The sequence below is a fragment of the Musca domestica genome, unplaced genomic scaffold (assembly GCF_030504385.1).
Source record: "Musca domestica strain aabys unplaced genomic scaffold, Musca_domestica.polishedcontigs.V.1.1 19, whole genome shotgun sequence".
Taxonomy (NCBI): Eukaryota; Metazoa; Arthropoda; class Insecta; order Diptera; family Muscidae; genus Musca; species Musca domestica.
Genome location: NW_026712245.1, coordinates 7,920,166 through 8,064,344, shown reverse-complemented (window position 1 = coordinate 8,064,344; position 144,179 = coordinate 7,920,166).

Here is a 144,179-nt window from a genome sequence, read left to right as displayed (position 1 = left end):
TACGAAAGTTATCATTATTTTTATTTCTTTATTTTTTTTTTAATTTGAACCTTGTGTGAGAGATGCTATGAAGACAATGGCGTAAATTTTGTAATATTTAGCCGTAATTTTAAGATAAAAACTACCCATGATAGTTTTTATCTTAAAATATTAACATTAAATTTTAAACTGACTGTAATTTGACATTCGTTTATTAAAAATTCGACCTAAAAAAATAATTTTTCAGAACCGGTTAAAATTTTTCAAATAATTATAGGGTTCGCTTTTCGGTGTTTCAAATAACATTTTTGTAGATAGTTTTTTTTAAATAAAAATATACCTGCATGCTTAATTTTTTCGCAGTTTCAAATAGTGCTTGTAGACCTATCATATATACATACTTTAAATAAATCGGCACATATACATCACCTTGTTATTCAATATTTTTTGTAAGATTTCCTGATGAAGTTTCCAAGAAAGTTTTTTTATTACATCCATGTATGCCAATTTATGGCGAACCAAGTTATTCCTCATTATCTGACTATATCTTAAACTTTTTGGTAATACCTTATTACAATAGAAAATCTCCAGTATCTCTTTGAAACGTTTTAATCACTTAAACACAAACATGTTGCAATGGCTCTACATTCTTTATCGCTTTTTTCTCTTTTCTAGTAAATCTCTTCTTTACATTGATAATTGAGTCGTTGGTGTGAAACAAATCGTTTTGTCAATTTTCATCACTGGAAAAACCGCAACTCAAGAAAAAAAATCTGCAGCATTTTTAAACCACAGCTGTTGTGTAGTTTTTTCCCCCGTTCGACAACCAGTCAAACAATTTGCGGTAGTTGAAATCCTACAAAAAATTCTTATGATATTTTCTTTATACTTCATGCGCACTTAGCGAGAATGGCTAAGATGTTTAAATTGTCAAAAGATTTGTGGCAAAATCTCAAATATTCGAAAAGGAATTCGTCGAATTCATCGGAGAAAAGAGGATAATTCATATTAATTCACCATTGAATTCAATGAGTTGTCGGTAATTTCCTGAAATATGTCATATTTTCAAAGAATGCTGGAATAATTTATTTAGCGATGCACAGTGTTTAGGAAACGAACAAAAATATAAGGGACAAGCTTAAAGTATATGTTTGCAGATATATTTGAAGATATCTATACGTATTTTGTCATAAAAACTTCGGTAGGCATTATAACACATAGTTTGATATTGTCAAAACTGTTTATAATTCTTTGCGATTTTGAATTTTTTTTATTTGCTGTTGAAATTATTTTTGGTTATTTCAAATTGTGTACCCCAATTCAATATTATGACTGTTCCAAAATTAGGATCAGAGCATTGAATGCCTCCCACTCCAACGGTAAAAAAATGTGAAAACAATATCTTCAAAAAAATCTATAACTGCACAGCTAGACTTTATTCGTTTACTCGTGTTGGTAAGTTTACCACAAGAGAATAATTTCGCAAAAATCCTATTTACTACCCCACAAAAGGTCAAACTTATGACTAGACTTATACCCCCAGCCGTATGACTACAGAGGATATATATCATCTGATTTGGTAGAAATGTTTCTACAATGTCACAGGATTTAGTAATTGTTATTTAATTGTTATTTTAACTTCAACATTAACCATCGTAAAAAATTTCCGTTCTGTTCCAGATTTCTAGAACCACACATTTTGATATCATTTTTTTGTTTGATTTTCTAAGACCCTATGAAGAAAGAATCATCGAATTCTGTACAAACTTTGAAAATCTTAATATTATTATCGGTGCTAGGTTAGGTGCATAAAAATACAATACCACTCTCACTCCATCAAGTACCTCCCTCACAAAGGACAAAATTTTAAGTGATTATAACTTTTAACAAGTTAAAAAATATCAGTCGGTGTTGCCGACAGATGTATACCTTCAGCCAATGTTCGATTATTTAAATATATTTTGACTTCCGTTATGATTTGTTTTAATTCTAGACCGTCTATGGAATAGTTTCCGACGGAATGGCCAAATATTATCCATTTCGTATCGGACCTAAATAAATATGATATAAATATTGCGACGTGCCAGGTTTGGATTATTTTGGTTACTTCCTTCTCATTACGTGGGATATGTGATAATTTTTAGAAAATGGTAAAGTGTGCGTGAAGTGCCAGACGTAGGCGACCGAAATACTCCATTTTCATGCTTCATCTAATACAGATAAAAATATTGGTATGGGCAAAATTAAAATAAAATCGAGTATTTATATCCAGTTTTATTAAAAATCATAGATTACATATTCATCTCAGGTTTCTGGTTGAGATAAATATTTGGATATAGCAAGTTGTAAAGAATCGCTGACTTGTTTCGAAAGTTATGACAGATATGGAAAATTGTGACCCTTTGGGTGTGAGGTACCAAAAAGAGTTCGCAGATATATATGTATGTGTGAAATTTGAAGGAGTTGGAGGCTATTTCGCTTTCTTTCAGCGTTTTGTTTTTGAAAATCTTGAACCCTATGTGGGGGAGGTGCCATAAGAAATGTTCCTATCTCTACTATCTTTATAACAGATCTTGTTTTGATGGAAATATCGAGATGTACTAAGTCCGAATGGTATTGGATTTTAATTTCGAGTATTATGAGCTTCATGGATATTCAAAATATTGAGCCATTGTTTGGGAGATACCAGAAAGACCTATCCATATATTCCATCTTCACATCAGAACTTGGGTTAAAAAAATGTAGTGATGTGTGTAATGTGAAGACAATCAGGCTCTTACATCTCCTTTTTTAAGAGTTATAATTATTCAAAATGTTGACCCTTTGTGGGTGAGGTGCTTGATGGAGTGAACCGATATTGGCCATTTTCGCACCTTACCTAGCACTGATGCAAATATTAGGATTTGGAAAATTGGAGCAAAATCGGATTATCCTTTTCATTTCGGTGCAGTAAAATATTTTTTGGAAAATGCCGACCATTATTGGGAGGTACCAGTTTCGAGAGTTATCATGCGCACCAGCCAGACAGACAGACGGACAGACTGACATTGCTAGATCGACTCCAAATATTCAAATATATAATGTATTTGGTAATATTCCACTTGTTAACCTTCAAGGGACCAAAGGGGTCTTTTTTTTCTATTTTTTCAAAATATGTTTAAAAAGTCCCTCTAAATGGGATCGTAGGATAAAATTTGTAATTTATGTGAGATTTTGTAAGAATCTCCGGCGAAGCATAATTTTAGTAGGATCACATCTATGCCAAAAATATTCATGATGATATATCAAATTCAGTCACAGGGTGTAGTACTCATAACGTACAATAAATACGAAATTTGTAATAATTCCGGTGACTAATGACGCGAAATTCATCAAAATACTGAAAGTTAACGATATATGGGGGCTAAACCAGCTAAACCAGCACGTGGACCTATATAGCACAATTTCAACACCAAAAGTCCTGCTGACCTATCAAACATCTGAGTAAAATGTTATCAACCTGCTTCGATTCGTTCGGAAGCCAGAGTGATTTCCACATAGTGATCGACACAGATTTGTATGCTGATCAGAAAAATATACATACTTTGTAGGGTCTAAAATGCATGTTTCGTGATGTTACAAACGGAAGGACAAACACAATATACCCACCATACTATGGTGCTTGGCATAAAAAATATAAAAATCTTGGCATTCTGTAAGCCAAGAGGGACCTCCTATCAAATTTTTCCTAATATCAGTACTGTGTACTTTTCTTGATATTATTAATATGATTTTCGATGTAGTGTGAATTTTTAAGTCTCGCATCCACACCTGCAGCCCCACGGTCCTCTTCACAACAACTTTTCTCCTCCATTGTCCAATCGCATAAAAAAAAACAACTCTGAAGATTCCTGTTTGTCTTTTTGCCGGATGTCTTCACTTCGTCTCTTATGTTTGTCTTTCTCTTTAACTTTAATATTTATACAACAATAAAAGAGGAATCAAGTTAAGAAGCAAAAAATCTAGGGAACAAAGAGAATCTGCAATTCTTTAGCTGTTAAGATGGGAAAATACCCACTTAGCACACACACACAACAAAACAAAAAAAATACTCACACACACATTAAGGCGAACACGTAAAGGATCACCAATTGACACCCACAGGCGTAAAAACACGCACACACACAACCTCACCCGCAAATTGTACACGAAGTAAGTGAAACAAATGATACATGTTTCATTTACTTGGGAGTCGTTGTTATTTTGTTCTCTCCGATGGTAGGGACTTGCAGCGGTTGATGGTAGAAGTAACGGAAATGTTTGTTTTAATTAACCAGTCAAAATCATACAATCTTTACAAACAAGCGGGGCGGAGGCGGTGGTGAAAGCGCTTAAGAACGCCGTGGATGATGCCTTTGAAACAGCAGCACCTACAGCACCCTACCCTTGCCAACTTTGTTGAATTACAAGGAAATAGGAACCCAGGCAAAACAAAAGAAAACGTAATTTCTTATTGTGGTGTAATTAAATATTTCCCAACCACGAGACTTTCTCTCTCTCTCTCTTTCTACCGCTGACTCAATGCTATTTAAGACTTTTTAATTTGCCGCTTTTCACTTCGTGTTTTTTTCTTTCCTTTGGCTGTGGCAAGCAATTTACTTCAATTCCACTTTGAGCTGCTTATTCTTGGAAGTTGTTTGTTTGCTCATTTCGTTTTCTTGCCAAAGCGGGAAATATTTCAATTGCTTTCCGGTTTAATTGTCTGTAATGTCGTGCAGTAGCTTTTTCCGTAAGAAAGTTGAATTATTTTATTGAAAAATAATTATTTAAAACTAAAAATGAAGGAATCGTCATAATTAGGAGGGATATTAGGGTAGAAGTATTATCCAGAATTATAATATGAAACAAAATACTATAACTCAGCTAGGAAATGAACAATTTGAAGGTCCATTATCGGCTTATATGGGTACGTATTCATCTCTAATTGTTTCGCATTATTACCCCAGTTGGTAGGAGCAGACATTTATGAATAACAAACAAACAACTTCTACAGAACATTTTATAAAAGTATAGACCTTAACTAAAAAGCGTCATTGGGTTTTGTATTGTCAGGTCCAGCTTCGATTTAATGGCCTCATCTTAATATGACAAAATATTGAATTTTGGAACAAATCGGGACTATATCTTTAAAATACAGGGTGAGATAAAAAAACTGAATAAAAATAAAACGCCATAATTTTTACATTTTTTATACCCTACAACACTTTGTGTTGAGGGTATTATAATTTTAATTGGGCCAAAAATTATGTAACACCTCGAAATTTTGGTTTCCCATATAGGAAACTATATATGGATCTTCCTATCGTGCCAAGCTGAGTCTATCTACCTATTTATGTTCGTCCCTCCGTCTGTTCATATTAATTTGTAATCACTCTACAGGCCCGATCTTCAGGAAATTTAGAATGGAAGTGGGGCTAGAGCTGGAATAGATGCCTATTGCTCTTGGAGATGATCGCATAATATTTAAGGGTTGGAATGGACCAAAAACTGAAAAATGTCCTGATTTTGCAGTTGCTCTACAGGTCGCAATTATGGCCCGATCGAAGCGGAAGTTAGCATTTGGCTAGAGCTTAAGGCTAGGCAGAAGCTTTCCAACTTGGAACATATTATAACATAACGTTTGTGTTAAATAAAGTCATATTTTCCATCAAACTGCGAAATCCATCCTGGCGAAATCACAAATAGACGAACATGTCAATTTTGACCGTAACGTAGATGCCGATAGTAAATATATGGGATATGTAGCGAAATATATACAAAGTATATATACAAAGGAAGGCGATGTTAGAATGCTCTCTCAAGAATGGTTGGACCGATTTTAACAATTTTTGTCAATTCAGAATAGCCACTTGACATAAAAGTATAAAATCTAAAAATATGACATTAAATGCCAATAATAATGTTAATATAGATTTTGTAGTATTTTGTGACATTTTTTTATTTTTTCATATTTTTTGTGGCATACGATTTATTTCAATTTGACTAATGATATTAAAGTGTATATTTTGTAATATTTTTTATCTTACAATACAGGTTGGGGACAGATTGCAATTATCGTCCGATCCTCACGAAAAATTTCACAAGGGAAGGATTAGGCTCAGAAGGGATAAGCCTATTATTTTTAAAGATGCGCGCAATATATTTTGGGGTTGAAATAGACCAATAACTAAAAATGTTCCTAATTTTGCAGCCATTGTTAAGGTCACAAATAGAAATTTCGCAAGAAGTTAGAGTTTATGACAGCGAGTAGAACAGGCCACTACACAAAACTTCAGGTTTCTTATGCTGATTTCGTTGACGAATATAGCCAAATATCGTAGACAAGCAAATCATATAGATGAGTGTAAATTTGGAGACACACAGGGACCTCTTGCTTTTGGAGATAATCGCAAAATAACAAAAAAAACAAAAAAAAATAGCAAACAAATGAATCAAAAACAGAAAAAATTTCCTGATCACACAATTGAAGCCAATCAACACGCCTGAGAAGAGAGTTAAGGACAGGGTAGAATTCTATAATTTTGGATCACCATTGGATTATATTTAGCTGTACAATGGGCCCCAGCACGATGGAGTGCGTAAATAGCCTTTCTTTACTTTTTTTAATTTTATTGAATGAAAAAGTCGGAAATAGCTTCAAATTTTAGAATACGTTTAAATTTGTTCGTATTGGTCACCTTTGACCGAAATATGGCCTTCAAACGGCCAATGAAACCGTCACACGCTGCCCGAATGTAGCTCTGCGGTATTTTGGTCCATTTACGACGAAGCGCTTGTTTGAGGTCATCGACACTTTGGTATTTTTTAGTGCCAACCTTGCTTTCCAAAATACTCCAGACACAATAGTCCAACGGATTTTGGTGGCCATTGTGCGCTGAAATGAAGCGAGGAACCTCATTTTGCATACGATGATGCTGAGTCCTGTTGGAATGTTCTAGGTCTGCGGCCAAAATGTTAGCTTGCCAAAGGCTTTAATACACCCTCCAGAATATTTTCGCGCTATTTCAATGGCTTTACCCCGAGCTCATTAGTTCAATATTTGCTGAATGGAATATTGCGATATGTTCAGCTCACCAGTCATTTTTCGGCCACTGCGACGCGGGTTTCGATCAAGTCGTTTCTTTACTTTTCGAACCATTTCTACTGATGTTGCTGTTTTCTCTCATCCGCTTCCTTGACGTCGAGCTACGCTACCGGTATCACGGTAACGAGCGATGGTACGAGATACAAAAGATTTATTCACATTTAAATGCTGGAGTGCTCTAACGATAGGCACTTGTGGGTTTCCAGCCAAATATAAAGAAATCACGCTTGAATTCAATCGCGAATAATTTTTCTCTGGAAAATTCTCACCAAAATGCTTTTGTATGCTTTTAAACAATATAATGAGCTGCCACTGGAATAATTTTAACAGCTGTCGGAAGAGTGGCTTAGAAATGACAGCAGTCTTAAGTTGGTTGCAGCTTTTTCATCTCACCCTGTATATGGTAGCAATATCCGAATCTTTGCAGTTCTCGATAATATTTGGCAAAGGTATTGTCGAACTTTATAAGATATCTGGTACCAAAATTCATTGTTGTCCAATGCATATTACGAATGTAAAGGACTTAAACACCAAATCGCATGAAACATATATAAATATAGGTACATCTGAACCGACTTTCTTCAAATTTAATATACTTGCGTCTAGGCTGAATTCCGCCAGACGTACCAAAACTCAGGACTCTTTGACAGATATTGGCCATTTTTTACACAATTAACCCGAAATCGGTCGAAGATATATATTGGACCAATATCCAAATCTTAACCGATCTTGACAAAATATGATACACTTATTTCAGATCTGTATCTGATATGTGGTAACAAAGATCATTGTTGTGGAATGCATATTACGCTTGTGAGGAAATTTAAACCCCAAATCGAAAAAAAACATATATAAAGCTATAACAGCTAAAGCTATATCTGAACCGATTTACACAAAATTTGAAGTACTGGTTTATAGGATGAATTCAGTCGTTATTGCCAAAATTCAGGACATTTGGTGCACAATAAACCTGATATGCACAGATCGAATTAGAAAGTGATTCTATGAAGATCCTCAAAAGTAACTATGGGTCTACCTAGCTTCCTTCACCGTGTTACAAACAAATGCACAAAGACATAATAACTTTAACACTATGTGGTGTAGGGTATAAAAAGAGCTTGTTACCAAATTTCTCGAAATCCACAGCTTCAGTACAATTTCTCCTGGATAATTTTGAAAAATTAAACCTATCTTTTTATACCCTCTGCCATATGTCTACAGAGGGTATATATCATTTGATACAGCCAAAACGTGCCTCCTCGAAATAACGGTTTTAGACCCTAGATCTCTTTGGACCAAATCAGTTTCAGGACATTGGGAGTCGATCTAGCGATGTCCGTCCGTCCGTCCGTCTGTCTGGCTGGCTGGTGCGCACGATAACTCTCGAAGCAAGTATCCGATCAGATCCAAAGTTTGTACATCGTAATATTATTGTCAAACATAGATTGAGGTCGGATATGGACAATATGGTCCACTCCTTCTGGTACCTCCCCCACAAAATGTGGAAATTTTCACAGAAAACATTTTATTCCACAGAAAGAGAAAGGATGGTCCGATTTTGCTCCAACTTTGCAAATCCGAATATTTGCATCAGTGCTAGGTCAGGTGCGAAAATTGACAATATCGGTCCACTCTATCAAGTACGTTCCTTACAAAGGGTCGAAATTTTGAATAATTACAACTCTTATAAAGAGTCTTATAAGAGTCCGATTGTCTTCAAACTTCACACACCCCAATATTTTTTAAAACCCATGGTCTGGTGTTAAGATGGAATATATCGGTCCACTCTTTCTAGTACCTTCCCCACAATAGATCGAAATTTTGAATATCCATTAAGTTCATAAAACACAAAATTAACATCCGATTCCACTTAGACTTGGCTCGTCAAAACAAGATCTGTTCTAAATATGATAGACATCGTACCATTTCTTCTGGTACATCCTCCACATAGCGTTCAAGCTCACGCACGTTAACATTTTCTAAAAAATATCATATATGTCATGTAAAGTGAAGGAAGTTACCAATATAGACCAAACCTGGCACGTCACATTATTTATATCATATTTATATATGTCCGATACGAAATGGCTAATATTGGCCTATTCCTTCGGAACCTACTCCAAGAGGTGTTAAACGTTTGAATAATCATAACAGAAGTCAAAATATTTTTATGTAATAGTACATTGGCTGAGGGTATACATCTGTCGGCAAAGCCGAACGATACTTTTTTACTTGTTTAATCCTGCACAGATTACAGAGTGGTTGTTCATTGGACGTTCATCCGAAAAAATATTAAAACGTCTGACGATATCCTACTTTGATAAGTCCCTAAGAATCCTTATTAATTTGTACTGGCCAATTGTAATTATATTACTATAATTACAGGGAGTTGTTTCCGTAATTATATTGCAGCAAATATCAAAGCATGTCCTACTTATCATATACTGTCCTTAAATTTTCCATCATACTATGTTAATATATGCTCATTATTTTAAATTCTTATTACCTCCCCCATATCTACCACACATACTACTTTCAGTTTCATCAAACTTCCAAGGTCTTCCCTCGCCCCTAAGCAGAAAATGTCATTTTTGTCATTTTCTTTAACTTTCGTAAATTCATATTCATATCTCATTACGTAATAACTATGTTAAAAAGTGAATGAGGTTATTCCATTATCCTTTCCATTATCTTTCGTTGTTTTTGTTTTTTCTCCTCTCATGTTTACATATTAACAATTCATCGTTTCTTTTTTTTTAATACATGACAACACATTGGATATTTCCATATTTTCTTGCTCTGTTGTTTCGCTACACTTCAGGATATGGCAAATATTGATGTATGAAATTTAATTATTTATAAGATCGTTTTTTTTCTCTTTCTCCCTCCTACCATCCATCTCCCTGTACATATTTATAACAGTTATTGATTAATCCACACTAGCATATGCTCACATACACACACATAACAACATTCTAAGCATATTTAGGGTGTGCGTAATATGTGTGTGTGTGGGGGGGAGAGGGAGTCCTACTGTGTGCGGCCAGGCAGCCAAGTTGTCCGTCGATTCTTCGGGGTAGCTTAAAACACCCGGATATACATCAACGTTTAACGTCAAAAGGAAATGGGGACAGAACAATTACTTGCATAATAAATCAAGTTGTCATGTTTGAGTATTATCTGCCATGGACAAAACTCATCGGCACTGTGGTATTTGTGGAAATTTCTATCTTATTCATCAAATAACTTTTAATGACAAATAATTCCGAATAAAAAATAAATCGAACTCTGATGGCGCTATATATCCTACAAAATGGGCCATAACTTTTGTGTGAAAAATACCATTCCTATTGAAATGAAATGGGTTTACATTGGATTTATTAAAATACATATAAATCATTTGTGGGCTAGCGTCAGCATAGATCTCTATCATCCCATCTTTGCTTCTTATAAAGCATTCAGAAACAATACTGGAATCCTTATTGTGAGATTTTAATACAATATTATACCATATTGTATACTTTCCGAAGATTCAATGGTAACCATCCTACTATATTTCAATTTTTCACATTTATCTATTCATCGAATTTTCAAAAATTTCCTTTATACAAATCTTCAAAGTTCAAGCTGTTTTCAACCGCTCTACCTAAAGACGTACCCATCGATACTTTCTAGTAAATTAAGTACCCTCAAAACACACAAATTTCAAAGAAGTCTACCTTATCTCATACCTACACTTTTAGTAAAGTTTGGTACTTCCAGACCCGATTTTTATACCCTCAACCGTACTATGGTCATTCCGCTTGTAATACCTCGAAATATTTATGTTATACTCAACAATATATATGTACGCTTGATCAGCGAAAAATTATAAGTCGGTTTAACGATGTCCGTCTGTGTCTCTGTATGACCGTCTGTCTGCTGTAATTACTATCGTTCCAACAAATTGGGAAATTTTGCACACATGTGTATTTAGACAGTAGGCAGATGAAGATCGTAAATGTGTCATGTCGGTCTTCGTTTTCGTATAGCTCCATATGCCTCTCAATATTCGGTATTCTGATGATTTTAACGAGATTATAGACGAAGATTGTTTCGAAATTTGTATTGGAAGATCTTAATGTAAAGGGCAAGATAAAAAAAACTGCTACTGAGTCAAATGCCTTAATTTTTTTTTTTTAATTTTATTGAATGAAAGCAAAAAATGTCGAATAAGTTTAGATTTGTTCGAATTGGTCAACTTTGGCACGAATTATGGCCTTCAAACGGCTAATGAAACCGTCACACGCTGCCCGAATGTTGCTCTGCGGTATATTGGCCCATTTCCGGCGAAGCGCTTGCTTGAAGTGGTCGACACTTTGGTATTTTTTAGCGCTAACCTTGCTTTCCAAAATACTCCAGACACAATAGTCCAACGGATTGGTATCCGGAGATTTTGTTGGCCGTTTTGAAATGAAGCGAGGAACCTCATTTTGCAACCATTCTTGGGTGGCTCGTGCTGAGTGCGATGGTGCTGAGTCCTGTTGTAATGTCCAAGGTCTGCGGCCAAAATGTTTGCGTGCCCAAGGCTTCAATACACCCTCCAGAATATTTTTGCGAATATATTCGGCATTTATTCTGATGCCACGGTCGATTAATACGAGCGGAGAGCGACCATCTGCTGTTATGATAGCCCACACAATCGTCATGGCCGGCGCTTGAGTTCTGGTGGCCAACCGAAGGTGCACATTTTCAGCTGACCTCTTTGGCAAGTAAACACGATCATTTTGTTTGTTTAGAAGCTGCTGGACAACGAATGTTTTCTCATCGGAGAAAACCAAATTCGGCAGTTCACCACTTTCGGCCAAGCGAAGCAACTCTTTAGCTCTTTTGAGTCTATTTTCTTTCCGTTGCGGTGTTAGCTCTTCACTTTTTTAAATTTCAATGGCTTTACCCCGAGCTAATTTTTTTTTAATATTTGCCGAATAAAATATTGCGATATGTTCAGCTCACGAGCCATTTTTCGGCCATTGCGACGCGGGTTTCAATGAAGTCGCTTCTTTGCTTTTCGAACCATTTCTGCTGATGTTGCTGTTGTCTTCCGTCCACTTCCACTTGAGGTCGGTCTACGCTACCGGTATCACGGTAACGAGCGATGTTACGAGACACAAAAGATTTATTCACATTTAAATGCTGGAGTGTTCAAACGATAGCCACTGTGTTTTTCCAGCCAAATATAAAGAAATTACACTATCACGCTGGAATTCCATAACGAATAACTTTTTTTCTGGAAAATTCTTACCAAAATGCTTTTGTACGCTTGAAAACAATATAATGAGCTGTCACTGGAATAACAGCTGTCGGACGAGTGTCTTTGAAATGACAGAAGTCTGAAGTTGGTTGCATTTCATCTCAAAATGTGCATCCCATATATTAATTCCCCAGGATTCCAATTTATAACTGCTATAAAGCTATTATACGCATTCAAAAAATGGCTCATAGTTGGTACAGCCCACTTCACAATAATTCTAATATTAACGTTTATTTGGATATCATATAATCGGATACGCCCGACTTATGACCTTGCTTTACTGGTTTTTTCAATTAGTTTAGTCGTATGTCACCACTACTTGCTAATAATGAGCGATATTCCAAAATTCAGAACATTAGTTTTGCCTTTCGAAAAAACATGGAAATTTTCGTTTAATACGTTTAGCACCTTTTAAGCCCGTATATCCAAAGAGACAATCATATCTAACAGAAACACACTATTAATGGTGCATGTTCTGAATTTTATAATTCTATCGTTCCCCATGACAAAGTATTTATTACTTTTAGTACCATTTTAGATCGATTTCCGACAAACCCAAGCTTATCTTCATCATGCGCATTAATCCAACCCATGGACTAGGGTTCCAACTTTAACTTTCGCAAATTACCATGTTAATGTAAAATGTTCTCAGTCAACACCATACTCTTCTCATATCCTCAGCTATATGCTCCAAAATCCTTCTCGACCACTGTCCCATTCCTTCCACTGCCACTGTATGTATACTTGTGTGTGTGCCAGATACGAAATAATTTTCTATGAAATCATAACACACAATTTTCTACGAAATTCAGAACACATACAACCGACTCGAGTTATATGCCAGCGATAAAACTATGACAGTTTTAAGCGGCTATGCATAGTTACGTGGTTACGTGCACTTGTGTCTATTTCCTTTTGGCTGCAGATCTGGTTTATCTTCTTTCTCAAACGATAGCCTTACACCGTGACTCACTCAGACCACCCTATCGCCTTTTATTCCCCCCTTTTGTGGGGGCGACAACACAAAACTTGGAAAATAAAACGGCATTCATTCGTTATTGTTGTATTCTGTGTGTCCTAATCGTGCCATTAACAAAATGCAAATTACATTCACGTTCTCTGCAACGGCAGAGCCACCCCCTCGCCTGTGTCCATTTCTCGACCACACAAAGTTAACTGTATAACTTTGCTGAAAAACATAAAATGGCCACGTGTGGCCACAGACCCCCCTCTTGTTCTTTTGCCGGGTGCACCAGTGGCGAGTCCGTCTTTACCATTACGCGTTTCATTTGCTCGTTCGTTGGCTTACTCTTACTCTTCGTGGTCCCACAATCTGCCGCTCACTTTGGTGAATTATTTATAACTGAATTAGAATTAGAAAAAGGGTTTGCCTCAACGACGACAAGCAGAACTGGAGCTAGATAATGGCTGTAATCATTGCAATTATTTCCTTCGCTGATTGCTGCTGAACGTTTTGTGGATAACAATCACATGCTTTTGATTCTGATTCTGCTTCTGCTAGAGCCTCTGCGGCAGTGATTCTGCTCTACTATATACGTTACAAACACACATACACACACACACTCTCGTACACTTTAAATCTTCGGAACAAGTACACTATTAAATTATCTGGAACATGGTATTTGGCGGTGGTGATTAACGATAATTGAAACTCACTTAAATGGAATTATTTCACTTTTGGGACAAATAAACAATTTTAAGTTTGAATAGGACTTTTGTTTTTTTCTTCAAAAGGATGATGACTGCGCTGATCCAATTTGATAATCTACTTAAAGTTTGTTATGGAATTATTCATTCATTAAATTAAAGTAAATATTTATATATTTTTTCCAGGTTGATTATTGGATGAACAAAATTAGATACGGGTAAGTCAATTTTACTACTAATACTATTATAATTTTTTTTCAAATGATTTAAAAAAAAATCTTTATACAGTGATTCATAATCGGATTTTCATTTGCAATCATCTCTACCACAATCATATTTTGTCCGCTATGTTTACTAAACTCACAAGCCATATGGCTACTGAGGGTATATCATTTTATACGGTCAAAACGTGCCTAGTCGTAATAGTGGCTTTAGACACTAGGTCTCTTTGGACCAAATCAGTTTCAGGGCATTTGGAGTCGATCTAGCAATGTCCATCCGTCCGTTTGTCTGGCTGGATGGTGCGCACGATATCTATCGAAAGGAACATCCGATTTGATCCAAACTTGGTACATCGTAATATTATTGTCAAAATTAGATCGAGTTCGGAGATGGGCGATATCGGTGTACTCCTTCTGGTACCTCCCCCATAGAATGTCGAAATTTTCAAAGAAAATATGTTATTGCACAGAAAGAGAAAGGATGATCCAAATTTTGCAACCGTACTATTTCCATCAGTGCTATCGGTCCACTCCGTCAAGTACCTTCCTCACAAAGGGTCAACATTTTTGAATATTTGTAACTCTTATAAAATGTGATGTAAGAGTCCGATTGTCTTTAAACTATACATATTAAAATATTTTTATTAATTCAAGGTCTGCTGTGAAGATGAAGATAAATCGGCCTACTCCTTCAGCTACCTCCCCCACAAAAGGGCCAAAATTTTGAATGTCCATGAAGCTCATAAATCGCGAAATTATCATCCGATTCCGTTCAGATCTTTCACATCTCAATATTTCCATCAACACAAGATCTGTTATAAAGATAGTAGAGATCGAATCATTTCTCCTGGTACCTCCCCCAAATAGGGTTCAAGATTTTAAGAAACGAAACTAATGCAAATATTTTTGTTAACACAAGATCTGTTGTGAAGATGATATATATTTTCGAACCTATCATCCACCACAATTTTCACAATTTTCAATACTTTTATCTGTCAAAACTTGCTATTTCAACCAGAAACATGAGATGAATTTGGAATTTATTTCTCATAAAATTTAATATAAATGTTCGAGTTTCTTGTGATATTGCCAATTATAGTATTTTTATCGGTTTTAGATGAAGTACGATTTTGACATTTTCAAAAAATTAACACATCTCACAAAAAAGTTAACGAAGTAGTTGATATAGTCTTACCTGGCACGTCGCAATTTTTATATCACATTTATTTAGGTCCGATACGAAATGCATAATATTGTTCCATTCCTTCGGAACCTACTCCATCGGCTGAGGTTATACATCTGTCGGCAAAACCGACTGATACTTTTTAACTTGTTGGTTTGTCGTTTGCTTTCTATTTTTTTAAGAATATCCAATAATTTTCGAACATATTGGTAATGCATGTTAATAGGATATTCGACTTTATCAGCACTCAAGTTTATAAAGGGAATTTGTAAAAATCTTTCAAACTCCTCCAATTACCAATATTTTCTGAATTTCACATCGGAATCCATATAAAATTTCAGGATATCAGCTCTATTCCTTAACCCAGTACAAAATTTGGTTCTATTTAGTATTTTTTGTATAATTATGATAAACATTTCCAAAACCACCACCAGATCACAACGGAAGATACCAAGAGAGACCTCATATAAATGGTGGGGATTTCGGCTCTATTCATTCCCTCAATACCAACTGTAGTACCCTTTACAACTTTTCGTACAATTATAGTACATTAAAGTACACATTTCCAAATCTACCCCAGATGAGAGATACCAAAAGAGATACCAAAAGAGACCTCAATATCAAATTTGAGGATTCAAATCGTATTCCTTTACCCAATACCAAATATAGTACCATTCAGTTCTTTTCGTACAACTCTAGTATATATTTCTAAGACCACCTCGAAATGTCCAGGTTACAATACCACTTTTAAGATCTCAAACACTATTTGTTCACCTAATATCACATTGTACCAAATATAGTACCATTTATTACTTTCCGTGCACTTGTATTGCATATTTCCGAAACCCCTCTCTTTCTCACAAGCCTACCTCCAACAGGAACTCCAATAAATTTCAAAAATCCAGGTTCATCCGTTTCAACTGTTCCAAATTTCGTTTCATTTAGTACAGTTCGCACACTTAGTACACATTTCTAAAAGTACCTTCATATATGAGACATATTTTGCAACCTTGATTTTCATACAACATTTTAAGCTTACATAATACCAAATGGTACCATTTTAGAAGTTTAGTAAATTTTAGTATTTTTCGTACCCTCTTAGTACGAGCATATAAAACAGTGAATTGGTTCTTGATTCAAAACGGTAGAAAATTTAGTCGTTAAAAGAGGGTAGATATCATTATTTTATTTCTGATTTCCTGATTATTTGCACAAAATTGTATTCCATTTCACCAGCTAAATATTATCTAATGACCATCCGAAATTCTAGACTTCAGCGCTGTTCTGCACTCTTACCTCAAAAAATATTAATACATTACAAAAAAAATATTCTAATTTTTATTAGCATTTTTTTATGCGATTTTTCTAGATTTTATTCTTTTCTGCCAAGAGGACATTCTGAATTGGTAAGAATTGTCAAAATACGTTCAGCCGTTCTTTGGTTACAAGTGGTCTAACTAAAATCGCTTTCATTATTTTATGAGATAATATATATTTGGCTATATATGCGATGTATTAGATGTGTTAGTGTATTTGTAATTTAGCTGGAAATAAAAAGTCTTCCGCCCAGCCCTAAACTCTAGCCCACCGCAAAATTCCGAGTCCAATGGTCTATAATTGTGACCTCTAGAGCAAGTACAAAATCAAGGAATTTTTCTGTTTATGGTACATTTCATCCCCTAAATATTTTGCGATCAAGTGATCCCTCACCAATAGGCTTCTCTTCTGAACTTAACCTCACCCCCATGCAAAGGATCGGATCATAATTGCGACCTGTAGCGTGATTACAATTTCAAATGGATAGACGGACAGACATACATTACTACAAACAATCTTTGATTCGTCTATCCTATACAAAATCATAGACCCTCATTCTAAATTTCAGATTTCAAATGTTATCCATTCACACAATACCAAATGTAGTACAATTTAGTACTTTTTAATACATAGTGCCCAAACCACCTCCGAATCTCAACCACACATCAAAAAGTATGCCTAATTCCAGATTTTAGATTTGCAACTCTATACCTTCAAAAAAAAAAAAAACAACATCCTACACGAATAAAAACCGTGGTTTAATCCTTCAAACTAATTAATTAATTTGACATTTCCAGTCTTAGAAAAAATTTTTTTTTCGATTTTTATACCCTACGCCATGTGGCTACCGAGGGTATATATCATTTGATACGGCTTAAATGTGTCACGTTGAAATAAAAGTTTAAGACCCTAAGTTTTTCTGACGAAATCCATTTCTGGACATTTGAAGGCAATCAAATGGTCAACATTTTCAAAGAAAATATATCACTTCAGAGAATGAGAAAGGATCAATCAATTTCTAATATTTTTAAGTGCTAGGACAAATTTGAAAATGGATAATATCGGTCTACTCCATCAAGGGGTCAACATTTTGAATAATTATAACTCTTATAAGATGTGAAGTTTCGAAAATCTTAATATTTCTACGGACCACTCCTGCTCGTACCTCCCCCACAAAAGTACCTCCCTCATAAAGGATCAACAATTTGACTGATCCTACCGCTTATAAAATGTGAAATAAGAATTTTGAACTAACTAACAGAATAAGCATCCGATTCTCTTCAAATCTCACGTTTCTCAATATTTTTACTAAAACAAGATCTGGTATGAAGATAGAATATCTTCACAGAGGCGTCAACATTTTGAATAACAAAAATCTCATCATCTGATTCTTTCCAAATTCCACAAATTCCTATATATCTACTAACACAAGATTTGTTGTTAGGGTTATTTATATCGAACCATCCTTTCTCGTACCTCCCCCCAAAGGGTCCCAATTTTAAGTATTTAAATAAATATCCCGCTCAACAAAAGATCTGATGTGAATAGGGAATCTGAAAAATTTCAAAATTTAATGGCTACACTATTATTATCAGTATTAGATAAAGTGGAATACTTTGTTCCGCTATTATTATAATAATAATATAATTATCACATTTCGCATAAAATTTGAAGGAAGTAGTCCTCAGAGGCCAAATCTGACACCCTGTAATATTTATATTAGACTTAGGTCAGATATAAAATGGAAAATATTAACGAATCCTTTCGAAACTCCCCCAGATAGGGTTAAAAGCTTCAATAATCATAACGCAAGTCAATATATATACACAGACATTGGCTGTGGGTATACATCTTTCAGCAAAACCGCCTGATATTTTTTAATTTGTTTCAGTGAAACGTATACAACTGAAAGTGGTGCGTTTTCTTCCAGGGTATAAGTGTGATTTTCATTTCAATTAAATTCAGCATCAGAACTTTTTTAATGATGAATTATTTTTTAATTTTATTATAATTATTATTTTTTTTTTTTTCAAAAAATTCTTTAAAATTACCACCAATGAATTTCCCTCAAAATAGACCAAAACGTTAATGAAAATCGCCAAAAAAAAAGTCCTCATAGACTTTCCATTGAATTTGCGTTCGAAATAATACAACTCGTGCCAAAATAACCACATCTAGGAATTTTCATTAGACAGCTTTCGTCAAAAATACATTTTTCGGAATAATCCACATTTTCTCGGAATAACAACAAATTCAATTACAAAACAGTTTAATTTTAATGGAAATCCTTTCAGCAACAGCCTTTATAATTATTTTTTTTTTTTTTACTTTTGCTGTGGTAAATTTGCTAAACAAGCCGTAAACTAAACGGAATGCTGGTATGAATGAATGAATGTCAGTGGAAAACAGACAGTATAGACGGACAGATGTCGAGACAGACACACAGACCGAGAGATAAAGCGAACAACAAACAGCAGCAACAAGAAATAATGGAAAACAATTTCGTTCGTTTTACGGCTTCAATGGAAAAAACCGCATTGTTTCATTATCGTCAAATTAACCACAAAATAATTGCCCTAATAGAAGCTACAGGCTCTGTGGTCAAGCATTGAAATGCTTTTGAAGTTTTGCAGACGACCAGCTGAACAAATCCTCTTTTCTTCGGTTTTATTTGTTATGTTACACATACATGGGCGCTGTAAAATTTAATTCTTTCTCTCCTTAAAAATAAGTGAAAAAAATTAACTTTTCCTTTTGCCAAAAAAAAAAAAAAATACTTCAAAAGTATCAATCGGTTTTGCCGAAAGATGTGTTCCCTCAGCCAAAATTCGTTAATTGAAATATATTTTGACTTCTGTTATAATTATTCAATCTGTTGGCCCTCTATGGATTAAGTTCCGAAGGAATTGGTTTTGTTCATTTCGTATCGGACCTCAATATATAAATATTTCGACGTGTCAGTTTTGGACTATATCGACTATTTTCTTCACTTTAAATGAAATATCTGATAATTTTTAAAAATGTTGCAATGTGCGCAATGTATCTGATATATTCAACCGAAGTGTTCCATTTTCATAATTAATTTAATACAGATAAAAATATTGGTATGGGCAAAATTACAAGAAAATCGGACATTAATATCCAATTTTATGCGAAATCATAAGTTCCACATTCATCTCAGGTTTTTGTTCGAAATAAAGCAATTGTAAAGAATCGCTGACTTGTTTGGCAAGTTATGATAAATAAATGTATTGAAGTGACCCTTTGTGTTTAAGGTTCCAGAAGGGGTTCGCAGATATATATCATCTTCACAACAGATCATGTGTTAGCAAAAACGTTTGCATGTGTGAAATTTAAAGAGAGAGATGCTTATTTCGCTTTCTTTAGTCTAATTGTTTTTAAAAATCTTGAAGCCTCTGTAGGGTAGGTACCAGAAAAAATGGTCCGACCTCTACCATCCTTATAACTGATCTTGTGTTAATGGATATATTGAGATATATCAAGTCTCAATGGAATCGGATCTTTATTTTCGTTTTATGAGCTTAATGGATATTCAAAATGATGGCCCTTGTGGGGGAGTTACTAGAAGAAGTGGACTGTTATATCCCATCTTCACATCTGATCTAGTGTTAGTAGAAATAATGGAATGTGTGAAATATGGAAAAAACCGCATACTTATTTCGAACTTTATAATCGTTCAGGTTATTCAAAGCTTTGACCCTTTTGGGGGAGGTACCAGAAGAAATGGTCCGATCACTACCATCTTTATAACAGATCTTGTGTTGATGGAAAAGATTGAGATGTGCCAAGTCTGAATGGAACTGGATGTTAATTTAACGTTTTATGAGGTTAATGGATATTCAAAATGTTGACCCTTTTGTGAGGGAGGTACTAGAAGGAGTAGACCAATATATTCCACCTTCACACCAAACCGTAGGATTTGAGAAGTTGGAGCAAAATCGGATTATTCTTTCTCTATCTGTACAGTAAAATATTTTTTTGAAAATGTCGACCTTTTGTTTGTGGAGCTACCAGAAGGAGTGGATCGACATTTAATTTTCCCATCTCAGACCGCGATCTAAGTTTTATAATAATATAACGATGTACCAAGGTTGGTCCAAAGAGACCTATGGTATTAAACCGTTATTTTTAGTGCCAACCTTGCTTTCCAAAATGCTCCAGGCACAATAGTCCAACGGATTGGTATCCGGAGATTTTGGTGGTCATGTGCGCTGGAAATGAAGCGAGAAACCTCATTTTGTAACCATTCTTGGGTGGCGCGTGCTGAGTCCTGTTGGAATGTCCAAGGTCTGCGGCCAAAATGTTGGCTTGACCAAGGCTTTAATTCACCCTCCAGAATATTTTCGCGATAATATTCGGCATTTATTCTGATGCCACGGTCGATTAATACGAGCGGAGAGCAACCGTCGGCTGTTATGGCGGCCCACACCATCACCATGGCCAGCGCTTGAGTTCTAGTGGCCAACTGAAGGTGCACATTTTCAGCTGATCTCTTTGGCAAGTACACATGATCAATTTGTTTATTTACAAACTGCTGGACAACGAATGTTTTCTCATCGGAGGAAACCAAAGTCGGCAGTTCACCACTTTCGGCCAAGCGAAGCAACTCTGTAGCTCATTTGAGTCTATTTTCTTTCTGTTGCGATGTAAGTTCTTGCACTTTTTGGAGATTCAATGGCTTTACCCCGAGCTCATTTTTCAATATTTGCAAAATGGTCACTGCGACGCGGGTTTCGATCAAGTCGCTTCCTTACTTATCGAACCCTTTCTGCTGATGCTGATGTTTTCTTCCATTCACTTCCTTGACGTCGAGCTACGCTACCGGTATCACGGTAATGAGCGATGTTACGTGACACAAACGATTTATTCACATTTAAATGCTGGAGTGCTCTGACGATAGCCACTTATGGTTTTCCAGCCAAATATAAAGAAATCATACTATCCCGCTTGAATTCCATCACGAATAACTTTTTTCCGGGAAAATTCTCACCAAAATGCTTTTGTGCGCTTGTAATCAATATAATATAAATAATTTTAACAGCTGTCGCACGAGTGGCTTAGAAATGAGAGCAGTCTGAAGTTGGTTGTAGTTTTCCCATCTCAGCCCGTATATGACAAAAATCCAAAGAATTTCTAAATTACGAAGGCACATTTTTCCCATTACTATTTATTGTCTCAATCTTAAAACATATATTTTCATTTGTTGCACAAGTATTGCCAAAATCGGAAAATACTTGAAATGGAAGTAAATAATGGATTTAATAATATATATTTAATGTCTGTGTTGTCACACAGACACACACTCAATGTCACCGCGTTGTAGAACCCACTCAACATCTATGCTTCCCTTTTAAAAGGGCCACAGTTGGACGGCAACAAGTTTATTGAACTGTTAATGACTTTTTCAAATATATATTTTATTGTATGGCCAAAAACCAGTTTCCTCTTCCACTCCCATGAGCGGCTAGAAGCAGCCACTGCCACCACTACTCTCGATGTGTCAATAAAACAAAAATAATTGTTTTTATTTCCTCGTGAAGATGATGCTGGTGATGGTGGCGGTTGGGGATGGGGAAGGGGAAGAGGATTGGATGGCGCTGATGGCAAAGCGAGTCGAAGACAAGACGAAAATTATGGCTTGTCCACATGTTTTGAGTTCAATAAAATGTCGTCGGTCACAATAAATGTTCAAATTAATGTTGTCTCCAAGGCATGCTGCTGTCAAGGACAAATGGCATGGCCATAACAATTTAAAGGTGATTTAAGGATGTCATAATTTAGTAGCCCAGGAAATGAGGTTGTAAATCTTCATGCAAGAGCCGAAAATGTTTAAAGGCTGTTAAATTGTAATGGTGTAAATGGAGGGAGAGAGAGGAGTGGTGGAGAAACTGTCTTTAGAATTGAATGTCTTTAAAAAAGAGAAACACACTTTTGCGATAATATGTGGTTAAGTCTTTAAACTTCAAGTCCACCTTCAAGAATAATAATAACTCCAAGGAGTGCCGGATATAAATTTAATATTTCTTACTCTAAAAAAAATGTTATTCATTATTAGAAGATGAAGCTGTCTGATGCTCGGAGAGACCATTCCTCGAAATGAATAATTTAAATTCATGGTACTTGTTTTAAAGATAACGATGCTCTTCAGTATCTCCCAGTACGGAATATTGCCGGACAAAGTACAACAACACGTACGAATGGTGGTTGTTGCCATAGTAGTAGTTAAAATTCTGGGGGAAAGTTTGGACATTTTATGTTCGAAACTATTCATGCATATTTTACACAATTTTTAACGTTGGAGAGAAAAACAAACAAAAAATACAAAAAAAATGAAATGGTTCAGTTGTTGTTAACGGGAAACGGAAACATGCATATGTGCGGGTTCCAGTTATAAATTAACGTTTTATTCATAAACTTTTAACGCTTTTCCACACGACGGGCAATATCCACACACACACACATACAGAGAGAGAGAGAAAGAATGTGTTGATTTAATTTTTATATTTGAAAAAGGAAAGGTAAAGTTTTTAACAATTGTTTTTAAGGAGAAAAATTATTAAATTTTTACGGACATTTCTCCACGCGACGGCCACTATACACTCAGCCATACGGCCAGAGTGGTTATATATTATTTAATACGGCCCAAAACGTGCCTCTTAGAAATAACGGCCTCTTTGAACAAAATCCGTTTCGGGACATTTAGAAAGCTCATGAAACGCGGAATTAATATCGGATTTCATTCAGACTTGGTACATCTCAATATTGGAAAGATCAATGGAAAAGATCGGACTATTTCTTCTGGTACCTCCTTCACATAGGATTGAAGACTTTGAAAAAAAGCTCTCTCTTCAAATTTCACACATACGAACATTTTTGCTAATACAAGCTCTGTTGTGAAGATAATATATATCTGCAAACCCCTTGTGGTACCTCACAACATAAAGGATCACAATTTTCAATTTTGTAACTTCCGAAACAATTCAGCGATTCTTTTCACACATGGTGTATCTAAACATCAGTTATATGTGGTACTCCACGCACATTTTAAAATCTTCTAAAATACATGTAAAGTGAAGGAAATAACCTATATAGTCCAACCTCACACGTCGCAATATTTATATCATACAGGGTAAAATAAAAAACTGTAACAAAGTAAAACGCCACAATTTTTACTTGTTTTTTAAAAATGTCGGAAATAGCATCAAATTTTAGAATAAGTTTAGATGTGTTCTAATTGGTCACCTTTGTCACGAATTACGGCCTTCAAACGGCTAATGAAACCGTCACACGCTGTCCGAATGTTGCTCTGAGGTATTTTGACCCCTTTCCGGTGAAGCGCTTGTTTGAGGTGATCTACACTTTGGCATTTTTTAGTGCCAACCATGCTTTCTAAAATACTCCAGACACAATAGTCCAACGGATTGGTATCCGGATATTTTGGTGGCCATTGGGCGCTGGAAATGAAGCGAGGAACCTCTTTTTGTGACCATTCTTGGGTGGCGCGTGGTCTGCGGCAAAAATGTTTGCGTGGTTTTATATATCCTCCAGAATATTTTCGCGATAATATTCTGGATTAATTCTGATGCCACTGTCGATTTATACGAGTGGAGAGCGGCCATCGGCTTCTATGGCGAACCACACCTTCACAATGGCTGGCGCTTTAGTTCTGGTGGCCAACCGAAGGTGCACATTTTCTGCTGACCTCTTTGGCAAGTAAACACGATCATTTTGTTTGTATACAAACTGCTGGACAACGAATGTTTTCTCATCGTAACAAACCAAATTCGGCACCACTTACCACTTCCGGCCAAGCGAAGCAACTCTTTTGAGTCTATTTTCTTTCTGTTGCGGTGTATCTTCTGGCACATTTTGGAATTTCAATGGCTTTACTCCGAGCTTATTTTTATATATTTCCGAATGGAATATTGTCATATGTTCACCTCACGAGCCATTTTTCGGTCACTGCGACGCGGGTTTCGGTCAAGTCTCTTCTTTACTTTTCAAAGCATTTCTGCTGATGTTGCTCTTTTCTTGCGTCCACTTCCTTGTGGTTTTCCAATTGGTTGCAGTTTTTTCATCTCACCCTGTAGAGCATACTTCTTTCTAGTCGTATGAGCTTACTTTCACTGATAGGCCGAACTTTCAATACCCTCCACAATTTGATAAAAAAAATATTTTTCAATAAAAGTATCGAATTTCAAACAATTCCGAGGATTAATGTTGCTAGGATCATCAAAAAAATATCGTTATGTGGCGACCATGTACCAATTTATGGACAAAGGTTTGACAATGGTCGTAAAACCCTACAACTATCAATTTTAAACAATTTCCAAAAAATGTGGCATAAATGGTAAAAATACCGAATTGCTGACGGTAAACCACCACTTTCTTACACCAAATTACCGAATGTCTAGAGATACCGTTATAAAGGCTTTACAGGAAGACGTAGAGCTATATTTCCACCTTCTGCTCCCGTTACCAATTACTAATGCCCATTTCTCAAGAATTCCGTGAAAAATAATGTGGCTAAAATCATCAAAATACCGAATATCCGGAGGGTCATTGTAAAACTTAGACCTTTAGAGACGATGTTTTGCACACCAAAATGTGTAAAACTTTAAATACTAAATTTGGGCCAATTCCCTGAAAAATGTGTTTAAAATCATTAAAATTCAGAAAATCGGGAGGTACCGTTATATGGGGGCCATACCACAACGCGGACCGATATATCACTTTCAATACCAACTATCATAGACACAATACAGACTATTGTGCCAAATTCCAATTCTCTACCTCAAATATTGTCGGTTTTCACGATATATTTCAACAGACAGACGGACGGACATCATTAGACCGACTTAAAATTGTATGCTGAATATAAATATACATTCTTTTTTGGATCTATGACGAATATTTAGAGGTGTTACAAAAGGAATTGCCGAATTTATTGTTCCCTTTTTTCCCATGGTGAAGAGTGTGAAAATATATGGCGGTGTTCTGAAGTGAGCATTAATTTTTCGAACAATTTCCATACAAAGTGTTGGAGGTTTGAACGAATCCTCACTTGTTTCAGCGGCTTCTATGCTGCTAAATATGTGCTCTTCTATATGTAACCTCGGAACAATTTATTGAACGGTCAAAAAATGGTATTTCAGTAAAAAACCAAGAAACCTGTGATCAAATACAAATTTTGGTAATATTCTAATACAATTAACGTGATCTACAGTTTAGAATTTTTAAGAAATTATTTATGAGAAAAGTTTATTCTATTTTCTTTTATTAAATAATGTATGTATAAATATCTAAAACTTATTCCGCTTGAAAAAAGAAGTGCATAGCAATAACATTTTCCATCGTTTCAAATTGTTCTTTTTTAATAAAATTCGTTTAAAATTGCTATGGCCTTCAGAATACAATATCCCCTTTACAAATTGGCTGCATTACAAATTTGTTGACGTGTTAACAGGAATTTTTCAATACAAAACTAAATGTTTAACTGAAAAACTTGTGTTTGTGAATTACTTTGTAAGTGTTTTATTAGGGTGTAATTCAATGTTTCTATAACGTTATAAGGACGACATGCTTTTAATCGTTCCGAAATTTAAATTTTATTTATTTTTTTATACGAACTTTTCTCAAATTTTACAAGATTTATTGAGCTTGAAGTCCGGGGTAAATCTTCATTTTTTCCAATATTTTGCAAAATATAAATTGCCACTTCACAGAATTTTTAAAGTACCAATAAAGAAGCATTGTAAAAAATGGTTAGATTTGAATTCGGAATATATTTCATTCCTGCCCAATGTAATTTGAATTTCTCAACTTCAAAGTAATCTGTCACTGCGTTGTCGTTTTGCATTCGATTCAATTGAAATAGTTGTGATTTCGTTACATAATAGAAATGTTTCGCAACATTAGCTGTGAGATGCAATAGAAGAGAGTGAAAAGGGTGATTTGAATAACTAGAAAGCAGAGGAAATCGACTGAAATATTCCCTACAGTATGTTGGTGTTTAATGGAAAAATATCAAATTATCACCTCTATTCTCGAACTAAAATTCGATTCTTAAATCCGACGTCAAAATTAAGATTGGTTATCTACATTGTGAACCAATGGAGGGCTTCCTCTATATTTGCAAAAATTAATTCAGACAGTAATAAGGGGTCTTTATCAAAATTGTTTATTTTCAAACTCGATTTAAGTTAAACAGTACCAGTCGGTTTTGCCGACAGATGTATACCATCAGCCAATGTTCGATTATTTAAATATATTTTGTCTTCTGTTATGATTTGTTTAAATTCTAAGCCGTCTATGGAATATTTTCCGACGAAATGGGCTAATATTATCCATTTCGTATCGGACCTAAATAAATATGATATAAATATTGCGACGTGCCAGGTTTGGACTATATTGGTTACTTCCTTCAGAGCTGGATGCTTATTTCGCTTTCTTTGAGAGTTTCATTTTTCAAAATCTTGAGCCGGATGTGGGTGGAGGTGCCAGAAAAAATAGTCCGTTCTCTACCATCTTTATAGCAGATCTTGTGTTGATGGAAACATTGAGATATACCAAGTGTGAATGGAAGGATGTTAATTTCCCGTTTTATGAGCTTCACGGATATTCAAAATTTTGACACTTTGTTGGTGAAGTACCAAAAGGAGTGTACCGATATATCCCATCTTCACAGCAGATCTTAAGTTAGTAGAAATAATTGGATGTTTGAAATACGAAGAGAACTGGATGCTTATTTCAGATTTCATGATCCTTTTGTTCATTCCAATCTTTGACCGTTTGTGGGGGAGGTACCAGAAGGAATGGTCCGATATCTCCCATCCTTATAATAGATATTGTGTTAATGGAAATATTCAGATGTGCCGAGTCTGAATGGAATCGGATATTAATATCGCGTTTTATGAGGAATTTTGGGTATTCAAAAATTTGAACCATTGTATAGGGGTATCATAGGAGGTAGGAGGTAAGTGGGCGGATATTTCATCTTTTCAGCAGAATTTGTATTAGAAAAAATTGGGATGTGTGAAATATGAAGAGAACCGGATGCCTATTTCGGATTTTATGATCTTTTGATTTTTAAAAATTTTGATCCTTTGTCGGGGTGGTACCAGAAGGTATGGTCCGATCTCTATCATCTTTATGATGTGCTAAGTCTGAATGGAATCGAATAATAATATGTTGTTTTATAATTTTCATAGACATTAAAAATGTTGACCTTTTGCGGGAGAGGCACAAGGAGTGAACCGATATTGTCCATTTTCGCACCTGACCTAAAACTGATGCAAATATTAAGATTTGCAAAGTTTGAGAAAAATCGGATTATCCTTTTTTTTCTCTGCCGTAATTTACGTTTTTTTATTTATTTATATTTTTTTGAAAATTTTTATGGAGGAGTTACCAGAAAGAGACCGATATTGTTCATCTCCGATGTCGATCTGTGTTTAACAATAATATTACGATGTACCAAGTCTGGACCAAATCGGATTATCTATCGAGAGTTATCCTGGTGTGCACGAGAGACACACGGAAGGACAGTCGAACGGACATGGCTAGATCGACTTCAAATGTCCTGAAAAGGATGCGGTACAAAAGGCTAGAGTGTAAAACCGTTATTTCGATGAGGCACGTTTTGGCCGTATCAAATGATATATACCTTCTCTAGCCACATGGCTGAGGGTATAATCGAACTAATTTCTAATTTCCACAAAAATACCTCGAACAGAAACAGTGACGAGTAAACCATCATTTTACCTCAATGTAAGGACATATTTTAGAAATTTTCTATTTTAGGCAACGAAAGGGGTTCATGGGCTAAACCCCTGAAGTAACTTTCTCCGACGAAATCGGTGATGTTGTAAGATATGAATATATTCGGATTGTCAAAACACATATTTCGAGCTACTACCCTAAACAAATATATTAAATCCAAGTAATGGTTCGAGGTATGACAAATAAAAGAAAAACATTTTTTTCCAAATAGAAAATCCTTCGGAAAATGCAAAAGTACTTGACATGCAAATCACACAAATTGTTGCTTTCATCTCAACTGGAACTGGAAATGTTTAAAAAAAATGTTATAAATGACGAAAAGCGAAATGAAAAACTAACGACAACAGCAACAACAATTTTATAGTTGCCTAACTATACCTCTAAGCTTTTTGTAAATATATGAGAGACACACACACACACATAGTCGCCGAAGAGTATCAATTTCCCTTGGCCAAAATACAAAATTCGACTGAGGGCTAAGTTTAATGGAGAAATAACGAGCAAAAGCAAAATATCAAAAAAAATCGACCAAAAACTGCATTCAATAGATATTGAGACATGCCGAAACTAAACAGCAACAACAAACAGCATGTTTCAAATAACAATTTAATCGCTGGTGCTCATTTGCCGTTGGCCAGAAATTCCATTGGCGAGGCAAGGGACAGTTTAGGAGGTACTGATTTCAAAGTTGGGAAATCTAATGACAGTGTATTTTTCTATCCGTGTCGGTGCATCGATAATCGAAAAATATTATTTTTATTATTATTATTATTTTATGTAGAGCACTACAATTTGGTATTGTGTCCAGAATAATTGGAGTTGAAACTATGGGTATTTCGAAAGTTATAACCACATATTAAACAGAATTTTTACAGGTGCTGATGAATTTCTTACCCACTATTTTTAGGGATTTACAAATAAAAATCCCCATTAATTGGCTCACTAATACCTCAAAAATCGCTGGACATTTTTGCTATAGTAGAGGGTGAGATAAAAAACTGCAACAATAAAAAAAAAACATAATTTTATTTTTTTTTTTTAATTTTATTGAATGAAAGCAGAAATTACCGGAAATAGCATCAAATTTTGGAATAAGTTTAGATTTATTTGAATTGATCACCTTTGGCACGAACTATGGCCTTCGAACAGTCAATGAAACCTTCACACGATGCCCGAATGTGGTTCTGTGGTATTTTGGCCCATTCCCGGCGAAGCGCTTGCTTGAGGTGTTCGACACTTTGGTATTTTTTAGTGTCAACCTTGCTCTCCAAAATACTCCAGACCCAATAGTCCAACGGATTGGTATCCGGAGATTTTGGTGGCCAGTGTGAGCTGGAAATGAAGCGAGGAACCTCATTTTGTAACCATTCTTGGATGGTGCGAGCTGAGTGCGATGGTGCTGAGTCCTGTTGAAATGTCCTTGGTATGCGGCCAAAATGGTTGCGTGCCCAAGGTTTCAAAACACCCTTCAGAAGATTTTCACGATAATATTTGGCATTTTTTCTGATGCCACGGTCGATTAATACAAGAGGAGAACGATTATTGGCTTTAATGGCGGCCCACACCATCACCATGACCGGCGCTTGAGTTCTGGTGGCCAACCGAAGGTGCACATTTTCAGCTGACCTCTTTGGCAAGTAAACTGCTGGACAACGAATGATTTCTCATCGAAGACAACCAAATTCGGCAGTTCACCACTTTCGGCGAAGTGGCGAAGCAACTCTTTAGCGCTTTTGAGTCTGTTTTCTTTCTGTTGCGGAGTAATTTCTTCCACTTTTTTGGAAATTCAATGGCTTTACCCCGAGCTCATTTTTTAATATTTGCCAAGCCATTTTTCGGCCACTGCGACGCGGTCGCTTTTTTACTCTTCGAACCATTTCTGCTTATGTTGCTGCTTTCTTCCATCCACTTCCTTGACGTCGGGCTACGCTACCAGTATCACTGTAACGAGCGATGGTACGTGACACAACAGATTTATTCACATTTAAATGCTGGAGTGCTCTAACGATAGCCACTTGTGGTTTCCCAGCCAAATATAAAGAAATCACACTTTCACTCTTGAATAACGTTTTTTCTGGAAAATTCACACCAAAAATGCTTTTGTACGCTTGTAAACAATATAATGAGATGTCACTGGAATAATTTTAACAGCTGTCGGACGAGTGCCTTAAAGTGGCTTGTTTTTTCTTCTCACCCTGTGTTCAAAATGAAGAAAAACCCAATTTTTACTGTTCAATAAAAAATTATCTGGTCTTACTGTGCAGGGATTCGAAACCTTTTAAAATAAATGCGGACCCCTTAACCCTCTTTCATGTGCATAATACCCTTGGTCTTTGCATCCCCATTTAAACATCTTTGTATCATCGAATATACTACATCAAAAAGTAAGAAATAATTTCTCCAGTCTTTCAGCCTCTCCCTCGTATCACAAAATCAATGTCCTTTTAGGAAAAGCTGCCAACAAATGACAAACACAAAATACTAAACAATTCAAAATATTTCAATATAAAAAAGAAAGAAAAACAATAAAAATGTTTTTAACAGAACAAAAGAGCAACTACACGAAATACAATGGATATTGAGAAAGTGAAAAAAAAATAGTAAAATAAATAAAACATACAATATAGTTTTTTATTCAATTTACAAAGATCTCTTTTAGATACAAAGAAATGTGTGACAACTTTAGTCGAAGGCCAACACGTATTTTCAGTCTCTCACAAAATGAGCACGGCACAAAAAAAAGTGAGTACCCTACACCTTTATACTTTACGTATAAAGAATAAGCTTAGTGAGGGGGACATCGTTTATAGACAATTAATGAAAAGGTCTTCTACTATTTCAAATTCGCCTAAAACTCTACCATAATTTTGTAATTTCCGTTGTATCTCATTGAAAAATGTAAGAACCAAAAAGGCACATGCATTTTTGATTTGCGCAAATTTCTAAGACGATTCACGACCCTTTATAGGGATGGTTCCGAAGGAGTGTGTCAATATTGTTCATTTCATATCTGATCTAAAACTGATATAAGTATTTATAAATATACTTCGTTCGCATATTATGATGTGATTTTTGTAAAATATTAAAATATGAGTGTGGTACCATTTGTATGTAGCGGACCGAAGTATGCTATTATATATCCATAAACGTATTGGTATGTGCAAAACTAAAAGAAAATCGAACATTTATTTTAAATTTTATGCGAATAATTAAACTTTTGAACTATTGATACCACGAATAATCTGCCGATAAAGTCCACATTACCAAGTTTGAAACGAACCATTGACTTATTTCGCAAGTTATGGGGAATATATGTATTGAAAATTCTGACCCTTTGTAGTGGAGGTACCAGAAAGGGTGGACCGATATCTGTCTTCTCCACACCAGATTTTGTGTTAGTAGACTTATTGGAATGTGTGAAGTTCGAATCGAATATTTTATGGACGTTTTTTTTTTTTTCAAAAGAGTGACGCTTTGTGGGGATGTACCAGAAGGAATAGGCCAATATCTACCATCATCACAACAGATCTTATGTTAGTAGAAATGTTGGAATGTGTGAGGTTTAGAATGAATCAGATGCTTATTCCGCATTTTATGGGAAATATAATTATTAAAAATGTTGACCTTTTGTGAGTGGAGGTATCAGAAGGACAGATCCGACGTAGCCCATCTAAATTTGACAACAATATTACGATGTACTCTTTCCCTCAGCTCCGTATGTACACAAGTAAAAAAAGCCGATGCGCCAAAAACAAGTCACTGTTTGGTGCGGACTTCGGTTCAGAGGCAAATTTGAGCCATTTTGACCACAAAAATTGAAAAGGAGGATATTGACAGTATTTGATTTCAACAGGACGGCGCTACGCAACATTAGCGTTCTAAAATAGAACAACTATCTACTTTGTTTTTAGTTCTTGGGGATAGTTTGGCAAGAACTTTCTTCCCATGAGGGAAATAAGGGGTAAGATTGATTTTTTGTATGTAGTCACTTGTGCTAAAATGTACTTAAAAACCCGTTATTTGCCAATGAAATTTTTTGTTGGGTTAACCTGTTTTGTCGGATTTCTATAAACAGGTCTGCTGAATAGTGTTTTGTTTATAGAATAACTTCCATATCATAGGTTATATTTTTGATGTGATGTCTTAAGTCAACATACATTTTTAAATACCCTTAAATTGAATTTAGTAACTAAAGCTCTATGTGAGCTAAAGGAAACTATGAAAGAAGTTCGCGACAGGCATCCCATTAGCAATAAATTTTGTCATAGACACATCTATTGTAAACGGCTTCCCTCTAGTCCACCCATTGAAAAATTTCACCACCGTATTGCTACTTCAAATCTTATAAAGAATGACACTATGAAAATAAACCTCACCATAGCTGAAATAGAGTTCATCACTGACTTACCTATTGAAATATAGTTCACCTCTGGCTGACCTATTAAAATAGAGTTCACCGCTGGCTCACCTATTGAAATAGAGTTCACCACTGTCTGAGATATTAAAAGAGAGTACACCGCTGGCTCACCTATTGAAATAGAATTCATCACCCGCACACATATGAAAATAGGGTCGCTCCTTAAAAAAAGATTCGCCATTTGTCCTCTAAAGACCATATCGCATTCTAAAAGCATTTGCCACTGACTTCCATATTACAATGGGTTCGTTAGTGGCTCGTCCACTGTAATGATTTCATAAATTCTGTTCCACCTACTTTTCCTTCACAAAAAAATTTCAGGCTTCATTTAGCCAAAGTATATTCTCGGCAAGATTGCATTATAAAGCTGACAGCATAGAAATGTCGAAAAATTAAGCGAAGGCCTTTTGATATATTTTCTATCAATAAAAGACTAACAAGGTCTTATAGAAGTACAGAAGATAATTATGAAGGACTACTGTCTCCTTTCAAAAATACTTTTTTCCATATAGGACATGTAAAAAGTTGTATACAAATAGGAGATTTTTTGACATAAAAAACTTTTGGAAAATCCTTTGGCATTCTTTAGGAAAAAATCTATAAAAGACATTTTGAATATTTGTTTTTTTTTTTTTGAAACTCTTTCGTAAACGAAGTTACCCAATAACACGATTTTGCACAAGTTGATTTTTAAAATTTTAATAATATATATTTCTTTTTCATTTAATGTAAAAATTTAGTATATATATTTGAGGTCCAATATTTAAAAAATTTCGAAATGTTAAGAAAATAAATTTACTCTGTCATCAAAATTTTTACTAAGGTATTCCTGCAACATTAGATTTATATTATAGTACTTATGATGGATATAATCTCGACTATAATAGCACGGAGAATACTTTCTCTATTTTGCCTCTACTTTTTAATCGCTTTTTCTATGCGACTCTAAGAAATTGTATATTTCCTTTAACATATAACTAAAAAGACAATATACTTTTGTTATATTTTCAACATCATTTCTCACAAATAGATGGCCATGTGAAGCACTAGACCATAATTGTTTGGAGATTCAGCAACGGAAACTGGACACGCAATGGACCTTATTTTCCTTCACTTTTTGCAGTGATTTTCTTATTTTCCCATTGAAAAGTTATATTCGCTTTTGCTTCCTCTTCATTTCCATTCTTATTTAGTTTAGTGTAATGATATTGAGATATAACTTCATTCCAACTTCATTCGTCCATCTAAGTTTTGTGTCCTTTTTACAAGTTTTTTTATTCTATTCAGATTGCTATTATTGTGATGTTATAGTTCACAGTGGTCAAAGGACTTTTTCATGATCAAATCAAACAGTTAATGGCAAAATAAAATATTCAAAAATAGAGAGCGTGTAGACTTCCTTGAAGACTTTTTGAAGATAGATTTAAGGTTGAGAAAAATATTTAGATATAACAAGTTGTAAAGAATCGCTGACTTGTTTCGCAAATTATGGCAGATAAAAGTATGGAAAATTCTGACCTTTAGTGGGTGAGGTACCAGAAGCGGTTCGCGGATATATGTTTATCTTCACAACAGTTCTTGTGTTATCAAAAATGTTCGCATGTGTGAAATTTAAAGAGAGATGGATGCTTATTTCGCCTTTTATGGTCGTTTTGTTTTTCAAATCTTGAACCCTATGTGGGGGAGGCACCAGAAAAAAAGGTCCGATCTGTACCATCTTTATAACTGATCTTGTGTTGATGCAAATATTGAGGTGTGCTAAGTCTGAATGAAACCGGATGTTTATTTCGCGTTTTATGAGCTTCATGGTATTCAAAATGTTGACACTTTGTGGGTGAGGTACTTGATAGAGTGGACCGATATATTCCATCTTCACAGCAGATCTTGTATTAGTAGAAATATTGGGATGTGTGAAATATGAAGAGGACCGGATGCTTATTTCAGATTTTATAATCGTTTTGGTTATTCCAAACTTTGACCCTTTTTCGGGGATGTACCAGAAGGAGTGAACCGATATTGCCCATCTCCAAACTTGATCTAAGTTTGACAATAATATTAGATGTATCAAGTTTGGACCAAATCGGACGGATATTGCTAGATCGCATCCAAATGTCCTGAAATGGATTTGGTCCAATGAGACCTAGGGTCTAAAATCTTTATTTCGGTGAGACACGTTATAGCCATATCAATTAGAATACAGGGTGATATTAAAAAACTGCAACAAAGTCAAACGCCATAATTTTTACATTTTTTTTTTAAATTTTATTGAATGAAAGCAAAAAATGTCGAAAATAGCATCAAATTTTTAAAGAAGTTTAGATTTTTCGAATTGATTACCTTTGGCACGAATTATGGCATTCAAACGACCACACGCTGCCCGAATGTAGCTCTGCAGTAGTTTGGCCCATTCCCGGCGAAGCGATTGCTTGAGGAGATCGACACTTTGGTTTTTTAGTGCCAACCTTGCTTTCCAAAATACTCCAGACACAATAGTCCAACGGATTGGTATTCGGAAATTTTGGTGGCCATTATGCGCTGGAAATGAAGCGAGGAACCTCATTTTGTAACCATTCTTGGGTGGCGCGTGCTGAGTGCGATGGTGCTGAGTCCTGTTGGAATGTCCAAGGCCTGCGGCCAAAATGTTTGCGTGCCCAAGACTTTATTACACCCTCCAGAATATTTTCACGATATTATTCGTCATTTATTCTGATGCCACGGTCGATTAATACGAGCGGAGAGCGACCATCGACTGTTATGGCGGCCCACACCATAACCATGGCCGACGATTGAGTTCTGGTGGCCAACCGAAGGTGCACATTTTCAGCTGACCTCTTTGGCAAGTAAATACGATCATTTCGGTTGTTTACAAACTGCTGGACAACAATTGTTTTCTCATCGGAGAAAACCAAATTCGGCAGTTTACCACTTTCGGCCAAGCGAATAAACTCTTTAGCTCTTTTGAGTCTATTTTCTTTCTGTTGCGGTGTAAGTTCTTGCACTTTTTGCAATTCCAATGGCTTGACTCCGAGCTCATTTTTCAATATTTGCCGAGTGGAATATTGCGATAAGTTCAGGTCACGAGCCATTTTTCGGCCACTGCGACGCGGGTTTCGATCAAGTCGCTTCTTTACTTTTCGAACCATTTCTGCTGATGTTGCTGTTTTCTTCCGTCCACTTCCTTGACGTCGGGCTAGGCTACAAGTATTATGGTAACGAGCGAAGTTACGAGACACAAAGGATTTATTCACATTTAAATGCTGGAGGGCTCTATCGATAGCCACCTCTGGTTTTCCAGCCAAATATAAAGAAATCACACTATCACGTTCGAATTCCATCACGAATAACTTTTTGTACGCTTGTAGACAATATAATGAGCTGTCACTGGAAAAAATTTAACAGCTGTCGGACGAGTGGCTTAAAAATGACAGCAGTCTGAAGTTGGTTACAATTTTTTCATCTCAACCTGTATATGCGGATAAAGAATGGATCACTCCTTTATCGGTATATATAAATACCATCCATCTAAATGTCCTTTTATTCCATTTTCAGCTCAAGTTTATAGAATCTTTCAAATTTCTTTTAACATTAATATATTTCATCTATTATTATTATTATTTTAATATATATATATATATATATATATATATATATATATATATATATATATATATTTTTTTTTTTTTTTTTTTTTTTTGAATGCTTGCATTTATTTACTTATTAATTTGTATTTTGTTTTGCTTAAATGTGATATATCCCCTTTCCAAACTTTAAAAGCCTCCCATCCAAAATATCTCCATTTACCTATTAAAAACTCGCATCATCAACTACACCAAGATATTGGCCATATTCACCTCCATTCCCTCCTAGTATTGCATGAATATCTCATAAACAAATTACAACAAATTCCAAAAATCCAAAATTGGAATAACAATGTTGCAATGCCAACCCCATGCAAATGCGTTTATTGCAACCGACTCTCTCAACTACAAATTCAAGCCATAAAATCACTCTTTAATTCTCTAGTTTTACACCTGCTTTGCATTCAAGTCATAAATAATTCATAAGGACACCACTGTGGCTCTGCTGCTTCTGCTGCTGCCATAGTTAGTACTCGACTCGACTCGGTACTCTCGTATTATTGTTATTATTATTACATACTATTATTATGACACTACTAAGTCTAACGATTACAAGGCAATAAAACTATATAAAAATCATATAAAAAATCTTTATGCTCCGAGTATTCAGATTGCAAAATGGTAGCAGTTCAACACGCTTTAGCGCTTCAGCATTTTGCCTTTTGTTATTTGCTGGCTGCAAAAGAGCGAGAGGGGGAGGGAGAGAGGGAGACGTTAAAAAACGAAAGGAAGTACTGGCCAACTACTCAAAGGAATGTATATTCTTATAATAGAAATCTGCATAACTGCATATCCTATCATCAAAACGAATCGTCCTTATCCAACATCGTCCTTCTTCATCACCATCATCATCATCTTCATCCTGGTTGTTCTTTTTTTTCCCTTCTTTGATCAGAGATGGCTCTTGGTTCCTGTATGCCATGACATTTTGGCTTATTTTTCCTTCATATTTTCACAGAGGAACTGTGTAATTCAAAAGTAGTTGTGCTTTGTCAGAACAGAAGAGGTAGCCATGGAGTTGAAAGTAGTTTTGGTAGGTGGATGAGCAAAATAGCCATTAGTGTTGTATTAGCTGTATATCAAGGGTATTGGGCACATTTTTTTTTTAAATTTTATGGAAATTGTTTATTTTTCTGAAAACTATCAAATATAAAATATATTTTTAAATTATTATTTAAAGCTATAAAACTCCTTTAATGGTCTCAAATAAGTATAAACTTTCCGAACATGTTTCTATAGAAAGGAAATGGGTAGGATTCCCATGAGAGGTCTTCTATGGATAGAAGATCCTTGAATGGTTTTCAAAACATTGATTGTCCTATTACATATAGACGACTCTAGGTGGTCTACTGAAGATAGATCTATTTTAAGTTTTCTTTTAAAAACTCAAGACTCTTGATCGGTCTTCCATGGATAGAAACCCCTTGAATTCTCTTTAGCAGAGAAGAATTTTACTGTTCTTTCTTAAATCCCTTATAGATGGAAGACTTTTGAGTGATCTTCTAAAAATAAAAATTTCCTAAGCTTGCTTCTACAGGGTGAGATAAAAACTACAACAAAATCAAACGCCATAATTTTTTCATTATTTTTTAAATTTTATTGAATGAAATCAAAAAATGCCGGAAGTAGCATCAAATTTTATAATAAGTTCAGATTTGTTCGAATTGGTCACCTTTGGCACGAATTATGGCCTTTAAACCAAGCCCAATGAAACCGTCACACGCTGCCCGAATGTTGCTCTACGCTATTTTAGTCCATTCCCGGCGAAGCGCTTGCTTGAGGTGATCGACACTTTGGTATTTTGTAGTGCCAACCTTGCTTTCAAAAATACTCCAGACACAATAGTCCAACGAATTGGTATCCGGTGACTTTGGTGGCCATTGTGCGCTGGAAATGAAGCGAGGAACCTCATTTTGTAACCATTCTTGGGTGGCGCGTGCTGAGTGCGATGGTGCAGAGTCCTGTTGGAATGTCCAAGGTCTGCGGCCAAAATGTTTGCATGCCGAAGGCTTTAATACACCCTCCAGAATATTTTCGCTATAATATTCGGCATTTATTCTGATTCCACGGTCGATTAATACGAGCTTAGAGCGACCATCGGGTGTTATGGTGCGCAGCCAAAACACCATTACTATGGCCGTCGCTCGAGTTCTGGTGGCCAACCAAAGTTTCACATTTTCAACTGACCTCTTTGGCAAGTAAACACGATCATTTTGTTGGTTTACAAACTGCTGGACAGCGAACGTTGTCTCGGATGAAACCAAATTCGGCAGTTCACCACTTTCGGCCAAACGAACAACTTTTTAGCTCTTTGAATCTACTTTCTTTCTTTTGCGGTGTAAGTTCTTGCACTTTTTGGAATTCTAATGGCTTTACCCCTAGCTCATTTTTCAATATTTTCCGAATGGAATATTACGATAAGTTCAGCTCACGAGCCATTTTTCGGCCACTGCGATGCGGATTTCAATCAAGTCGCTTCTATACTTTTCGAACCATATCTGTCGATGTTGCTGTTTTCTTCCGTCCACTTCCTTGACGTCGGGCTACGCCACCACTATCACGGTAACGAGTGATAGTACGAGACACAAACGATTTATTCACATTTAAATGCTGGAGTGCTCTAACGATAGCCACTTCTGGTTTTCCAGCCAAATATAAAGAAATCACACAATCACGCTGAATTCCATCACGAATAACTTTTTTGCTGCAAAATTCTCAACAAAATACTGTTTTACGCTTGTAAATAATATAATGAGCCGTCACTGGAATAAATTTTAAAAGCTGTCGGAAGAATGACTTAGAAATGACAGAAGTCTGAAGTTGGTTGCAGTTTTTTCATCTCACCCTGTATTTCAACCATGTCTATACCAAATGTCAAGATTTTAGCTCATAGTACCAAAATTGTTCTTAATTTTGTGATTTTTAGTATTTTGGTCCACTTATAGTTCGAGTCTTTAATTTACATCGATCCTACACCCCATAAGCGACCCTCATTCGAATTCTAGCTCTATATATTTGCCAAATATAATGCATTCAATATTATGTACCCTTGAGTATTTTTAGTGTATTAATATTTCGAATTTTAAAAAATCCAGCCTTATACCATACCTACACATCAACGTTGATTCACATGCCAAATTTCATGATTCTAGCTTTAGAAGTTTCTCCTGGGCGCTGATGAATCTATAAGTAAGTAAGTGGATCGAAAAAGTCGATAGATAGCCACATAGATGGATAGGTAGTGTTATTATTCCACCCATAGAAGACTTTTCAGAGGTCGTCGGGTCTTTTATCTATAGAATGCTGTCAAAAAGTTTTCCTATTTATGAAAGATTTTTTTTTTTTTAATTTTTTTAGATGTTTATAAAAAATTACAATTCATATGCTCCATAGGAAAATTAGTGTAATCCAAAAGGATTTCCTATGAAACATATAAATCTTTTGGATGGAAGATCACGCATTGTTTTCTTTGCGTAAAAGGTCCTTTAAATCGTACACTCATTTAGAAGACCATTTTAACATTTTTCTATCGTTCGAACAACCTTTAAGAACTTAAAAAACCCTCTGATTTTGTTTAATCAAACATTTTACTGCCTTTTCCCTACACCTAATGTCCAGTCCACATGTCCTGTTCTCTGCTCTCTGTGTTCAACTTTCATAACTTAAGGATATTTTATATGCTCGGTTGACCAAAATGCATTTCAATTCAGGCGGAAGTAAGCAATAGATATTTTACCACTTATAACACATACATATGCATGTCTATGCAAACATACTCGAGCCCACAACAAATTGAAACGTATCACAGCCTAGCCTGTCCAGCCCAGCATGGCATGCAACAACATTTTGCACAAAAATATTTATTTCTCTTTGGGTATTATTTTGCATATGTTATTATTTGCAAATATTCTAGCTGCAGATCTCAGAATCCAAGCAAACACACTTTTGCATGAGCTTGCATTGCTTTGCATTTCATGTGAAATAGAAGCCTTCCTCTCTCCATACCCCTAGCGTTTTTTCTTTTTCTCATTTGCTGGTGTGCATGCTGTTACTCACTTTGTACGAAAAGAAATAACTTTTCCTTTTCTGCAATATCTCGGCTTTCTACGGCAACAAAGGGGAAAGGGGAAGCCCACAGCCACCGGATATGACCGGCGGAAGTTATTTAGCACACAGCATGAAATTGATATGAAATATTTTTATTGCTTAAAATGTTTAGCTTAACGTAATGCCAATATCCTACCGGGTAAGCAACATTCTTGCAGCTCACTTTTTTTCTCTGCATTTCTTCTCGTACTCTCCCTCTCTGTATTTCAAGTTGTCTCCCCAGGGGCCCTGGCTAAATACTTCCACTTAATGTTGTTATTTTTGTTGTTGCTGCCGATTGAAGTTGGAATGGCTGGCAAGCTCTCTGCTCTAATTCTATTAAATTTAGATGAGATTTTCTGGGGATAACAATTAATAAATAAGAAGTAAATTTCATTAAGGATGTGTTAAAATTGCAAACATAAAATATAAATATAACCTAATTGTTTTATGCATATTCGAAATGTTAATGGATGTCCTGTAAATAAAATTAATGTGCAACTTAATGATGATGTCAAAATTATTTATGAAGAGGGTGAATTTTGAGGTTATATTTCTAATTTCTTGAGCAGGAGTTGGTGAAATTGAAGGAAGGAGAATTAGATTTTGATTCGAATTTTATTTTTTTATTTGAATTTTATTTTTGGTATGTCGATGGTAATATCAGATATTTATGTTGAAAGAAGATATGATTTTAACGATTTATATTTGACCCTTAATGAATATTGTCCTTCCTTAAGTGAGCATATCTTTTCTAAACTCTGCTATATGGTTAAAGAGGGTATACGACACTTCGTATGACCAAAAGGGTGTATCATAAATTGAGACTAAAGTTCCAATTTCGAGTCATTTGGAGTCGATCTAACTATATCCATGCGTCTGTCTTGCTGGTGGTCACAACAATATTTGAAGGAAGTGGATTTTATGGATTTTCTTTATACCCTCAGTCATATAGCTACAGAGGGTATATATCATTTAATACGGCCACAACGTTCCTCATCGAAATAACGGTTTTAGACTCTTGGGACCAAATCCGTCTATGGACATTTGCAGTCCAACCATAACTCCTAGAGGGAGTGTCCGATTTGGCCCAAACTTGGTACATCGTAATATTACCATCAAATTTGGACCAAGTTTGGAGATGGGCAATATATGTACCCTCCTTCTGGTACCTCCCCTACAAAAGTTCAACATTTTCACAGAAAATAACTTACCTCATTCAAAAAGAAAGTATCACTCAGATTTGTGCAAACTTTGCAAATCCTAATATTTTTTTCAGTGCGAAAATGGACAATATCGGACTACTCCATCAAGTACCTCCCCTACAAAGGGTCAACATTTGGGATAATAATAATTCTTATAAATTCTTATAAATTGTGAAATAAGAGTCCGATTGTCTTCAAATTTCATACATCCCAATATTTTATTAACACAACATCTGGTGTGAAGATCGGTCAACTTCTCCTGGTACCTCCCCAATAACTGGTAAAAAATTTGAATAGCCACGATGCTCGTAAAACGCAAAATGAGCATCTGATCTTTTTCAAACTTGACACATCTCAATGTTTCTATCAACACAAGATTTGTGAAGAAGCTGGTAGATATCGTCTTACCCCTTCTGGTACCTGCACAAAGTGCCAAAATTTTTAATAACCGAAACGCTCATAATATGCGAAATGTTTGTGGGTTCCAGGCCAATATACCATAACTATATACAAATGGCCTCAAATATTTTGATCCATACTTTGAAAATTTACGATAGGGTCATTTGCACAAAATGTCGGTCTACGTTTCCGTATAGCCCCCATATAAGGGTATACCCCGATTTCAGGTATTTTTTATTTTGGACATATTTTTCAAACTAATTTCGCCAAATTTCGTTAATTTCAGCTTTTAAAATGAAGAAAATATCCTTTCTGAAAATTATAAGAATATGACCACGTTTTCGTATACTCCTCACATGAAGGTATGCCTTGATTCCAGCAATTTCCAGGGTCTTGGCAAACTTTAGGCTTCATTGGGGGTCGAGAAACTTCAACAAAAATATACACATGTTTTGATGTTCAGATTTGCTTCAAAATTAAAAAAACTTAACAAGCTTAAACTACGGGCCGGGCCAAGCGTATGAGAATTTTCCAGAAAAAGTTATTCGTGATGGAATTCAAGTGTGATCGTGTGATTTCATTTTATTTGGCTGGAAAGCAAGTGGCCATCGTTAGAACACCCCAGCATTTAAATTTGAACACGTTACCGTGATACTGGTAGCGTAGCCCGACATCAAGGAAGAGGACGGAAGAAAACAGCAACATCAGCAGGAATGGTTCAAAAAGTGAAGAAACGACTTGATCGAAACCCGCGTCCCAGTGGCCGAAAAATGGCTTATGAGCTGAAAATATCTCAATATCGATCGGGGTAAAGCCATTGAAATTTCAAAAAAGTGCAAGAACTTACACCGCAACAGAAAATAGACTCAAAAGAGCTAAAGAGTTGCTTCGCTTGGCCGAAAGTGGTGAACTGCCGAATTTGGTTCTCTCCGTTGAGAAAACATTCGTTGTTCTGCAGTTTATAAACAAACAAAATGATCGTGTTTACTTGCCAAAGTTGTGCACCTTCGATTGACCACCAGAACTCAATCGCCGGCCATGGTGATGGTGTGGTCCGCCATAACAGCCGTTGGTCGCTCTCCGCTCGTATTAATCAGAAAAAAAATGCCGAATTTTTATTAAAGCCTTGGGCACGCAAACATTTTGTTCGCAGACCTTGGACATTCCAACAGCACTTTGCACCATCGCACTCAGCACACGCCTCCCAACTTAATCGAAAATTTTATACTATTTCCGACATTTTTGGCTTTCATTCAATAAAATTTTAACGTAACGTTACATGAGTCCCATACCAAATTGTGGACGGTCTTGAAGTTTTTTTGTTTGCAAAGACAGATTTCATCTTCTCAGATTGGGAATGTCAAATTAAACGTGATTTGGAAATGGCGTTACATAGCCCCATATCTAAAGCTGGACCAATATATAGTGCCCGGACATAATCCCCATTCAAAATATGAGGATTGTGTCCGTTTTTTTTTTTTTTTTTTTTTTTTTTTTTTTTTGTCATAGCCTCCGTAATATCTTCGGTACTACCAACGATTTCGGCATTTCATTTCTGGAAAGGCTTTTATGGTATCAATTTTTTTAGAGGTTAAGTAATTTTCAACCCTTTCCCAAAAGATTTTAGAACACAATTTTTTTTAAACACAAAATTTAATAACAGTCAATATTCCAAAATTAAAAAGTAAGTTAGTTCCTTATTATACTTTTTGTAGAAGCTGTACATCGTGCTCTTTAGTTCCCTTTTATTTTCTTAAAAGCGCATCCTAATCGGAATATTTCATAATAACAGTGGTTCACACTTGAACTCCTAGGTTTACACTTCCCTACATAACAGCATATAATTCTGTACTTTTCTTACCCTATTCATTTCAATTTTCAAAAACTCTGATTTATTGACTAATTCCACCATTTTTAGCTAACCCGATCGCTAAAGGAAATGGTACAACGTTAGTACTCTTGGTTTGAATTTCCAAAAATTAGGCCTTATTCAACCGTACACACCAATAGTGCCTGGACTAAACGATCCTCAATAAAAATTGGACAATTTAAGCTTTTTAAAGCTAATTACAGTGTCAAATCCTTTAGATCCTTTTAGTACTTTTAGAAAAATCTTTATTCCAATTTCCTAAAATTTAGAGGTATTCACCTTAGCTATTTGTAGTAGTTAAAATTTCAAAGCATCGGCAATAGTACGTTCAGTACCCTTTTAGTTCGATTCCCGAAGAACATATATTTTTTTAAATCCCTGCAAACCAACTGTTACTCACACATCAAATTTCATAGTTATAGCTGCATCCATTTGGAAAAAAAAATATATCAGAGAATGAATTTCATCACATCCAAAAAAGTCTGAACTGCTTAAGATATTTTTTTTAATGAACTGCAACAATCAATTGTTGGGTTCTTTAAATAAAAACAAGATATAATTTTAAAAATATTTTCGATTAGCATTTTTTAACACTCTAATAATTATAATATAGCCGTTGATTGTGTATAACTAGATACCTTCTCTTCTTGTGATAAAATTCATTTTTCCAATGTTTCATATGGACCACTAGGCGTATGAGTGATACACAACAATCGTATAATACATTATACGCAAACATGACCTTTGATAGGGTGACTTGATAATGGCGAATGGGGTATAGTGGCGAATCTGTCGCTAACACTTTGAAAAAATTAATTTTGATCTCAAAAAAATGTAATTTCACCCTCTACCTTTAAATATTCGATTTTTCTTTATTTTCTACTTTGCATATTTTACAATCTATCATCATCATAATTCTGCAATATTTACAACAGAATTTCCAAATTTCATATTTATTAATGGAATTTTGTGTATAAAAATTCTTTAACCAGCCGGAAATTTAAAATATTTTGCCTTCTACAATACCTTTCAACTGGCATAATTTCCGTTCCAAGGGGGAAGGACGCAGCAGTAGTGACGTAGTGGTGCTAGGTAGCTAGCTAGCAATGCATCAACTACTGCCAGACATTTTGACAAACCGCTTGTTCTGCTTAAACTCTGAAAATGACGGCAAATAAAATAAAACTGAGACCCTGGGACATGAAAAAAGAAAAACTGAAAGCAAAAAGCAAACGAAAAAAAATCCAAAGCTACTGCCAAAAATTCTAGCCACCATTGCCTGCAACTTGTGTGCCTTGTACGCTTGCCAAGCAAAGGCCAAAAGCGTTGAGGTAACCAAAATATCCTAAAGGGCGTTAAAAATGCCAAATACAAAGACAGATACCAAAGAGCGCGAGGCAGCACACAACGTGTGCCATAGGAAGGCCAAATAGAAATAAACTTGAATAATATTCAACGACATAAAAACTCCTTGGAATAATGTCAACGAGACACATTAAATAAATCGTATTGTGTATTTAAATGGATCCGGGAAGAATCTGGAAGGGGATTTCTATTAATAGCGGGAAATGTTGCAAGAATTTGAAACGAATACCAAATAATCCTTTGTGATTCTGGATAAGTCCTACTTTAGTTAAATGAAGACTATTTCGGAATCAAATTTCTAAAGATGTAATTTTTTACACCCCTTTTAACAACTTCCGATTTGAAATAAAATATACAGGGTGAGATAAAACAAACTTCAACAAAGTCAAACACCAGAATTTTTATATTTTTATACCCTCCACCATACTATGGAGGGTATATTAACTTTGTCATTCCATTTGTAACTCCTCGAAATACTCATGTAAGACCCAACAAAGTATATATATTCCTATTCAGCATAAAATTCTATGTCGATTTAGCGATGTCCGTTTGCCTTTCTGTCTGTTATAATCACCCTATCTTTCGAACGAATCGGGATAGAAGGCTAAAATTTCGTAGACATATTTATTTTGCCAGTAGGCAGGTTAAGCCCTTAAATGCGCCATGTAGGTCCACGTTTTCATATAGCCTCCATACGACGGTACCTCCCGATATTCGGTATTTTGATGATTTTAGCGACATTATTCATCGGAATTGTTTCAAATTTGGTATTTGAAGTTCGTAATGGATACTATAGTCTATGACAGGACTTTGTATAGGCCCCACATATAACTGCCTCCCTATATTCGGTATTTTGACGATTTTAGGCAAAATACACACCGAAATTGTTTGAGATGTCGTATTTGAAGTACGTAATGCATGCTACAGGCTGTAACAGAAAAGTGTCTATGCACGTCCAGGTCTTATTATAGCTCCGATGTGACGGTACCTCCCTATGTCAGGTATTTTGATGATTTTAGCTACATTATTCACCCTTTATTTCAAGTTTCGTATTAAAATATGATAATGGCTTATGAACACAATGTAGGTCCACGTCGTATAAACCCCAATATAACGGCTATATTCGGTATTTTTTAAGATTTCAACAGATTTTTTAACGGTTTTTATTTAAAAAAAATCCAATTTCGAACTTGCTGCTTTTAAACTTTTAATTTTATTAAATGAAAGAAAAAAATGTCGGAAATAGCTTCAAATTTTAGAATAAGTTTAGATTTGTTCGAATTGGTCACCTTTGGTACGAATTATGGGCTTAAAACGGCCAAGGAAACCGTCTCACACTGCCCGAATATTGATCTGCTGTATTTTGGTCCATTCCCTGCGAAGCGCTTGCTTAAGGTGATCGACACTTCAAAATTTTTTAGTGCCAACCGTGCTTTCTAAAATACTCCAGACACAATAGTCCGACGGATTTGTATCCAGAGATTTTGGTGGCCATTGTGCGCTGGAAATGAAGGGAGGAATCTCATTTTGTAGCCATTCTTAGGTGCCGCGTGCTGAGCGCGATGGTGTTGATTCCTGCTGTTGTCCAAGGTCTGCAGCCAAAATGTTTGCGTGCCCAAGGCTTCAATACATCCTCCAGAACATTTTCGCGATAATATTCGGCATTTGTTCTGATGCCACGGTCGATTAATGCAAGCAGAGAGCGATCATCGGCTATTATGGCGGCCCAAACCATCACCATGGCCGGCGCTTGAGTTCTGGTGGCCAACCAAAGGTGCAAATTTTCAGTTGACCTCTTTGGCAATTAAACACGATCATTTTGTTTGTTTACAAACTGTTGGACAACGAATGTTTTCTCATCGGAGAAAACCAAATTCGTCAGTTCACCACTTTCGGCCGAGCGAGGCAACTCTAGCTCATTTGAGTCTATTTTCTTTCTGTTGCGGTGTAAGTTCTCGCACTTTTTCGAATTTCAGTGGCTTTACCCCGAGCTTATTTTTCAACATTTGCCGAATGGAATATTGCAATATATTCAGCTCACGAGCCATTTTTCGGCCACTGCGACGCGGGTTTCCATCAAGTCGTTTCTTTACTTTTCGAACGATTTCTGCTGATGTTGCTGTTTTCTTCCGTCCACTTCCTTGACGTCGGGCTACGCTACTATTATCTCGGTAACGAGCGATGGTACGAGACACAAAAGATTTATTTACATTTAAATGCTGGAGTGCTCTAACGATAGCCACTCGTGTCTTGCCATCCAAATAAAGAAATCACACTATCACGCTCGAATTCCATCACGAATAACTTTTTTCTGGAAAACTCCTACCAAAATGCTTTTGTTCGCTTGTAAACAATATAATGAGCTGTCACTGGAATATTTTTAACAGCTGTCGGACGATTGGCTTAGAATTGACAGCAGTCTGAAGTTTGTGGCAGATTTTTCATTTCATTTCATTTAAGAACGACAGCAGTCTGACCCAAATGCCAAATCAGTTTTTTACTCCTTTTTAAAATCTATGAAATATCATTAAGCACGCTCCAGTAGCTATTTAAGTGGAATTTTCAAAAATTATTTTCACATATCCATATTCATATCCGAGTTCCAGCCTTACTCTGTCATAAATACTGTAGTATTTATTTTTAGTATTATTTCGTACTTTTATTATCCTTTCAGTTCGAATTTCTAAAATATGCATCTTTTATCTCCTTCCTACGCGCCAACAAAGACCCTGTTTCATGTTTCAGAATCTTAGACTCATCCCTTCCTAAATACACGGAGACATCATTTGATACGGTATAGTATTTTTTCAAACTTTTGGTTATTTATTTATTTATTTTTATTTATTTATTTTTTTTTTTTTTTTTTGAAATTAAGTCCATCTCCTACACCATCAGCGACACCAATGTTGCTTGTTTCAGTCTAGATCTTTTATATATCAATATATACCATTATAAGTCATAATATCGCTGGTATTATTTATTATCTATCCTAGTCTCCTTTGCATTAATTGAAGTTAATAAATTCAGGAATCACATGGAAACAAATTGACCCATCATAGGGTTCCTAGGATTCTTAAAAACCTTTCTACATTCACTTATATTTCCCTCCAGGCGTAGTAAATTGTACAATGTCTCCTCGGAAAGAAACCCCAAACACCATTTCCTTTGCAACATTAACATGTCTTGACATTGGTTTATGGGCTAGTAACATTCACACATACCTACACATGTTACTATGCATTGTCTACTCCAAACCTTACATTTGTAACCATTGTTGCACACTGAACAAACCGGTGGCAAAAGGTGCGACATAACCTTGCTCACCGTCTTTGTCACGGCTTGCTAACGGAAATATTTATATAGTGTTGAGCGCTGTTCGTTTGAATTTCGTTGCCGTGGAACGAATAAAGGAAATACGATTTACGACAATTTACTGTTAAACACAACTGAACAGCAGCATTACAACATGTTGCGACTAACTACCAGAAATTCCAAAACTACATCATCAAATAAATAAATGTCTAAGCCAACGGTACTTCCTTAATCCCCGTGCACTCCGGCGCACACACACACACACACACACAGACAAACAGAGACAAAACGAATGACAAAATTGCACGTAACGGTGTTATACGGGATGAGCTTAGCTATCTATGGGCGAACTAGCGAGCAACTCCATTTATTCCAATATATATGTGTGTGTCTCCCTCTCTCTCTCTCTGCTTGTTTGTATTTGCATTAAATGCAATAAAATATAGGATAACAATTTGTTAAAATTCAACAAGTTGCTGATATCCAAGCCAAACACAGGACACCGTATAGGAGCAGGAGAAGGGGGGGAGAGAGAGAGAATGTGAGTAGAAAAACAACATACAGAGTCCCGCACATAAATTGCCAACAAAACGAACGATCGAAGCGACAGCAAATGGCAAAGTGCAAAAATGCAAAACTCCAAAAAAACAGAATTATTATGGCCTGCATAATGCACAAAGGTAACGAACGAGCAAGCGAGCAAACGAACTGGCGACTGAACCAACATCGTATAATTTTCACAATTATTCGAAATCTGACATAATCTGGGCATGCATAAAACATATACGCAATGACCGGATTATATCCATAATCTGTTCACCTGTTTCCTTTTTTTTTGAGGTTGTATGTATGTTTGTGTGCTTTTTTTTGGAGCGAAGCGTTATTTTAATTTGCAACGGCATGGCAATAAATTATGTTGATTTTGTTTCGTTTTGAACGTGTGTGAAGTTGAAGGACACAGAATTTAAATTAACATTTGGAAGGTCGAAAACATAAATGTTTTAAGAGAAAAACCGAAATATTTAATTTTGAGAAGTGTGAACGAAGTTGGTAAAAATTTGTTTGCTAGCTTAATCCCAGTCAAAATTTTGATATTTCAACTAAAAGGCTATAAAAAGTACTAAAATGTACTAAATACCGCGTTATAGAATATACAATACTAAATAATTTATAAACGATGCTATTTTCTTATTTACGCACTCCGCCTTGTTGTTATGTATTCGAAAAAAATGCACAAAAGTTGTGGTCGATTTTACAGCTAAATATAATCCAATTGTCATCCAGTATGCTCGACTTCTTCCCTGTCCCTAACTCTCTCTACTTGTAGAGCGACTGCAAAATCAGGAAAATGTATTATTTTTTGGCTTAGTTAAATTTCCATAACAGTAGGCGTTAATTCTGAACCTAATGCTTCCCCATGCAAAATTTCGTGAGGACCGGACTTTAATTAGGACCTGTATATAATACCTTCATGTGTAGTGTGGCAGGGTGTACAAAAACTTTAGACAATGTACAATTCAAAATTGTAAGTCAAATTGAAAAAATCACAAGCGATAAAAAATATGACAAAAATTAAAAAAAAATGTAACAAAAAATATTCACTTTTTTATATAACCCAATGCAAAATTTCGCGCCAATTGATCTATAACTGCAAAATCAGGATTTTTTTTAGTATTCGGTCCATTTTAACCCCTAAATATTTTGCGATCATCTCCAAAAGCAACAGGCTTCTATTCTGGCCATAACCCCACCTACATTTTCACTTTTGTGAGTTGCGACCTGTAGAGTGATTAAAAATTAACATGGACAGACGGACATACATAGGTAGAACGACTCAGTTCGGCGAAATACGAAGACCCATATATACTTGTCTATGTGGGAAACCAATATTTCGAGTTGTTACATAATTTTTGGACCAATCAAACTTATAATACCTCCAACACATAGTGTTGTAGGGTATAAAAACCTGTTTATATTAATTCGTATCTTTAGGATACGAAAAGCCTTGTTAGCTAAAAAACTCTGTAACATGGCATTTTGTGAACCTATAAAGATTGAATTGGGTACTACTCTAAAACGATCGTGACACATGGTTCACTGTAGGCTTGTAAGAGCGCAGCAGTACGGAATTTTTGGGAATTCCTAGTGTTGATGATTGGGTACTTTAAGGCTGGCACGAGCAATAATTAAAGAATATAATTGCCGTATCATGGCATTACAGAAATAGGTAAAGCTATAATTTTGAAATTCCAAGGTACTAATTGGGATAAAAGTCGGGTCAGGGAATTTAGTACATTATCATGGGTCTCACAAGTTTTCAAAGTAAGAAGGTCATAGTTTGTGCCTAATCATGAGATAGGAAGGAATTGTCGGAAATTCATACTTAAAAGGTATAGAAAACCCTAAAAGTTCGGAAATCACTGAAAGATATAGAAAGTACTTATATACAGGGTGAAATGAAAGAACTTCAACCATCTAAGCCACTCGTCTGACAGCTGTTAAAATTACTCCACTGACAGCTCATTATGTTGCTAACAAGCGTACAATAGCATTTTCATGAGAATTTGCCAGAAAAAAAGTTATTCGTGATGGAATTCAAGCGTGATAGTGTAATTTCTTTATATTTGGCTGGAAAACCACAAGTGGCTATCGTTAGAGCACTCCAGCATTTAAATGTGAACAAATCTTTTGTGTCTCGTACCATCGCTCATTACCGTGATACTGGTAGCGTAGCCGACGTCAAGGAAGTGGACAGAAGAAAACAGCAACATCAGCAGAAATGGTTCGAAAAGTAAAGAAGCGACTTGATCAAAACCCGTGTCTCAGTGGCCGAAAAATGGCTGGTGAGCTGAACATATCGCAATATTCCATTCGGCACATATTGAAAAATGAGCTCGGGGTAAAGCCATTGAAATTCCAAAAAGTGCAAGAACTTACACCGCAACAGAAAGAAAATATACTCAAAAGAGCTAAAGAGTTGCCTCGCTTGGCCGAAAGTGGTAAACTGCCGAATTTGCTTGTCTCCGATGAGAAAACATTCGTTGTCCAGCAGTATGTAAAAATGTGCACCTTCGGTTGGCCACCAGAACTCAAGCACCGACCATGGTGATGGTGTGGGCCGCCATAACAGCCGATGGTCGCTCTCCGTCGTATTAATCGACCGTGGCATCAAAATAAATGCCGAACATCATCGCGAAAATATTCTCGAGGGTGTATTAAAGCCTTTGGGCACGCAATCATTTTGACCGCAGACCTTGGACATTTCAACAGGACTCAGCACGCGCCATCCAAGAATGGTTACAAAATGAGGTTCCTCGCTTCATTTCCAGCGCACAATGGCCACCAAAATCTCCGGATACCAATCCGTTGGCCTATTGTGTCTGTAGTATTTTGGAAAGAAAGTTCGGCACTAAAAAATACCAAAGTGTTGATCACCTCAAGCGAGCGCTTCGCCGGGAATGGGCCAAAATACCGCAAAGTTACATTCAGGCAACGAATGACGGTTTCATCGGCCGTTTGAAGGTCATAATTCGTGCCAAATGTGACCAATTCAAACAAATCTAAACCTATTCTAAAGTTTGAAGCTATTTCCGACATTTTTTGCTTTCATTCAATAAAATTTAAAAAAAAATGTTAAAATTATGGCGTTTGACTTTGTTGTAGTTTTTTTTTTTTATCTCACCCTGTGTGTGTTAGAAAATCCTGGGTTTTTTGAGATTCCAACTTAAATGCTATAAAAAGTGCTATGTTATAGTATTTAGCAAATGATTATGTAAGAATCTCGAAAAAGATAGAGTTTTTGGAAATTTATACTGTCAGGGTTTGAAAAATAACAAAAAGTACCAAAAGCAGTGTCATGATATCTATCGAACGGCTAAAGCTAAAACTCTGAATTTTGGCAAGAATGTAATTTTCAATTTCACCCAAATCTTACGAAAAGTACCAAAAGTTAATAAATGCGGATCACTATTACTAGCGAAATTCACGGCACGAAATTCGCACTGAAAGGTTACAAAAAGTATTTAAAATTACTAAATGCTTTGTCTTGGGATCTACCGGATTTTCGTACATTAAGGTACAAAAAAGCCCGAAAGGTGCTCAAAGCTCTATCATAGCTCTATCAAGAATTCTGAAATTAGGAATGAGTGTAATTTTTGGTGAGTGGGGTAAACATGTGGGTCTCGGTTGGTGTGAAGAGGCATGAAAAGAACTTTAATCAATTAGCATTAGCAGGATAATTTCATTTGCCAATGTGCCTTCCAGGACAATTCTTTCGATTCCAGTCTTCCGGCTTGTTGGTCTTATATAATATAAATAATAAATAAAAAATGAGCCATTTTAAAGAAAAAACAATTTCCGCGAAACTCTGTTAAGGTTAAACTAGCTCTGTTATCTGATCAAAGGCAACGGTTTCAGCCCAACTAAAATGTGAATAGACCACCCTCCACAATTCGTATTGGGTCCGAATTAAGGACACCATATCTAAGTCGTATCAAGCACGTATCCTGCCAAGCCAGAATCGCTCTTTTCGAAAACATAACATACTTAAAATTACACAATTCATTTCCCGCATCAACTTCTGCTTCAATGTCACCTACTAAACCCCCACTTGACAAACCACATTTCCCCTTCCATATATTTCAAACCTTACATCTTTATTAAAATCTTGAATCAGAATATGCCGAGACGCCACATTAATTAATTTAATTTTGCAGTGAAAAGGCTTAAATCCTGTTTACATCGAAATATTAATTAATTTTGCTGCGAACAATTGAACAAAGACAACCTAAAAAACCGGCAAGAACAACAACAAAATGAACGAATATCCTGTATGCATAAAATATTGTAAATGCATTTTTATATAATAACGGTGTGCACTTGAGCTGAGAAGAGGGTGGGTTGTTATTTTTGGTAAAGCCTTACCACAACTAGCGAAAAACTAAAAGATGATGTGGGGGACATGTAGCCATTGAGGCACAATTATGTTCACAAACACCTATTAAAATGAATTTCTTATGGCGGCTATAAGTTGGAATATTAGATTACTCCGAAGGGAAATGTGTTTATACCACAGGGCGTATTATCAGATGTCGTTCAAAATTCACAATTTTTCGGCGGATTGCTAAAACACTTTTGAGAAGCTCATACCTTTCTGGGTATAAAACAGGAGTTGACAAAGAGAGTCCCATGAGATATCTGAGTTTTCACCAACACAATTGTAAAAAATAAATTGTTTTGAATTTTCTGCCGAAATAATTTTGATAGAATATTTATTAATAATAATAATTATACGAAAATCTCATCGAAATCGGAGATGGTCAAAATAGGGTCACTACTACTGGACAAAGCATACCCCAGCCGCCACAGAAAATCTAACATCATAAAAAATAGAATAACACTTTTTGAAACAAAAGAGGGTGTTTATTTTAAGTTAGGTCATTAATAATGGAAAAAAATCAGCCAAAGGGTCACCGCAAACACACTTAAAGGGCCAAATCCATACAAAATGTTCCATAGACTGCCTAACCAAAAATCGGAGATGTTTTTTATACCCCAGCCGTATGGCTAGCGAGAGTATATTTTATTTGATACGGCCAAAACGTTCCTCATCGAAATAACGGTTTTAGACCCTAGGTGTCTTTGCTCCAAATCTCTTTCAGGACATTTGGAGTCGATCTACTGATGTCAGTCCGTCCGTCTGTCTGGCTGGTGTACACTATAACTGTCGAAGGGAGTATACGATTTGGTCGATATTTTTTAAAAAATATTTTTTTGAACACAAAGAGAAAGGATAATTCGATTATGCTCCATCTTTGCAAATCCTAATGTTAGCATCAGTGCTAGGTCTGGTGTGAAAATATACACCATTGGTCCACTACATCAAATACCTCCCCCACAAATGGTCAAAATTTTGAATAATCATAACTCTTATAAAATGTGAAGTACGAGTCCGATTGTCTTCAAATTACACACATCATAATATTTTTATTAACCCAAGGTCTGATGTGAACATGCATTATGTCGGACCACTCCTTCTGGTACCTCTTCCACAAAAGGTCAAAATTTTCAAAAAAAAAAAAAAAAAAAAAAATACCTGCACAGAAAGAGAAAGCATAATTCGATTTTGCCCCAACTTTGCTAATCCCAATATGTGTCCGGTGAAAAAATAGACACTATCGGTCCACTCCTTCAAGTACCTCCCCCATATAAGGTCAAAATCTGAAATAACTAAAATGACCATAAAATCCGAAATAAGCCTCCGGTTATCTTCATATTTCACACATCCCATTATTTCTACTAACACAAGATCTCTTGTGAGGATGGGATATATATGTCGACTCCTTCTGGTACCTCCACCACAAAGGGTCAAACTTTTGAATATCCAATAAAGCTTATAAAACGCGAAATTAACACCCGTTTCCACCCAGACTTGGTACATCTCAATATTTCCATCAACACAAGATCTGTTATAAATATGGTACAGATCGGACCATTTCTTAGTTTCAAAATATTGAAAAACAAAACCCTTAAAGAAAGCGAAATAAGCATCCAACTCTCTTTAAATTTCACACATACAAACATATTTGCTAATACAAAATCTGTTGTGAGGATGATGTATATCTGCGAACCCCTTCTGCCACCTCTCCCTCAAAGGGTCACAATTTTCAAAAATTTTTATCTGTCACAACTTGCTAAACATGGCAGCGATTCTTTTCAACTTGCTATATCTAAGTATTTCTTTCAACCAGAAACCTGAGATAAATATGGAAGTTATTATTTCCCATAAAATTGGATATAAATGTTCGATTTTCTTGTAATTTTGTCCATACCAATATTTTTATCTGTATTGGATGAAGTATGAAAATGGAATACTTCGGTCGACTATATCTGATACCTCACGCACATTTTAACATTTTCTAAAAATTATCGCATATCTCATATAAAATGAAGGAAGTAACCAATTAGTCCAAACCTGGCACGTCGCAATATTTATATCATATTTATTTAGGTCCGGTACGAAATGGACAATATTGGCCCATTCCTTCGGAACCTACTCCATAGAGGGTTCACAATTTGAATAATCATACCGAAGTCAAAATATATTTAGATAATCGAACATTGGGAACAGGGTACACATCTGTCGGTAAAACCGATTGGCACTACATGATATTCAAGGATACGGTTGCAAGAGACCTTAATAAGTACTCAAGCAATACAAGGACCTAGGAAAGTAGGACTAGAAGGATATTCTAGAGTACCACCGGGATCCGAGAGTTAGAGACCTAGATAAGTACTCTAAGGAAGGATGACACTTACCGAAGCTGGTGTTGTCACGTTCACGGTCTGGCACTGACTGTCGCGATTCTGCCATTGACTGCCCTTTTATACCCGGCTCCACTACGTGTTCTCAGTGGAGTAACGGTAACTTTTTTACAAAATTTGGTTATCACAACATAACACGTGGTCATCACCGCCATTGGTAATGATGATGTGTGTTGTTGTGATAACGGTTCAGAGATAGTTTTTTATGCAATCGACAAATCCACCAGACTAGATGAGGAACTACTTCGTTCAATCAACTAGATTAGCACAATTCTAACTTGGAATAGATCTACATAGATCACAGTCAATTTTGTTTCCGATTTCCATACGATTTCATTTAAATTGACGAAATCTGGATTACCAATGGAAACCATTTTTTTTAATCTACCCTTGGGCATATCATCATCTGAGGTAATTCATTGGCAATCCCAATAATCTAACCCAAAAGATCCTAGTACACCCATATTGGTAGTTAGCTTTGGCAATCTCGTGATATACACAGATACTTATATCCCTGCACACACCGCACCCGACCAGCGAGTGTCATAACCAGGCACAACAAAAAATGTGCTATCACACTTTGTTTTACATTAGCATACAAAATGAAAGGAAAACGCAGCGAACGCTACAACGAAAATGAAACGAGAGGGTAGTAGCGTTGCTGCTGCTGCTGCAAAAGCACTAAAAAGCTGATCTCACGTCCAATGCCTTAACTAAAAGCCGTTTTTTATAAAAAAAACCGACTACAACAACGCCCGGGTCTGTTCGAATGGTAGGGGACAAACATGTTACATTTAGTTTTTCTACAAGGAGAGGGTTTCCTCTTTTTTACGGTGGGGTGAATGAGAATGTCAGTGGTTACGTGATGATGATACCTACCTGCTTTGCATCAGATTTGTTTCGTTCGTTTCATTTTATTCGGAGGTTTGATGCCGCCATACTCGGGTAATGTTTATTTCGTCGTCGTTATACAATGTTTGAGTACTTCTGCATATTTATGCAATTAAAATTGTAAATTCAACACTCAGTCGTGTATATTTATATGTACGTACCCATACATAAATTTAATAAAAAATGTGAAGGGGTAAGGTCGAATCGAGCCAGCTGGCAAATACTCTATATACAGGGAACCAATGAAATACCATTTATTAAGGAAGGCATGTGAGCATGTTTTTTATTTGAATAATGTTCCTCTCGAGAAACGTGTCCTTCTAATACCGGAAAACGCCATTATTTTGCTGTCATAATCAATTTCGGAGCGAATTGACACACATAAAGGTCTTATAATCCTCATATTTTGAAGGAATTGCAACTTGTCGTTTGTATTTAAAATTTCGTGAGTTGTCAGTTGGCTCATCCCACAGCGCCAGTTATGCTTACCAAAAGTAGCCCACTGGGTACATTATATCCAACCACACCTTCATACCAAGAAAGCTAAGAACCATACCTTTTCATTTAATGTGTCAGAATAGGTTTAGGTCGTTTCGACCCTAAGAATTTTTACTTAAGTTGGAAACATGTTTTGTAATTAGAGGGAAATTACTAACCTGTGGTACAAACTTCCAAAATATCCGAGTATTACCCAAAACTTTTTTTCTATTTTTTCTTTTATTTGTGAATATAAGCCTACTTAGAGCTCATCAATCATATATCGAACAAAATGTGATCTAAAATTCACGATTTCAACATTAAATTGATGAAGAATATGCCATTGTGGCACCAACTTTTTAGCCTTGTAATGCGACATGCTATAGGGTATAACATTAAAACGAATACACGCACACCTGAGTTTATATTTAAACTTATATTCTCAGAACCGCGTGTGTAGATTCTAAACATAAAACATGTTGAAGATTAAATTAAAGGAATGTGAATCTTAATTTAAGATTTCATATCGAATGTGCGGTAAGAAAAAAATTTTGTAAAATATTAAGACTAATCAGAAAAAATGGACAGTCCGGTTAGTTTTCTAATTCAAATACATCTATTCGATACCCTAGAGCTGGAATAAATTTGTTTCACCATTGGTGTGGAGTCAGATGAACAAATGGGGAACAAAAACTATTTATTTTTAATTAATAAAAAAAGCTTTGATGGTTCTTGTGGATTTTATTATTATTTGGTATTTTAGCCACACACAGTTTATTGTCATTTGAGCCCTTTTTATGGTACTTTCCATAAGTTTTTCCAAAACTTCCAGCGATAGATCCTCACATTCTTTATGGATATTGTCTTTAAGAGCTTACATAAACCCGGGACTTCAAAAAGCCCTGCAAAAAGAAGTCTGGAACGGTCAAATCAGGCGAAATGCGCGGGAAATGCTTCCTTCAGCATGTCGATTGTGGCACGTGTGTGTGTGTGCCTTGCACTGTCCTTTTGGAACCACATATTTCCAATCCCAACTCATCAAGTTGCGGCAACAAGAAGTCATTGATCATTGCTTTGTAGCGCTCACCATTCACAGTAACCGTTTGATCCGCGACATCTTCGAAGAAAAATGACTCCTCCAGCGAAAACACCACACCACATGCCCCAGAAGCATAAATTTTGATTATTTACGTACCCGCTAAGATGGAAATGGGCCTCATCACTCAAGATTATTTTTGATGAAAAATCATCTTCTTCTTGATGGTGATTAAGGATGGCCTTAGCTTTTGTTAGGCACGATTGGCGGTCAGCTGCTTACAGCTGGTGGACTTTATACGGAAACATCTTAAAATCTGATATGATACCCATTCGCGTGGCACGTCGTCTGGTAGATGTCGACGGCGCTTCCATGACATTACATTCGACTACAGCAGCAATATTCTCTGCAGAACAGCTACTCCGGGATCTGTCACGCCTGGCAGCATATTTTGTTGTGCAAGTCTCTTCTGGGTGAGCGGGTATACATCGCAGTATTCCACCAGTAGGCGTTGGAGACCTTTGGGCCGCGTTGTATAAACTTCTAGCCAACCGTAATGAATATTTTAAAATGCTACCAATGAAATGGCATTCTCATAAATTGAAAAATTATGACAACTGAGGAGTTTTAGCAGATTTTTTATTATATTCGAATGGATCCGAATGGCCTATCTCGAAATTGTTATGATGTACCACTCACCCATCTTCAAACTCGATCTAAGTTTGAGAGAAATATTACGATTTGCAAAAAAGGATACTGTCTTCTAGAGTTAGATAGACCGACATATTCCATAACATGTCTGGATCGACACAACTTGACTTGGAACGGGTTTTCTTAATTTTTGCTGTATGATCTCTCTAAAGTTTGAGGATGTTCGTAAGTTAGATATCATTTATATATAATGCTGACAAAACGTGCCTCTTGTTAGGCCAGGTGTGAAAATGGACTCCTTCAAGTACCTCCCCCACAAAGGAGTCCGATCGCATTCAAATTACGCATCATAATGTTTTTATTAAGCCTAGATCTGGTATGAAGATTGAATATTGTGCTCCACTCCTTCTGGTACCTCCGATTCAATTCAGACTTGGCATATCTTAATATTTCCATCAACGCTAGATCTGTTATAAAGATGGTAGATCACAATATTTGTAAGGAAACCATATCTTCTGACACCTTCCCCACATAAGGTTCAAGATTTTGAAAAGCAAAACGATCATAAAATCCGAAATAAGCATACGGTTCTCTTCATATTTCTCAAAACCCATTATTTCTACTAACACAACATCTGCTGTGAAGATAGGATATAATAGTCCACTCCTTCTGGTACCTCCACCACATGAAGCTGATAAAACTCGAAACTAAAATGCGACTATATTAAGACTTGGTACATCTCAATATTTCCATCAACACAAAATGGGATGGTTCAACCATTTACTTTGGTACTTCCCCCACATAGGGTTCAAAATTTTAAAGAACTAAATACTCAAAGAAACCGTAATAAGCATCCAACTCTCTTCACATTTCACACATACAAAAATTATTGCTAACACAAGATCTGTTGTGAAGATGAAAGATATCTGCCAACCCGTTCTGGAACATCAACCACAATGCGTCACAATTTCCAATACTTATATCTGTTATAGTTTGCTTTATATTAGGACTATACGAAGACTTGGACCTACATACAAAATTTATTGTCATAGGCTGTAGTACACATTAAGAACTTTAAATAGGAAATTTGATATTCAGTATTTTCATGATTTTAGCGACATTATTCACCGGAAATTGACTTTCATTATGAGTACTACAATCTATGACAGAAAATTGTCTATGCAGGTTCACGTGTTCGTATATCATACATATAAAGGTACATCCGTGTTTTTCGGTATATTGATGACATTTGCGACATTATTCACCGGAATTGCTTCAAATTACGTATTTAGAGTTCGGAACCGGTACAACAGGTTATGGCTGAAAATTACTTATTAAGGTCCACTACTTCCTATAGCTCCTATGCAACGGTTTCATCTAAGCGGTATTTTTTACCATTTTTTTCAAAAAATGTCTAGTTTCTTCCAAATGGTGGAGGATATTAAATGTTCGGCCCGGGCGAACTTAAGCTCTTTTTTACTTGTTCATTATCAATTCATCTTTTTCGCAATAGAAGAGTTGATTTTATTTTGTACACTTAACGATTTAAAGGAAATGTTATTAAAAATCAGAACATTCTAGGTACTACCTCTTTTTTTCCACAAAAATTAACCTCTGCACAAAAGCTAAATAATTTCCAAAAAAATGAATTTCCATTTGTGTGTACCCTTAAAAATCCGTTTTTTTTAAATAGTTCAAAGTTGCACCACAAATTATTGTTTTTAATTCCAAATCCGAGTCCAATCCGCTTAAACTTCTTCTGCAGGTATGTCTATCTGCATCAGGATGCATGGTGCCAGCATAAATATAACAAGTTTATAAATATTTGTGCATTTGTCTTTTCCTGTTAGGTTTATGTGTGACAGTAGCTGCATCTATCTATGATTGCTTATGTGTCACAGGCAAACACACACACACAAGCGCACCATGGATTTTCTAAGATAACAAAATGTATGATTGCGTGTGTACGGGTGTTTGTGTGCACAAGTTAAAGGAGGCATGTGGCCGTTGTTCTTGCGGAGCACCCACTGAGCGTGTGTTTGAGCAATTTGAATGTTATGATATCTAAAATGTCATTTATGTCACAATTTGCATTTTCCATTCACATGATTGACATTCTCATACAAATCGCTCAGATGTTTTACGATAGGTTTTTCGAATATCCATATGTATATGTATATGCAAGTATGTGTATATGCGGATAAATGTACATTACAATGCCAATGAAGTGTGTATATTTGTGTGTGTGTGTGTGTGTGTGTGTGTGTGTTATCCAGCTACGAACAACGAAAGCAACATGGACCCGAGAACATTCAAAGTGCAATGCAATGCTCCATTGTATACGAAATGCAATTGCACAAGCATTTCATCTTTCGATAAGGCATGAATTAAGTGTTGTCGGAAGAGGATGTGTATGTTGGATGAGGTGGAAGGGTTGCCTCTGAACATCACCTAGTCTCCTTTTCACCCATTCCCCATTTACTTTGGAATTTGGATTTGTGTCAGAATAAATCCTTTAGATTGTGTAAATTTCCCTGTATATGCGAGTATGTGCATTTATTTATATTTATATATTTTGTTTTGATTTGATTGTTTGTGTGTGTGTGTGTCTGTGCATATGCATTTTGTATTTATCTATTTATTTTGTTTATATATTTTTGTATTTATTTCGAATACTTAGCATAACTTGATGCATTTCCCTGTTCTGCTATTTTCTTTTGTTTTCTTTTCCCCCACCCATGTCCTCACCTCCGGAGGTAGTGATTTGATTGGAAAATCATTTTTCGTTTAGAGATGATTGCATTTTGTTTATAAATAAAGTTTTCAAATTGAATTCATATCAATTCGGAGACTTGTCTTAAAATTGTTTTTGTCTCTCTCCCTGTGCGATTGATTGCATTCTGAAAGCAAAACAGAGTACGGAAGCAGAAGCAAAACAAGAAGACATAAACTTTTGTGGTATTTATTTAATAGAGACACGAACATATATTTGCAAAAAAAAAATAAAATTAAAGGGGGAAAATCGAAAATGAAAACAGAATGTCATACAAAAATAATGTATGTCCCCCCAAAAACAGATATTTTTGCAAATATATCAATGAAATATATATGACTATGTGGGGGAATTTATGTCACTTAAAAGGATTTAAAGCGTTTTTAAAGTAATATTTTTAAGGACCAATAGAGCGATAAAAGTGGATTTTTAAAATAGTTTTTTCTTAGGACTTCAGCCATAAACGTGTTTTTTACCCTCAGCCATATGGCTACACAGGGTCGAAATAACGAATTTAGACCCTAGGTCTCATTGGACCAAATCCGTTTCAGATCATTTGGAGTCGATTTATTATGTTTTAATTATAAATCTTATAAAATGTGATGTAAAAATCCGATTGTCTTAAAATTTCACACATCCCAATCCTTCGGATACCTTCCCCACAAAAGGACAACATTTTGAATACCCATTAAGCTCATAAAACGCGAAATTAACATCCGATTCCATTTAGACTCGGCACATTTGAATATTTTTATCAACATAGGATCTGTTATAAAGATGGTAGAGATTGGACAATTTCTTCTGGTACCTACCCCACAAAGGGTCAACATTTTGAATATCCACGAAGGTCATTAATCGCGAAATAAGCATCAGGTTACTTTCATATTTCTCACAGCCCATTATTTCTACTGACACCAGATGTGTTGTGAATGTGGAATATATCGGTACACTCCTACTGGTACCTCTCCCACCAAATATAAAGATATCACACTATCACGTTTGAATTCCATCACGAATATCTTTTTTCCTGGAAAATATTCTCCAAAATGCTTTTGTACGCTTGCAAACAATATAATGAGCTGCCAGTGGAATAATTTTAACAGCTGTAGGACGAGTGGCTTAGAAGTGACAGCAGTCTGAAGTTGGTTGCAGTTTTTTCATCTCACCCTGTACATATATTTGAAAAAGTTCGATTCTCATTGGGAAACATCGAAAAAAATCCACTTTTCTAGATTTTATCATGAGAAAAATTCTTATGTAAAACTGCATACACATACAGAAAATAAAATAAAAAATCACCTATCATCATTACAGCCAGCGCCACAAAAGAAAACATGTAATGTTACAACAAAGTTTACATATTTCGTTTTGTTGTTGTTCGAAAAAAATCACAATAAATTGTGTTAGCAGGTCCCAGCCATAACACAAAATACTTAACTTAACAACTCCAATAAATCTCGTTCAATTTGTCTGAAAGCGAACGCACACTCGCACCCACAACTCCTTTGAATACAATTCGCACGTAGCAACAATAAAAAGAAATTCGAACGGAAAGGTATTGCATGAGTGGGGAAAAAGGAAAAAAACACTTACATACATGCAAACATGGTCTCCCTTTCACCACCTTCACCCTACTGAAAGACACTGGGCTACTCAGTACAGACCAAGAAAAGCAAGAAAATCAAGCCACGACTTCCATTAAAAGAAAATCCAAGACGAAGAAGCAGAACATTTTTCAACTCAAAAAGAAACCAACAATCAACCATCAAAGCCAAGCAAAGAAACCATTGAATGAGTTAAGACGCTTCGCATTCAAGTGCGTGAGAGTGCTTATGTGTGTGTGTGTGTGCAGGTCTCTTAATATTTATTCATATTTACCAGTCAAAGTTATATGTGTTTTCTTTTAGAGAGAGAAAAACGAAAATAATCCATTTTCTTGCATGTGAGTGCCCATGTGTGTGTGTGGATATGCTTATAAAATGTTTATACTTAGACGCACACACATGCGAATATTTATGATTCTTAACACTTTGTTTTGATGTATGTGAGATCCTTGCTTTTTTTCTTTTTGGAAACATATTAAAATGTTGAAATATTCAATATGTCGACCATAATATTGTCGGATCCTTTAAGAACAAATGAAAACAACACAAGTGTGTTTGTGAGTGTCAGTGTGTTGAGAAGATGTTGAAAGTGTAAATGCTTGTTCCAAATAAAAACACTCCATAAAATATTTCACAAATACATAAACGAATTTGTAACGTTAAAAATCGAAATTATTTCATGCATTTATAATTATCTACAAATATAGGAGAAGGAATAAATTTAAAAAATTCACGTTATTGGCTCTATAGGTTGGAAAAAATATTTAAAAAATCCACGTTTATGGCTCTATAGGTTGGAAAATATATTTAAAAATTCCCCGTATATGGCTTTATAGGTCCTTTGAAAAAAAATATTTAAAAAATCCACGTTTATGGCTCTATAGGTTGGAAAATATATTTAAAAATTCCCCGTATATGGCTTTATAGGTCCTTTGAAAAAAAATATTTAAAAAATCCACGTTTATGGTTGTAGAAGTCCTTGGAAACAATTATTTAAAAAATTCACGTTTTTGGTTGTTGAAGTCCTTGGAAAAGATTATTTAAAAAATCCTAGTTTATGGCTCTATAGGTCCTTGGAAAAAATATTTAAAAAATCCATGTTTATGGTTGTAGAAGGCCTTGGAAAAAATATTTAAAAAATCCATGTTTATGGTCGTAGAAGGCCTTGGAAAAAATTATGTAAAAAATCCACGTTTATGGTTGTAGAAGTCCTTGGAAAAAATTATTTAAAAAATCCACGTTTATGGTTGTAGAACTCCTTGGAAAAAATTATTTAAAAAATCCACGTTTATGGTTGTAGAAGTCCTTGAAAAAAATTATTTAAAAAATCCACGTTTATGGCTCTGTAGGCCCTTGAAAAAAATTATTTAAAAAATCCACTTTTATTTCTCGAGAGGTCCTTGAAAAAAACGTTTATGGCTCTGTAGGCCCCTGAAAAAAATTATTTAAAAAATCCACGTTTATGTCTCGAGAGGTCCTTGGAAAAAATTATTTAAAAAATCCACGTTTATGTCTCGAGAGGTCCTTGGAAAAAATTATTTAAAAAATCCACGTTTATGTCTCGAGAGGTCCTTGGAAAAAATTATTTAAAAAATCCACGTTTATGGTTGTAGAAGTCCTTGGAAAAAAATATTTAAAAAAACACGTTTATGGTTGTTATTTAAAAAATTCTTCAAATCCAAGCTTATGACGAAGTTCCCCTCCTTAGAAATTAAAAAAATGAAATGATAGTTTTAAGGTAACCAACACAGCGTGAGATGAAAAAAATGCAACCAACTTCAGACTGCTATCATTTCTAAGCCACTCATCCGACAGCTGGTAAAGTTATTCCAGTGACAGCTTATTGTATTGTTTACAAGTGTACAAAAGCAATTTGGAGAGAATTTTCCAGAAAAAAAGTTATCCGTGATGGAATTCAAGCGTGATAGTGTGATTTCTTATATTTGGCTGGGAAACCACTCCAGGATTAAAATGTGAATAAACCTTTTGTGTCTCGTACCATCACTCGTTACCGTGATACTGGTAGCGTAGCCCCACGTCAAGGAAGTGGACGGAAAAAACATCAACATCAGCAGGAATGGCTCCAAAAGTAAAGAAGCGACTTGATCGAAACCCGCGTCTCTGTGACCAAAAAATGGCTCCTAAGAAATTCCAAAAAGTGCAAGAACTTACACCACAACAGAAACAAAATAGACCTAAAAGAGTTGCTTCGCTTGGCCGAAAGTGATGAACACTGCCGAAGGTGGGTTTCTCCGATGAGAAAAAATTCGTTGTCCAGCAGTTTGTAAAGAAACAAAACGATCGTGTTTACTTGCCAAAGAGGTCAGCTGAAAATGTGCACCTTCGGTTGGCCACCAGAACTCATGCGCCGGCCATGGTGACGGTGTGGGCTGCCATAAGAACCGATGGTCGCTCTCCGCTCGTATTAATCGACCATCAGAATAAATGTCGAATATTATCGCGAAAATATTCTGGAGGGTGTATTAAAGTCTTGGGCTCGCAAAAGCACTATCGCACTCAGCACGCGCCACCCAAGAATGGTTACAAAATGAGGTTCCTCGCTTCATTTTCAGCGCACAGTAGCCACCAAAATCTCCGGATACAAAACCGTTGGACTATTGTGTCTGGAGTATTTTGGAAAACAAGAATGGCACTAAAAAATACCAAAGTGTTGATCACCTCAAGCAAGCACTTCGCCGGAAATGGACCAAAATACCGCAGAGCAACATTCGGGCAGAGTGTGACGTTTTATTGATCGTTTGAATGCCATAATTCGTGCCAAAGGTGACCAATTCTAAAATTTGATACTATTTCCGACATTTTTTGCTTTCATTCAATAAAATTTAAAAAAATAAATATAAAAATTATAGCTTTTGACTTTGTTGAAGTTTTTTTATCTCATCCTGTATTGTACGTTTTTTCATTCAGTTTCTATATTCAGTGACTACTTACGTAGCTTTTTTGAAAGAATATTTTTCTTGTGACTGCTTTGACGATTAACGCAGATTTCAAAGGACTTTTTTTCAGGGACAATTAGCGGGGATGTTGAATAACATTTATTGAATGACTCCTTTGACTAGCACCATAAATTTTTGAGGACATTGTATTAAGGACGCTTTCTATAACTTCTGTTGGCTTTTCCCCAAAATTTTACAAGATTTCTTAGAGCTATCAACGTGGATTTTTTTTTTAAGAAATGCATTGACTATCAACATGGATATTTATAAAAAAAATTTTCAAGGACACATACAAGTCCAAGCCTAGATTTTTTTTTTAAATTTTTTCTAGGTAACCTATGTATAACACCGTGGATTTTTTTAATATTTCAAAGATTCAGGCCAACAATAGTGTATTTTTATGAATATTTTTCAAGGACTTCGGTGATTATTAAGGTTGTTTGTTCAAGATTGATAAAGTAACCTGCATTTTTTATACCCTCAGCCATATGGCTACAGAGGGTATATATCATTTGATACGGCCAAAACGTGCCTGGTCGAAATAACGGTTTTAGACCCTAGGTCTCTTTGGACCAAATCCGTTTCAGAACATTTGAAGTCGATCTAGCGATGTCCGTCCGTCCGTCCGTCCGTCTGTCTGTCTGTCTGTCTGTCTGTCTGGCTGGCTGGCTGGTGCGCACGATAACTCTCGAAGGGATTATCCGATTTGGTCCAAATTGGCTACATCGTAATATTTTTGTCAAACTTAGATCGAGTTCGGAGATGGGCAATATCGGTCCACTCCTTCTGGTACCTCCCCCACAAAAGGTCGAAATTTTCAAACAATATATTTTTTGCACAGAAAGAGAAAGGATAATCCGAATTAGCTCCAACTTTGCAAATCCCAATATTTGCGTCAGTGCTAGGTCAGGTGTGAAAATGGACAATATCGGTCCACTCTATCAAGTACCTCCCCCACAAATCGTCAAAATTTTGAAAAATTACAACTCTCATAAAATGTGATGTAAGAGTCCGATTGTCTTCAAATTTCACACATCCTAATATTTATATTAACCCAAGGTCTGGTGTTAAGATGAACAATATCGGTCCACTCCTTCTGGTACCTCCCCCACAAAAGGTCGAAATGTTCAAAAAATATATTTTTTGCACAGAAAGAGAAAGGATAATTCGATTCTGCTCCAACTTTGCATATCCTAAAATTTGCGTCAGTACTAGATCAGGTGTGGAAATGGACAATATCGGTCCACTCCATCAAGTACCTCCCCCACAAATGGTCAAAATTTTGAATAATTACAATCTCATTAAATGTGATGTAAAAGGCCGATTGTATTCAAATTTCACACATCCTAATATTTGTATTAACCCATGGTCTGGTGTGAAGGGGGAATACATCGGTCCACTCCTTTTGGTACCTCCCCCATAAAATATTGAAATGTTGAGTACCCACGAAGCTCATAAAACGCCAAAGTAACATCCGATTCCATTTAGACTTGGCACATCTGTCGAAATATTTATATCATATTTTGGGTCCGATAGGAAATGGGCAATATTGGCCCATTCCTTCGGGATCTGCTCCATAGAGGGTCAAACGTTTGAGTAATCTTAACACTAGTCAAAATATATTTAGATAATCGAACAAGGCTGAGGGTATATATCTGGCGGCAATACCGACCGATACTTTTTAACTTGTTGGAATATTTTTCAGCAAATTCTACAGCTATAAACTAATTTTAAGAATAATTTTTCGTGAGCAGCCTATTATTATAAATTTATATTTTTTTAAAATATTTTGTTATGACTCCCACGGCTATTTTTTACTCAAATATTGTGTTAATAATCTTCAACATTGAAATTAATAATTATTTTTCAGGCTCATCAACATGGACTTTTAACAACATTTTCCTATGACTCCTTTGATAAAAAAAGCAAAAGAACATTTTTCAAGGTCTTATTCGCCTACTAACAATCAGAAATATTCTTCATTAATTTCTATAAATAACAAATTATATTTTAGAATATTTTTACGAGAACCACAATAATTCCAAACTTTAATGAAGATTTTAAGAATACTTTGTACTATTTCAAAGTATTTTTTAGAATATTTTTTCGACTCCTTCGACTGTCAACAGGATATTTTTAGATATTTCCCAGAATTCCTACAGGTAGCACCTTGGATATATTGACAACATTTAATGAACATTATAAGAGGTATCAAAATGGAATTATGAACAAAATCGTTTTTAGGACTGCATAGATATAACCACGAATTTTCTAATTTGTTTTTTTTTTTTTTTTTTTTTTTGAAAAATGTTCAAATGTATTTTTATCCCCCACCCAAGTTGTTCCTTTTTTTTAGAAAGTAGATCTGCTTCATGCCTTCCAGCCAATGTGTATTTAAGTTCCTTAAAGCAACTCCATCTGTATTCTCCTCAAACATATTTCCATAAAAAAACCCACACTTAGCCGCAGGCAATTAATTGAAAGTTATTTATTCACAGAAAAAATAGCAATCCTTTACTTTAATACCCCGCACATTTATTATTATATAATCTTGTTTTCGGGCTAATTGCCAACATTCATTGTGGCCACTTTTAATGAGCCGCAGGCTGGCGGCATCACTTCTTGTTCAGCCTTTTTAAAATCCAGCAAACGCAATTGAATTTATTATTTCAAGCGGAATTTTTTTTCTGCGCCATTCATTATACGGTCTCCAATGGATTGAGGAACCAGAGATACACGTAATACCCATAAAAAGCAGAGAGACTTTTGTTACAAAAAGCCGAAACCAAACCAAAGCGAAAATCACAAAAATAAAAATCATTATTAACTTCTCAAATAAACGAATAAACTTTTTTTTTTGTTCAGTAAAAACAGAAATACAACAACGAAATGCACTCCGGTATTTGCGCTGCTCTCGGTTCGAACCAATTTTAATGCGTCGTTCTGTTTTGTTTTATGGCAATGCAGTTAAACTGAGATTGCCTTTCTCTCAAACGGAAATAAGCTGTGAACGACGGACGGACGGATGGGACGACACGCACCGGACAGGTCAAAATATAAGTGTGATGTTTGTTTGGATTTTTGGTTTGGCGTTTATTTTATGGCGCTATTCTGGTTGTTATGGGTGATAAAAAGGAGGAAAATATATGTCTTTGTTTCACTTGACACAATTTTATTTCCACGGTATTTGGGGTAGTGCGTTCAATTTGTTAGCTATGGGATGTATATATTATTTGATTTTAATTTGTAATTGTCACTTGTGAGGTAAAGTAGAAGAAGGGTTGGCGTGTCGAAAATGGTCCATTTTAACGACAGGTATAACTTTGACTAGTGTAAGCTTGCCAGGGTCTAGGAATTCGTAGCAAAAATTTATTTCGTTGAGAGAAGGGCAAATATTTTTTAAACTATTTTGGAGATTTTTATTGATTTTCAAACAATAATTCATTTAATTCAATCTTTGCAATGCTCTGACTAACTCTATCAGTATTCTGTCCTCAAGGTGATGCGTAACTCCGAAGTGTGTAGGATTTTTCCGATTCGAGACCCAGAAAAGTACTCGTTTAAGGAAAATATAAGGTTCGAGCTGGAAAACCCGAGACCTGGGTCTGGGTATTATAGAAGGAGATGGAGGAGCACTTCTCTGGACAATCATGGAGACCTGTATAGATACTTGAACAAGGATCTAACAGGATATGCGAGGATACTACGCCAAAAGGCCTTAGTTAGGAGGGATTTTTTTAGATTGTTTTGAAGAACTTCTGTGACTTTTAAAGTGGATTTTTACAATACTTTCGAGGAATATCTTTTATGGACTCCAGGACTACTAATATAGAAAAAAATGCAACCAACTTCAGACTGCTGTCATTTCTAAGCGATTCGACCGACAGCTGTTAAAATTATTCCAGTGACAGCTCATTATATTGTTTACAAGCGTACAAAAGCATTTTGGTGGGAATTTTCCAGAAAAAAAGTTATTCGTGATGGAATTCAAGCGTGATAGTGTGATTTCTTTATATTTAGCTGGAAAACCAAACCTGGCTATCGTTAGAGCACTCCAGCATTTAAATGTGAATAAATCTTTTGTGCCTCATACCATTGCCCGTTACCGTGATGCTGGCAGCGTACCCGACGTCAAGGAAATGGACGGAAGAAAACAGCAACATCAACTGAAATGGTTCGAAAAGTAAAGAAGCAATTTCATCGAAACTCGCGTCGCAGTAGCCGAAAAATGGCTCGTGAGCAATATTCCATTCGGCAAATGGCAAATATTGAAAAATGAGGTCGGGGTAAGGTCATTGAAATTCCAAAAAGTGCAAGAACTTACACCGCAACGGAAAGAAAATAGACTCTAAAGAGCTAAAGAGAATTTGGTTTTCTCCGATGAGAAAACATTCGTTGTTAAGCAGTTTGTAAACAAATAAAATGATCGTTTTTACTTGCCAAAGAGGTCAGCTAAAAATGTGCACCTTCGGTTGGCCACCAGAACTCAAGCGTCGGCCATGGTGATAGTGTGGGCCGCCATAACAGCCGATGATAGCTCTCCACTCAAATTAATCGACCGTGGCATTTAAATAAATGCCGAATATTATCGCGAAAATATTCTGGAAGGTGTATTAAAGCCTTGGCCACGCAAACATTTTGGCCGCAGACCTTGGACATTCCAACAGGACTCAGCTCCATCGCACTCAGCACGCACCACCCAAGAATAGCTACAAAATGAGGTTCCTCGCTTCATTTCCAGCGTACAATGGCCACCAAAATCTCCGGATACTAATCCTTTGTACTACTGTGTCTGGAGTATTTTGGAATGCAAGGTTGGCACTAAATAATGCCAAATCGTTGATCACCTCAAGCAAGCACTTTGCCGGGAATGGTCGCAGAGCAACATTCGGGGCAGCGTGTGACGATTTCATTGGCGGTTTGAAGACCATAATTCGTGCCAAAGGTGACCAATTCAACAAATCTAAACTTATTCTAAAATTTCATGCTATTTCCGACATTTTTTGCTTTCGTTCAACAAAATTAAAATTTATGGGGTTTGACTTTGTTGTAGTTTTTTTATCTCACCCTATATGTTGTACCTATTTTGCTATATATCCGATTAGTTGGCTATCAGCTTAACTTTAATGGTCAGAAGACACCTTTTAAAGTATTTATGATTTGGCTGGGATTAAAAATATTCGCGTTTTAGTGAAAATTTTCGTATTTTCGTACATAAAAGTTATAGTTTATTTTACACGCTAAATATTGTCTTAGTCCTAAACTCTAACTCCGTGTAAATTTCCGCGTCGTTTAGTTCATATTTGTGGCCTATAGAGCAACTGCAAAATCAGGAAAATTTTCTGTTTTTGGTACATTTTAACCCTGACCCCACTTCCATTTTCAATTTTGTGATCATTGGGCCATAATTGCGACCTGTAGGTTGATTACAAATTAGCATTGACAGACGGACGGACATAGATACATCGACTCAGCTCGGCGAGATGGTAAGATCCATATTAGGTTTCTTATGTGGGGGAACAATATTTCGGGGTGTTACATACTAATTTTTGGCACAATCAAACGTATAAAAACCCTAACGCATAGTGTTGTAGGGTATAACTATTTGAAGAATCCCATTAAGATAAAACACAAAAACACCCTGTTATTATTTCAAATTCTTGAAACAAAAAACGCAAAACTTGGGTAACAAAACATTCCCCCTTAAATATTGAGCGGTATTTTAAATAAAAAAGTTCAATGTCCCTTCTTCTCTGGCGTTATGGTCATTCTCAAAAGCTGCATATCGCCAACAATAGTTTTTTTAGTGTGTTTAATAAATTTCAAATATTTTCTCAAATTGTTTGTGCTTCTTCTTCTTCTTCCAGTTCTTTTGTCTTCTCAATTTGTAGCAAAGTAATTTACATTTGAATATGCTAACCAAAAAGCCAGACCAAGTCAATTGCTGGTGTTCCTGCTGCTGCTGGTCTTTATCCTGAATTGATGAAGAAAAACGAAAAAAGCAGCACATTTAATTTGTTTACTTGCGCGGTGAATTTTTCCGCTACATTTTCCTCTACCACTCATTTAACATGGAATTGCTTCGATGGAATAAATAAATAACAGCAGCAGCAGCAGCAAATAATTCCAAATAGTACGAGAAGAACAAAAATAAAAAAAAAAACGATGCTTGAAAATGCAAAACTCATCTAACACCAAACAAATTGATATTTTTCCCCATTCCTTCAATATCCTCCCACCCCACACTTCATTTGATTTCATTTTTCTTCATCTGGAAGAAAAAAAAAACAATTTTTATTTAGAGTTAAAAACGCTATACTAAATATTTTTCTCTTCTATTTTTTCTTACAGCGTATCGAACCAACCAAGCAACTTCACAACATCATTCATGTCTGTCCATTCGCCACTTACTACTACACACCACCGCCACCATCCTACAATGTCGTATCTTTTCGAAATTGAGTATTCGACGAAACGGAGTCAGTTTGCGAGCAATTGATCCTTAGCGTAAATAAATTACATTGCATTCTAAGAAACAAATACAACAACAAAAATAACAAGAACGTACGAATGAAGTAGGGAAGGAATATTTGCGGAATCATTGGCGAGACTCGAAAATGTTTTCGAAATATATATTTACTGTGGATGTTGTTCGATGGTAAGTTCAAAAAAACTTATTGAAAAAATTAATCAATAATTACACAAGCAGGCCTGCGGAGCCGGCATTAAGTTAGTAATATCGATGAATTCCACCTTTTACATTTAATAACAGAGTATGGTCCTATTGAGAGACCTGTAACATTTTTATGCATTAGAAAAAGATGACAGGAGACGGCATTTATAGAGAACGTTTGTAGAGTTTCCGTCAAAATGTTGTCATAGTTAGTAAAAGTTTTAAAGTCATAGGAAGGAATATATTCATTCATTCTTCTCCCCACTAGATCCCAACAGAAATTTGGAAGCAAAGTATATTGAATAACCCCCTTTAAATAAAATAAAATTAATTAATTATTTCTAAAAAAAAATAAAAAACAAAAGAAGTTATTTTCCCCATTGTGAGCAACTACAGAACCTACTATTGTTAGTTCGAGAATTGACGTTAGAAAACGAAGATTTTACCAAACTTTATATACCCCAACATTTCTTCCAAAGCCCAATGTAGTGTTATAATGGCATATATAGCTTAACTTCTAGTATTTGGAAATATATTATTTTACTTAAACGGCCATTTAAAACGAAGGAAATACTTGGAATAACGTAATAAAGTTTTTTTTTTTTTTTTTTTTAATTTTGGTCAAGTTTTTTGAAAATCTACCTAATCTACTACTATTTACACAAAAGGATCACGTTTTGAAAAATACTTGAATCTTGAAAAAAATCTTATAGAATTTCTGAAAAAAATGTTTTTTCTTAAAAATGCTATGAAGAAAAAGTTGAGAATTTTGCCCAAAAAAACGTTGAGAGGCTTCCTGGTAAAGTCCTGGAGAAATAGTAGCACTTTTTAAGGACTTCATACCCAGCAATAAAACCATTACTATACTGGGTTTATTTAATGCAACAGTAACTACTTGCAAGCCTCTTATTTTAACATTTCAATGTACTTAAATTTATGCTTTAGATGGTCCTGGAAAAAGTCACTTTAATAATCCTCGCCTGTGGTTTCGGTGGTCATTGAAAAAAATCTTTTTAAAAATCCCAGTTTTTTTGGCTCTGTTTGTCCTTGAAAAAATCACGTAAAATTAATGTTGATCGGTCAATAAAAAAAATTTCAACGTACTTAAATTTAAGGTTTTAGTGGTCCTGGAAAAATCAGTTTAAATGATCCTCGTCCGTTGTTTTGATGGTCCTTGAAAAAATCTATTTAAAAATCCTAGTTTTTGGCTCTGTGGGTCCTTCAAAAATTACTTCAAATTAATGCTGATCGGTCAATAAAAAAATATCTTGAAAGAAAAATGCTTATCTGCCTTTTGGTCCTTGAAAAGCAATTCACAAAGAAAATTTATTTACTTGTTGGTCCTTGAAGAAGATATTCAAAAATGTCATGCTTCTCGGTTTGTTCTTAAATTTCCTTCTTAATGCACTTTTATTGGACCGAAGAAATGGTATTTAAAAATACTCATTAAATTAAACGCTTATCGACTTGTTGGTCCTTGAAAAAACTTTTAAAAATCACAGATTTATTGGCCAGTGGGTCCTTTAAAATCCACGCTACATCACCTTGGTCCTTCAGAATCTTTTTTATTTATTTATTTTTTTAAATCCATGATTATTGACTTGTTGGTCCATGGAAAAAGTCCCAATCCTCCTCAAATCTATTTTTATTGGCTTGTTGGTCCTTGAAAATTCTTAAAATCAATTTTAATTGGACTGTCCATCCACCCAGGCTATAGACCTTTTGGTCCTTGAAAAAATCCCCATAACAATTCTGGTTCATGCACATGTTAGTCCATGAAGAAAATGTACTCAACAATAAACGGTTCTAGGCGCGCTGGTCCTTGAAAAATTCTTTTTAAAAATCATGTCACTTATGAACCTGCGTGTGTGTGTGTGTTTATTGGCCTGTAGGTTCTTGAAAAAATATTTTGAAACCCCACATTTATTGACCTGTGGGTCCTTGAAAAAAATATTCGCAAAAACCTAAACATATCAGCCCTTTGGTCCTTGAAAAAAATCCTGCAAGCTTTATAGGCCCGTTGATCGATCCTTGAAAAAACTTTTTAAAAATCCAAGTAATTCGGCGTTTTGATTAAAAAAAATGAACTCGCCTACCGACCTGTTGTTTCTTGAAAAAAATCTTAAGTTTTTGGAATTTCATCCTTAAAATTCTTCATAAAAAATTTTTTATATATTGAGCTGTTGGTCCTTGAACATATATTTTTAAAAACCCGACCTCTGGGTTCTTGACAAAAATCTTCATAAAACTTCACAGTTATCAGCCTTTTAGAACCTGAAATTAAATCCTCGTCAAAATCCAAGTTTATTGGCCGGTTGGTCCTTGAAAAATCCTCCAAGATCTTTGAAGAAATTTTAAAAAATCCATGTTTATCGGTGTTCTGATTTTTGAAAAAAAAAAAAGAAATTATATTTATTGGCTTGTTGGTTCTTGAAAAAGTCCTATTTTTTGGCATTTTGGTCCTTGAAAAATTCTCATAAAAATCTATATATAATGGACTGTTGGTGCTTGAAAATTGAAAAGTGGGTGAACGAAATCTTCATAAAAAACCAAATTTATCATTTGGTCCCTCAAAAAAACCTTTTTAAAATCCAAGTTTTTTGGCCAGTTAGTCCTTGAAAAAATGCTCCAAGTTTAGCAACATGTTGGTCTTTGAAAAACTTTTAAAAAATCCATGTTTTTGGTGTTTTGATCGTTGAAAAAATCTTTGTAGAAATTAAGGTTTATTGCACTGTTGGTCCTTACACAGTCCTCATAAAAAAAATCAATTTTGTTGGATCGTTTGTCTTGCCATTCTGTTTTAAAATTTCACGGTTGTAGACCCGTTGGTCTTGAAAAAAAAAAAACTTTAAATCAATAAGCAAATCGGCCTATTACCCCATAAAAAATATCATTAGTTTATTGCAATTTTGGTCGTTGAAACAATCCTCATAAAAACCATGGCTGTTGGTCTTTGAAAAAAAAAAAAAATAAAAAACCCAACATTTATTGACATGTGGGCTCTTGAACAAAATCTTCTTAAATATCCGCAGTTGGACCCTGTTGGTCCCTGAAAAAATCGTCATTAAAATCTAAGTTTATTGGCTGGCTAGTCCTTCGAAAAAAACCTGCAGGTTATTCGCCCCTTTGGTCCTTGAAAAATAAGCGTATCAGTGTGGAAATTAAATATATCGGTCCACTCATTTTGATTCCTCCCCCACTAAAGTTAAAAATTCTTCAAAAAAAAAGTTCATTTGTCTCAAATAAGGTAAAGGGAGTAGTCGATATAGTCCAAACCTGGTTCATCGTAATAGATCATTTTCAAAATGGGATATATTGGACCACTCCTTCGGTACATCACGCATAAAGGGATCTACATTTTGAATCATTATAACACAATTTAAAGCCTATTTAAATAAACGGACATGTGTTAGGGTATACATCTGTTGACAACCGAAACGAATTATACTTTTAACTTCTTTTATAATTTACTCTTACGAAGATTCGAACCAGCGACCTTAGGGTTTGTTGTCAGACGTGTACGCCCTGTTCTGCCATTACTCATTTCTTGGTAAGATAAAATGCTATTTTTGCCTTGAAAAATTTATAGAAATAACACTTAATGTAGAGGGTATACAATAGTTATTACTAAGCTGCTTAAAGTGGCACTCCCCATTAAAGTCGCCAGTCCAATGTTTTAAAGACGTTTTTTACCAAACAGTTGTGAATTTTCTATTCAAATTTATTTCAAAGGTCATAGGCTGAGAGTATATATCCGTCAGCAAACCGACTGATCCTTTTTAGCTTGTTCCAGAAGAAATAGGACGACATGGTGCAAATTCAAACGCAATCAATATTTGATAGTAAAATTATAATGCAACAAGTTTGGACCAAATCGGACATACCCTTAGAGAGTCATGCTTTGTACCAGTCCGATCAATAGACGGACGTACATCGTTGAATCAAATGAAACGCATTTCGTAAAATAATATAAAGTCCTTTACCACCTCTTTCACTAAGAATGATATACCCTGCTCCAATATGTTAGTCGTTCGATTTGGTGTCGAAGAAAATGATTTTCGAATTTCTGTGGAAATTCTTGGAATGTTGATTTACATTCCAATAACTGCCGTTCTCTCTTCGTTATCGTTTTTTCTTCACGTTTCCTTCTGTATCCCGAGATTTCTTTGGCATGCTTGCGAAATGTAAATCCATATAAATGGCATGAATGTACGTTCTCGAAGTGCTTCTTTCACTTTCTTGTGTTTTCTTTTCTCATTGATTTAACGGCAGAGCCATATATCCACAGCAGATTCAAGCCAGAAAGGCAATTGAAACATCTTTTCCAACAAAAAAAAGGATAGATGATTTGCTGTTCAAACCGACATTGACTAAACATCTTAAACTCAGGTTGGTCACAAAAGAAAAACAGCAACAAAAAAAATGGAATAAATTTCTCATTGGATACGGTTTAAGGTGATGGTCACGGTGGCTAGAGATTTCCAAGCAAAGTTAAGTTTTTCTTGGCAAAAGAAGAAAAAAAAATAAACTGTTTGAGCAAAACAAATGCTGATAGGGTAAGTGTACCAGTAGTCGGCACTTTTAGGATTTTCGCGTTTTTAATCGCTCACCATTCTGAGTGGAACTTTTCAATTATTACAAAGTTAATTTATTCAGATTCGAAATTTTGTATAGTTTTTGCAATAACAAATAAAGTTTTAATAACTTTTTATTAAATTTCATAAATTTGTAGTTTTATTAAAGCAATGCTTTTTTGCCAGTAGTCGGCACCACTTGCCAATTGTCGGTATGGCATGTTCCAACAGTCGGCATACCAATTTTTTTGTAAGAATAATTAATAATAATAATAAATTAATTCATTAAAATATAATATTTTTGTTTAGTTAAACTGATTCGACGTCTTTATTGTACTTTTCTTAAGAATATGGATTGTTTAGGACCTTCACAGACAAAAATTTAATTTTTATTAGAATAAATCATCTTTTCTTAGCGAAATTGTACACAAAAATAGCTGACAATATATTTGAAGTAAACAAAATACATTTAGTTATAAAAGTTTCATTTATTTGGACTTAAAAATAAAAAGTGCCGACTACTGGGACATGCCGAACTTAGGCACACTTACCCTACTGTGATTTGTTGTTTATTATTTTGACAATTTCAATGCAAATGCTTTGACGTTATTCCATTGCCATTGTCATCGATGATAGAAGTAAACAGAAATACCAATTTCCCATGAATGCGAATCCCCACGTTCGGTTGTGTATCATTAACAGCTTAAAAAATACAAATGAAATGATTAAAATGATAGAGAAACAAATTTCGTTGTCAAAAGGGAGAGAAGGGGAGAAAATTCTTTGGTCTACAGATGTCGGGGTATCAATTGCGTGCCGTGTGGCATGTCACGAGGTGACATTAAACTGTTGTATTCCGTCACATTTAATTTACTTTTAAATGTCAATTTGTACAAATATTTATTTAGCTCTCTTGTGTCGCACTTAAAAATGAAAATGAGACGTGGGGAGAATTGTAAGTTTTCGTGTCAGGGAGGTGGAGTACTTATCAAAAATTTCAAACCTACAAAAATAAACATCCTTTGAAAGAATCTTGAAAGTAATAGAATTTTGGACTTTGTGTGATACCATCGAGGTAACAATCATCGGCAGTTATGCCGAAAATAACATATTTTATTGGAGGTACAAAAGGAATTAATTCAATACGCTCTTTTATAGTTCAAGACATTCCACTAGTTGGTTCTGCATCTATCGAATCTAATGGTAAAAGCTACAGGCAATTTTTGAGCTTTCAGGCGGTGGTGAAGGCGGAACGAACGGTGGTAAAGGCGGAACGAAAAGCTATCGTCGCCGTTCGTATCAAGTATATCCGGTACAAGTCCTCTGTGATCATCATCGCCTTGCCGGTCGGTAGTTTCAATCCTTAAATGCATATATTTTTAAGGATAATAGTTCACAAATCTGGCTCACATTAGAAGACCTGGGAGTTACCATTTTATGATGACTATACCAAAAAATAGGGTTGAGATGAAAAAACTGCAACCAACCTCAGACTGCTGTCATTTCTAAGCCAGTCGGATAACAGCTCATTATATTTTTTACAAGCGTACAAAAGCATTTTGTTGAGAATTTTCCAGAAAAAAAAAAGTTATTCGTGATGGAATTCAAGCGTGATAGCGTGATTTCTTTATTTCCAGCCAATTGGCTGGAAACCACAAGAGGTTATCGTTAGAGCACTACAGCATTTAAATGTGAATAAATCTTTTGTGTCTCGTACCATCGCTCGTTACCGTGATACTGGTAGTACCCTGACGTCAAGGAAGTGGACGGAAGAAAACAGCAACATCAGAAGAAATGGGTCGAAAAGTAAAGAAGCGATTTGATCGCGACGCAGTGGCCGAAAAATGGCTCGTGAGCTGAACATATCGCAATATTCCATTCGGCAAATATTGAAAAATGAGCTCTGGGTAAAGTCATTGAAATTCCAAAAAGTGCAAGAACTTACACCGCAACAGAAAGAAATATATTCAAAAGAGCTGTAGAGTTGCTTAGCTTGGCCGATGGTGGTGAACTGCCGAATGTAAACAAACAAAATGATCGTGTTTAGATGCCAAAGAGGTCAGCTGAAAATGTGCACCTTCGGTTGGCCACCAGAACCCAAGCTCCGGAAATGGCGATGGTGTGTGCCGCCATAACAGCCGATTGTCACTCTTCGCTCATATTAATCGACCGTGGCATCAGAATAAATCCCGAATAGTATGGCGAAAATATTCTGGAGGGTGTATTAAAGCCTTGGCAGACATTTTGGCCGCAGACCTTGGACATTCCAACAGGATTCAGCACCATCATACTCAGCACGTGCCACCCGGCTCATTCCCGGTCGTGTTTAGATGCCAAAGAGGTCAGCTGAAAATGTGCACCTTCGGTTGGCCACCAGAACCCAAGCTACGGAAATGGCGATGGTGTGTGCCGCCATAACAGCCGATTGTCACTCTTCGCTCATATTAATCGACCGTGGCATCAGAATAAATCCCGAATAGTATGGCGAAAATATTCTGGAGGGTGTATTAAAGCCTTGGCAGACATTTTGGCCGCAGACCTTGGACATTCCAACAGGATTCAGCACCATCATACTCAGCACGTGCCAACCGGCTCATTCCCGGCGAAGCACTTGCTTGAGGTGATCGACACTTTGGTATTTTTTAGTGCCAACCTTGCTTTCCAAAATACTCCAGACACAATAGTCCAACGGATTGGTATCCGGAGATTTTGGTAACCATTGTGCGCTGGAAATAAAGAGAAAATCCTCACTTTTTTAATCATTCTTGGATGGCGCGTGCTGAGTCCTGTTGGAATATCCAAGGTCTGGAGACAAAATGTTTGGGTGCCTATGGCTTTAATACACCCTCCAGAACACCCTTCGCGATAATAGTCGGCATCAGAATATGCCACGATCGATTAATACGAGCGGAGAGACACCATTGACTGTTATGGCGGCCCACACCATCATCATGGCCGCCGCTTGAGTTCTGTTGGCCAACCGAAGGTGCACAATTTCAGCTGACCTCTAGCAAGTAAACACGATCATTTTGTTTGTTTACAAACTGCTGGACAACGAATGTTTTCTCATCGGATAAAACCAAATTTGGCAGTTTACCACTTTCGGCCAAGAAATCACACTATCACGCTTGAATTCCATCACGAATAACTTTTTTCTGGAAAATTCTCACCAAAATGCTTTTGTACGCTTGTAAACAATATAATGTGCTGTCACTGAAATAATTTTAACAGCTTTCGGACGAGTGGCTTAGAAATGGCAGCAGTCTGAAGTTGGTTGCAGTTTTTTTCTTCTATCTCATGTACGAAAAAAAAATGTTTGAATGCGAAATTTCTGTTCTGCCCAAAAGAGCGTGTTAGATATTTGATGTATTGGAACATCTGCTTCGTCAAATATCGTTTTTTAGAGATCGTATGTTATTATTTTTATATTGGTCGAATGGAGGTTAGGCTCAACCTTTGCTTTTGTTATGTAGTGGATATTGAGATGTTTCATTGAGGAATCTTCATTCTAGCCAAACGGGTGTCAAATCTGTAGAAACTTTGATTAAAATTGTAATATTGAAGGATATCAAATGGTGGGCCCCGCCGGGCTTTAATTTTTTGAAAATTATAAATTATAATATTTTTTTGTCAGCTGCTATTTTCCATCTACTATTCTTTTCAAGTCTCCATAAATTCATTTCATCACCTTATTTTCCCCTGGTTGAAGCCCCTTGTTATACCTATAATTTCCGTTATTCATTTTCATAATTTTTTTTTTAAGAACAGCCCTTCATTTGTGGACATTCCTTCCCGGAATTTTCATATAAAAATGTATGTCAGAAACAATTTAATATAATTCATTTTCAATTGAAATGATAGCTTCAATCGCTTTGAAGGGATTATTAACAATTAAATAAATGAAAATATTTTTATTATTTATTAACTCCCGTTTCGTCGATATGGTTCAATTGGCCTGCTGACTGGCTGGCTGGTTGACTGGCATCAACGATTGATAGTTTGTAACGAAGCGTTTGTATCTGATTTGGTGCTTTCATTACTGCTGTCACTTTGATGGCTGTTTATAAATTAAAATGTCAAAAATATATTAAAACACACACACACTCACACAGAGAGAATGCACTTACACACAGAAACACACACGCACACACAGAAGTAATTAAATGTTAATGAATATTCATTTAAATGTTAACGAATGTTAAATGATCTGATTGTGTAAGTCAGCCGTGCACTTTGTCAGTCAGTCAGTGGGTCATTCATTGCAGTTACAACGTTCGCCAGTAAATTGGCAATGATTGCATTAAAAATAATGAAGCACACCATCTAGGTGAAGGATAAAGTCTGACCATGTCCAAACAGAGCTTCGGATGAAACATATCCATATTCATCATGATATTTTATTAAAATATATGGGAGAAAGTTTTGAGAGGTAAGGTCGTTCAAGGTGTGCTCTATATAGCGTGAGAGAAAAAAACTGCAACAAAGTCAAACGCCATAATTTTTACATTTTTTTTTCAATTTTATTGAATTAAAGCAAAAAATTTCGGAAATAGCATAAAATTTTAGAATAAATTTAGATTTGTTCGAATTGGTCACCTTTGGCTTGAATTATGGCCTTTAAATGGCCAATGAAACCGTCACACGCTGCCCGAATGTTGCTCTGCGGTATTTTGGCCCACTCCCGGCGAAGCGCTTGGTTGAGATGCTCAACACTTTGATATTTTTTAGTGCCAACCTTGCTTCCAAAATACTCCAGACACAATAGTCCAACGGATTGGTATCCGGAGGTTTTGGTGGCAATTTTGCGCTGGAAATGAAGCGAGGAACCTCATTTTGTAATCATTCTTGGGTGGCGCGTTCTGAGTGCGATGGTGTTGAGTCCTGTTGGAATGTCCAAGGTCTGCGGGCAAAATGTTTGCGTGCCCAAGGCTTTAATACACCCTCCAGAATATTTCCGCGATAGTGTTTGGCATTTATTCTGATGCCACGGTCGAATTATACGAGCGGAGAGCGACCATCGGCTATTATGGCGGCCCATACCATCACCATGGCCGGCGCTTGAATTCTGGTGGCCAACCGAAGGTGTACATTTTCAGCTATTTTCTTTCTGCAGCGGTGTAAGTTCTTGCACTTTTTGGAATTTCAATGGCTTTACCCCGAGCTCATTTTTCAATATTTGCCGATTGAAATATTGCGATGTTCAGCTCACGAGCCATTTTTCGGCCACTGCGACGTGGGTTTCGATCAAGTCGCGTCTTTACTTTTCGAACCATTTCAGCTGATGTTGCTATTTTCTTCCGTCCATTTCCTTGACGCACTTGTAGTTTTCCAGCCGAATATAAAGAAATCACACTATCACGCTTGACTTCCTTCACGAATAACTTTTTTTCTGGAAAATTGTCACCAAAATTCTTTTGTACACTTGTAAACAATATAATGAGCTGTCACTGGAGTAATTATAACAGATGTCGGACTAGTGGCTTAGAAATGACATCTCACCCTGTTTGTATTTCAGTAAAATATCTGCTTACGACTACATTGGATATTTCCTTAACTCGATGGGAGAGCTACTATAGTATTGGAAATTTAAATCTTTTATTGAAACAGTACCAGAAGAACTGGGCCAATAACACTAGGACCATCTCCTAAACGTCCACCAAGGAATGATATTATTCTCATCTGGAAACAACACACCTCGCCCATTGTAATTTCAAAACTTTCTCTTAACACCCTTCAAACCACATTGTGGTGTAGGGTAGCTATGTAATAATAATAATTAATTGTATTTAATTAAAACCGCACTCATACATACAAGCATGAATGCATCCACATCAGCATTTAGTCCTTCAATTCATCATAGCTATGGTCTATGGAATGGCATGCCGAACAGTTGATTCGTTCATAATTTTAAATGGTATGTATGTATGTGTACCACAGCCGATGCTGTTACTGCAATAACTGCATTATAACACTGATCCGTTTGGGATTTCATAATGATGATACGTCAATGATTATGTTGCCATAACGCCTCAAATTTAATACAAAATAGGACCCATAGGACAATATTAAATGTTAGTCAATGTATTGGCATTAATCATTAATTCGCAGCAAGTGTGATTAATTTGAATTAGATGAATAATAAAACAATTATCAAAAAAAAAAAAATAAGTCAGACGGAACCGACAATGTGATACCCTACATTACAGTAATTTATGTGAATGTTTCTTTAAATCTGAGCCTTTTTTGGCTTAAATTAGACCCGATTCATCAACGTCCAGGCGAGACTGCTGAAGCTACAAACACATTTCAAATTTCCAGCCATTATGGCTAGAGAGGGTATATATTATTTGATACGGCCAAAATGTGCCTTATCGAAATAACGGTTTTAAACCCTAGGTCTCTTTGGACCAAAACCATTTCAGTACATTTGGAGTCGATCTACCGGCATCCGTCCGTCTGTCTCACTGGCTAGTACACACGATTACTCTCGAAGGGAGTATCCGATTTGGTGTCCGTTCGTCTGTCTCACTGGCTAGTATACACGATTACAACAAACAAAAAAATTTTTGACCGCACAGAATGAGGAAGGAGCGAGGTGTTCGCCTAAAAAATCAAAGAAAAGGAAAACAGCAGAAGCACTGTGCCGGTGAATTTGAGGTACAAAGGCAACAACACTAATATATGCTTTGCTTGTTTAAATTGGCGACAATACTCTTCAGATATGAGAAACTACACAGGGTGAGATGAAAAAACTGCAACCAACGTTAGACTGCTGTCATTTCTAAGCCACTCGTCCGACAGCTGTTAAAAGCCAGCCAGTGACAGCTCGTTATATTGTTTACAAGCGTACAAAATCATTTTCCAGAAAAATAAGTCATTCGTGATGGAATTCAAGCGTGATAGTGTGATTTCTTAATATTTGGCTGGAAAAAACACAAGTGGCTATCATTAGAGCACTCCAGCATTTAAATGTGAATAAATCGTTTGTAGCTCGTACCATCGCTCGTTGCCGTGATACTGGTAGCGTAGCCCGACGTCAAAGAAGTGGTCGAAAGAAAACAGCAACATCAGCAGAAATGGTTCGAAAAGTAAAGAAGCGACTTGATCGAAACCCGCGTCGCAGTGGCCGAAAAATGGCTCGTGAGCTAAAGATATCGCAATATTCTATTCGACAAATATGAGCTCGGGGTATAGCCATTGAAATTCCAAAAAGTGCAAGAACTTACACCGCAACAGAAAGAAAATAGACACAAAAGAGCTAAAGAGTTGCTTCGCTTGGCCGAAAATGGTGAACTGCCGAATTTGGTTTTCTTCGATGAGAAAACATTCGTTGTCCAGCAGTTTGTAAACAAACAAAATAATCGTGTTTACTTGCCACCTGAAAATGTACACCTTCGGTTGGCCACCAGAACTCAAGCGCCGGCTACACCATCAGCCCGCCATAACAGCCGATGGTCCCTCTCCGCTCGTATTAATCGACTATTACCGAATATTTTCGCGAAAATATTCTGGTGGGTGTATTAAAGCCGTAGCCACGCAAACATTTTTGGCAGCAGACCTTGGACATTCCAACGGGACTCAGAACGCGCCACCCAAAAATGGTTACAAAATGAGGTTGCTCGCTTCATTTCCAGCGCACAATGGCCACCAAAATCTCCGGATACCAATCCGTTAGACTATTTTGTCTGGAGTATTTTGGAAAGCAAGGTTGGCACTAAAAAATACCAAAGTGTCGATCACCTCAAGCAAGCGCTTCGATGGGAATGGGCCAAAATACCGCAGAGCAACATTCGGGCAGCGTGTGACGGTTTCATTGGCCGTTTAAAGACCATAATTCGTGCCAAAGTTGACCAATTCGAACAAATCTAAACTTATTCAAAAATTTGATGCTATTTCTGACATTTTTTTGCTTTCATGCAACAAAATTTAAAAATTATGGCGTTTGACTTTGTTGCAGTTTTTTTATCTCACCCTGTACATACATACATGCAAACTCAACAATGGTATGACAAGAACGTAAAGAGTGCTCGACAAGAGTAGTATCTGTTCGATTTCATGAGGATTTTGCTCTCATTTGAAAAAGAGTAAAACAAGCTCAATTCTAATCGAACGACATCGAAAAATAAAGTGTCTGGATTTGTTTCCGTCCCCGAGGAGTGCCCCAATTCGAGCGAGATTTTCGGAGGTCGGCTTGAAATAATTTGTTTTTAAGACGCAACCACTTCTTTGCAACTTTTGGAACTCCCTCTGGATTTCCCGTCCGCTCATTATAAATAGAGACCATTATATACACGGATCATTTTATGGTCATGCATCCTCAGTCACAGAGAATCAATAGTCTCCAGAGAACCAACAAGAACTTTCATGACATCGCTTTGGGTGAGAGGTACAGGAAAGTATAGGCCAATACTGTATAATTTTTACTGTCGGTGGGAAAGGTTACAGGAAAAGTAGAGATTTAAATTGTTAGAAAAACCTTAAGATACGCGAAAATGTAAGAAAATCTGCGACATGTCTCATATTTTTTGGAGGAGGTGGACATGAAGGTGTTGGCATAGGTCTGATACTAATATAATATCGGATTTAGTGTAGTAGATTTTTATTACTCAAAATGTTGACAATTTGGATGGGTTGAAAAGGAGAAGGACTGCCATTTTCCATTACGATATACGAAGTTCAATGAAATCGGACACTCTTCCCAGATGACATAATATTAGTTTTGAGAATTTTTGTGACGTACCATTGGGAATAGACTAACACATTTTTACACCATTTTCAGATCGACTCAGAATGTCTCGAAACTAATTTTGTTCAAACAGATAGTGGGTCTAAATCCGACACTTCGATGAGGACATAAAGCTGAGATTATTATTAGTACTCCACGAATTGCGACCCGATTTTTTTGTTTTGTTACTATTTTTAATCAATTTTTTTTTAAGTTCGTTTGTCAATTTTTATGTGGGCTTCTACGTAGGGTGTCCTGTGTTTTTTTATCTTACCAGAGCAATGTTGTGTTCTACTCTCCATGGTAAAGATTATATGAAGTTTTGTCTGGCTTAGCTTTTTTTGCCTATAATTCACAATGTTTTCAACAATAATTTTGCAAAATATGCGCCTTATTTTACATAAAAATGAAATCCTTTTTTTAATAAATTCTATGGAGGATTTTTCAACCTGACCTTCTCACCCAAAAAAAAAAACAATTTTTTTTTTTGCGTTTTAAAATAAATTTCCTTTCTGAAAATCAGGAAAACAAAAACACAAAGCTAGCTAGCTAGACTCTTCATTAATGGCATAGAATAGAAAAAGCGAATTATTCTCATTTCGTAGCACATTGCATTTAATTAAATTCCCGGCGAGAGTTTTCGGACAAACGAAAAAAAAAACGGAAATAAAAAAATATTTAACTCTTTTGTGGTTTCGCACCCAGTTTTCAATATTTTTTCCTGCTACTATTTGAGGGTAAATGGCAAAATTCACATTAAATCAACAGATAATTAAAACAACAGTAATACCACAAAGCAGGAAAAAAAAACAACAACAATAACAATGATAATAACAATAGGCAACATCATTAGCAATTGTGAAATATCTATTTATTTTGTTGTTGTTGTAGTTTATCCTGTTTTTCTATTCGACCGATTTGAAATGACCCTTAAACGAAACGTGTTAATAATTAAGCTTCATTATGAAAGCTTACCGCTAATAAACACCAACAAAATCAGCAACAACGAGAACAACAATAAATGTCGATTATCCTTTTAACCTCCGTTGCTGTGTTACTCCTGATCCAGCCTCCTTTTCATACCAAAGTGACATTATTTTATGTCAGCACAAACACATGGGTTGTCTGCCTGGGCTGAATTACGGCCAAGAAGTGCTGCTGTGGTCTAACCACATATCAGCAGATATCTTGACCATTCTTTGCACTGCAATGCCACAGATGTGTTCCTCCCCAAAAAATAAAACACAAAAAGTAAATCGCCAAAATGAAAGACTCCTGGCACCCGAATCAACTGTCGGATATGCAAAAATTCACACAACAAATTGTTGAGGTTTATGGGGAGAAGAGAGAAAAAAGAATGGAATGTATTGCGTCTGACTTAAAAACCTGACAAGGACCTGCAGTAAAAACAAAATATTTTTTGGAGAGGAAATATGATACCATGTGCATCAAGCGGTTTGTTGCGAAGAAAAAATACGTGGAAACAATAAACTCAAAAAGACAAAATGTTTTTTTTTTTTTTTTTTTTTTTTTTTTTGAAAATTACTATGAAATATCCTGAAACAGAGTAATTATTTTGAAAAAAATTTTTTCAGAGATTGAAATTCAAAAAAAAAAATATCAATTTTCTTGAGCTGGGAGCTTCATGGCCCTTCCGGATTTTAAGAAAAAACTGTCTGTTCATTGTCGTACCAGTAATAACTTCTCGAAACCCATGTAGGGTTAGTGCGCCTAATTTCAACATGTCCCAGTAGTCGGCAGTTTTGAAATTTAAACTTAAATAACTAAGAATAGAATTGACCAAATAATGAAATAATTGCAAAAAACATCAACAGTGATCTCTGCTCTCTTTCTGAACAAAAAAACAATGAGCTCCGATCATTTATTACGAGAGAATAACGGTTTCCTTCAGTGAGTGTCTTTTAACGCGTGAGTTAAGTAATTTAAATAAAACAATTTGTGGTTTTTTCAATATTAAATTATATTTGTATTTGATCCGGTTTACAACCTTGTATTCCGACAGTCACAATTAAACTAAACTTAAAACTAGAATACATAATTTTATAACATTGTTCTAAAACTAAGAATGAAAAGAAATAACGGTACGTTGATAAAAATATGGAAAGAAGATGTTATAATAAAAATTAAGACTAAAACTAGGTAAAAAGAAAGTAGGTAATGATAATCAAAAAATAAGAGAAAACAAAGAGAAGAATTTTTTACATTGGTTTGATACAAATATTTCGTATCATAACTCGTGCGATAGTGCTTGTTTGTAAAGAAAAAAAAATTAGTGGTGGTGTCAACTTAATAATCGATTTAAGTAAATTAAATGTAATGCTTTTGGAATCAGAAATATTTTATAATAGTAAATAACATTCTAAAGATCATTTTATAGCTTAAAAAATACAAATCAAGCATTTTTCAGTTATATTATTTAATGCCGACATTAGGAACAGAACAAAAGAGATTTGCCTGTAGTCGGAAGGGGTGCCGATTGCTAGAAAAATATCATTTTTGACCAATTTCACCAAAAATTGAGAAAAGTATTAAAATGTAATCCAAAAACTACTCAATTAAAAAAAATTGTTTCGAGTCGGTAGTTGCTTTTATTTGTGCTTTTTGACCAACTTTTCTAAATTAAGTAGGTTTTTTACATCAGCTATTTGACGTTTTAGATAGCGGTGGCATTTTTTAAAGAAAAAAAATGTTGGCTATCTAAAGGAAAAAGATCAATTCACAAATTCCAAATATAAGAAAGGTACTTTTGCCTTTTTTATTAAATCTCATTTTTATTTAACTGAAAATCCATACGTTACTGAAGGTAATGTAAATTAAATAAAAAAACTATTTAAAAACGAAATTAATTTCAAATTCTGGATTAAACTGTGAATTAGTAATATAGCATTGTTTTATACTATTTGAAATATAAACAAAATAACATTTTTTTACTGAAATACCATATGCCGACTACTGGCAAATAGACATGCCGAGCATTGGAAAATGGTGCCGACTACTGGCAAAAACTACTATTTTACTAAAATTGCAAATTTTGCCAATTTAATAAAAACAAATTCAATTTTTGTTTATTATTTCGAAAACTAAACAAAATTTGGAATCTGAACAACTTTATTTTTGGCAATTGAAAGATTTCACTCAGAATGTTGAAAGATTGAAAAACCGAAAATCCTAAAAGTGCCGACTACTGGTACACTTACCCTATTTCATATTTTATATTTTTTAAAGAAAATATATTTCTATTCTATGCTAAAACATTTTATGAAGAGAGACGAAATAATAAAGGAATTATGATCCAAAATATATTTTAAAATATTTCTCTATTTATCTATCTTTCAAACTATTTGAAATATAAGGATAAAATTTTGCACATAAGTGTATTTTAGCAATAGGCCGCTTAGATTCGTAAATCAGCCATGACGGTCTATAGTTTCATTTGGCATTAAGAGTTCTTAATGGGTTCCACTTCGTGTAGCAGAGAATTGTATATATATGTCGAAGTTTTACTGTAGCCCCCATATTGAGGTACCTCCCAATATTCGGTATTCTGATAATTTTAGCCAAATTTTCTTGATATAGAAATTGAATAAAATTGTTAACTTAGAGTTGTAAGAGGCTCTACTTTCTTTGGCAGATCCTTGTATATATAGGTTCATGTATTGCTATGGCCAACATAACTTAAAATATCCCCGTGGCAGAAATCTGTTGTCCATGATTCATATATGACCCATATAACCGTATTTTTAAATATTGTTTAAATTTGATGTTTCAACCTCATTATTTTCCATTTTTTAAAAGCAGAAAATCGGTATCTTCGACTTCAATATGTTACGTAGACTTTTAACCAACTTATTTTACCGGCGAAAATTGGAGCCAATATTCAATCCCGATACTTTACACAATTGTGTAGGGATTTAAAATCTTGGCCCGGCCACTCTTTTAAGTTATACCCTCCACGATGGAGAATGTGGTATATTAAATTTTCTATTAGTTTTGTTAATCTTCCAAACGTTTCTCGGAGGCACCACAAAGTATATACAGGGTGTGATAAAAAACTACAACAAATCAAACGCCATAATTATTACATTTTTTTTAAATTTTTTTGAATGAAAGCAAAAAATTTCGGAAATAGCATCAAATTTTACAATAAGTTTAGATTTGTTTGAATTGGTCACCTTTGGCACGAATTATGGCCTTCCAATGACCAAAGAAACCGTCACACGCTGCTCTGCGGTATTTTGGCCCATTTCCGGCGAAGAGCTTGCTTGAGGTGATCGACACTGTGGTATTTTCTAGTGCCAACCTTGCTTTCCAAAATACTATAGACACAATAGTCCAACTGATTGGTATCCGGAGATTTTGGTGGCCATTTGCGCTGGAAATGAAGCGAGGAACCTCATTTTGTAACCATTCTTGGGTGGTGCGTGCTGAGTGCGATGGTGCTGAGTCCTGTTGGAATGTCCAAAGTCTGCGGCCAAAATGTTTTCGTGTCCAAGGCTTTAATAAACTCTCCAGAATATTTTCGCGATAATATTCGGCATTTATTCTGATACCACGGTCGATTAATATGAGCGGAGAGCGGCCATCGGCTGTTATGGAGGCCCACACCATCACCATGGCCGGTGCTTGAGTTCTGGTGGTGCACATTTTCAGCTGACCTCTTTGGCAAGTAAACACGATAACTTTGTTTGTTTACCAGCTGCTGGACATCGAATGTTTTCTCATCGGAGAAAACCAAAGTCGGCAGTTCACCACTTTCGGCCAAGCTAAGCAACTCTTTAGCTCTTTTGAGTCTTTTTTCTTTCTGTTGCGATACATGTTCTTGCACTTTTAAAACTTCAATGGCTTTACCCCGACCTCATTTTTCAATATATTATATGCAGGTTGCTATTATCGTCCGATCTTCACAAAATTTTGCATGGGGGTAGGGTTAGGGTTAGAATTAAAGCTATTTGTAATGGAGATGAAAAGTTAGGGGTTCAAATGGAATGGAATGGAAATGGAATAAAAGTAAGAAATGTCAGAAATAGCATCAAATGTTATAATAAGTTTAGATTTGTTCGAATTGGTCACCTTTGGCACGAATTATGGCCTTCAAACGGCCAATGAAACCATCACACGCTGCCCGAATGTTGCTCTGTGGTATTTTGGATTGGTATCCGGAGATATTGGTGACCATTGTGCGCTGGAAATGAAGCGAGGAACCTCATTTTGCAACCATTCTTGGGTGGCGCGTGCTGAGTCCTGTTGGAATGTCCAAGGTCTGCGGCCAAAATGTTTTCGTGTACAAGTCTTTAATACACCCTCCAGAATATTTTCGCGATAATATTCGGCATTTATACTGATGCCACGGTCGATTAATACGAGCGAATAGCGACCATCGGCTGTTATGGCGGCCCACACCATCACAATGGCCGGCGCTTGAGTTCTGGTAACCAACCGAAGGTGCACATTTTCAGCTAACCTCTTTGGCAAGTAAACACGATCGTTATGTTTGTTTACAAACTGCTGGATAACGAAAGTTTTCTCATCGGAGAAAGCCAAATTCAGCAGTTCACCACTTTCGGTCAAGCGATGCAACTCTTTATCTCTTTTGAGTCTATTCTCTTTCTATTGTGGTGTAAGTTCTTGCACTGTTTGGAATGTCAATGGCTTTACCCCGAGCTCATTTTTCAATATTTGCCGAATGGAATATTGCGATATTTTCTGCTCACGAGTCATTTTTCGGCTACTGCGACGCGGATTTCGATCAAGTCGCCCCTTTACTTTTCGAACCATTTCTGCTGATGTTGCTGTTTTCTTCCGTCCACTTCCTTGACGTCGGGCTGCGCTACCAGCATCACGGTAACGAGACAAAAGATTTATTAACATTCTCACTAAAATGCTTTTGTACGCTTGTAAACAATATAATGACCTTTCACTGGAATAATTTTGACAGGTATCGAACGAGTGGCTTAGAAATGACAGCAGTCCGAAGTTGGTTGCAGTTTCTTCATCTCGCCCTGTATAGGAAAATATATACAATTTCTAGTGCAAAGTATGGGAATGTATTGGAAATCACTCTAGCTTCCGGACATAATGAAGTAGGTTGATAAAGTCCTACTCAAACATATATTATGTCTGCAGGACTTTTGGTATTGAAAATGGGCTATATAGGTCCACCTTTTTGTATAGCATCCATAGACCGGTATCTGCCTATATCCGGTATTTTGGTGATTTAAGCGACATTATTCATCGGTGAAGTTTTCAATTTCGTATTTGGAGTTCGTAAAAGGTACAAGAGAAAATTGTCTATGCTGTTCCACGTTTTTTATAGGCTATATATAACGGTACCTCCTTATATCCAGTATTTTTATGACTTTATTGACTGGAAGTGTTTCAAATTTCGTATTTAAAAATCGTAATGGTTACTACAGCCTATGACAGAAAATTATCTATGCTGGTTCACATCTTCGTATAGCCCCCATATAACGGTACCTCCCAATATTCGGTACATTTATGGTTAAGGAGACATTATTTACCGGAATTGTTTCAAATTTCCATTGGTACTTTTTATACCCTACACCACAAGGTGGTCAGGGTATTATGCCTTTGTGCATTTGTTTGTAACAGGCAAAAGGAGACGCGATAGACCCATAGTTCCTTGTGATGATCTGCATAAATTCAAATTCTGAATCGATTTATGCATGTCCGTCCGTCCGTCTGTCTTTCCGTCTGTCCATGTATTTTTGTAAACAAAGCACAGTTCGCATTTACTGCCCTATTCATATGAAATTTTGCACTAATCATTTGTTTGGCCCAAGGATGAACCCTACTGAAATTGGAGATAATCTGTCAAAATTTAGCTATAGCTCCCATATATATCTTCGTCCAATTTTTTTTTATTGTGCACCAAACGTGTAATATTAGCCCGAATAGCATGGAATTTTGCACATACAACCAAATTAGGCCTGAAAAAAGTATGCCAAATTTGATCGAAATCGGTTCCGATATAGCTATAGCTCTCATATATATTGTTCATCCGATTTGTTATTTTAGTCCTATATAACTCCGACCGATTTACCTTTTATTGTGCACCAAACGTCTAATACTTGTCTAAATGGGATGGAATTTAGCACTTACGACCGAATTGAGTCTAGGAGCTAGTATGTCAAATTTGGTGAAGATCGGTTCAAATATAGCTATAGCTCCCATATATACTGTTCACCCGATTTGTTATATTTGTTACCCACAGCCGTAATATGCACTCCGTAACAACGATATTCAGGGAAATATATCACATACAGCTCAGAAATATCTCTGCCAGATTTTATCGAGATCGGTTCCGACTTGGATATAGCTCCCATATATATCTTTAGCCGATTTCGATTAAATCATAATTATAATCATGTCTTGTATGATTGAATTCTCCCATAAAAACATTTAATTGTTATGCGGAGCTCTACTAAATTAGCAAAGTGGTGTAGGGTATCATAAAGTCGACTTTCTTTACTGGTTTGTTCCAGGCATTAGTATCCATTATGAACATTAGTTTACTGTTATAAAATACATTTTCAAAGTTACCCAGAAAAACCAAAGGCATATTCTTCACCCACAAACAAGAATTGAACATTAGAAAAAGGGTGTATTTTTTGGAGATTTGTATCGTAGTTCTATTCGAGGAGTTACAAACGAAATTCTTTATAATACTTTTTGCTATTTTCGTCTCCAAATCATTCGCAAAATTTTCAAGTTGCTAGGTGAAAACAAATGGAATATATTTGTGAAGCAATGATGTAATTTCGATATCCCGCAATATGCAACTTTCAAGTAAATAAAATAAAAAATACAATTTCTTATTTATAAAAATGCTTCAAATTTTCTAAATTCGTATGTTTCACTATTAAATTCTTACATTTTCCAAATATATATAAACATATGCCATGTTTACGTTAGAACTTTTTGTAGGGTTAACCTACTTTGAGAGGATTTATTTGAAGTAAAAATAATGGATATAACAATTTAAATCCAAACCCAGTGGGTTAACCCTCATATATATAAACGTACTAATACTTCCCATAGTCTGCAGTTCAGTGGTGCGTATAATTATTGTCCAATACAAGAGACAATAACGTATACGCACCATACAACTATTTGGAATCACATAACATTGTCATTTCCTTCTACGTCCACACTAACAGATCAATAACCTTAACATCTCCTACAACAATTCAATGTTATTTTACACTCCACACAGACAACCTTCTTAAACACATACACTCATACATATGTGTGTGAATATTGTGCAACACTAAAAGACACTAAACATATGTTATTGTTATTATTTTGTTTTATGGGGGGGGTGCTGTTGATACGAATAATTACATGTTGCTGCTGCTATTAAAATTAATTGCAGCAATTATAACTAAAACGGCCACGCAACAGCAATAACAACAACACTGTGAGCAGCAGTCGGACTTTTACATATATTTCACAGTTGTCTGGCAACCCTCCATAATTTAAGAGATTTTAGTTTTTTTTTTTTTTTTTTGCTCAAATGCCTGCTCTTTGTTTCCCTAGCTTTAATTGAATTTATTGATATTTATTTGGTCACATTATTTTCAACCGTGGCCGGGCCGGGCCTGACATGAAACAAACAAACGAACAAAAACAAAAAAAAAAACGACAACGCGAATGAACTCAAATAAAATACCACAATAATTATATAATAATAAAGTTACGTAAATATTTGTAGAGATTAAATATTTTCGAGGAGGTAAATTAATTGTTCAGTTAGTTGGAGCCTCGTTTTGTTTTTTGGAAGTGGGGATAACAATCACAAATTAAATTTATGGGAAACCCGGTTATGGTTCTTTTTTTTTTTTTGGATGGGTGAACTTTAAATGTTAACCATCATTTCGAATTTTTTTTTAAGAAAAAAAAATAAACAAATAATAGTGGTTACACTTTACATCAAATTGTAATTAAATATTTGTTTAATTTTAAACTTGACCATAAATAATACCCACATAATTATATATTTCTGTTAGTTTTACCTAACTAATTTAGATAATTATTATTGGATGTAATTAATGCATGGTATTAGGAGGGCACTTTTTTGGAGTGATAGAAGTATGAAACTTACCATTTATTACAGAGGTGCTATTTGGGTATTCAAAGAAAAATCGAAATGTTCGAGTTAAATGATCGGATGTATATTTCATAGCAAATAACAATAAAAATTTAAAAGTATCGGCCGATTTTGCTGACAGATGTATACCCTCAGCCAATGTTCGATTATTTTAATATATTTTGACTTATGATTATTAAAATCTATGGAGTAGGTTCCGAAGGAACCTAAATAAATATGATATAAATATTGCACCTTAAATGAGATTCTTTGAAAGTACCAGAAGGGGTTCACAGATATATATAATTTTCACAGCAGATCTTGAGTTAGCAACTATTATTATATGTTTGTGAAATTTGAAGGGAGCTGGATGCTTATTTGTCGTTCTTTAAAGGTTTTGTTTTCCTAATTCTTGAACTGGGGTTTCAGGAGAAATAGTCCGATCTCTACTATATTTATCCGATCTATGGAAATATTGAGATGTACCCCCAAGAAGAAAGGGACGGATATAATCCATCTCCCTGTGTTAGTGGAAATAATGGGATGTGTGAAATGTGAAGAGAACCGGATTCTTATTTCGGATTTTTTGGTTATTCAAAACGTTGACCATTTGTGGGGGAGGTACCATAAGGAGTCGACCGATCTCTACCATCTTCATAAAAGTCCTTGTGTTTATGGAAATATTGAGATGTGCCAAGCCTAAATGAAATTGGATGTTAATTTCGTGTTTTATGAGCATCGTGAATATTCAAAATGTTGTTGCTTTGTGGGGAAGATACCAGCAAGAGTTGTCTGATATATTCCATCTTCACAGCAGATCTTGTGTTAGTAGAAATAATGAGATGTGTGAAGTACGAAGAGAACCGGATGCTTATTTCGCTCTCTATGAGAGTTATTATTATCCAAAATATTGATTCGTTGTGGGGGAGGTACCAGAATTAGTGGTCCGATATAGCCCATCTCGACATCAGATCTTGCATTGATAGAAATATTGGGAAATCTGAAGCTTATTTCGCGTTTTATGAGGAGGTGCCAGAAGGAGTGCGCCGATTTATCGGGTTCTTTATACCAGATATTGTGTTAGTGGACATTTTAAGATGTGTGAAATTTGAAGAATTTCGGACTCATATTTCACATTTTATAACAGTTATAATTGTTCCAAATTTTGACACTTTGTGGAGGAAGTACCAGAAGGTGTTAGGCGATGCATCGCACCTTCACACCAGATCTTGTGTTAGAAAAAAATTCAGGTGTTTGATATTTCAAGAGAATTGGATTTGTTATTTCGTTTTTCATAAGGGATATTAGTTCAAAATTTTGACCCGTTGTGGTGGAAGAGTGGTCCGACATATGCCATCTACATACCAGACCTAGAGTTGTAAGAAATATTGGTATATGCGAAATTTTAAGACAACTGGATTCTTATTTCACATTTTACCTTACTGAGGAAGTACTAGAAGGAGTCGGTCCATATTATCCATTTTCGTACTTAACCTAGCACAGATAATAATATTAGTATTTTCAATGTTTGAAAAATGATGTACCTCCTTTCCTTTCAGGACATTTGAGTCAATCTGGAGATGATGATAATTTGGTCCAAAAAGACTTATGGTCTAAAACCGTTATTTCGATGAGACATAAAATTACGTCTTCGAATAGAACCCATATAACGGTTTTCATTTAAGTGGTTTTTCGACGGATTTTTTTTAAATTCTTCAAGATCCTTCAAAAAGATGGAGGATATTAAAATTTCGGCCAGGTCGAACTTAGCTTCTTTTATTTGTTGATGATTATTAATTCTCGATGTTTACATAAGATTTAGACTTTTCATGTCTTTGTTTTTAATATTTCAAAATCCCAATCCCGTTCAAAGGGAGTTTTCTGAGATTTATAGTGAAATTTTGTGTGGAATATTTATTTTCCTTCGCGTTTTTTGGTAACATTATTGCGAATAGTATCTGATTTATAATGGAAATTTATTTTTCAATCCTGATTTCGTGTTACTCCACTCCAAGTATTTGTTTATTTATGTAAAAGTAACTCTCATATGGCACCACCCGGACCACCCCATTTAATTTCCACGTTTCATGGAAACCCAAGTACTCAATTTTTAAAATGTTGGAAAATCGCTGAGGGTAAACTTGTAGCTGACATTAGTCTAATCCGTTAATTCTAATCTAAAATGTTTTTTTGGTTTGGTTCCCCGAAATTAATTTTTATAGCCTTTATTATCAATCCTAAAATGGAAAGAAATAAATTCCATCTCTCCCCCTAATATCCCCCTATTGTAATTATATTTGTTAATCAGTAAATATATAAAAGTATGCATTACCCAAAAAAACTCCAAGGTAAATATGTATTTGGTGTATAATTAATGTTTAAGTTTTTATTATTCATTATTTATATACCTTATGTATGTTAGTATATAGTTAATAGGTTTTATGAGGTCTTTTTTTTGTAACATTTATTTTTTCTATGAACAAATAAATATTTATACAACGTGTGTATTTATCACTTATTCGAAGTGTTTTTCATTAAAATACTTGTTGTTATTGCGGATTATTGCGTTTAGTTAATTTATTTGTTTTTATTAAAACACATTAATTTTAAATTCAAAGTCAATAAATTTGCACTTTGTATTTAGAAAGAATATACGAAAAAAAAACTTTATTTAAAACAATTCATATTATTTTAAATTACAAATATGCCAAATATTTATGATTAAAATTTTATTCATTCATATGGTTTTAGTGTTTGTTTGGGTTTCAAAGTGAAAAAAACAATCATTGAAACAATTGAAATTTTTGTCACCGTTCAACAATTCCATTAAAAGGCCATGTTGAGATAGCTATTGTTGTGTTTTGTTTGTCTTTTTATAGAATTTATTTAAACATTACATAGCTGTGGTTACATATTGTAAACAAGCATTGAAAAACTTTTATCGCGTAATGGATTGGGGGGGGAACTTTTTAATTCTCATTCCCCCAAACGAAAGTCAAAGTTATACCATTCCTCTCTCAAATTACTAGTAGTACGGTATTTAGTTTAGGATATATCCAGCCTATTTTATTTCCAAAAGGGGGATTAAGAATTAATTTTTAGCAGGAGCAGAAACAAGCCCGCCTAACCAAGCCATTTTTTGTAAAAACCTGATTTCAATCCTCAACATGTGCAATGGTGGGCTTTTTCTTACATCAATTGTATTTTTCATTCAGTTCGGAAGTTTTAGAAGTGAGTTGTAGATTAGACCAATCGGGCATATGCTGAAAATGTTTTTATTTGAATTTTTTGCCTTATTAAGCCAAAGATCATTTGCTGATGGATATTTGACGATTCTCTCTTTTGAGTTGAGCTATTTGAAAACTGGATTTTAATGAAGTGCCTCGCATTAACCTGTATCGGACGCGTTGTTGAACTGTTCAGGCAGTAATCATATTTTATATTGTATATATTTTCAGCTCTGTTACACCTAAATCTCTATTCAAGACTTAAGCCAAGTTGACTATATAGTTTATCTTTTTAAACCAAGTTTTAGGCTTTCCACTCAAATTGTAAAATGCGTTTTCGTACAATATTCTTCTTTGAGATATGACACACTTTCATTTTCTCAACATTTTGACCATTTGGAAGACTTGTAAAGGATTCTAAAAATGCCGGGTGAGATAAAATACCTGCAACAAATTCAAACGCCATAATTTAGACCTTTTTTTAATTTTATTGAATGAAAACAAAAAAATTCGAAAATAGTATCAAATTTGAGAATAGGTTTAGATTTGTTCGAATTGGTCTCCTTTGGCACGAATTATGGCCTTCAAACGGCCAATGAAACCGTCAGACGCTACCCGAATGTTGCTCTGAGGTATTTTGGTTCATTCCCGGCGAAGCACTTGCTTGAGGTGATCGACACTTTTGTATTTTTTTGTGCCAACCTTGCTTTCCAAAATACTCCAGAAACAGTAGTCCAACGGATTGGTATCCGAAGATTTTGGTGGCCATTGTGCGCTGGAAATCAAGCGAGGAACCTCATTTTGTAACCCTTCTTGGGTGGCGCGTGCTGAGTCCTGTTGGAAAGTCCAAGGTCTGCTGCCAAAATGTTTGCATGCCCAAGGCTTTAATATACCCTACAGAATATTTTCGCGATAATATTCGGCATTTATTCTGATGCCACAGTCGATTAATACGAGCGGAGAGCGACCATCGGCTTTTATGGCGTCCCACACCATCACCATGGCCGGTGCTTGAGTTCTGGTGGTGCACATTTTCAGCTGACCTCTTTGGCAAGTAAACACGATAACTTTGTTTGTTTACCAGCTGCTGGACATCGAATGTTTTCTCATCGGAGAAAACCAAAGTCGGCAGTTCACCACTTTCGGCCAAGCTAAGCAACTCTTTAGCTCTTTTGAGTCTTTTTTCTTTCTGTTGCGATACATGTTCTTGCACTTTTAAAACTTCAATGGCTTTACCCCGACCTCATTTTTCAATATATTATATGCAGGTTGCTATTATCGTCCGATCTTCACAAAATTTTGCATGGGGGTAGGGTTAGGGTTAGAATTAAAGCTATTTGTAATGGAGATGAAAAGTTAGGGGTTCAAATGGACCAAAAAATTAAAATTTTCTAGATTTTTTTTAGAATTTCGCATGAAGATGTCTCCCGGTCGAAAAGCTAAGGGTAAGGGCAGGGCTCTTGATGTCATCCAAAATGAATTTGGATATAAGGGGGCTTCCAACATATTGTAGTGTTATAGGGTATCACATGGTCGGCCACGCACGACGATAGCCTTTGATTACTTGTTAACATTTGCGAAATCTAAACGAAATCGGATATTTCCCTAAGCTTCACCATAAAATGACTGTAAAATGCAGTTTGTCACTTCGTTTGCAACTTCTTGATTCACTCATCGGACACCTGATAAGAATATTTACATTTATTATCAGCGTGAAATCTGAATTTTATTTAGCCATGTCCATCTGTCCTTTCGCACTACTGTCTGTTGAATCCTCACACTATTGCAGATAGGGCTATGAAATGTTACTCAGATATTTATATTGTTTCTAAAATGTTTGGATACAAAAATATAGACCCCATATAACGGTACCTCTTGATTTTCATATTTTTAAAGTTTTAGCCCAAATATCCAAGCAATCCACTTAAAAAATTTGTAATTTAATTTAGTTTTTTTTTTTTTAAATTTTGAACTTTTGTGGGGGAGGTCAAAGAGAGCCAACTCGACCTGAGTTCGATAATATACTACGATGTGCCCAATTATGACCAAATTGCATACTGCCTTCAACAGAGAGATAACCGGATATATGGTCCTAAGCCGATGTTTCGATAATTTTGTATAGATACAGTACTGAAGGATAAAAACATTTCTATATTATTATACTCTACGCCAAAATTTAGTAGTGTAATACGTCTAGATCTCCAAAGTCCTACTCGAGTCGAGTTTGAGAAGAGAACGAAACTCGCCCGAATTTGGTCTCAACACTTTCCTAAATATCTCAATTGTAGACATTTTTGTGCTTGTATTTAAAGAAGGAATCGTAATTCATTATTAAAATGAACTATAACTCTTTAACATGAGTAATTTTTGAAGAATAACTTCAAATTACCGCACATCACACAAATGACCCACTAACTTTAGCCTTTTGTTTTCCCCTTAATTGAATTTATTCAAAGGCTGTGTAATTATGGTTGCATAGCACATTTTATTTATAATGTCCGCATCATTATTAACCAGATTTTCCCCACACATACAAACATACATACACACCTACACATGCCCACTTGCTAGTCACGGCACGTATCTGGCACTGACGGTGGGGTTTTGTTGAATAAAATTTAATTGTGTTTTTAATTAAAATTTTTGCAAATTAAACACAAATTATTTTAACTTCAATAACTGGCTGTGGCGAGGAGAACAAATCTCCCCGTCATTGATTTGGTGTCGCCATTTATGTAGGGGCGTGTGTGTGTTTGAGCGTGACTGTAATGTCATTGCATAAAATTTGCATTAGTTTCAACACTAAACAGAGATTATCGGCCTCTCATTATTTGATAAAATAAATACTCTGTTCGAACCAGCCGCCAGTATTAGTGTTGTCTATTGTTGTGGATTTACATTAGTTTATTTATAAAAATTTCAAAAAAAAATATAATTTTTTTCAATTTGATTGTTGTAGTAATGACTTTTCACAGCATTTGCATAGGTTTTTGTGGGACTGTGAGGAACTCTGTGTGAGAGTTAATTGCTTGTTTAGCGCTTAAATTGACATTGCAATAAATCGATGTGGCCAGTACAGTATCTATATGCATGAAGTAGTTATGTGGCGAGGGAGGAACTAGCTGACCTAAGAAAAAACCGCTAAGGCTAAGACTTCCCATTTTTGCCTATTTTTGGAAATTTAGTACAAAGGATTAATAAAAGTACTTAATGTCATGGTATATATATCATGGAACTGGCAGAGAATGAATTCTGAGGTTTCCTTTTTCAGAAAGAATAAAAGGAAAATGTCTACCAGTAACATGAAAAAGTCTTTAAAATCTTTCCTTTTTGAAGTTTGCCGAGGAGGATATTAGTAAAATAATTGCACAATGGACCTACATCCCATTTTCTGCCTAAAACTATTTCAACATCTCCACAGTTGAACATCCACAGTTGAACATCAAAGTGCATTGAAATATGTTTTTAAAAGATACATGATTCTATATAAAAAGTCGTTGGAAATGTAATAATTAAAAACCAATGACTCTCCCGGAAATTATTATTCAAAAATCGGCTTTGGCTACAATATCCCGGAAGAAAACTCTTTCAAAAATTAAAAAGATTGGCATTAGAGGGTTATTGAAAATTATTGTCTGAGAGTCCTTAAAATCTGTTTTTAAAATCCTCGACAATAAGCCTGTGGGCTCTTAAAATAATATTCATTAAAACCCTCTAGAATATGTCCGAAGAAAGTTTTAAAAATCAGCAATTGTTAATCTGAGAGTGCTTGAAAAAATATTCAAAAAACCTTCGATAATAGGTTCAAAGATACAGGATAATACTTTGAAGTTTTGATAGGTCTGAGATTCCTTATAAAATAAAAAACCTGGACAAAAAAATCGTCCGCAAAAAAATCGTAAAAAGTTTAAGTTTATGGGCCTGAGAGTCCTGAACAAGCTAGCAACGTCTCCATATGTAAACCCTAGAAACCAACAGTGACTCCAATATCAAATTTCACAGTTTCAGCTCTATTCCTTCATCCAATACCAAATGTAATACGCATACCCTTTAGTACTTTTGGTGCACTTCTAGTACATCATAATATTATTATCAATCCTAGATCGAGTTCGGGGATGGGCAATATCCGAATTTGTTACAACTTTACGAAAATGGACAATATCGGTCCACTCCATCAAGTACCTCTCCCACAAAGGGTCAAAATCAAGGTCTGGTGTAAAGAGGGAATATATTGGTCCACTACTTCTGATGCCACCCTCCCAAAGGGTCAAAATTGTAAATAACCAACACGATCCTAAAAATCCGAAATGAGCATCCGGTTGTCTTCGTATTTCCCACATCCCATTATTTATACAACACAAGATCTGCTGTGAAGATGAGATATATCGGTCTATTCCCTCTGGTAACTCCCCTACAAAGGTCCAAAATTTTGAATATTCATAAATCTCATAAAATACGAAACCAATATCCGATTCCATTCAAACTTGCCACATCTCAATATTTCAATAAACACAAGATCTCTTATAAAGATCGGAGATCGGACCATTTCTTCTGGTACCTCTCCCATATAGGGAGAGAAAACAAATAACTCAAGAAAGCGACACAGAAATCCAACTCTCTTCAGATTTCATGCATACAAACATTGTTGCTAACACATGATCTGTTGTAAAAATGATATATATCTGCGAACCCTTTCCGGTACCTCTCTCACAAATTTTCAACCTGTCATAACTTGCGAAACAAGTCAGCACTTCTTTTCACACCTGGTGTATCCAAATATTTCTCTCAACCAGAAACCTATATGAATATGGAATTTATGATTTCGCATAAAATTGGAAAATGTTAGATTTTCTTGTAATTTTACCCCTACCAATATTTTGATCTGTATTATATGAAGTATGAAAATGGAATACTTCGGTCGACTATATCTGTTGCCTCAGGCACATTATCTAAAAATTATCAAATATCTCAAATAAAGTGAAGGAAGTAGTCGATATAGTCCAGACATGGCACGTAGCAATATTTATATCATATTAATTTAGACCCGATACGAAATGGACAATATTGGCCCATTCTTCCGGAACCTATTCCATAAATGGGCAGCAGTTTTAATAATCATAATAGAAATTAATTTATATTTACATAATCGAGCATTGGCTGAGGGTATACATCTGTTGGCAAAACCGACTGATACTTTTTAACTTATTAACTGTTCATAACCTTTTTCAAAATCTTTAAAATTAAGATTAAAAAAATTTTCTCTATAAAAGTAGGCCCTTCCCTCGGTCATTTTGTACAAAGTCACATCATCCATCTTCAATATATTATATTGCTTTTTCTTCTGTGTCTTCTCTCCTGCCAAGCCGTTACTGCCAGAGATATATTAGAGTATCTCTTAATAAAACATCTAATATTTCGTTAGCTATTCTTATTTTTCTTCTCCATTTCAAATGCAATCATGCCTCAAGTGGTCACACATCTTGTGCCGCCATTCACACAGATGTAATGAAAGAACATGGAAAAATATAGATGTGTTTCAGATTATTGGGGTGCATCATGCTTTGGTGATTTTTTTTTTTTTTTCTTATATCAAATTTTGTCTACCTTCAATTGTTAAAAGGACTATATAAATTATTAATGTGGATATTGATACAAATTTTGAAATGACTATCCTGGATTTTTAAGTAGCTCTATCGAGGCTACCATCGTAATTTTCATAAATGTTTGGAGGAACTGTCCAGGCAACAAACATTCATTTTTTTAGCTTCCTTACTGCAAATGGTATTAAATTATATTGTCAACCAGGTTTTCCGGGGAAATATTTATTCCATGTCTTGTCTTAAAAAAATTTCTTGAATAAAAGCAAAAAATGTCGGAAATAGCATCAAATTTTAGAATAAGTTTAGATTTGCCCGAATTGGTCACCTTTGACACGAATTATGGCCTTCGAACGGCCAATGAAACCGTCACACGCTGCCCGAATGTTGGTCTGTGGTATTTTGGCAAATTCCCTTGCTGGAGCCAACCTTGCTTTCCAACATACTCCAGACACAATAGTCCAATGAATTGGTATCTGGAGATTTTGGTGGCCATGATAGCCATCGCTGGAAATGAAGCGAGGAACCTCATTTTGTAACCATTATTTGGTGGCGCGTGCTGAGTCCAGATGGAACTTCCAAGGTCTGCGGCCAAAATGTTTGGGTGCCCATGGCTTTAATACACACTCCAGAATATTTTCGAGATAATATTTGGCATTTATTCTGGTGCGACGGTCGATTAATACGAGCGGAGAGCGACCATCGGCTGTAATGGCGGCCCACACAATCACCATGACCGGTGCTTGAGTTCTGGTGGCCAACCGAAAGTGAACATTTTCAAAGAGGTCAGCTGAAAGTAAACACGATCATTTTGTTTGTTTACAAATTGCTGTACAATGAATGTATTCTCATCGGAGAAAACCAAATTCGGCAGTTCACCACTTTCGTTCGAGCTAAGCAACTCTCTAGCTCTTTTGAGTCCAATAGTTATGTTTAAAATTTCTCAATAGTTGTGTCTCTCCACCCCATTGCATCACGAGGCCCTCGTCACAGACTTACTAAAGTTAGTTATTATGACCGGTATAGCATGTGAACATCCTTTACGGGTTAAGTATTTCTCAGTCATTTGTATCTAAGAAGTAGACGAGGACATCGAAGACGACGACAACGACGACAATTGAATGCAAGAAATTGCACACGTTTCAACACACACTCATACATACATAGCTCATGGATAAAAAAGGTCCATTACAACGACTGTAAAAATATTGGTGGATGTGACTAAGAGAGCAATAGATTACTTGCCACCACTTGAATGTTTGTTATTGTTGCTGCATACGAATGAAAGAATAGAAGATAACTATTTTCAATTTCGAGTACATATACACACACACATACATATATATGGGCATTCCATTGAATACATCGTGGTAGTCCACGTTGAGGTACTCTTGCAATTGCAACGAACGACTGTTTGTTTTTGTTTTGAGATTTGTTGACAGTGATATTTTTAACAGCCTTAAGTACTCATATTATTCGGATACTTGGCCAGTGATATCAAGCCATTCAGCTCAAGACGAAGTACAGAAAAAGGAAAACAGTGGTTACAAACGTTTAACTCTTTTCTTTTTGGATTTCAAAAAGCGGTGACCTTTTTGCAAAGGACTTCAGGGATGAGATCGTGGCTCTGGGCTGCAATGATGAATTCGTACCAATTTTTAAGATGACTGCCGGGAATTTCCTATTCTAGAATATTATTTTTAATACATTTTATTTTTAAACGTGAAGAGATATAAAAGATTTACAATTTTTTAAAAACCTATAAATTAATGGTCCGTTTTTGAGTTTTAAAAATTTTTCTGAAAGATATGATAGGACACTATTTTTTTAAATTTTTGGAATAACTATCAGGACCTAAACCGTTAATTCTTATAAATTTTTAAAAAGGTCTATGAACAATCATTTTATAAACCCAAGGTCTGGTGTGAAGATAGAATAAATCGGTCCACTTCTTCTGGTACCTCCCCCACAAATTCAAAATTTTCAATATCCAATATTTCTATCAACACAACGATGGTGGAGATCGGACAATTCTTTCTGGTACCTCGCCAAGAAAGGGTCAAACTTTTGAAACACTAAATCAGCCATACGGCTCTCTTCATATCCACAAATCCCATTATTTCTACTAACACAAGATCTGCTATGAAGATGGTAGAAATGGGACCATTTCTTCTGGTAACTCCCCACAAAGGGTCAAAATTTTGAATGTCCATGAAGCTCATAAAACGCGAAATTGCCATCCGATTCCATTCAGATTTGGCACAGCTCAATATTTCTAGCAACATAAGATCTGTTATTAAGATGGTAGAGATCGCACCATTCCTTCTAGTACCTCCCCCACAAAGGATCAACATTTCGAATAACCAAAACAATTATTAAATCCAAAATAAGGATTTGGTTCTCCTCATATTTCACACATCCCATTGTTTCTACTCACACAATGTCTGCTATGAAGATGGTAGAAATCGAACAAATTTCTTCAGGTATCTCCCCACAAAGGGTCAAAATGAATATCCATAAGGCTCATAAAACGCGAAATTAACATGCGATTCCATTCAGACTTGGCACAGCTCAATATTTCTAGCAACATAATTCATTCCTTCTGGTATCTCCTCCTGATAGAATCTACATTTCGAATAACCAAAACGATTTTTAAATCCAAAACAAGCATCCGGTTCTCTTCATATTTCATAACACAAGATCTGCTATGAAGATGGTAGAAATCGGATAATTTATTCTGGTACCTCCTGTACAAAGGGTCAAAATGTTGAATATCCATGAAGCAAGATCTGTGAAGGTAGAGATCGGACGATTTCTACTAGTACCTTCCCAAATAGAGTTCAAATTTTTAAAAAGAAAAACTCTCAAAGAAAACGAAGTAAACATCCAACTCTCAAAAATGTTGAAGATGATACCTCACTCACAAAGGGTGACCATTTCCAATACTTTAGTCTGTCAGAACATAAGCTGGTACCTCACAGACATTTTCATTCATATTTGTCCATTCCTTCGAAACCTATTTCATGGAGGGTCAGTAATTTGAATAATCATAACAGGAGTCAAAATATATTGAAATAATCGAACATTGACTGAGGGTACACATCTGTCGGAAAAGACCGACTGATACTTTTTTACTCGTTTTTGAAGGGCTTAGATATTTTTACAATTTTTAAAGGGACGTCAGGTTTATAATTTTAAATTTTGGAATCCTTCATATTATACCCTCCACTATAATTTATGTCAAGGTTATTTTATTTTTGTAGTTGATTTTGGAAGTTTCAACGGCAAGTTCCCCGTTCAAAAAATATTTCGCATCGTTTGTGTTTTGACATATATCCTTTAGTCAAATTTTCGAACTGTTATGGCTTGATTTTGACGTATAATTTTTAGAATTTTTATAATATTTCAAAATTTTCCACTAACTGTTCAGATGTGAAACAGCTACCTTTTTTAAGGACCTAACCAAATTGCTTCTAATTTTGGGCATTATGTTCGTTATTTATTAAAAACTACCTTTGAAGATTTTGGCATATCGATCCAAATCCTGAATACATTAACACCATTAACTAATATTTGTCACCAGTCTTCTTTGTTTTTTTTTTTTTTCACCTCAATCAACACAAAGCTGTGGTTACTCTATCTCCCCTCAATACTATTCAAACATGTATCGCCGCATCAAATCCACATCCATGAGAATTTGCAACATTTTGTTACAATTACACACATGTATGTGCAGCGACATTCGCACACACATCCGGCATCTGTTCATTCGCCAATTTGTTTTCATATTTGGTTTTTACCCCATCCGCCGCCCATAGCTTAAGGCCGTTTTCTTGTTATTCTTGGACTTTCTTGTTTTCATTTCTCATCTTTCGTTTCTTTGTTTCAAACACCCCAAACGAACAAGAACTGAGGAAAAAACCAAAATTGCTCACATATTTCTTGCGTTTGCCTTGTGCTGCGGCATGAGGATATTTATGTGTGTGCTCTCTGCGGCGGCGGCCCCTGCTCCTATGGCTTAGTTTCTTGGGTTATTAATTCAAGTGGCCGACACGACCACCAGTCACAATGTGCATCGGGTCGCCACCATCAACATCCACAACATGCGGCAAGGATATTGTTTCACTTGCAACTCACTCGGTTCGGTTGTGGCATTATTTTCTTCATGTCCGCTTCGTTGTCAATGTTTTTTTGTTGCAAACCAAAAAGAGGATATGGGGGAAAATATGACTTGGCCAAAAAACAAAGAAGTTGCAGTCAAAATATGTTAAGTGGAATATGCTGAGTGACTCTTGAGAGAGCGAAAGAGAGACGGAAGAAGAGCATGCATATATTTATGTTTGTATGCAGTCATAATAACATGTGGATTTATTTAGACATAAAAATAATAACAACAAAAGTAACCTCAATTCAAGTTGGCATTTTGTAAAGCTAGCTTAAAATAAATCATGCTAAAGGGGGCTGCTACCGGAGAAACCTATACAGATGGCACGAAAGACGCGTTTTACGGGCAAACGAGGCATAAAGTGTGAAAACATTTTTGACGGGGATGACTCTAAAACATTTAGAAAGAAATCTAAGCTTTTATACCTTCCAACATTCTATGCAGAGTATATTAACTTTGTCATTTCGTTTGTAACTCCTCGAAATATTCATTATAGACCCTACAAAGTATATATATTCGGGAGAAGCGTAAAATTCCGAGACGATCTAGCAATGTCCGTCTTTCTGTCTGTCTGTCTGTCTGTTGTAATCACGCTATATTTCAAATGAATTGAAATAGAAGGCTAAAATTTTGCTTGCATAGTTTACCAGTAGGTAGGTTAAGTTCGTAAATAGGCCATGCCGGTCCACGTTTTCGTACAGCCTCTATATAACGGTACCTCCCGATGTTCGGTATTTTCATGATTTAAGCGACATTATTTACCGGAATTATTTCAAATTTCATATTTAAAGTTCGTAATGGTTACTACAGCCTAGGACAAACATTTGTGCATGCATGTCCAAGTCTTCGTATAGCCCTCATATGACGGTACCTCTCGATATTCAGTATTTTGATGATTTCAGCAACATTATCCACCGGAATCGTTTCAAATTGAAAGATCCTGAGGAGATTTCCCTCACACTTACAATTTCATCGTATTTACAATATTTATAACGTCAGCAGTATGGCTATAGAGGGTGTATATCATTTGATAGCGCCAAAATGTGCCTGATCGAAATAACGGTTAAACCCTGGGACCAAATGCGATTCAGGATATTTGGAGCCGATCTAACGGTATCTGTCCATTCGTCCGTCTGTCTGGTGCGTTCGATAACTCTAGAAGGGAGTATCCGATTTGGTGCAAACTTGGTACATCGTAATATTATCATCAAACTTAGATCGGGTTCGGAAATGGGCAATATCGGTCCCCTCTTTCTGGTACCTCCCCCACAAAAGATCCCAATTTTCAAAGAAAATATTTTTCTTCACAGAGAGGGAATGGATAATCCGATTTTGCTCCAACTTTGCAAATCCTAATAATTGCATGAGTTCTAGGCCAAGTGCGAAAATGCACAATATCGGTCCACTCTATCAAGTATTTCCCCCACAAAGGGTCAAAGTTTGAATAATTATAACTCTTATAAAATGTGATGTAAGAGTCCGATTGTCTTCAAAATACACACATCACAATAGTTTTATTAACCCAAAGTCTGGTGGGAAGATGGAATATATCGGTATACTACTTCTACTACCTCCCCCGCAAAGGGTCAACATTTTTAATGTCCATGAAGTCCATACAACGCGAAATTAACATCCGATTCCGTTCAGACTTGACACATCTCATTATTTCTATCAACACAAGATCTGTAATAAAGATGGTAGAAATCGGACCATTCCTTCTGGCACCTCACCCACAAAGGGTCATAGTTTTAAATAAACAAAACGATTATAAACTCCGAAATAAGCACCCGGTTCTCTTCATATTTCACATATTCCATTATTTCTACTAACACAAGATCTGCAGTGAAGATGGGATATATCGGACCATTTCATCTGGTTCCTCACATAGCATTTAAAATTTGAAAAACAAAACGCTCACAAAAACAAAATAGACATCCAACTCTCTTCAAATTTCACACAGACAAACATTTTTGCTAACACAAGATCGATCCACCAAGGGTCACAATTTTCAATACTTTTACAAGTCAGTGATTCTTCACATCTTGCTATATCTAAATATTTCTCTCAACCTTAAACCTGAGATTAATATGAAATTTATTATTTCGATTAAAATTGGATATAAATGTTAGATGTTCTTGTAATTTTGCCCTTCCCAATATTTCTACCTGTATTAGATGAAGTATTAAAATGGAATACTTCCATCGGCTATGTCTGATACTTCTTAAAGGAATTTCCTTAGTCGAACTATAATTAGTCGAATATTTTAATTAATTTATATACTTCTCATTATAACTTCCTAGCATATGGTCAAAACTTATCCTATATTGGTTTAAACTTAGGCCAGTTTTGAATATAGTCTTCATCGGCCAACTCCTTCTTCTACTATTAACGAGTTCGTATGCCATGTATTGTATACCCAGCTTACTCGTACAGCTTCATTAGTTAGAGCACAGTGAATGTGGCATAACTGTCAGCTCATGCACTACAAATTTATTATACCCCTTTAATTCTTTTCTTATCTCGTTGACACTTTTTCTACGAATGTTCCCCAGCTTTAATTGTCCTAAATAAAAATTTTAGTTATTTTTTTTTACTCATCGAAGGGTTTTGTTTGCGGTTTTAAATTTCTCAAAGGAGTGAACTCTTCTGGTTCAAATCGCATCATTTCTCTTTGCTTGTTTCGGCGCTTTATTTACGCTTGTTATCGTCATAGTTATTACTTTTGCTAAGTAAATAAAAATGGGGGTAGAGTAAGTGGAAAAAAAGCGAATAAGACAGAAACGAAGTATTTCGTAAAATGTCAAGTAACAGTCGGTGTTAAATTTTTGAATCGTGGATAAATTTTGTAATTGCTACTGGCTGAAATTACGCAAAATAAAACTATTAAGGAAGAAAGAAAGGAAAATATCGTTCTCTTATATAATTTAGGTATACCAACAAGTAAAGTCCAATCCTTTCTGTTCTCTCACAAATGGATTAAAAAATAATGTGTTCTTTTCTCTTCTCTTTCAAAATAATTTATAAATTGTGTAAAAAATTGTTTAAAAAGTAATCTTTAAAAATCCACATCTTGAAGTATCTACAAAAAAGAATCTTTAAAAATCAACTTCTTGAAGGCTGTTCAACAAATATCCTTTAACATCCACGTTTTGAAGGCTCTTTTAAGAGCCTACGTTTGCAAGGGTTCTTAATAAGCACTGAAGCACTACAGGATATTCAAGGATACGATTGCAAGAGACCTTAATAAGTACTCAAGCACTATTAGGATCTAGGATACGGTTGCAAGAGACCTTAATAAGTACTCAAGCACTACAGTATATTCAAAGATACGGTTGCAAGAGACCTTAATACGTACTCAAGCAACACAAGGATTTAGGTTACGGTTACAAGAGACCTTTATAAGTACTCAAGCACTACAAGGATCTAGGATACGGTTGCAAGATACCTTAATAAGTACTCAAGCACCACAAGGATCTAAGATACGGTTGCAAGATACCTTAATAAGTACTCAAGCATTCACGGATAATGAAAGGGATCACAAAGGATTCTAAGAACTCCTACAGGAGCCTTCAAGGACGTCGTTAGGATGGTTGAGGATATTTTCAGGATACACAAGGATGTCCGAGGCTTCGATGAAATGTTGGTTCACTTACCGAGGTCGATGTTGTCACTTTCAAGGTCTGGCACTGACTGTCTCGATTCTGCCATCGACTACCCTTTTATACCCGACCCCACTACTGTTCGCGGTGGAGGCAAAAATGACAAAAAAAACATTATTTAAAAATCCACGTCTTTAAGGCTTTTTGAAAAAATATTCTTTAAAAAACACATACAATCACAAAAAATTTTGAGTTTCTCTGCCTACCCTGCTTTAAATCATTTAGGATACTTCTATATAGTCCTAACTTTTTTCTATTCCACTTTGGAATATCTCTATCCTACTCCATATTTACGTCTATTTTTTATATTAGTATTAAAAACTAGTCTTACATCCCGACCCCTACAAATGTAATTGCAAACCGAGAACCCCCTTCTCTCTTACCGACTGTATGCCATTTTCATCAAATTTTTGTAACTTTGTGTAATGAAGCATCACTTTTCACATCCGCCTTTGGGCGCCAAGTCGTCGGCGTTGTTGTTACAATGTTCGTCGGCAACGTTTTGAGGCGGTAGTTTTTAAGTTTATGAGCAAAGTGAACATATGTTCGTCAAGATTTTTCTAAAACAAAAACAGTTTTTTTTTCTCTTTGGGGTAAAACTCATTAAAAGTTGAAAGATTGGTTTCCTTCTTAGGTTGGGGTTTTAACTTTGCGCGCACATAGGATGGGGGAATGGGTTGGGGGAAATATTGTGAAACTTCCTGTTGCACACTTTGCGGCATGACATTTAGGAAAACATTGTTCTAAATTTAGGGTTGAGGAAATATAATATGTATTTTGATTTTATACATTTATAGCAGGATATTAAATTATGATTTCTGCGATTGCGATAAAATACTTGCAAAGGGGGGACTTAAAAAGAAATGTTTAATTTCTGAATGCCTTGATATGTTCTCCCCCCAAGATTCAAGTAGTATCAAGTGTCTACGTAATCTTCTTTTTATTATTTTCCTAAAACTGTCGCATCATTTTTTTCTGTTTCAAAAAAAAAAAGCATCAAAGCAATTCAAACCAAACAGAAAACATTAGAGACATAGAGATTTTTCATATTTGCCAACAATGTTTGTAATTAATTTTTATTTTTTTATTTTCCTTTATCAATTCCTCATTAATATCCTCACATTTTCCTATTTCTTACGATTTAAGAACATTTTCTTGTATTTTTTTTAAAAAATCGAGAAAAGTCATGCAAATTAAACCAATTAAAAACAAAGCTCAGTAAATGTGTATCATTAAGTGACCCACCCCCCTGCATGCGTTCCGAAGCAACTCAAAATTAAACTTGAAATTTAAATTAATGGCGGCAGGGGTATAATCGAAGTTATGTTCGGTCATAACGAAGTTTGTACGCCCTCCACCATAAATACAATTTTTATTTATAAATTCAATGTGCTTTCAACCTTGGAACTTATAGAGAAGAGATTATACGGATTTGAATCCAACAAATTATTAGGATATATACTTTTTTTTTTGGCCCTACTTTACAAAACTCATCTTAGCGACTCTGTAGGTCAATAATGGGTTGTAGTATTGACAATGAGTTGAGAATCAATTTTAATTCCATAATGAGCAGTTCAAAAATTGGTAATTGTCCAATAAAAATCCAATCTTTTATGACCTTTTTTTTTACCTCGGTGCCCTAAATTAAGATATTGTGAGGGGTAACATTAAATATTGATTTATATGTCCTAACTCCAAACACTTTTTTCAACAAAAACACTATTTGGAGGCGTATTCCTGAAGGTGGAAATTCAATATAATTTGCTGTTGTTGTTGTAACAATAATATGTGTTGCGTGTTTTTTTCTAATAGCCTGGTTCTATCTCCAAATTAAAAAATCTTCAGGAATGAGTCTAATAGGTTTGACAGGTACAGCATAAGAATTGATATATGAATATATAGCATAGTGTGCTGGGCTGTATCGCACCCAGATGTTCCGCACATCTTCACCAATTCGTACTCAATAAGAATTCAGACAACTGCATCATTCTGAACATAGTTAGGGCCAAAACTATCCCGGCTTGTTTATGCAGCCGGCGTTCTTCAGCTCAAATAGAGGAATGTGGTCTCCGAGGACAAGATTCATACTACAATTCTTCTGATAGTCGTCTTGATCCAGAGGATCTCTTTTATATCATTAGATTTGTCTCTCTAGATCGTGTGCTTATGCTGACGTGCGGATTTATTCGTGGTGATATATGTTTTCAGCCTTACACATATGTCCCGACCCCATGATCGTACAATTATTCGCATACGTTACGATCTCTATGCTGTTTTGAGGACGAGGAATTTCGAAAAGATAGAGCTTAAACAGTTCTGGAGATATCACTCCACTACGAAATTTCCTGTTTCATTCTTTTAGGATTTGGACTTCTTTTTCCTGAATTCCACGGACGACTGGCGCCCAACGTTTAAAACTTGGTAGTTTCTCGACATCCCTGTTTTGGCTGTATCAAACGCCTGGGCCACTGTTCTATGACACGACTTGTGCTGGTTTAGTCTTCTACTAATATGTGTGGAAATATACGAACTCCGTGTTGATGATCGACAACTCGATAGCTTCCAGTAATGCTGGGGAGGAGTAAAGAATGAAAACTCTTCGCTACTGGTAACAAAAGCGAAATCCACTTATATAACTCGCCTTTACCTGGTTTCAATAGCCGGAACATTTGGCCCATTTTTGGGATATATGTATGGGTGGCTAAAGATAGGTTGAGGCCTTTTGTCAGGTACTCAACTTCCGGCGCATCTAGCTGTTTTGACATTACGATTTCGTAAGGCCCAACCGCTTCGGATGACATTTACAACATCAATTATCGTAAATTTCTCTTTGGCGGGAAGAGATATAATACAATGTAGTCAGTACTAGTTGGTCTCGCTCTCGTGTAGTTATAATAACCGCACCTTTTTTGGATCGTTCTCCGTTACCTCATTAAACGTGGTCTTATCATACTTCTCCCCAGATTTAACCATCTTCTCCAAAGATTTAACCGTTACTTTTACCATTTCCAATGCTGAAACACTTCAGTCTAGCCACTTATGCTTCTGTACATATAGGTTAATCTCCACTGTCATTTAATGCATATACCAACATATCAAACCAATCCCAGGTTGGGCTGAAACGATGGAGCTCATTCGCTAGTCCCGCTGCCTCGGCTGGAAAATTTGGTCTTATCTAGATATATGACCAGCAGGAATATAGCGAGCATCTGCAGCTTTGATGATGCACGAAAAAACTTTCTGCTACCCGAAAATCAGAAGCTCAGAACAGCACTCCCTGAATTCTTGCCAGTGAACTTTCCCATGATTAAGAAAAGTGCAACGTTCAGAGGTTATAAAATCAAGCGATCTGCTTATGGGGACGATGATCGGCAGATAATCTGATCGAAGAGAAATTACGGGTTCCCAAGTCAAATAATTTAACTGCTACCCCCATACATTCTATGCTCGGATCACAAGAGACTACCTCATACGAGATATGTCTGTATTGAAGAAAATGGTATAACAGAAACGCTAATACTACAACCTCCAATGTAGGTGCGATACTTCTTCAATACGTTGTTACCATAACAACGTTGTAGGCTGCAATTTCCATTCCATTCCATCCTGTACCGTTACAATCCACTATCTCATCTAATTAGCCTCGGAGTCCGTTGCAATTTAATAGAAAATAGAGCACAATCCGGAGATGGAATGACAACATATGGTGTAAGATGCTGCAGTACGTATAGGTTGCTGTTCAGAAGACTGCGTTGAAGTTCCTTCCTTCCACCGCACCGAGAAAGATCGATGGTGTATGACGTTCTGACAAACCGAACAGAAACTTGGTCAAGGTTTTTGTTCGATTTCGTCGGGAAGCAAAATAATCCAGACAGAGGCATTCCGGGATATGCTTTAGAAAAATAAACCGACACAGAGATGTTGTTGTTTCTGGTCAATCCGGTGTAGTAAAACTGTGGGACTAGGCAAGGGAGTGTAATGGGATGTAGCTTGAATTTTTCAAGAGGAAATGCCCAACAAATTTAAAACTTGAAACTTGCAATAGATTCCAATCCCTGCAAAAAAGAAAAGTACCGCCCACTTTATGATATTTTTTCAAGACTTACTGCTTTCTCCAACTGATTTGGATAGGGTTTTCATTCAAAATGGAGCTTGGGTAAATATTAGATTCCGACACTTTTATTCCTAAAGATTTTCTTTAAATCATGGTAAAGGGTATTAAATTTCCATTATGCTGATATTATACCCATAAGGGTATAATTTAGAAATTGTACCCACTGAGAAACCGAACTTTAAAATTAATGACAAAATTACCCACCACATAAAAATTCAAAAAAATTTCTCAAATGTAGCCTTAGAAATTTTATAGTTACCTTTTCTAACGTATATTATTTGGCCTAGAATATAATTTTTGACCTCGCAAATCTAATGACAAATCTAATATACCCATCCTCTTACAATATAGGGGAAAAGATATAAACATCAAAAGTTAACAAAAAAAAAGCATAACGAATGTAATAACAACATGACCAACAGACAGACGGACGGACGGAAGGACAGACACAGTCCCAGCTTTCAATAACATCATTGTTGTTGCTGTTTTTCTTACAAAATATTTCCATTGATTAAATTGATTTCGTTCTACTCCTACGCTTCCACTCTGGCCAGTTGGTTGTTCTGTTCTGTTCTGGCGCTTTGACTTTGTTAATGAATTCATGGCATTTAATGTAATTAAAGAGAAATTAAGATGTTGGTTGTTCGTTGTTCTTGTTGTTGCTGTTGCCATGCTAGAACATCAATGGCAGCAACAACTTCGACACCAAACACTTTATTACCAAAGCATTTACTTATTCATTAGACCAAAATATGGATGGTACTTAGTCTACGCCACGCACTTGTTGGTGGTGTAAAAGTGTGGGGGGTACGTCGTCCGTTGGTAGAGGATGTTTCACTTGTTGGGATGTTGTAACACTGGCCTACGGGAGGTTGGAAGGTATGAAAATAAAAATGTCTTGAAAATTTAATAAATTAATACATTCCCTGTTACCAACCCAATTACTCAGAAAAAAATTGGTAAGCACATGTGTAATGTACCTCCTGCATTACTAGTAAGTTATAAAGTAATGAGTTGCTACAATAAAATTTTACAATCTGGATGAACTTGAACTTACATCTGAATGAGTATGTGCCTTGTGCAATAAGTTAGTGAAATTAATTACAAATTCAACTCCAAATTTTTAACAAGTAAAATGATCCGAGCTTTTTATACCCTCCATATCAAGCTAAAATTAAATAATGAAAATAATAGAATATGATGACCTAGAATATTAATCCGTTGTAATTAAAATATAAAAACAAGTAAAATAGTATCAGTCGGTTTTGCCGACAGATGTATACCCCAAACCTTGAGTTATGATTATTAAAAATTTTGAGCAGTTGACGAATATAGACCAATTCGGATCCGACCTAAGACAGATATAAATATTAAAACATGCCAGATTTGAACTATATCGACTACTTCCCATACTTTATATGAGATATGTGTGAGGTAGCAGATATAGAGGACCGAAGTATTCCATTTTCATATTTCATCTAATAAAAATGTTTGGAAGGGTGAAATTTGAAGAGAGCTAGTTGCTTATTTCGCTTTCTTTGAGCGTATATTTTTTTCAAAAATGTTGAATCACATGTAGTGGAGGTACCAGAAGAAATGGCCCGATCTCTACCATCTTTATAACAGATCTTGTGTTGATAGAAATATTGAGATATACCAAATCTGAGTGGAATCGGATTTTAATTTCGTGTTTTATAAGCTTCATGAACATTTAAAACGTTGACCCTTTGTGGTGGAGGTACCAGAAGGAGTGGACCCATATATTCCCTCTTCACACCAGACCTTAGGATAATAAAAAATATTGTGATGTGTGTAATTTGAAGAGAACCGGATGCATCTTTGGGAATTAATGGTCGTTTTGGTCATTCAAAATGTTAGCCCTTGTGAGGGAGGCTCCAGAAGGAATGGTTCGATCTCTACCAGCTTTATTTCAGATCTGAATGGAATCGGAGGTTAATTTCGTGTTTTATTAGCTTCTGAATATTCAAAATTTTTCCCTTTGTGGGAATGGTATCAGAAGGAGTGGACCGATATATTCCATCTTCACACCAGTCCTTGGGTTAATAAAAATATTGGGATGTGTGAAATTTGAAGGCAATCGGACATTTAATTAGAGTTATAATTATTCAAAATTGTTACCCTTTTTGGGGGAAGTACTTGATGGAGTGGACCGATATTGTCCATTTTTGTACCTAGCACTGATGCAAATATTAGGATTTGCAAATGTGGAACAAAATCGGATTATCCTTTCACTTTCTGTGCAGTAAATTATTTTATTTTAAAATCTTAACACCTCCAGAAGAAATGGACCGATTTTACCCATCTCCGAACTCGGTCTAAGTTTGACAATAATATTACGATGTACCAAGTTTGGATCAAATCGGATATTCCCTTCGAGATTTGTCGTGCGCACCAGTCCGTCAGACAGACGGATGGACGGACGGACATCGCTAGATCGACTTCAAATGTCCTGAAACGGATATGGTCCAAAGAGACCTAGGTTCTAAAACAATTATTTCGATGAGGCACCTTTTTGCCGTATCAAATGATGTATACCCTCTCTAGCCATGTGGCTAAGAGTATAATAACCTAAATAGAGAAACCCATATCATCTAATTTCATTACAAATTGTGGCAGAAACCTTCAAAATACCGAAAATAGGAAGGTACAGTTACATGGAGGCTATACCAAATACCTGATTCGAACAACTATGGTGAGAAGAGAACAGACCTTTCAAGACCCCAAATGAAAAGTTTCAGATTTTTTGGTTGGAAATTGTGTGCAGAAACCTCAAAAATACCTAACATAGGGAGGTGCCGTTATATGGAGCCTATACCAATTAGTGGACTTGAATCAAACATCAGTTTTGCAAGGAGATAACAGACCTACCGAGAACCCCAATTGTCAAGATCCTTCTAATTTGGTTGGAAATTGTGAGGAAACCTTCAAAATACCGATAATCGGGAGGTACCGTACGTGGACCAACATAGCCCATCTTCAATATCATACAGCCTGCATATAATATAAAGCTCAGTGACACATTTTAAAGCTCTAGACGGATCTCGCTAATTTGCCTCATATTTTTATTCTGATCAGGAATATATATAATTTTTTTGGGTCTCCGACGAATATTGCGAGGTGTTGCAAACGGAATGAAATATTTAATATACATATGCTGGAGGGTTTGTTTGCAAAAAATATTTTTAGGCTGTTTACAGAATAGCGAATGTCAAGTAATAATTTTCAAATAATCTGTAAACCTGTGTAAATTATTGCTCCCCAAACTTTGGCCATATTATCGAAATGGGGGCCACCATTTTTTCTCAACTCCTCAGCCTTTTTACAGCCAAACCAGCCAGCCTGGCATCAACCAGCCAACCAATCACTTAAAAAAATAAGCTTTGTGATTGGAAGAAGACGGCTGTTAACGGCTGCCAGCCATTGCCTAGGAACAAGAAATCATCAACAACATAATTATCGCCGCTGTTCTTGTTGTTGTTGTCATCGACTCTTCGATAGAATATGGTGGCAACTAGTATGGAAATCGTGCCTGATTTGATGTTTGGTGTATTTCATTCGCTCCACACTTCGCCTGCTCGTTCTCCTTTTGGCCCCATCAACATCGAGTTAATGTGGTTTTTCATTTCAAAAGGTTCTGCTGCTTTGGGGAGACACACACAACTACTTGCTGCTGCTACTGATTCTGCAGCTAGTGAGTGCTTTGCTCCCGATTTCTTTCTTTTCGAATAACAAGCCAGGGTGTTTGTTACTGCCATTAATGATGGAGACCGACCACCTCCTCGACCCTACTTATAACATTCGAGGACTAGTGATGACGACGATGATTGTTGCCTTTTGAAGTATTACGAATTGTAATCGTTTGAATATTTATGTGAGTGTGTGTGTGAGAGAGAGAGTGTGTTTTGGTGTGAGTATAAGTGTGTCTATTTTTGAACTATAATTTATTTGCTTTAAAATGCCTGTTGCTGGCACTTTTAATTGCCACATTATTCATGCATCATTAGTTGGCGTTATTTGTGTTCGGCGTAAATTGGTATTAGAAAATGCTAGGACGACATCGATTTGAAGGATATTTTAAAATATCTAGAAAATTATTGAAAGTTTAATAACATTTTAATATTTTTAAGATCCATGGAGAATAGAAAATTTCCATAAAAATACAAATCAGATAGATATATTTCGTTGATGGGAAAAAAGTAAAAATCAAATACTCACAACTTCCGAGACAACAGCAGCCTGGAAGTACTGAAACCATTTTGAGGATTCTTTTCTATTCACATACAATTATTTGCATGAGAAAAGGATAATGGGACATTTGCTGTAATAAGCAAAATAATTGTAACTTTAACTGTTAGGACGTCAAGCAACCCGATTAAGACAGGGCGAAGCTTAGAGTTTTTTGTTTTCCTACTTAAAGTTTGGGTAAAACTCAATCACTTCTTACAGCCTTAGCCTCATGTCTGTCGAGGGTATTATTATTTGATAGGACCAAAATGTGTCTAATCTAAATAACGATTTCAAGACATTTAAAGACTATCTAGCCATATTATTCTGATCGGCTGGTGTACAAGACGACTCTCGAAGGAATACTTGATTCGATTAAAACTTTGCACATCGAAAATTTTTGTCAAACTTAGATTAAGTTCGGCTGGTGTACAAGACGACTCTCGAAGGAATACTTGATTCGATTAAAACTTTGCACATCGAAAATTTTTGTCAAACTTAGATTAAGTTCGAAGATAGACCAAAGGGTGGAGCGATATTTCTTCTGGCAACTCCGCAACAAGAGTGCATCTGATTTGTAATATTTATATAAGGCAAACTTAGACCAGGTGTGAAAATCTATAATATCGGCCTTCTACTTCTGAGGGTCGAAATATAAACAGAGAAATTCTACCCGATGTTCACATTTCATTATAAAATCAATTAAATATCTCGTAGATTTGCCTAAAATTTAACTTATTTTAATATGCTGAAGTTCAAGTTCGAAAATTGACCACCTCTACTGGTACCTTCCACAAAGGATCAACACTTTAATAACACCTAATTTTTTCAATAACTGAAGGAAGAGTCCGGTAGATTATGGAAGTAAACCTACAGGGTGAGATGAAAAAACTGCAACCAACTTCAGACTACTGTCATTTCTTAGCCACTTGTCCGACAGCTGTCAAAAGTATTCCAGTGACAGATCATTATATTGTTTACAAGCGCACAAAAGCATTTTGTTGAGAATTGTCCATAAAAAAGTTATCCGCAATAGAATTCAAGCGTGATAGTGTGATTTCTTTATATTTGGCTGGAAAACCACAAGTGGCTATAGTTAGAGCACTCCAGGATTTAAATGTGAATAAATGTTTTGTGTATCGTACCATCGCTCGATACCGTAATACTGGTGGCGTAGCCCGAGTCAAGGAACTGGTCGGAAGAAAACAGCAACATCAGAAAAATGGTTCGAAATATAAAGAAGCGACTTGATCGAAACCCGCATCGCTCGTGAGCTGAACATATCGCAATATACCATTCGGCAAATATTGAAAAATGAGCTCGGGGTAAAGCCATTGAAATTCCAAAAAGTGCAAGAACTTACACCGCAGCAGAAAGAAAATAGACTCAAAAGAGCTAAACAGTTGCTTCGCTTGGCCGAAAAAGGTGAACTGCCGAATTTGGTTTTCTCCGATGAGAAAACATTCGTTGTCCAGCGAAAATATTCTTGAGGGTGTATGAAAGCCTTTGGCACGCAAACATTTTGGCCGCAAACCTTGGACATTCCAACAGGACTCAACACCGTCGACTCAGCACGCGCTAACCAATAATGGTTACAAAATGAGGTTCCTCGCTTCATTTCCTTCCACAATGGCCACCAAAATATCCGGATACCAATCCGTTGGACTATTGTGTCTGGAGTATTTTGGAAAGCTAGGTTGTCACTAAAAAATAACAAAGTGTCGATCACGTCAAGCAAGTGCTTTACCTGTAAAGGGCCAAAATACCGCAGAGCAACATTCGGACAGCGTGTGATGGTTTTATTGGCCTTTGGAAGGCCATAATTTGTGCCAAAGGTGACCAATTCGAACAATTCTAAACTTATTCTAAAATTTGATGCTATTTCCGAAATTTTTTGCTTTATTTTAATAAAATTAATAAAAAAAAATGTAAAAATTGTGGCGTTTGACTTTGTTCCAGTATTTTTTATCTCTCCCTGTATGTCTGTCTGTTGCAATCACACTTTCATACAAATTGAGAGAGAAGTCTAAAATTTTGCACACATGTGTATTTTACCAGTAGGTTAAATTCGTAAATGGGTCATGTTGGTCCATGCTTTGGCATAGCCCCAATACAACGGTACCTCTCGATATTCGGTGTTTTTATGGTTTTAGCAACAGTATTTACCTGAATTGCCTAAATTTCGTATTCGACGATCTTAATGGATAGTACAACCTATGACACACGCACGTCTTCGTATAGGCCCCATATAACAGTACCCCCCAAGTTTCGATTTTTTTTCGATGAATTTAGCGATATTACTCAACAGAATTGTTTCAAATACCGTATTTAAAGTTCGAGATTGATACTACAACCTATGAACGATAATTACCTATTCAGTTCCTCGTCTTCGAATAGCCCACATATCACGATAACTTCCTTTATTCGGTACTTTGATGATATAAGCGACATTATTAACCGGAACTGTTTGATATGTTGTATTTGAAGTTCGGAATCGGTACCACAGCCAATGAAAAAACACTTATGTAGGTACTCGTCTTCGTATAGCCCCATATAACAGTTTTCATTTACCCGGTATTTTTCGACAATTATTTTTTTAATATTCAAGTTCTTTCCAAATCGTGGAGCGTATTTAAAGTTTGGCCCGGCCGAACTTGTGTGTTTTTTACTTGTTAGCTCTACTTTTTTAATCTGCTGGATCTTTCGCGTAAATATATTTTGTATTTGAGATCTGTATCCCCTGTTATTTTCTTTATTGCAGTCAAAGTACTTTGTATAATCCTCATTTTTTCAGACCTGAGTTCCTGAAGTAATAGAAGTTTGTCAGCCGCAATTTTTATGATATATATTTTTAAATAGATTTTAGGATTCACAAACTTGCATTATTTTTAAATTGCATGTACCCAAAAATGTTTTAAAACATCGGTGCCTTTATAACTGTCCTTCTATTCTAATATAATTAAATAAATAAAAATATATTTAGTATTTTTAAAAACAAATTATTTTTAACGCCACCCTCAAACCCCTTTTTCAAATTACACTTAATGATGGCTGTCTTATGTCGTGATTTACTTTCAGGCAATAAAAACAGATGACAGACAGGCTTTTTAGGCAACTTATTTAGGTGGGCAACTGTTCCCCCTTGTTTAACTCTGTTTGATTGGAGACATTTAACTTGCGAGCCTTAATCATGGTTAACAATTACTTCCTCATTTGATTGCGAGGTTCAGGCAAAGCAAGACTTGGCATGGCCACTGTCACGTTGCCAAAAAGAAATAACTTGGAAATGTATTGGCCTGTTGTTTTATTCTTCTTCTTCTTCTGGTCTTGGCAAGCAATTTCAACATAAAACAGAGACAATCATTTCATTGGGTATCCTGCAGCTTAAAATCTTTGCTCTTTTGCTGCTTTGGCTGTTTGGGGCCAGCCATTTGTCTCCAATACTTAGCGTTGCTTTTTTATGGACCATTTTGTAGACCATGTCAAAAGTGTAAAAATTAATTTGAATTTTCTTCTCATTTGCCTGGCTGCCTGCCTGCCATGAAATGGCAAAGAAATAAAATGGAAATACTTGGCTTTTCTTGGCTTCCGATACTTAATACCGGCAAATCATTTAAAGTGATGTTTGTTTTTTGCCATTACCCTATCACCCAAAAGTGATGCGAGTTCAAAGGAATGGGATTTTTCTCCTTCTCTTGTTTTATGGTTGAAAAACCATTTCATTTATTTTTTTCTCGTTTTAGTAGTTTCGCTTTGTTCTATTCGCTCAGTCAATGAATAATTTCAATTTCATCAATTGTTCGTAACATTTACATTCGTTAAATTATTCTTTCGTTGATTTGTTTTCGAATCGAATTTTATTGATATTTCTTAAGCAAAACATATTTGTTTAAAGGGAAATTTACTTAATATTTTTGAAATTAATGACCTCTCATTACATCAGAATGAACCAAAAAGTCTTCTTATAACACTCTGCTACAAAATTCAATAGAAATGGAATATACGCGTTTTTAATATTTACTTTGTAATGTAAATAGAGTGACCAAATACCCCTCTTTTCATTTTTTTTTTTTTTTTTGAAAATATCCAAATAGGATTTCTTGGAATCTTTACATTTTAGGCCATGTAGATAAAAATACGACTATTACTTTGGGCAACAATTTTAACCCCTTCACATTTAAATGCTGGACTGCTCTAACGATATGCACTTGTGGTGTTCCAGCCAAATATAAAGAAATCACACTATCACGCTTGAATTCCATCACGAATAACTTTTTTTCTGGAAGATTCTCACCAAAAAGCTTTTGTACGCTTGTAAACAATATACTGAGCTGTCACCAGAATAATTTTAACAGCTGTCGGACGAGTGGCTTAGAAATGGCAGCAGTCTGAAGTTGGTTGCAGTTTTTTCATAGTTTTTAAACCCTCCGCTATACAATAGAGGGTACATTAAATTTTTCATTCCGTTTGCAACACCACGAAATCTCTATCGGAGACCCCAAAAAGTATAAATATTCCTGATCTGAATAAAATTATAAGGCGATTAGCGATGTCCGTCGGTTTTTCCGTCCGTCCGTAAGTCAGTCTGTTGAAATCATTATAAAGTCCACATTATTTAATTAAGAGCTTTGAAATTTGACAAAAAGGTTTATATTATATTATATGCAGGTTGATTGGTATTGAAAATTGGTCCTGGCTTTATTGGTCCCTGTTTAGGCATAGCCCCCATATAACGATACCACCCGATTTTCGGTCTTTTGGAGGTTCTTATCACAATTTCCTACCAAATCAACTGAAATTTGAAAATTGGGGTTCTTGGTAGGTATGTTCTCCCCTTTCAAGGAATGTTTTTGGTACAACACCCATATAACTGTACCTCCCGATTTTCGGTGTTTTGAAGGCGTCTGGCACAATTTCCATCAGAATTAGATGGAACTCGATATGTGGGGTTTTCGGGAGGTCTGTTCTTCCTTTGCAAAAAATGATCGATTAAGATCCACTAATTGGTATAGACCCCATAACATTTGGGGTTCTTTAAAGGTCTGTTCTCTCCATGTGAAAAAATTCGAATTTGTATTTGTTTTGTAATTTGTAAACTGTTACTGTGTTCTCCAGCCGATGTCACCGATAGTTGCAGTTTAAAATTGAATACGTTTGTATCCAAATGCAATGAGGTTCTTAAAAGTCCGTCCGGCCAAATTTAGTGTTTTTTTACTTGTCAATATATATATGGCGTTTAAGTAGGATCTAGTCTTTGGTGTCTTCTAGGACCTGTAGAGGAAAAGGGAAGGCCAAAAAAGGACAGGTGATTGTGTGATTCAAAATAACATTTCTAAGTTGCTATTTTAGAAGTTTTTTTTAAAAATTCCGAATTTTTAAAATTCTAAAATAAATCCTTTATCTCCGCACTAGCCCCCAACTGCATCATAATTAACCTCCTCGGGCTAGATGCAACTAGTTATTCTTAATTCATATATTTTTTCGATTATTTACTCCCTATTTGCCCCCATTCGTACGTTCGTTCGTTCCTTCGTTCTATTTACAGTAAGTAATTTCCTTTTTTAATTTACTTACGTATCCATGCATATTTCTTTCCGTTACGTCTTCCTTTGATATTACTGTTACTACAAGTGTTTCTTTTTTCTTCTTCGCCTTCCTCATCCCATCTACATTCCATTACTTTTAATCTTATTGAGTTTGTTAAAACAAACTTATATTTTTGCAGAACTCCGCTATCGACTGCTCCCCGTGTAGCGGGGTGGCACAACAACAACCTTTTAACGGGAATTGCCAAAGGTATTCCGGGGTGTTCATAGCTCGCAAAAAAAAGGAGTATCGATATGCTGCTGGGCTAGCCCTGCTTGGCTGTATAGGAAACAGCTTTAGTTTAAAGTTAATAGTTTTTCGAAAAATAATTTCCGTTTTTGTTTTATTTTGCATTGCAGCTCAGTACGTTCGCATCGGTTCGGTTCGTTCGTTCCATCGCTTTCTTGAACTTTTAATAATTTGTTTGCCAGTTTTATTTTGTGTTGATGTTGTTGCTGGTGTTTGGTTCTTCAGTTCTTCACCTCCAAAGTTATTACCTTTGATGCTGCGATTTTATATCCGCTCAGGAAATATTACAGTCTGCAGGAAAATGTTTGCATGGAATATTAAAAAGAAAGAAATGAGAAAGGGGTTGCACGGATCGGGGAGTTTAGTTGAAGTCCTGAAGCACATCGATCAGGAAGAAGATATGTTTTGTGAAAATTTACTTCGGATTGTTTAGGAAAAATTTTAGGACAGTCTGTTATCTACAATCATTGGGCAAATTTAGAAAAAAAAATGCATTTACCAACTATTTTGGTGCGTGATACTTTTTAAGCAAGTATGTGTGTGTGCATATTGGAATTGTATATGTTATTTATACCCTCAACTGATGATTTACCAACACCATCACAATTTTCTAAAGTTATTCCACGGTTCATATACCTTGATACTTCGTGTGTTTTATTTTTTTTTCCTAACAGAAAAAAACGATATAATTTCTTGACGTTGGAAAAATCAACTGCAACAACAACCACATAATTGCATTTCATATTTTATTTTGTTTACTTTCATTACTCCGTTTATCTACCCCATTCAGAAGATACTACCTTTTAACAGGATATTGCAGCCTTACATATAAATATGGGGGAGAATATCGTTTCCCCCGTAACACGAATTGCTTGTAAAGTTTTCCAGCTGCATTGAAGGGAAATTGTTAGGATACAAGTCATTTATTTGTTGTTGTTGATTTTTCATCAATTTGTATCAGACCACATTCACTTTGGGGGTTAAGAAACTTCAACTTCTTGTTGGATTTGAATCATTTTATCAATGAGACAGACGAATATCAAATTGCCGAAAGGATTAAGCAAATGGAGTCCAGGGATCATCCTCTGCCATAATCTGCTTTAATAACATTTTAAAAAAAGTGGGATGATACTGTCGGCAGATACATACTTCTAAGCATGTGACCAATCTGTCTAAAACGAAATTGTATGGGACTTTCAGGCGTCAACTCGAAAAAAGGCCGAGGAAAAATTGATCAAGAAATTTTGAAAATTTTACTTTCTTCACCATAAATTTAAAATTGATTAGCAAAGACACGAACCAATGCAATTTTTCGTCCGGTCAGGGCTGGATTCTTGTTCTATGAAAATATGAAATGAAAAATATGTCATTTTTAAAATTTTTCATTTCACAAGAATTGAGGCCCAGAAAATGTTAATAAAGAGAGAGAGAGAGAGAGAAATTTAGTACACCAGAGAAAGCCCAGTAAAGAAAGGTTTAAAGTCGAGCAGGGCCGAATTTTGGAATCGGATAAAGATATATATGGAAGCTATATACTAATCTTAACCGATCTCGATAAAATTTAGCAAAGATATTTCTAAGCTGTATTTAATATATTTCCCTAAATATCGTTGTTACGGAGTGCATATTACGGATGTGGGGAACAAATCGGTTGAAAAATATGTATGGCAGCTATAGCTATATCTGAACTGATCTTCACCATATTCAACATACTAGTTTCGAGACTCGTTTTGGTCGTAAGTGCCAAATGCCACCCTATTTGGGCTAATATTACGCGTTTGGTGCACAAAAAAGTCAAATCGGACGAAGTTATATATGGAAGCTATACCCAAATCCGAGCCGATTTCGATAAAAATTTAGCAACGGTATTTCTGAACTGTATTTAATATATTTCCCCAAATGCTGTGGAGGACAAAAATAACAAATCGAAGCTCTAGCTATATCTGAACCGATTTCGATGAAATTTGACATACCATTTGGGCTGATATTATGCGTTTGGTGCACAAAAAAAGGCAAATGTTACGAAGATATACAGAAAGAGTTAAAAAAATGCAACCAACTTCAGACTGCTGTCATTTCTAAGCCACTCGTCCGACAGCTGTTAAAATTGTTCCAGTGACAGCTCATTATATTGTTTACAAGTGTACAAGAGCATTTTGGTTAGAATTTTCCAGAAAAAAAGTTATTCGTAATGGAAGCAGTGGCCAAAAAATGGTTCGTGAGCTGAACATATCGCAATATTCCATTAAATTCCAAAAAGTTCCAAAACTTACACCGCAACAGAAAGAAAATAGACTCAAAAGAGCTAAGGAGTTGCTTCGTTTGGCCGAAAGTGGTGAACTACCGAATTTGGTTTTCTCCGATGAGAAAACATTCGTTGTCCAGAAGTTTGTGTAAACAAACAAAATGATCGTGTTTAATTGCCAAAGAGGTCGGCTGAAAATGTGCACCTTCGGTTGGCCATCAGATCTCAAGCGCCGGCTATGGTGATGGTGTGGGCCGCCATTACAGCCGATGGTCGCTCTCCGCTCTTATTAATCGACCGTGGCATCAGAATAAATGCCGAATATTAGCGCGAAAATATTCTGGAGCGTGTATTAAAGGCTTGGGTACGCAAATATTTTGACCGCAGACCTTGGACATTCCAACAGGACTCAGTTACAAAATGAGGTTTCTCCGTTCTTTTCCAGCGCACAATGGCTACCAAAATCTCCGGATACCAATCCGTTGAACAATTGTGTCTGGAGTATTTTTGAAAGCAAGGTTGGCACTAAGAAATACCAAAGTGTCGAACACCTCAAGCAAGCGCTTCGCCGGGAATGAGCCAAAATACCACACAGCAACATTTGAGCAGCGGTTTGAAGGCCATAATTCGTGCCAAATGTGACCAGTTCGAACAAATCTAAACTTATTTTAAAATTTGATGCTATTTCCGACAGTTTTTGCTTTCATGCAATAAAATTAAAAAAGTAAAAATTATGGTTGCAGTTTTTTTTATCTTTTCAGATTATCATTTTATCATAATTATCAATTAATTTGTAATCACAGATAAAAACACCATCTGAACAGAAACTAGTATTATAGATAGGAGGAGGCTGAACCCGTTTGTGATAAAAACTAAAATAAATAAATTTTTAAATTATTTAAATTTTTCTATGGTTTAGTATCTCTCTTTTTCTTTATAAGCCCTTTCTGAACCGAATAAAAAATTACTTTGGATTGTGTCTTTGCTAATTAAATTTATCTTGACGGAAATGAAAATATTTCCAAGTAATATATATCCTCCACCATAAAGCTGTAAATAATTAACAAGTAAAAATATCCTAAGTTCGGCCGGACCGAATTTTAAATGTCCCACCATTTTGAAGAAACTTGAAAGATTTCAAAAAAAATTGGTAGAAAAATATATTTTAAATAAAACCCCTTATAAAGGGCTGATGTTAAGTAAATTTTGTCATAGGCTGTAGTACCCATTACGAACTTTAGTTACGAAATTTGAATCAATCCTGGTAAACACTACCGCTAAGAATATCAAACTACCGAATACAGGGAGGTATCGTTATATGGGGGGATATATATACTTTGTTGAGTCCAAAATTATTATTTCGATGAGTTACAAGCGGAGTGACGAACTTAATATACCCTCCATAATATACCCTCCATACGTGGCAGGGCCACGTCTTCGTATAGTCCCAATATAACGGGATTCATTGAAATTTTTCAGGAGGGTATAAAAAATTCGGCCAAATTAGGTTCATTTTGTTATATTTTGCCGTACGAATACAAAATTTGAAACAATTCCGCTAGAAAATGTCCCTAGAATCATCAAAATTTTGAAGATTTTCGCTTTAAAAAAGACCTTTAGAAATACGTCTAATATATAATGTTTAAAAAATTCCCCATATGAAAAACCCCTGTTCAATATCCATTTTATATATTTATGTTTCGTTGTTTTATCCACACTTCCTTCGTCCATCATCTCCAACGTGATGCAAAATCCTTTGAGTAATAAACTCCATTAAAATACTTGGCATGAAAGTATTCGCAGCGAATTCCTTTGCCAATAATCGTCAGCATTAAGTCGAAGACACGTTTGTTTGTTTTTAATCTTCGTCGCTTTACTTTAAGTTCTTGAAAATCAATTAATTACAAGCGTTTATTGGTCAAGAAGATATCTTAATACGTCGAAGAGAAGCCTTACAATTATCGTTGGCATTTTTTTAATGACATAATATTATTTTCGAGGATATCAGCAATCAATTGGAAAGGGATGATGGGCGTTACTGGAAACTTTGTTGATTAAATGGTTTAAACGAAAAGATTCTCATAAGAAGGTAATGGCAGGAAAAAATTTTCAGATGAAAACTGTGAATCATTTCCAAAATTTATTTTTGAGCGTTGCAACTAGGATTAATATCCGTATTTAAAATTGTATACCTTTCTTTTAAATTTCTACTCTTCTGAGGTGAAAACACTTATGCTTTCACAAAATTAAAAAGGAGGCAGAAGGTGGCGATTATGAAAAGATATTTCATTACATATTTTATTGCTGCACATCTCCTTCGGGGCAATAACGACACAGCTTATCGCAATTTACCTGAGATATATCTAACCTTGGCAATTGACAATCTAATAATTTTTCATTTTATTTTTTTGCTCGTTTTTGTTCAGGAGGATAATAAAATTATGCTCGCATAAATGACAATATCAGCAGTGTCTAAGTATTTGCGAAATTTCATGGGAGTTAGACAGGGGCCGCGAGGTGAGAACTTTAGCTACTTGTGGAAAATTGTTTTTTCTTTCTATTCAGCAGAAAAAAAATACAATTTGCCTGAGGCCGTTTAAAGTGAATTATGTGATTTCAGGTGTGTGAGGTGATGATGCCGGATATTTTTTATAGCAACAATGGAAAATATAGGCTATTAGTGGAAAACAAATTTGAGACAAATATCAATTTTCTTATATACAAAAATAATAAAATTAAATGTACAAGATCAAAATTGGGAAAAAAGGAAAGTCGCAGGATAATTTGACGAAATTGTAATTGATTGTCATTTGTCGTCAGAGTAGAAGAAAACAGATATAGTAAAACAAATATATTCTAAAAAATGTACAATTTTTGTCAGAAGTTCTACGATTTTTGCCAAGAAGTTTTTAAAGATATTTAAGTATAGTAGCTTTGAGTAGAAAATCCTACAAAAATTCATATATATGTCTGACCCGGAATGTCCTTGAAAACAAATATCACATTCGTCTGCTAACTATCGTCAGGGTCTTGTCAAGGCTAATGCATAAAACTGAATTATTACTGAAACGTTCTGGTGGTATTTTTTTTTCTATTGAGAACTCTAAATGCCATTTCAGCTAGAACTGAGGTGAAGCCTTCGAAAGGATTAAAATTCGGACATATTTTTACATGGAATTTTTTTACAGGAAACGACTATATGCTTTGAGAACCTACGTCATTAAAAGTTTGAACATTTATAAGTGAGTGAACCATGTCAATGAGCGTGGATTTTTTAAGAAATATTTTTCAAGGACCAAACGACCAATAATCCTAGATTTTTATCAAATAGTTTTCAAAGACCAAAAACCAATAAACCTAAATTTTTATTGAAAAGTTTTAAAGGACCAAAAGTTCAATAAACGTGGATTTTTAAAGAATATTTTTCAAGGACCAAAAGACCAATAAATGTGGATTTTTAAAAAATATTTTTCAAGGTCCAAAAGACCAATAAACGTGGATTTTTTAAAGATTATTTTTGAAGGACCAAAAGACCAATAAATGTGGATTTTTAAAAAATATTTTTCAAGGTCCAAAAGACCAATAAACGTGGATTTTTTTAAAGATTATTTTTGAAGGACCAGAAGACCAATAAACGTGGATTTTTTTAAAGATTATTTTTGAAGGACCCGAAGACCAATAAACGTGTTTTTTTTAAATTGTTTTTGAAAGACTAGAAAACCAATAAACGTGGATTTTTTTAAAGATTATTTTTGAAGGACCAGAAGACCAATATACGTGGATTTTTTAAAGATTATTTTTGAAGGACCAGAAGACCAATAAACGTGGATTTTTTTAAAGATTATTTTTGAAGGACCAGAAAACCAATAAACGTGGATTTTTTTAAGATTATTTTTGAAGGACCAGAAGACCAATAAACGTTAATTTTTTTAAAGATTATTTTTGAAGGACCAGAAGACCAATAAACGTGGATTTTTTTTAAAGATTATTTTTGAAGGACCAGAAGACCAATAAACGTGGATTTTTTTTAAAGATTATTTTTGAAGGACCAGAAGACCAATAAACGTGGATTTTTTTTAAAGATTATTTTTGAAGGACCAGAAGACCAATAAACGTGGATTTTTTTAAAGATTATTTTTGAAGGACCAGAAGACCAATAAACGTGAATTTTTTTTAAAGATTATTTTCGAAGGACCAGAAGACCAATAAACGTGAATTTTTTTTAAAGATTATTTTTGAAGGACCAGAAGACCAATAAACGTGGATTTTTTTAAAGATTATTTTTGAAGGACCAGAAGACCAATAAACGTGGATTTTTAAAGAGTATTTTTCAAGGACCAGAAGACCAATAAACGTGGATTTTTAAAGAGTATTTTTCAAGGACCAGAAGACCAATAAACGTGGATTTTTTAAAGAGTGTTTTTCAAGGACCAGAAGACCAATAAACGTGGATTTTTTAAAGAGTGTTTTTCAAGGACCAGAAGACCAATAAACCTGAATTTTTAAAAAATAGTTTGCAAGGACCAAAAAACCAATAAACCTGGATTTTTAATGAAGAGTTTTCAAGGAGCAAAAGTCCAATAAACTTGGGTTTTTCAAGAATATTTTTCAAGGTCCAAAAGACCAATAAACGTGGATTTTTTAAAGAATATTTTTCAAGGATCAGAGGACCAATAAACGTGGATTTTTTAAAGAATATTTTTGAAGGACCAGAGGACCAATAAACGTGGATTTTTTAAAGATTATTTTTCAAGGACCAGAAGACCAATAAACGTCGATTTTTTTAAAGATTATTTTTGAAGGACCAGAAGACCAATAAACGTGGATTTTTTAAAGATTATTTTTGAAGGACCAGAAGACCAATAAACGTGGATTTTTTAAAGAATATTTTTCAAGGACCAAAAGACCAATAAACGTGGATTTTTTAAAGAATATTTTTCTGGGTCCGAAAGACCAATAAACGTGGATTTTTTAAAGAATATTTTTCTGGGTCCGAAAGACCAATAAACGTTTATTTTTTTTAAAGAATATTTTTCAAGGGCCAGAGGACCAATAAACGTTTATTTTTTTTAAAGAATATTTTTCAAGGGCCAGAGGACCAATAAACGTTTATTTTTTTAAAGATTATTTTTGAAGGACCAAAAGACCAATAAACGTGGATTTTTTTAAAAGATTATTTTTGAAGGACCAAAAGACAAATAAGCATTGATTTTTTAAAGATTTTTTTTTTTTTTTTTTTTTTTTAAAGAATATTTATACGTATATCAGCGTTTTGAATGTTTACATTGCAAAGTAATCTAACTAGAGGAAAACATGTTCTCTCCTCTTCCACATTTTTTGAAGTTTTTAATTACAATTTCTTGGAATCCGTTTATTTTAGGTATATTGTGTCTTCGGCAATATCACAAATAAATACACGAGAGTTATTTTGGTAAAAAAAATGTAACACTCAAGCTAGTCAACAAAGGTGTCTCTTTGGGCCTTTTTTTGAAATTAGGTTAAAAATAACTTTTAAATGTGGTCGAGCCGGTCAAAATAATCGGCAAATGTATTTGCCATAAAATTCTACAATAGGTCCCAGAAAACAGCAAAAGTCTTAATCTAACCTAACGCCAGGAACTCATCTTTATTTTAAAGACATTTTAGGGTTAAAGCTGTACTGTATGTGAGTTTGTGCAAAAATTTCTTACAAAGCATTATTTTAGAAAGATTACTCCAAAGATAAAAATATTCTTCATAAAATTTTTATTTATAAGTCACCAACGAAAAGAAGTCTCTATTTTCAAATCTATTTCCAAATATATTTGGATCATCGTTCCAAAAAAAAAAAAAACCGAAAATATATTTATTTTTATACAGCTAAATCTGCTATTTGGGAGGAAATTGCAACGTTAAGACAATGTCGTCGAAAAGTACGGTTAAAATGAAAACAGTTATATGGGGGCTATACGAAGACGAAGTACCTATTAGGACCTTCAACTACGAAATTTAAAACAATTTCATTGAATAATGTCGTTAAAATCATCAAAATACCGAAAAAGGAAGGTATACGAAGACGTGGACCTGCAAATACAATTTTCTGAAAAAGGTTTTAGTATCCATTAAGAACTTTAAATACGAAATTTGAAATTTGAAAATTCCGGTCTAATTCTAATTACATAAAAAACCGAAAATTGGGAGGTACCGTTATATATGGGCTATATGAAGGCGTGGACCTGCATAAGTAATTTTTTGTCATGGGTTGTAATACCCACTAACATTTCCAATACAAATTTTGAACCGATTCTGGTCTTTAATGCCTCTAAAATCAACAAAATACCGAATATTTAGAGGTATTGTTATATGGGGGCTATGAGAATAGGTGGACCCACATGACATTTTCACACATTTTCGAACCTAACCAGTCTGCTGCCAAAATACACGTGTTTGCAAAATTTTAGCCTTCAATCTCAATTTGTTCAAAAGATGGCGTGATTACGACATACTGACACACAAACAGAGGGACTTAGAATTTCACGCTGATCAAGAATATGTATACTTTGTTGGGTCTGACATGAGTATTTCCAGGCGTTACAAACGGAATGACGAAGTTAATATACCGTCCATAGTATGGTGGAGGCTATAAAAACTAAAGATTTAACCCCGAGTCTGCTAATCCTAATCTATTCCAAAGTGAAATAAATCTCCCCTTACATTTTTAGGCTTAAAATTCAGCAGCAATTATTTTTATACCAACATGACATAGCCCATTGTGCACTGGCATTTCCAGCCCACCACTTTTCATCTTCCAGCAATAATCATTTTTATTGCCTATTAAAAGGCGCGTCAAATGACATATAAAATTGATCTATGGCTTTGCGTTCACATATCCCCCCCATACCATGTCAAAAATACTCGCGGTTCATTGGCGGCGGCTGCTATTACTCCGGGGATTGGAGGCTGTAAAATATTTTACCTTCAAATAATCATAATCGTCATTATTACTTCTATACAAAGGCGAACAACAAAAACAATGCAGGAAAAAATCATCCGAAATTGTTAACAATTTTACTTTATTACCTTTTTTCGATCCAAACACACATGAGCGGCGAGAGCAAACGCAAAAAAAAGCTAAAGCTATCACAGCCACTGTAGCCTATATCCTGTGCCAAGCCACCAGAAAACAATTTCACAGGAAGTTTCTGGTAAAAGGCAATAAAATTGACAAATTACATTGTTTGAGTGAGAGCATATGGATGTGTGTGTGTGCGTGTTGATATATGTGTTTGTGTGTGTTTTTTTGTGTCGGCCGCTTGTGTGTAAGAGCATTAGCACCGAACACAAAGTAAAGTAGTAAAGCAATATTTTTTTAAGTATACTTTTAGGAGCAACATGTGTTGTATGCTTTTCGGCGTATTTCAGTAAATTCGTAAAATATTACCGGAACTTTTTTTTTCACTTTTGGGTTTACTGTTTTTCTCTCGCTTCTTTTTAGGTATATGTTGCTGCAGACCGGCAATGAAGGCTGGCGGCGGGTACATAGTAAATAAAAAAGTGTTAGATGTTGGTTTACTTTGGTGTTTTGCGTAAAGACGCCGTGCTACAAACACACACGAGTGCGATGTGGGGGGTGAGGACCACAACAAAGTGAGAATAAATGGAGTGGGCGTCAAGTGTTGAACGAAAAGGGGTAAGTTGTTATATAATTCTTTATGTCCCTTTACTTTGTTCGTTGCCTGCAACGTGATTCTTTGCGGAACAAATTGTTTGTTGCCTTTCCTTTTCCCGAGCCGAACAACACACAATGTGGCATACTTTCAGGCGTTTGACAAATATGTTTTATATTTAATGTTGTTACCGGTTTATTATATTTTGTCGTTGTTAGTGTTACAGCAGCCTACAGATTTATATTGACTTCCGCGGGTGAAATAAAGAAAAATTGGGGACAATGCATTTCAAAATTGAGAATATATTTCAGTATAAACAAGGGGACGTTTACAATATTTTAATTGTAAATTATAGTAACTAAGGTAAAAAATATCTAAAATTGCGGATCGAAGTGAAATATACTATAGAGTCTCATAAACAAATTAATTCATATCTTTCGCTGTAATTTTAATAATACGAGGTTTGCGAGTCATCCTCGTATCGCCTAACGTGCATGGATTTCAAGAAGTATTAAACCGAAATTAAAAAAAAAAAACGTGGAAAAGGCAGATATTACAGGATGATTTAAAAAAACTGCAACAAAGTCAAACGCCATAATTTTTAATTTTTTTTATAAATTTTATTGAATGAAAGCAATGAATGTCGGAAATATCATCAAAACATAGAATAAGTTTAGCTTTGTTCGAATTGGTCACCTTTGGCATGAATTATGGCCTTCAAATGAAACCGTGACATGCTCCCCGAATGTTGCTCTGCGGTATTTTGGCCCATTCCCGGCGAACCACTTGTTTGAGGTGATCGACACTTTGGTATTTTTTAGTGGCAGCCTTGCTTTCCAAAATACTCCAGACACAATAGTCCAACGGATTGGTATCCCGAAATTTTGGTGGTCATTTTGCGCTGGAAATAAAGCGAGGAACCTCATTTTGTAACCATTCTTGGGTGGCACGTGGTGAGTGCGATGGTGCTGAGTCCTGTTGGAATGTCCCAGGCCTGGGGCCAAAATGTTTGCGTGCCCAAGACTTTAATACACCCTCCAGAATGTTTTCGCGATAATATTCGGCATTTATTCTGATGCCACGGTCGATTAATACGAGCGGAGAGCGATCATCGGCTGCTATGCCGGCTCACACCATCACCATTAGCCGGTGCTTGACATCTGGTGGTCAACCGAAGGTACATATTTTCAGCTGTCCTCCTTGGCAAGTAAACACGATCACTTTGTTTGTTTACTAACTGCTGAACGACGAATATTTTCTCATCGGAGGAAACCAAATTCGGCAGTTCACCACTTTCAGCCAAGCGAAGCAACTCTTTAGATCTTTTGAGTCTATTTTCTTCCTGTTGCGGTGTATGTTCTTGCACTTTTTGGAATTTCAATGGCTTTACCCCGAGCTCATTTTTCAATATTTGCGAATGGAATATTGCGATGTGTTCTGCTCACGAGCCATTTTTCGGCCTCTGCGACGCGGGTTCGGATCAAGTCGCTTCTTTACTTTTCAAACCATTTCAACTGATGTTGCTGTTTTCTTCCGTCCACTTGCTTGACATCGGGCTACGCTACCAGTATCACGGTAACGAGCGATGGTACGAGACACAAACGATTTATTAACATTTGAATGCTGGAGTGCTCTAACGATAGCCACTTGTGGTTTTCCAGCCAAAAAATAAAGAAATCACTCTATCCCGCTTAAATTCCATCACGAATAACTTTTTTCTGGGGAAATCTCACCAAAATCCTTTTGTAGGCTTGTAAACAATGTAATGAGCTGTCACTGGAATAATTTTAACAGCTTTCGGACGAGTGGCTTAGAAATGACAGCAATCTGAAGGTGGTTGCAGTTTTTCATCACACCCTGTATTAACATGATACAGCCTACATTTTTCTATGTAGAGCTTTGTACGATTTGTACGATTTCGTATAACACCCATACAAGGGTATTTCCCGATATTCGGTATTTTGAAGATTTTAGCCCCATATTCAACGAAATTGTTTCAAATTTGGTATTAAGAGTTAATAACGGTTTCTACCTCTGGTGGCTGAATAGATATACTCTGTATAGATCTACGTTTTCTTCTAACCCCCTTCATAGAGATATTCGGTATTATTACGATTTAGACCACATTTTCTACAAGATTGGTTTAAAATTCGGTATTTGTGTTTCATAAGGTGACCTCCAAGTGGCGTCAAAACATTAACATATTAAGTAGGAATTATTGAATATTTTAAAATGGCCATAACTCCTTAAATATTGCGTTTTCGGCGTTTTTAGCTATTATTTGTGATCACTTTTTAGGCATGAATTATTGAATATTTTAAAATGCCCATAACACCTTAAATATTGAGTTTTCGGCGTTTTTAGCTATTATTTGTGATCACTTTTTTAAGTAGGAATTATTGAATATTTTAAAATGGCCATAACTCCTTAAATGTTGAGTTTTCGGCGTTTTTACCTATTATTTGTGATCACTTTTTTAAATAGGAATTATTGAATATTTTAAAATGGCCATAACTCCTTAAATATTAAGTTTTCGGCGTTTTTAGCTATTATTTGTGATCACTTTTTTAAGTAGGAATTATTGAATATTTTAAAATGGCCATAACTCCAAGATTTCCAAATAACAGTACCCGCCGTTTTTTTGAAGATCCTAGCCACATTCGATAAAAATCCTTGTAGTCGAAAACTGTTCCTGTTTTAGAATGGCCCCATATAACCGTTCTATCCACTTTATTGTATTTTAAAACTTTAACCACATTCTTCAATGTCCCTCGCAGTTTAGAGTAGAAAGCATATTAATCCACATACTTTTATTAAAAAGTGTTTTTACCTAATGGTGGAGGTTATTGAAATTCGGTTCGGCCGAACAACGTTCATTACTTGCTTTTAATTTAAACCTTGATTTTTTTGGGATTAGTTTTGCAGTGGAATACGTTTCTATGACTTGGAAAAAATTGGCTCAGCGAAATTTGTCTTTAGAAAAGTCAACTTCAACCTTAAATTTCGTAATGTGGTCTTCATTACAAGCAAGAGTTTCTGAGGGCCTTTCAATCACGAAAGCTCTTAAACATCCCCTATTGATAAAATACAATCTGATGGCATTAAATATAGCACATTCTAAGAATATTTTACACGCAGAATATCTTCTAAGCGTTTTCTGTTCTTGAAAGCTTTTTGAATCTTATATACATTCAAAGAAGACCTCCTGCAGACCTAAATTTAGGTTACCTTTTTTTTAATTTTCCACCATCTATACTTAAACTAGTTACTGTTATCAAAAATTTAAATTTCCCAATTCTGGCTCCACTCAAATATACCTTTAGTGCTGCTCCCTTTCTACCCCTTTTCCGTCTCCCACTAACCCCTTTGTTTAATTTAATATCCATTTGCAATTATAAATCGATTAAATTAAAATGTTTTCAGGTGGCTTCAGGATGAAATAGTGTTGTGTATACCTACCTTTAGACTTCCTGCTCCCTCAATGAAATTTACATTGATTTACTTTCACACACATATACCCATGCATACATACATTAGTGTATGTGTGTGTGTAAAAAATGATTAAAATAACAAGAATATTACGCATATCATGACAAGAGAATGAACAAAATCACACACACTCACACACACAAGTAAAAAAATATTCCTGATACTTTAATCTGTCCTCCAGGCTTTCTCAACACTTATTTCCCCCCAATTCATTTGCGTGTGTGTGTGTGTTCGTATGTGTGTGGGTAGCAGTAACAACAGCAACAACAAGAAAAATTGAAGCATTTTGTGGATAAACTCAAACGAGTTTTTAAGTAGAAAAATGAAACGTAAACATGTGTTGTGTCGTTTCATGAAGATGCTTTTTATTATTATTTTTTTTCCTGCTTCCAACGTTCCTTCCCTCTGCTCCTCGTGTTCCATTTGTGGGCTAGGGACTAAACGAAAATGACAAAATAAAAATTGGATTGAAGTTAACTACATCCATATGTGCATAAGTGGAATTGTGTGCGTACGTAGGTGTGTCTGTGTGTGTGGGTGTACTTGTGTGGGAGTTGTTACAGCTTATGATAGGCTATTGGTAGTAGTGGTAGTGGTACCCCATTAAATATGAATCCAATCAAGTTATACCACGTAGTTAAGTATATTATCCCGACTCAAGGAGGCCATGCTAATTGATTGCTGTTTGCAATAAATGCCAATTGAAAAATAATTATACCTGGCCGAAGAAATTGAAACTGAAGAGAAGAAATATGGGAAAAAAGTTTCGTTTTCTCTGAAGCCCACCGACGCAGCCAGAGTGGGGCCCGGGTCCCCCCTCGGAATAGTATTGAAAAGGAGGGTATATTAACTTTGTCATTCCATTTGTAACATCCCTTAATATTCGTCGTAGACCCCATAAAGGGCATACAGGGTGAGAAAAATAAACTGCCACATAGTCAAACGTCATAATTCTTCCATTTTTTTTTTTTCAGATTTTTTTGAATGAAAGCAAAATATGTCGGAAATAGCATCAAATTTTAGAATAAGTTTAGATTTGTTCGAATTGGTCACCTTTGGTACGAATTATGGCCTTCATACGGCCAATGAAACTTTCACACGCTACCCGTATATTGATCTGCGATATTTTGGTCCATTCCCGGCGAAGCCCTTGCTTGAGGTGATCGACACTTCGGTATTTTTTAGTGCCAACCTTGCTTTCTAAAATACTTCAAACACAAATGTCCAACGAATTGGTATCCGGGGATTTTGGTGGCCATTGTGCGCTGGAAATTACCATTTTGTAACCATTCTTGGGAGGCGCGTGCTGAGTGCGATGATGCTGAATTCTGTTGGAATGTCCAGGATCTGCGGCCAAAATGTTTGCGTACCCAAGTCTTTCATACACCCTCCAGAATATTTTCGCGATAATATTCGGCATTTATTCTGGTGCGACGGTCGATTAATACGAGCGGAGAGCGACCATTGGCTGTTATGGCGGCCCACACCATCACCATGGCCGGCGATTGAGTTCTGGTGGCCAACCGAAGGTGCATATTTTCAGCTGACCCTCTTTGGCAAGTAAACACGATCATTTTGTTTGTTTACAAACTGCTGGACAACGAATTTTTTCACATCAGAGAAAACCAAATTCTGCAGTTCACCACTTTCGGCCAAGCAAAGCAACTTTTTAGCTCTTTTGAGTCTATTTATTAGCTACACCACAAGGTGGTCAGGGTATTATGTCTTTGTGCATTTGTATGTAACAGGCAGAAGGAAACGAAATAGACCCATAGTTCCTTTTGATGATCTGCATAGAATCACATTCTGAGTCGATTTATGCATGTCCGTCCGTCCGTCTGTCCGTCCTTTTGACCATGTATTTTTGTAAACAAAGTACAGGTCGCATTCATTGCCCGATCCAGATGAAATTTTGCAAAGATCTTTTGTTTGGACGAACCCTATTGAAATTGAAGATAATCGGTCAAAATTTAGATATAGCTCCCATATATATCTTCGTCCGATTTGTCTTTTATTGTGCACTAAACGTCTAATATTTGCCCAAATGGGATGGAATTTTGCATATACACCCAAATTAGGCCTGAAAATATGTATGCCAAATTTGATCGAAATCGGTTCAGATATAGCTATAACTCCCATATATATTGTTCATCCGATTTGTTATTTTTGTCCACCGCCGCCGTAATATGCACTATGCAACAACAATATTTGGGGAAATATATCAAATACAGCTCAGAAATACATTTGCTAAATTTTATCGAGATCGGTTCAGATTTGGATATAGCTCCCATATATAACTTCGTCCGATTTACCTTTGATTGTGCACCAAACGTCTAATATCTGCCCAAATGGGTTGAAATTTGGCACTTACGACCGAATTGAGTCAAGAAGCTAGTATGTCAAATTTGGTGAAGATCGGTTCAGATATAGCTATAGCTCCCATATATATTATTCATCCGATTTGTTATATTTGTTACCCACAACCGTAATATGCACTCCGTAACAACGATATTCAGGGAAATATATCGAATACAGCTCAGAAATATCTTTGCCAAATTTTATCGAGATCGGTTCAGATTTGGATATAGCTCCCATATATATCTTTATCCGATTTCAAATTAATTGTGCACCAAATGGGCAATACAAGAATTGAAAAGATACAAATGCTTCGGCATATTTAGTCCTTTGAACTTTAAATTATAATTATAATCATAAAGTGGTGTAGGGTATCGTAAAGTCGGGCGGGCCGACTTACTGGTTTCTTTCTGTTGCGGTGTAAGTTCTTGCACTTTTTGGAAATTCAATGGCTTTACCCCGAGCTCATTTTTCATTATTTGCCCAATTGAATATTGCGATATTTTTTTGGCCACTGCGACGCGGGTTTCGATCAAGTCGCTTCATTAATTTCGAACTATTTCTGCTGATATTGCTGTTTTCTTCCGTCCACTTCCTTGACGTCGGGCTACGCTACCATTATCAGGGTAACGATCGATGTTACGAGATACAAAAGATTTATTCACATTTACATGCTGGAGTGCTCTAACGATATCCACTTGCGGTTTTCCAATCAAATATAAAGAAATCACACTATCATGCTTGAATTCCATCACGAATAACTTTTTTTCTGGAAAATTCTCACCAAAATGCTTTCTTAAATAATTTTAACAGCTTTCGGACGAGTTGCTTAGATATGACAGCAGTCTGAAGTTGGTTTCAGTTTTTCATCATATTTATCTACGTCCGACAATATTCGGAATCTACTTCAGAAGTCGAAATATATTTAAATAATCGAACATTGGCTGAGGGTATACATCTGTCGACAAAACCGACTGATACTTTTTAACTTACTTTGTAGGCATTTTAGGAAAATTTTGCTTGAAAATATCATATTTTGTCGTTTGGCCCCCCGAAATGGTTTCAAAATGCATTTCTCACTTCATGACTGCTGGAGCCAAATTGATATCATTCGAGAAAGTTTTAATTCCTTTCCCGGGTGTAGCCTTAACTGACAGATGGGAGAATAATAGATGGTTGTACATTTGTGTTAATCCAGAAATGTCAGTTTGACCTGTTATGCCAGAGGTACAAACTCTGAAATGCAGCAATCGAAATCTTACCTTTGCTTAAGTTGATGAGGCGAACGTTTAACACCATTCACCATTTGGAAAGAACTTTAAAAATTAAAAAAAAACGGAGAAAAATACCCTTCAAATTAAACCCCTTATATGGGGGTTATACGGAGACGTTTCTTTCCTTAGAATCCAATTATGCTCATTTTAACACCAGGAAAACACCTGCAATGCTAAACATCCAACCTTAAAACCACTCTTTTAAATTCCTTCCTCGGAAAAGCTTTTTCCAAGAAGCAATACACTCCTTCCTACAAACTTCCAAAAACTTTAAATCACTGGCTGCATATTTGAATAAAAAAAACTAGTTCTAGCGACGAAGCAAAAAAGCTTCAAACTATGGCTAATGATTTAAGACACTTTTATATTCGGCGCAAAAATAAAACGAAATTTGGTTACCCACCAAAATAGTTTGGCAAAGCAAAACCACATATCCCGGCCAGTAAGCCCCTGCACTTACTCAACTAAAAGCTTGTGAGGCAACAGTAAAGCTATGCTGTATTTTTGTTTTTCGGGTTTCTGTTGTCTGGACTGCAACGGCTGTTGTATATTTCAACAAAAGATGAGTTATAGTTTGTGGACCACTGCGTTAGCCGTGCACCATCACGAAAAAAGGGGGAGTCGGTTATAAAAACTAACAAA